At 45.2% G+C, this 141,121-nt stretch overlaps 7 protein-coding genes and 1 non-coding gene across 14 annotated transcripts in view; 3 read left to right on the top strand and 5 right to left on the bottom strand.

The window, feature by feature from the left end:
• The window catches only part of SLC25A5 (solute carrier family 25 member 5), an 8,017-nt gene extending 2,706 nt beyond the window's left edge, over window positions 1-5,311 (top strand). The window contains exons 2-4 of the mRNA XM_072981001.2: window positions 533-1,019; window positions 1,321-1,461; window positions 4,927-5,311. Coding sequence (XP_072837102.2) covers window positions 533-1,019; window positions 1,321-1,461; window positions 4,927-5,084 — 786 coding nt within the window. The 3' untranslated portion in view covers window positions 5,085-5,311. The remainder of the gene's footprint in view (window positions 1-532; window positions 1,020-1,320; window positions 1,462-4,926) is intronic.
• A 14,085-nt stretch (window positions 5,312-19,396) lies between these two features.
• STEEP1 (STING1 ER exit protein 1) lies at window positions 19,397-26,895 on the bottom strand. The gene is made up of 7 exons (XM_072981027.2): window positions 26,700-26,895; window positions 24,856-24,973; window positions 23,841-23,882; window positions 22,708-22,846; window positions 21,760-21,849; window positions 20,662-20,754; window positions 19,397-19,841 (listed from the first exon to the last, which is right to left on the bottom strand). Exons 1-7 carry the CDS (start codon window positions 26,821-26,823, stop codon window positions 19,779-19,781), a joined length of 669 nt encoding a protein of 222 aa, XP_072837128.1. The 5' UTR covers window positions 26,824-26,895; the 3' UTR covers window positions 19,397-19,778.
• A 4,994-nt stretch (window positions 26,896-31,889) lies between these two features.
• On the top strand, window positions 31,890-40,427 carry UBE2A (ubiquitin conjugating enzyme E2 A). 2 transcript variants are annotated; one of them, XM_020813871.3, is made up of 6 exons: window positions 31,890-32,084; window positions 32,395-32,475; window positions 35,680-35,705; window positions 37,041-37,130; window positions 38,095-38,183; window positions 39,095-40,427. In XM_020813871.3, the coding sequence occupies exons 1-6, from the start codon at window positions 32,041-32,043 to the stop codon at window positions 39,221-39,223; spliced, it is 459 nt and encodes a 152-aa protein (XP_020669530.1). In that variant the 5' UTR covers window positions 31,890-32,040; the 3' UTR covers window positions 39,224-40,427. The 2 variants fall into 2 exon arrangements, with proteins under 2 accessions (XP_020669530.1, XP_020669531.1); XM_020813872.3 differs by lacking the exon at window positions 37,041-37,130.
• Window positions 40,428-41,858: 1,431 nt separating this feature from the next.
• NKRF (NFKB repressing factor) lies at window positions 41,859-54,258 on the bottom strand. The gene is made up of 3 exons (XM_020813874.3): window positions 53,795-54,258; window positions 47,488-47,627; window positions 41,859-45,236 (listed from the first exon to the last, which is right to left on the bottom strand). The coding sequence occupies exons 1-3, from the start codon at window positions 54,127-54,129 to the stop codon at window positions 43,273-43,275; spliced, it is 2,439 nt and encodes an 812-aa protein (XP_020669533.3). The 5' UTR covers window positions 54,130-54,258; the 3' UTR covers window positions 41,859-43,272.
• Window positions 54,259-57,627: 3,369 nt separating this feature from the next.
• On the bottom strand, window positions 57,628-112,369 carry SEPTIN6 (septin 6). Of its 6 annotated transcripts, none has more exons than XM_078380583.1 (11): window positions 112,311-112,361; window positions 99,265-99,379; window positions 87,600-87,795; window positions 85,761-85,947; window positions 85,019-85,180; window positions 81,421-81,517; window positions 79,014-79,182; window positions 77,431-77,563; window positions 75,513-75,703; window positions 74,538-74,582; window positions 58,839-58,942 (listed from the first exon to the last, which is right to left on the bottom strand). In XM_078380583.1, exons 1-10 carry the CDS (start codon window positions 112,344-112,346, stop codon window positions 74,579-74,581), a joined length of 1,290 nt encoding a protein of 429 aa, XP_078236709.1. In that variant the 5' UTR covers window positions 112,347-112,361; the 3' UTR covers window positions 58,839-58,942; window positions 74,538-74,578. The 6 variants fall into 6 exon arrangements, with proteins under 6 accessions (XP_078236707.1, XP_072837420.1, XP_078236709.1 ...); XM_078380582.1 differs by lacking the exon at window positions 58,839-58,942 and adding an exon at window positions 66,011-66,151; XM_078380581.1 differs by lacking the exon at window positions 74,538-74,582 and having other exon boundaries at window positions 57,628-58,942.
• A 16,631-nt stretch (window positions 112,370-129,000) lies between these two features.
• Window positions 129,001-132,368, top strand: SOWAHD (sosondowah ankyrin repeat domain family member D). Its single transcript, XM_078380584.1, has one exon. It carries the CDS (start codon window positions 129,134-129,136, stop codon window positions 130,187-130,189), a length of 1,056 nt encoding a protein of 351 aa, XP_078236710.1. The 5' UTR covers window positions 129,001-129,133; the 3' UTR covers window positions 130,190-132,368.
• Window positions 132,369-135,390: 3,022 nt separating this feature from the next.
• RPL39 (ribosomal protein L39) lies at window positions 135,391-140,549 on the bottom strand. The gene is made up of 3 exons (XM_020813875.3): window positions 140,410-140,549; window positions 137,634-137,737; window positions 135,391-135,631 (listed from the first exon to the last, which is right to left on the bottom strand). The coding sequence occupies exons 1-3, from the start codon at window positions 140,410-140,412 to the stop codon at window positions 135,583-135,585; spliced, it is 156 nt and encodes a 51-aa protein (XP_020669534.1). The 5' UTR covers window positions 140,413-140,549; the 3' UTR covers window positions 135,391-135,582.
• On the bottom strand, window positions 136,386-136,518 carry LOC140702355 (small nucleolar RNA SNORA69). The gene has a single exon (XR_012081481.2). It is a non-coding gene; the product is annotated as a small nucleolar RNA SNORA69 (small nucleolar RNA).
• Window positions 140,550-141,121: the final 572 nt, after the last annotated feature.

Raw genomic sequence — 141,121 nt, 5'->3', positions numbered from 1 at the left:
TAGAGCAGGACCAGAAGGAAAGGAATCAAGAAGAACCCTCAGTCTCAAGAGTTCAGCCATGTGGTGGTTTGACTGGACATCTGAGAGTCAAAGCATGATTTATAGGCTTTGTAATAACGTATCTTCTATATGTCTTGTGTCCGCCCCCCGCCTCCCCAAAGCTTGGCAGTAAGTAACAGTTAAAAGTAGGAGCAACTTACTCTAAATAACATAGCAGATGGTAGCAACCAACTTGGTTTAATGTAACATTTTCCAGATACTTTTAAAGATATTTTGAGTGGAACTGTTAAAATTCTGAGACTGATAAAAAGAACAGAGTAAACTTTTTTAAAAAGCAAATAAAAGATTGAACTAACATCGCAAGTAGTGTAAAGAGTGGCTTCTAGCAGCACTTTTAATGGCCATGGGTGAATTATTTGAAAACATAACTTTCCACACTTTGATTCAGCTGGAGGTTAACCACAGAGCTTGCATATAATCCGATCACCTAGCCAAACAGCAATCCAATTGCCCCTCTTTCCCCCCTTGTCAGGTGCAACATGCCAGCATGCAAATCACGGCGGAAAAGCAGTACAAGGGCATCATAGACTGCGTCGTCCGGATCCCCAAGGAGCAGGGCTTTCTGTCGTTTTGGCGTGGGAATTTGGCCAACGTGATCAGATACTTCCCTACCCAAGCCCTGAACTTTGCTTTCAAAGACAAATACAAGCAGATCTTCTTGGGTGGTGTTGACAAAAGAACCCAATTCTGGCGTTACTTTGCTGGCAACTTGGCTTCCGGCGGGGCGGCCGGGGCCACCTCTCTCTGCTTCGTCTACCCTCTCGATTTTGCCCGAACACGTCTGGCGGCCGACGTAGGGAAAGCAGGAGCTGAACGCGAGTTCAAGGGGCTCGGAGACTGCTTGGTCAAAATCTTCAAGTCGGATGGCCTCCGGGGGCTGTACCAAGGCTTCAACGTCTCTGTGCAGGGCATCATCATCTACAGAGCAGCTTACTTTGGCATCTACGATACAGCAAAAGGTAAGATTTCATGTGGTTTTGACTCCAAAGTTTCAATTCTTTCGGCAAAGCTGGACTAGAAACAGCAGAGCCGGCTCACTCGCTAACTGCTCAGAACTTGCACCGATTCCCTGCGATTGACACAGAGCTTGCAAAAGTTACTTTTTGGGGGGTCTGCTGTTTCCAGAATCCCCAGCTGGCAAGGCCAAGCTGGCTTGAGAATGGATTCTCTGAGCTCTAGAAATCAACTTTTCTGTGCTCTCTAGCATTGATGTTTCAGAAAAGGTTGGTGACCCCTTTTCCAATTTTTTCCTCTTTTCAGGAATGCTTCCTGATCCAAAGAACACCCACATCTTGATCAGCTGGATGATTGCTCAGACGGTCACTGCTGTTGCTGGCCTGACCTCTTATCCCTTTGATACAGTCCGGCGACGTATGATGATGCAGTCTGGCCGCAGAGGTGGTACGTATCGGGCACCCTCCCAGAAAGGGCAGAGAAAGTCGCTGATTGCAGCTCTCCTTCTCCACCCCGGGTTCCAGATGTGTGGATGTGCTTGAGTATGACCGGTGGCTCTTGGGTGCCTGTCTCTCCTGCAAAGGCAGAAGGCTTCGGCCCTCCAGATGTTTGGACTCCCACTTCCATAGCCCTTGACCATTGGCTGCACAGAGGCTTCTAAGAGTTGAAGCCCAACTGTTAGAAAGGCAACATTCCTTAAATTAGCCCAAATGCCCATCTGACTCAATATTGTCCAGTTGTGAAGTCGGACAGAATCTTGGAGATCTCTCTGTTCCCTGCTTAGTGCAAATTCTATAGTGCAGGTACAAGGTGGCATTCCAGTTTCTGCTTAAATGCATCTAATGAAGGACAGCCCACAGGTTTGGTGTTTTTTTAACTCCTAAATTACTCTCACTGTTGGGAAATTTATCGTAATCTGTGGCTGAAGTGCCTATCCGTCCATTCTAGTCATATCCTCTAGAGCAGTGGTCCTCAACGTTGGGCTTCCAGATGTTATTGAACTACAACTCCCAGAAGCCTTTGCCACCACCTCTGCTGGCCAGGATTTCTGGGAGTTGAAGTCCAAGAACATCTGGAGCCAAGAACATCTAGAGCAGTGGTTCCTGAATTTGGGTCCCCAGATGTTCTTGGACTAAACCCCCCAGAAGCCTTTACTACTAGCTGGGCTGGCCAGGATTTCTGGGAGCTATAGTCCAAGAACATTTGGGGACCCAGAGTTGGGTCTAGAGCAAAGAGAATTACAGTGGTGCCTCACTTGACAATGTTAATTCGTTCCAGCGAAATCGCTGCAGAGCGAAAACATCGTCAAGCGAAATTTAAAAACCCATTGAAACGCATTGAAAACCAGTTCAATGCGTTCCAATGGGCTGAATACCTGCTCGTCCAGCGAAGATCCTCCATATGGCGGCCATTTTCGGTGCCTGTATAGTGAGGAATCCGTCCTAGAAAACAGCGGGGGGCCATTTTGAAAACGGCGGCCATTTTGGAAGCCGACGATCAGCTGTTTGCTGATCATTGTAAAGCGAAAAATCTGTTCCCAAAACAGGGAACCGATCAATGTGAAGCGAAAAAAACCAATCTAAACATCCTTTTGCGATCACAAAAACTTCAACGTTAAGCGGATTCGTCGTTAAACGGGGTAATCATCCAGCGGGGCACAACTGTATGCTCCATCTTTTCCTTGGGTTAGCCTTTCGAATACTTGCAGATCTTGAATCCAACCCAAGGTCAGGTTTGTTGAAAGTGGAATCTCTTGTACTCAGAGCTGATTCAGCTTATAACAGAGTTAAACCTTCAGTCTGGCATGGAGAAACTATCAACCCCAAATGGCATTGGTATATTTTGGGAATGATCCAGCAACATTTAGAGGGCAGCAAATTCTCAGTTCCAGGCTAAATGCCAAGAGGAAAGCTGAGATTCCTGAAGGACAGACAAACTGATTTAGGCAAAATGAACTAGACCTAATAGCCTTCCAGTTGCCCTTCGTGGGTTCTGTATAAATGGGATGCATAAACTGGACCACCTGTTGGCTGATGGAGCCATTTTAGAGCAAGGGAGCATTGGAGCCATCTTAGAAAAAACATCCAGGATATTGGCTGTAAGACTCGTACATGGAAAAAGAATCCAGTAGGACAACTTATAAGGAGAAGTGCAAGACCTTATGCATTGTCAGCCGTAAGCTGGATTTATAGAATCATAGCATTATCATGCTCAAGGGTCATCTAGTCCAGCCCACTGCCAAAGCAAGAACTGTGGCTCTCCGGATGATTTTGGACTACAGCTCCCATTGGTTGTGATTAGAATAGCCGATGGTGAGGGATTATGGGCATGGCAGTCCTAATAACATGTGGAAGGGGAAGTTTTGCCCACACCTGACCTAGAATAATGCTGCCCCTTTGGTCATTTTAAGGCTGCCGTCCTGTTTAACTTGTATTTGTCCATTACTCTGTAGAAAAAAAATGTTTGCTTACCTGGAAGGTTAATTAACCTCACCCCTAAATCTATTACGAAATGATCTATGCAAAGTCTTATGTTCTGTTGAGTGGAATCTCCAGTTTGAACAGACATATTCCCCGCTCCATATCCTGACACAGGTCTAAAGAAAAAGTGAATGGTATTTTTAAAAATTATTTTCCTTGATTCCCTTTGTTTTGAATTTTAGATTGGAAGTTTTATTAGGAAAGGACCCATTTTTTTGTGCCCTGAAAGCAGTGAAGCCTGATTGATGACTTCAGTCACTCCAGGAATTAGTTTGAACTTCATGAGCTAGCCAAGATGCAGAACCTTCTTGGGAGGGGGGAATGGTTCAGAACCTTGGACAGCTGCTGTAAGTTTGAGAGTGAAACCTGAGACAGATCCACTGCCCCCATGAAATTGGAGTCATCAGCCTATGCTGCCTGAAAACACCATACATGCTAGTGCAAAATATAATAGAACAGAACGTTAGTAGCAGTAATAATAGTAGTATTTCTATTTATAATAATTCTACCCTGTCTTTCTTTCCCCTTAAAAAAAGAATCCATAGTGGCTTATATGATTAAAACCACAGTATTAAAAGCTAAAAACAGTAAATTATTCAAATATTAAAAAGAATTAAATAAACATGATATTAAAAATGTTAGGTAAAAGCATTAATAAAGCAAAGCAAAGCGTGCTGCTTATATACCAACCCATAATGCTTAAAACACTCTCCGGGCGGTTCACAAGTTAATTATGCAGGCTACACATTGCCCCCTCCCTCCCCCCGTGAGCCAAGTACTCATTTTACCGACCTCGGAAGGATAGATGGCTGAGTCAACCGGCTACCCAGGTTGTGACCACAGTTTTGGCTGCAATGCAGCAGTTTAACCACTGCGCCACGAGGCTCTTTTAACAAAGCATATTTAAAAGCAATAAAAACACAAGCCGTCCTGTTTTAAAACCTCCCTTAGATGGTCAGTCAGTAAGAAAAAAAATCCTGCTTGAAGAGAAAGGTCTTTTGTGCCTGCTTGCAGAAGGGGCAGCAAAGACAAAGCCAGCCTGGTTTCCTGTGGGAGGGAGTTCCAAAGTCTGGGTGCAGCGACAGAGAAGGCCCTCTCTCGCGTCCCCACCAAGCATGCTTGTGAGGGTGGCGGGACTGAGAGAAAAGCCTCTCCTGATGCTTTTAACTCCCAGGCAGGCTCATAAAGGGAGACACGGTCTTTGAGATAGCCTGGCCTCGAGTCATTTAGAGCTTTTAGGAGCTTTTAGAACCAGCAGTTTGAATTGTGCCCTGAAAAAGATTGGCAGCCGGTGGAGCTGCTGGAACAGGGAGGTGATGTGATCCCTGCAGCTCGCCCCAGTCAGCAATCTGGCTGCAGTTAATTGTTTGCAGGCCTCCAAAGAACCATGTCCTGTTTTTGCCAATTGTGTTTCCTCTTTCCTCCCCTGCAGCTGACATCATGTACTCCGGCACAATTGACTGCTGGCGGAAGATTGCCCGGGACGAAGGTGGGAAGGCCTTCTTCAAGGGCGCCTGGTCCAACGTCCTCCGAGGAATGGGGGGCGCTTTTGTCCTTGTCTTGTACGATGAAATCAAGAAATACACATAAATTCCTTCCCGTTCGGGGGGGGGATGGCCCTAAACGATGTAATATTCCTGGACTGCATCAAAACTATTTATCATTTCCTACTGGGGGTTTCGACCTGGTTGGCGGAGGGACCACCGTTCTTCTTGCATTCCCTGGGCAACAGGACTCAAACTGTGTTTTTATTCAGTCACTCCTGTTTAAAAAAGTTTGAGACAAATTAAAATTAAAACAAAAGCTAGCAAAAAAAAGTGTGTGGCTTCCCCTGATCTCAGACACCGTGAGCTTGTGACAGAGCACCTTCGAGTTCTTTGCTAGACGGCTAATCTTAAATAATACTGTCTTTGCTTGGAGTAATGTGAAGTCAGTGGCCTTGGCATGCTCACATTAATACAGTGTACTTTTCATCCGAGTATCCTAGTACAGTGGTGCCTCGATTAACAACGATAATCCGCAAAAAGATCATCGTAAAGCGGATTCATCATAATGCGGGGCAATCGTTAAGCGAGACACCACTGTATTGGCCTAAAGTCAATGTGCCGTCTCATCTAGAGTACACTCATTAAATCAGTTACTTGATAAACACTTAAGTAAATCCCATTCATATAGTGGGCCTACTCTAACTGGATAACTAATTGGATTCAAATCACTCTTTCCAAGCTTTATGCCATTACTGCTATCATTCTGCATCCTGTCTTCCATAGGGATGGATCATAACCCTCCAGGAGAGGGTGGGGAACTTCTGTCCCTCGGCCAAGCCCCAGGCCACGGGACTTCCCTCGATAGCAACACCCCCTTTCCCAGAATACCTCTCTAACGCTTACCTGACACCTTCTCATTCTGAGAGGTTAAGACCTCTACTGAAGTTCAGTTAGCGGCAGTGAAAGTTTTAAGTAAAGTAATTTGGCTTTTTAACTCCTGGCTGTGCCCACCACTCATTAGCCAGAAATCATCTAACAGAAAGGGCAGTCTTGGCTAGCATTTGGAAATAGGAAACTATCTGGGATTACAGTTTACAGAATTCCCCGGGGGGGCATTGCACAGCCCATACAGGCTGGATAGTTTTCAGAGTTGTAGTAAAACAACAGAAAAAAAAAGAATAACTTTTTCAAGCTTTTATGTATAGCATTTCAGACCAGTTGAGACCGACGTTGTTGCTGTCTGGTCTTTCACTCTGGAAATCTTAACCAAGGTGTAAGGAGCCATGTTTCTCTTTCTGCAGCCTGTGGCAAAGGAGGATAATTAGCATGTGTCTTCATGTCCAGAGATCTTGGTATTAACTAATGACTCATGAAACAATTAGCTTTTTTATTATGGTGTGAAAGTACCTTCAGAGCAGAGGGGTGGAGCAGAGGCTTACGTTGCTGAGCTGTCTGGGACCAAGGGCGAAAGATGGATACCGGGCCTTTATAGAGTTCCTGTCCCACTAAAAAAGTCTTCAAAACCTGCTGGCCACAACTTGGAAAAGTTCTGTTTTGGGACAAAAAAAATTCCTCTTCCTTGCTTGGCCATGTATGCCAGAAGATCTGGGAAGGAGTTGACCCAAACCACAGTTTTCCCATTCTTTGCTTCAGGTTACCATATTTTTCTGTGTATAAGACTATACTTTTGTCTAAAATCTTTAGACTAAAAATTGAGGGTCGTCTTATACACGGAAGTAAGCTGAGGAGGAAAAAAACAAGTGGAGGGGAAAGCAGGGATCAAAGTGATCCTGCAGGGCTTTGATCCCTGCTTTCCTCTCTGCTTGCTAAGCCTTACCAAAAGGATAGCAGGGATCAAAGTGCTGCAGGATGGCTTTGTTCCCTGCTTTCCCCTCTGCTTACTAAGTCCCATGGGGCTTAGCAAAAGGAGGAGGAAAAGGGTCAATGCAATTCTGTAGCTGTATAAGTGGGAAAGGGATCAAAATGATTCTGCAGTCATGGAATTGCTTTGATCCCTTTCCCCTTCCTTTTGCTAAGCCAAGCCGAGCTTAGCACAAAGGGAGAAAGCAGGGATCAAAGCCATCCCGCAGCACTTTTATCCTTTTTACCCCACATTTGCTAAGTCCCACTTAGATTTCTTAATTTTGGATTAGAAAAGTGGGGGGTGTCTTATACACAGAAAAATAATGTACTTTTTAAAAGCACTTTTATTCCAATCTCCCATCCTTGTTTATTGCCAAGGAATCTTATTAAAGTGACACCCCCCAATTCCCCACTGTTTGGGGAAATGGGGAGCAGATACTCTTACCGTACCCTTGAGTTCCCATTTCCCTTCGTGCTTGAAAAAGTCTGAACACAGGGTTTCATGGCAGTGGTGTGCTCAGCTCCAGATGGAGGAAGCTGTTCTTAAAATGCACTGACCAGGAAGCAGAGGTCAGTTTTCTCTGACCGGCTTGGCTCAGGGCACAGACCTGAAATGAAGAGCACATTTCAGGTGTCCTCTTCGTTTGCAGTGCTCGGGAGGTTCTCTGCATGCTCCCTGCTGCATTTCATCACGTGCACCAAGCTGGCTAAGATGCCTACTGTCGTGCTTCCAGATGGCTTGAATTCTTTTGCTGGTCATGTGTTGCTGCCGCAGCTCGAAAAAGGAAGCCTGTTAAGATTGGAATGTCCAGGCGTCCCTTAGTCCCTCATCTCCCTTCTGGAACTGGGAAGGAAGCCAACGTGTTCATTTGCAAGACGAAGCCTCTTTTGTTTTAAAGGGGGAGGGGAGCCAGTACAGTCTCCCGGAAACCTTCTGGATGCAATTTTAGGATTTGCAATCACAAAAAGAAAAGTTTAGCTAGATGTAGCAAAACTTTTTAAACTTTTTTTCAACTGCAACTAAAGATTCTGGGAGTTGCAGTCCAAGAAAAAAGGAACATTTCTGAACTTGAATGCTTAACCTCAAGGGATAGTAAAGGGAACTGGCATGTGTATTTCATTATGGTATTGCTGCTCCACTTCCTTGAGTATTCCAATGGCTTTATGTATCTAATCTTGATTGTTGTCATTTTGTTGGTTCAATAAACTAGGTCAGGTTGCACACCGAGAGGATGGAAGAGAGCGGCTCGCTGATGGCGATGTAGCAATGGCACAGCAGGGATAACATTTTAACTAGGGAATGACATAGCTTGTTATTTTCTCCTCTTTTTCAGCCTCTCTTGCCAGCACCCTACAACTGTGGCTTGCTACATTATGTCAGTGATGCCTTGCTAAGATCAGTTTCTAATCGATGGACAGGTTAGATTGTTGGGTTTACAAAGAAAGAAAGAGAAAGAAAGAAATAAAAGAAAAGAAAGAAAGAAAAAGAAAGAAGCTTTTTGGACTACAATTCCCAGAATTCCCCAGGCAGCATACAGTAGTTTTGTTTTGACTACAATTCAACATTCTGGGAGTTGTAGTCTAAAGAACACAAATCATTACACTTCCAGTGAGGACCTAATTAAAAGGAGCATTCCTCCTTGTTCAGGGGGGGGGGAATGCCTCTTTCAAGGTTGCCTCCTGCAAAAGAAAAAGCATTGTCTACTAACCAGAGGAAGGAACATTTACCTTTTTAAAAACTACAGCTCCCAGAATCCCCCATCCAGCATGACTGCTGGAATTCAGTGCATTGTATGCAAACTTAGCAGTCATACAGTAGAGCTCTTGAAATCAAAAGCACTTGAGTAAACCAATCAACATTTGGTTTGCCTCCTGTTTTCAATGGATTGTATTCTATGTGTAATTACGCTGGAATCTAACCCAGCTTGATGTCCATTAGGGCAGAGCTAGGGGAAGTTATTCATTACTTGTTTTCAACCACAAATCCTCAGCTAACTTGGCCACGTAGCAATGCCAGCTGGAACCCTCTTGGCATTCTTGTCCAAAAAAATAACTTTTTCAAAGCTCAGCAAATCACAGCCCCCCCTCTTTTTTTTTTGATGCAGGCCCCTTTTTACTGGTTTGCAAATTTAATCAACTCTATTAATTCTCTAAAGATCATATGATACATCGTCAAAAGTTGGATTTAACAGGATAATATCCTTTCACTCTGTTCATCAGCTCAAACACTGCTGATGGGGTTTTCATCAAAAATTGTCTCAGATGGACCACCTCACGTGGTGCACTGAAAAACCACAATTGGATCAATAGCTCATGTTACCCTGGGGCCTGGAATTCACTCTTTAGCCATGAGTTTGTGTGATTTTTCCATCATCCAAGAACAAGTGCTCATGGGATGGTATACAAAGTAAAATCAAAATTAAAACTGTCCCTGCAGAGACAAATTAAAATTACAGTAAGTGCAGTGGGACTTGCGATGTAGAAAATTAGGAAGAATTATTCTCAGCACAGGGTGGAAATCTGTGGTGTGTGAATTATTCTCCGGTCCAGTGATAGTCCCATGCACAACACAATGAAAATTACTCACAGTTATAAAAGTATGTAGCAATCAAGTCTTCTGTGACTGACCAGGGTGGGCACAACGTGACCCCCTCCGAATCTTCTCAGATTGCAGCTCCAAACACTCTTCACAACTGGTTGTACTGGCCAGAGATGATGGGAACAGCCATCTGGCAAAATCTGGATGGCTACACTTAAGTCCTTTCTTCATCTCGGCCTGTGGGTTATTAGCCAACCATTAGCCCTGTCGTAAGTGCAGTCGTTCAAGATGGTACAGCAGATTCTCCTTCCCTCTTTGTCTTCTTTCTCTGCCACCCAATTTCTCTGTCAAGTTTTATTATGCAACAATTTCCTCAGTGTTAAAAAAAGAAGAGGTTAGTGGTTGCACTTCACCCTATACTACTGCTACTCAAAGTGAAAAGCAGCTGGTGAGTCACTTATTTCTGCACCCCCAGAATTATTGGGGTGATTTAACAGCTCTTCCAGCAGCCACAGAGAGGTAATTTCCTACCCTAATTCTCCTCCTCATCTCAGTAATTGGCTGTTTATAGCTGTATGGTTTTAATTATTTTGTGTCACTTTTATCTGGCCATTCCTCCAATAAGCTCAAAGGGCAGACCTTGCTGAGGTCTTCGTGGATGTCCTCTTATCCGCTTCATCATCATAACGATCCTGTGAGGTCGGGCAGTTTCAGAATGAAAGGCAGGCCCAAGGTTTTGCAGGGACTTTCATGACTCATTGAGGACTTGGAACTTGATCTCCCAGTCCAGCACGCCAGGCTACCCTTATTTTATTCTGGATGCAGTCCAGATGTCTTGATGGTCAATTTATGAGGAAGTACTTTAAAATTTGTTATACATAACTTTAAAAAATATTATTATTATATATTACACACACACACAGAGAGAGAGAGAGAGAGGACGGGGGGGGGATATAAACATTTAATAAATAAACAGAAAGGAGTAACGTCACATACCAGTCAAAGAAAGGTTGGAAAGATTGGAAACAACCTTGCCAGTTAAGATAGGAAGGACTTACACACACACACATACACACACATATACATACATATACATGCATATATGTTACTTCTTTCTGTTTGTTTATTAAATGCTTATATCCCCCTGTCCTTGGGGTGGTTTACAAACATGAAAGCAAGAAAACAAGACCATCACCACGGAAACTATTGTGTCACATAACATAGCATCAAAATGTCAAACCATTGAGAGGTTGAGAGCCAGCAACGCTACAAAAAGAAAGAAACCAAGACCTGAGGGCCTGCCAAGGGAAAAAATCAAAGGTCTGAGCCAAGAGTTTAAATCTCTCTTAAGGATGGTGCCATGCAGCTCCCTCTAAAAAGGATACAGATCTACTAATCGGGAAGGATCTTTCCTGCTGCATCACCCACGATATCATTTTGCACAGAGATGACTCCAAAGATGAAAGGCAATTAGTCTATAGCAGTGGCCCTTTTCTTCCCCTGTCCTTTACGCTCTCTCGTGTCTTCACAGCTGCCTTGTGGCCAAAATACAGAGCGGTACAAGGTAGAGTAACCCTCCCCCGGCTCTCTTCCCCTCCGGTTTTAGAGAGATAACTTTTTCATTCCTAATCAAAACATGGGTGTTAGATATGCAGGCTGCCATCCACCAGACAGGTTTTCTGCCATCTGGATCAACCCCACCTCCAACCGAGCCAATTTGCAATTAAAAAAACCAAACTACTGACAATGACTACGCATTAAATGCAAAGATACTTCCAATATGATCAACAAGCAGAGCCAGATAGGCCATAGATCTACACTATTATAGAGGTGCTCTCCAAGAGAGAGAGAGAGAAAGTATGTATGTCTATTTTCAAGTCCTTAAAAACCTGAAAGGTCACCTTGTTTTTATCCCTTCCTTTCTCTTTCTTCCCTTTTTTATTTTCTACCTTTCTGGGGGTGATTGGTTGGTGGTGCAATAAAGGCGTGATCCATTCTCTATCTTTTTATTTTAAGCCACACAGCTAATGTTAATGTTATTTAAAATGAAAATATTAAAGTTCCATTCGGACTTCCTGGGAGATGACATTTGTTCAATGAACTGGTTTCTCCGCCATTTTGCACGGGAGGCTCTGCTTTGGCAATAGGACGTAGTCACAAGGGGCTCAAATGTCACATGACGCACCCATGGATGCCACTCCCTGCCCCTTGAGCCAGGCAGCTGGAAAACGTATGACATGGAAGGTACTTTGACTAGGAAGCTTGGCAGGTAAGAGGAAGCGAAGCATGTGGTTGAAGGTTTGCCAGTCTGTGATGAAATCCACCACCACTAGAACAAGAGGCATTTTCTGAAGCAATGCCCATGTGGAAAGATCTGTTCAAACTGATATCAACATGCCTTGACATAGTCACAGATAACACCAGTACAAGGCAGAGTCTGGGAAAGTTAGGGTTTTGTTTTTAAAGGATGATGCCCAGAAAAGTTAGCATAGCCTTGCAGAGCAGGTATATTTTGGGAAGTGGCACTGCCCCCCCCAAAAAAAACCCTTTATTTTTTCATGCTCTGATAAAGAATACTGGACACTTCTTGAAAGATAGACTCTTAAAAGTGTTATTGTGATCTTCAGTTTTTGCAAGGGTGATGGACAGGGTGAGGCCTTCTGGGGTTTCTCTTTTGGGAGGGGAACTTCGTCTCCCAGAATTCCCCAGGCAGATTTCTGAGAATTCCAGCCCACAGACCCATACCTTCAGGCACCTGTATTTCTCTCACCTCTAGGCCTCATTTCCTGCTGGAATGCTTCCTGGGCATAGTAGCCGTGCCACCCTTTAGGCTATACAGAGAGTGTAGCAGGAAATGAGGCTAGAATGCTGTATTGCTGTGGGAGACTAGGCCTGGCTAGAGTTGAGTGAAATGCAGGTGTCTACCAAATGGCACACCCCTAGTGATTAATCCACTGTGGGTTTTAGTGTGAACATGGCTATCCAAGGTCTGTTGTTAATTGTTAAGTTGACTCTTCATAACCCCATGGATCAGAGCACGCCAGGCCCTCCTGTCTTACACTGCCTCCCAGAGTTGGGCCAAAGTCATGTTGGTCACTTCAATGATATTGTCCAATCATCTCGTCCTTTATCGTCCCGTTCTCTTGCCTTCACACTTTCCCAACATCCGGGTCTTTTCCAGGGAGTCTTCTCTTCTCATGAGATGGCCAAAGTACTGGAGCCTCAGCTTCAGGATCTGTCCTTCCAGTGAGCACTCAGGGTTGATTTCCTTCAAAATGGATAGGTTTGTTCTCCTTGCAGTCCAGAGGACTCTCAAGAGTCTCTTCCAGCACATGAAAGACTTTAATGCCCCCGTTTTCCCCCAAATTTAAAACAAAACAATTCAAAAGCATCAATTCTTCGGCGGTCAGCCTTCTTTATGGTCCAGCTCTCACTTCCATACATCACTACTGGAAAAAAAACATAGCTTTTACTATGCGGACCTTTGTGGGCAAGGTGATGTCTCTGCTTTTTAAGATGCTGTCTAGGTTTGTCTAGGCTATCCAAGGTACTGAACCTATTTGGGGGATAGCATTCAGCACCTTGGATAGCACCCATAAACTTCAGGCTAAAACCTGGAGCAGATCCAATCTTCCTCCAAACTGGAGTCAATATCTCCCACACAAGACCCCAACGGGAAGACAAAATATGTCCAGAAATTCAGTGAAGTCAGAGCTGGATCTACCATTAAGCAAACTGAGCAGTAGAGACAAGACGGGCAAATTTTGAAGTGCAGGTGTTTACCATGATATATGCTATTGCCATACAACAACAGAGGAAGCTACACTGACGCTTACTATCAAAACCAGTTCCGGAGGCTAATTGCCCAGTCAAGATCAAGTCAGATATGTTGGATAAGAACAGGGGTAATTCATAACAATACGCAGATGCTAGGGAAATCCATCCTGACAACCGCTGTTGTGAGGGTGACAGCCAAGTTCAAAAGAGACAAGAAGAACAGAGTTGGGTGAGGGAAACACCGCCAGTCCCTGGTAATCGAAATGGTCCAGAATTCTGACTCTGAAAGTTTTGTTCCTGTTAATCTGTGCATCCAACGTGTGTTCATGGAGGAACTCAAGGTCCCTTACTGTGTTCTCTTTCTGTTGACCCCCAGTGTTTGTGTGTGTGTGTGTGTGTGTGTGTGTGTGTGTGTGTGTGTGTGTGTGTGTGTGTGTGTGTGTGTGTGTGTGTGTGTTTGCTACAACTCTCAGAGTCTCCTAGTCAGCATGTGTACTAGCTAGCTGAGGAATACAGGAGCTGTAGTCCAAAAAATAATTTTCCCAAGTCCTGGAATGGTTTGGGGGCAGATAAAATCAGCAATTAAAAGATAGCTCAGCAGAGTAAATTCTGACTAAACCAAAGGCCTGCAGTAACAAACAACTGAGAAGGCATTTCTCTTTGTTCCTACGTATAAGGAAACATTCTTTTTTTACTTCTTATAACCAGAAACTCCTTCCTTTCAATGACTAGTTTATCAGGAAGAAGGCTTGGCTGAAATCTGTTTTGATCTGAACCTTAAACATTTTTTTTAAAAAAATCTGATATAATCAGCGTCAGTTGCGCTGTTCGGTTTAGACCAAAGCTAACCGGATACAAAAGCTTTTACTTTTAGCGCTGAAGCTGCGTAGCTGTTGAAACAGTTGCTGAGCAGGTTCTGAACGGCATTTGGGTGCGCCATGTCCTTCAGAAAGTGTGTCAACGTATTCTTCCTGACGTTTTCACATTTATAGATAAGAAAGAAAGCAATAGGATTCCTATCCCAGTTAGAGAAGACACGCTTTTCAGGGATTTAGTGCTATTACAGGCAGCGAACAACAGTTAACGACAAGCTTGACAGGGTGCTGTTGTTGCTATCAAGTAGAAGGGACTTTATTTTGTTACCACAATTCTGTCCTGTTCCTCTTGCCATCGTTGTCAGGACCCATAACTAGGAATCAAAGGACTCCGACGGCAAAGCTTGATGCAGATCAACAAACCAGCTCTATAAGTGTTCTTCTGCATCAGGAGCAGGTCTTTTGCAAAACCAATGGCTCTTAATTGTCCATTTAAGCTCAAATCACCCCAAATGGATTATAATCATCATCATGTCCCATCAAGTCAGTTCTGAATGATGCAGACTCTTTTCAGGGTTTTCCATGTAAAGAATACTCAGGAGTAGTTTAATACTTCTGGGGAAAATCTGGGACTGTGCAGCTTGCCCAAGGCCACACAGGCTGGCTCTACTCTCAGCAGGCATAATGAGGAATCCAGCTCCCAACCTCTGGCCCCACACACCTAAACCACTGAGCTAGCTCGCAACAATATATTGTTGCTAGTAAACATCTGTTTTCCTTCCAGTTATAGTGGGGACTATAGCGGTATCTCAGCTCAGAGGAAGTATTAGCGTTTCACGGCAAAGCTGGGAATAAAGCCCTAATTCTCCTGTTATTGTTTAGTCATTAAGTCATGTCCGACTCTTCGTGACCCCATGGACCAGAGCACCCCAGGCCCTCCTGTCTTCCACCGCCTCCCGGAGTTTGGTCAAATTCATGTTGGACGCTTCGATGACTCTGTCCAACCATCTCATCCTCTGTCGTCCCCTTCTCCTCCTGCCTTCAGACTTTCCCAACATCAGGGTCTTTTCCAAGGAGTCTTCTCTTCTCATGAGATGGCCAAAGTATTGGAGCCTCAGCTTCAGGATCTGTCCTTCCAGGGAGCACTCAGGGTTGATTTCCTTCAGAATGGATAGGTCCTGACACGACCAGATAAGTGGGATATAAATAAAATAATAAATAAATAAATTTAATCTCCTTGCAGTCCAGGGGACTCTCAAGAGTCTCCTCCAGCACCACAATTCAAAAGCATCAATTCTTCAGCAGTCAGCTTTCTTTATGGTCCAGCTCTCACTTCCGTACACCACTACAGGGAAAACCATAATTCTCCTGAGTACATTAGTCTAATTCCCACAAGTCTTCCTTCTTCTACCTTGTTTCTTGTGTCGGAATGGAGATAATTTTTGGAGGGAGAAACTTGTAACTTTCCATTTACACACAGAGTCCCAGACGCAGTTGCTCACGTGAACCACAAACCACAAAGCAGCTAAAAAGGCTGGCTGCTCTGGAACAGGTAATGAAGATTTTGACTTCCTCGTCATGAGAGTGACTTTCAAGGTGATTTCCTGCCAGTTATTTCCTGCCTTCCATGATCACCTGACTGAAATTCACTAACCAACCCTGGTTCCCAACCAGCCTCCCTCCCTGCCTCCGAATTGCCTTTTAAGGAGATACCAGAAGCCTGGAAAAGTTTATTTTATATAACTTACTCAAGCTCCACCTTTGCTTGTGTCACAATCCTCATGCCCAGGAAATTTATCTGTGAAGGATACCCAGCAAATGTAACTGGAAACATTCACATGGCATTTTAGTTTTTGCAAAAAGGGAACTGTTGCTTAGCCATCGAGTTTGGAAAGTTGATTTTTTAAAAAAATAATTTGTTCCTGTTACTTGCTGCAGAGTATAGGACAGAATGGATTGATCCTGATTCATTGCAACACCAAACACGCTCGTGTGTGACCTGTTGCATTGCCTATTTTAAAATTTTTTTTTGGTTGGCCACCTTTTGGGGGAGCAAATTTGAGAAGAGAATGGCATAAAACCATTACTTTGAAACATTACATTCAAGACACTTTAAAAAAACATTCAATTACATTGAAACATTACATTCAAGACACTTTAAAATGACTCCAAATTCCCATTGGCTATTCTCATTGCACCAATAAAGTAGCAGTGTTTCTATTTCTATTTCACTAATATCAAAAGAATTTTTTTTTATTACAGATGACTATTTTATAGTTCCTCCTTGATTTTTCATGGATTTCAGCAGCATGGTTTGGTTCTACATTGATTTTTTTTAAATAAACAAAGAAATAAGTATTTAAATAAAGAAAATTCAATAAATAAATATTCAATAAATACTGTGCCCCAGCCACCTAAAACTCCGTGTGTTCGATACAAAAGGCACTGAAGTGATTTGCTTGCCTTCCAACACAGCATCTCTAATTCAGCCTCTAGATCTGGGGGGGGTGGTCATAAGGACTTTTAAGACTGGAATCATCAACCCCCAGTCCGCGGCCTGGCGCCAGTCAGTGGCCTGAGCCCCACTGGGCTGCGAAGACACACCTCCTGCCCCACCCACCGCACACACTCACCCCTGCAAAGGCTGTTTGCGAACGGCAGCACCACGCTTGTATGGGCGCAAGCATGCTTGTGCAAATGGTGGCACCGCCCTTTGCGCATGCGCATGAGCGTGGTTGCACCCGCACCCGCATGGCAGTGCCATTCGCATGAGCGCGGGGGATGCCGCACCTTCCCCAGCTGGTCCACGGACCGAAAAAGGTTGGGGACTGCTGTTTTAAGACACATTACACATGGTACTGTATAGAAAGGATTGTCAATGCTATGGAAGAGAACCCCAATAGAGAGAATTGTTCTTTGTGTGTCTCTCTGTGTGAATTGAGTGTTTATGCTTTGTAGTAGGGACCTAAGGGCTATAAACAAAATTTTGAACTACATGGGGGTGCAGTGTCCCTTACCCCTTACAAAGGAGAATGATACCTGTAACTCATTGTATTCAAGCTCTGAGAATACATTTATTTACTACGGCCGGCTCTTGCATCCAGTTCCCTGTGTTTTTCCACCTAGAAATTTTCCAATGCAGCCTCGCTTAGCTTTAGTAATGCCAGTCCCTAAGTGCTGCTTTTAGGACACAGCCCATTCATGCTCATATAGAGACCTATATTTTGTGTTTTGTTTCTCTTTGGAGAGACCCTGTAGGGTGTTACACTGTGTATTTGTGAAGATTCAAGTTCAAGGAAATTTATTTATAAATTTGATTTATTAATTTTATATCCTCTCCTGCACTCAAAAAGGAGACCCAAATCAGCTGACAGCAAAATTAGAACAGATACAAATGAAAATAAATTTTAAAACAGCTGTGGGTAAAAACATACAAATACGTAGTTGTCACATTAAAACACGGCAATTTAATATACTTTCTGAGGAAACTGGTAGCGATCCACAAAAGTTCACACTAAAATATATCTGTTAATGTTCAAAGTGCCTCACTGTTGATTTTGTTACACATGCAGAACAGATCAGCGTAGCTATCCCAGTGAATAAAGCAGGAGACGCCACTTTGTCCATTTCCCAAATATAATACATTTACACACATTTTAATTGCAGACTGGATCACAAAACACAAGCAGGTGAATATGCAAGTCTAGCTACACTTGAGTCACATACTGGTTCGGGAAATGTGCATCAGGTAAGTCAGCACTGAAAGGTGAACCAAACTCCCACACATCACCTTGATAATTTCCTCTAGCCGAAGGACCACTGCTGTTCAGCAAAACTTTCCTTCCCTTGAGAAAATCAAAATTTGCAACTCAAAACCAGAGTTTGCCTGTCTGGATTCAATCTCCTTTGCTAAAAATCAGGAAGGGACTTTGCCCTCGCTCCCATGCAAGGGAAGCTGGCTGTTCAAGCTTGCATTTTGGAACTTATCATTGGAAGCCCTCTACTGACCAAGCCTTACTCCTGCAACACGTTTCTCCTTCCTGAAAGAAAAGAACACTTTTCTGTTCTAACTTTGGATACGGCAGCTCTAAACATGGGTATTGCGTCCAAAGCACTCTTTATAGCAGTGGTTCTGCACCTATGGCCCTCCAGTTATTTGGGACTTCAACTCCCAGAATCCCAGACCATTGATCAGAATGGCTGGGACTTCAGGGAGTTGATGCTGGAACATCTGGAGGGCTGAAAACCCCTGGACCAAGAGCTTCCAGCTCTTTCCTGCACTTCTCTCCCTCTTTCATTTTCACATTGAATGATCATCTGGGGCCACTTCTACTTTCCATTTCTCATTAAGTGAGAATTTGATGTTGTTTATGATGCTGTTTTAGGTCTTCTATAGTATGTCTTTTACTTCTACTCTGCCTTCCTTCCAATACAAGACAGAGTATGAATTAAAAACAGGTAACAGTTAAAAATATAAGTTACAATATTAAAACATAACTAAGATATATTAAACATGTAAAATGGTATTTTAAAAGGAGGAGAAAATGCAATAGTTAACATTAAACATCCCTTCCTCCGTAGCCAGCCTGTAGGAACAGAAACATTTTTGTTTGCTGGCAGAAGGATCATACAAAGGGGCGGGGGAGCCAACTGCATTTCCCTTGGAACTGAGTTCCACAGGCACCCAAAAGTCCTCTTTGCGGCTTCATTACTCCAAAGGTAAGTTAAGGAGAGATCTTTGATGGGTGAAGTCTCTGTTTTAAAACTATGACTATTTTAACTGTCATGCTGTAGAAACTGTTTTCAATTCAACTGAGTTTTTATATTACAACTTGTCTAACAGTGTTCCTTTTTTTAAAAAAATTATTGTGTGACCCATCTTGATCCCAATCCTGGACGAAAAGCAGGATATAAATAAAATGTATATCACTTACTGTATCAGAAACAGTAGCTAAAATATTTATTAAGCATTTATGGGAACAAGATACAATTGATGTAAATATTGTTAGCAAACTGCTACAAGTTAGGAAATTAATGTAAGCATTTGCTGTTGGGGCACTGAATTGCACAGCTTGGTGTGTAATACGAAATACCTAAATTCATGTCTCTTGCTGATGAGATTCACACCAACTGTATTATGCTGGTGAGTGTAACTAATAGGATATGAACTAATATCACTTTCTTGAAGCACAGGACAGAGGAAACAGATAGTGGGGGCTTGAGAAGAACTGGCCTCACCCACTTGTGGCCCCCTCCCACTAGCAGCTTGTGGCCCCCAATAAACGATCCAGGAGGAAATGTGGCCATGAACAGGAAAACTATTCCTCGCCTCTGTTCAAAGGGACAGTGGAATGTATACACAATCAAGTTATGTAACTTTTCCCAGGAGAAACAGTGAGGAAACAGAATATATTACCAAAATACCTTCTCAAAGATTTATTTTTATTTACACTTGTTTCTGTCTTATCAATGCAAACTTTAAACATGACAGCAATACTATGTACACGAGAAAAATAGGTAAATACAAGACTCAGTCCAGCCGATCCAAGCTAATGCCTGGTTGCACATGCAATTAGAACAGGCTGCTAGCTTGCATGAAGTCTCGAATAAGGTTTCAGATGTTAAACACATGGCATGCAAGCCGCACAAAATCTGCAACAGGAATTAGAGGTACCAACATGGCATGTTTTAACAGATGTGTTGAGATCTCTTCAGGCACACCAGAAATAACAGAAGTTGCTCCACTGTTGACTTCCATGTTCAGAACTATCACTTTCTGGCTCCCGCTCTGTTCCAGCACTTATTATTTGAACTGGTTATCAATTAGGGTGCCTTTCATTTTGGCCTTCTTTGCTTCCAGTTCAGCCTAATAAAAAAACAAACCCAACATAAATTAAACTAAAATCCTATTTCCTGCTACTATCCCTTGGTCACATTTTCTTGAGTGCATGAGCACTACAGGAATAGCTGCAAGATTTAAAAATGTCTCTGCATGAAATAGTTATAGCAGTCTGAGGCCAGTTTAACTGCTATGGTTCCCTCCTATTAATCCTAGCCTCTGCCGTTTCGTGAAGCAGTTGGAAGTTTCTGAGAACTCTAACGCAGAGCACTCTAAAGCAGTGGTTCCAGACAGTTCCTCTACAGCTTTTAAGAGGAGAATTTTAAGCTCTGCAAGAGACTACAAACCCAATTCTACGCATGGAACCATAACAGTTAAAGGAGAGACCAAACCGGACTAACTGTGCAGTACAAATGCACTTGGACTGGAAACGTATGGTCCCTGCAAGGCCATTTCTGGGGACCGAATAACATATTGGAACTCCACCTCTGAAGATGAGGGAAGAAGGGTGTGCTCCTGGAGGGAGGTCCCCAACTTTAGACCCATCCTCTGGGCCTCAAGAGAAATTTCTGAAGTCCTTCCTTCTCTGGTGTGGATGAACACCTTCCAACGTAGACCCTTTCGGGTGCATCTGACGAAGTGGGTTACAATCCACAAGAGCTTATGCCAAATAAAGCTGTTTTTAAGGCACGCCAAGATTCTTTGCTCCTCTTGGCACTGACAGAAAAGCAAATCCATCTTCCTCAGCCTGCAAGGGAGATCCCTGCATAACAGCCGACCCAGACAATGTAAAAGATGGCCAGAGGACGGGGACCAGGGTGGGTGGGAAGAAAAAGGCAACATTTACCAGTTCCTGCAGTCTCTTTTTGCTCATGCCCTTTCTCTCCAGTTGCTTTTCGATCACCTTGGCATTCTGTGCATACGAATCAGCAATTTCTCGCTGGGAAGACACAAGAAACAGTGGGGGGAAAGAGTCATCTCCAAATTCACGACAGGATAAAAAGCTACACTGCATTTTCCTCTCAGCTCTTTTGGGAAGATAGTCCCACTGCAGTCCTACACATCTCCTAGAAGTAAACTTACTCCGAATGCAATGGATCTTATCCCCAGGTTAAGTACAGGCAGGATGGTGGCCTCACACATCCAGATCAAAGATGGACAGTCCTTTTCCCAAGCAGGAAGACAGTAACACAGAGGCACTGCAGGTACTATAAGGCCTGTACCCTTAGAAGGAAACCATGGACCTGAGTTTGGAAAACCTGAGCAAGGCAACTAATTATAGGATTTTTTTGGAGGTCACAACTTGAGGGCACTCAACATAGACCATCGTCCTCAGGAACATCCATGCAGATTCAAAGGATACATGAAATTAAGGCAAAGCAGCCTGAAAATAAACAATATCTATTCAGTGTTGGGCCTTTGTATACAATATCAGTTATCACCAATAAAGTTTTTTGAAACATTGGTTATACATCAGTTTCCAAGTTTGAAATGTCGAGATGATAACAATACTGTGACGTTGCAATTTGGCACAGACACCTTCCAAATATTTACTTTCCAATATGTACACAGCTGCATTTCAAGGAGATTTGTTTGTTTCCCTTGCAGCTATTTTTCCCCACTCCAGCAAATAAACTATTAAAAAGTAAAAAGAAATAACCATTCCGCTTGTCTTCTCTTGCACTTGGAAAGATACTTTTAGAAGGTAATAAGTTACAGTAATAGTTCCAACTCTAAAGTATTTATTAACTGTTGTGGTTCTAGTTTTTCAAAAGTATTTTCCCCCTAAAATGTAACTAAATGTTACCTTTGGTCAATTTAAGACATCTGAGTGCTACAACCTGCAGGCCTTGGTACAAAACCCACTCTCCTGTGCCCACCCGAACACCCACAATGGAGCACAAGGATGAAACGTAAGCCAGCATTTGAACCATATAAAACTTACAGCTTCAATTTCTTCCTCTTCTTCGTCAATGGTAGAGACAGTGACCGAACTGAATTTGCCCATGTCCTTGGTCCGTTTAGTCATCATCACCTTGGAAACAAAGGTTTGTTTTTGAAATTTTGCACACCATATGTTAGAAGTTAAATAACACAGAAGGAATTCTGCTTTACAGCTCCAGGCTTTTCTGAAGTATAACACAAGAAAAAAAACCCAAAAGAATTTCGCTCTGGTGGGTCTGCTCTACACACATCTGACATCTGTATGCCAATGTCCAGATCTTTCAATACAGAAAAAAATGGTTTTGTCAATATATTTGAACATGCAAATGATGGTTCGAGATTGTGCAAAACAGACAAGACAACTGCAAAACAGTATGGCAAAACCACCACTTAACACATTCAAAAAGCTGAAGTAACGAAGGAAGGGCAGAAGAAGATGAAAACCCAAGACTTCTCAGAACTTGTTCTGGTAACATTCATGCCATGGTTTCATACACAAAGCTGCACTTCTTGCTCGGGGCTCAGAAAACCTACTTTTTTGGACTACTGTTCTCAAAACTCCCTAGCTAGCTTGGCCGTGTACGAATCTGCCCAGGGGAATTCCAGAACTGTTTCCCCCCAAAAGTAAAATGTACACCTCCTACAATGCTCATCCATTGGACATGTTAGCTGGGTCCGTTGGGAGCTGTAGTCCATGAACACCTGGAGGCATCATCCTCCCTAAACCTGCTCCAGAAAAGATGCAGAGCTCAGGTCAATCACTCATCCCATCCATCCTCCTCTTTCCTGTTGCAGCCAATCAGATGCCACCAGGAAGCAGGACATCAAGGTAAACGCTCTCCCTTAGCCCTTGTTCCCCAGGAATCCATACTGACACTTTGACTGCTCCCTCCCTAGCTCCCCCCCCAACACAGAAAAAAAGCTATGATGATCAAATCTGTCTCTGTACCTTCTTGGGTGGCTCTTGCTTCTGGGTGTAGATGTTTGTTTTGCCAAAGCCCTGTCCAAATTTGACCACAGCACCATCAACAATAAATGTCACCGGGGCATTCTTTTGCTGGTGTTGGTAAAAGAGAAGCAATCCGCACCTGGGGAGGAAAATCTAATTCAGAATCTTATCTGGCACTCTAACCACTGCACAAGATTGCATCTCATGAACTCACTAAGCAGCATAAGGCAGCTTTAGCCCACCCATCCCTCACTGCAGTACGGGTAGACTTAAATGGTGAGCTATATTACAGGACTACAGTACCAACTATGATCATAATCTCTGAGGAATAACTCAGAGCTAACACCTGGTTCAAGGTCACCACTGAATGTTGTGGTTAATGGAAATTCAAACCAAGCTCTTCCCAATCATCTCTTCATGCCCAATGACACCATATATAATGGTAGGCAACATCTCAGCCTGTAGAATAAAATATGGGTGTTATTTGGTAAAATAACTCTAATGAGTTCAGCCAATTATTTTCCAATCTCTTTCAGGGCTATTTAAAAATTTCTACAATAGCAGTGTGTATGTAAGATCCCATTGCTTGCCACTGCATGAAATTTGGAAATGGTTCGACAACAATTTCTGTAAAAGCTATTATACTGCTAGTATGTATAAGACAACCATGAAAATAGTTGCAACTCAGGGGATGTGTTCACTTTGTATCTTACCAATGTATTATTCCTGTTACTACTATATTTTAACACGTGTATGTTTACTTACAGCCTTTGTTTATCATCCTGCTGCGCTGCAGGGCTCCCACAGCCATATCCAACACATTAAAATTATTAGAAACAAATTAAAAACAAAATTTAAAATTATTTATAAAAAACAGTTTTTACAAAAATAATCGACACCCCTCAAAGGAATTCATAAATAACTTAGCCTCTTGTAGCAAATAAAACCCATTCTTTTGCAGTTTCAGAATATCTCTCCTTTTAGACTGAGTTTCATTTAATGATTCCAGTCTTTCCCCTCTGACTACATACCACATCATGCTGGCTCCTGTGGATTGTTGATTCTGCAACCACAATCTCAAGGAACTAACCATCCTGAAAATAACTGCACTTTCAAGTACTGAAAATACTCACTTTCCACACTTTTTCCTGTATTGGCGCTCAATTCCTTCTGGCCTGATGGGGAGGGGAAAACAAAAGATATCAATCACATAACACTTGTGAAGGAATGAACCTCAAGAAGGAGCAGAAAGCATGCACGTATATATTTCCATTTCTATATTGCCCCATTAGAAATATATATACAGTATATATCCCACTCTCTGGGAGGTTTACAACATGCAATAAAAACATAACAACTCTATCTAATAGGTACAATAAAATACAATTAAACCCTGTCACTAGCTGAGACTATTTTTAAATAAAAATTCACAAATTAAAGCTCATTTGAACATCTTGGGACAACTAGTAAATGTGTAACAATTGTGATCAACAATTAACCAGTAAACAACAACAAGTATTCACAGAATTGTATACACATTAGCTAGTGGCAACTTTCATGAGCTCTTAAGAATAGAGCAGCATTCTCTAGTGTCAAGACCTCCAAATGTGTTTGGACTACAACTCCCATCAACCCAGCTAACGTGGCCAAATGCACTGGGATAATGGAAGCGTAAATTCAATGTATCTAGAGGGGTCTGGAATGAGAAGGGATGCTATAGGATAAGCATGGAGAAACCTTTGTCAACCTGAAAGCCAAAATATAATTCCAGAGGAGATCTTGAGGCCCCACTAAAACCTCAGCATATTTTGATTGCCACTAACTAAACCTACAGCTTTTTGTTGTTGCTGTTGTTTTGATTCATATACCATTCCATAGTGCTAGAGGACTCTCTGGGTGGTTTACAACATAACTATGCAAGGAACACTTTGCCACCTAGCAAGCTGGGTACTCAGAAGGAAGGAAGGCTGAGTCAGCTTTAAGTGGGCTACCTGAATCCATTGGTCCTGAACTTAGCTTGTGAGCAGAGACTGAACAGCAGCCAGTGTTAAACAGCACTGCAGTTTAACCACTGCACCACGAGACTCACTCCTGCCATGATGTATGTTTTCGTCATAACCAATGTATAGTATTCAGACGTATTCCCACCTGCGGAGATAGACATTTTCCTCTTCCTCTGTGTTACAGAATTTGTGGGCATGTTTGGCTGCATCAATCACTCGGGCCCTGTCGCGAGGCCTCATGGGCAGTTTTTCCAACTGACAGTCTTCAGGAGGCAAAAAGTAAGAAATACAAACAAATAAAGTATTAGGAAGCAGAATTAATCTTGTAGGCATTTTTGTTTACTGTGTCTGGACAACATTTTGGCCAGTGGACAGTGCACACTTGTAATGCAATGGTCATTTTTTTTTTTTTTTTTTTTTGCTGGAAATAGTTCAACTTTTGTATCTCCAGCTGTATTAAACATGAATATGGTTCAGGTACTCCCTTTACCGTACTTTCTGCTGTATTATTCCATCAGAATAGGTGCATTCTATTGTTTTTTACACTTTGCAGCTGCAAGTTATCAGGGTTTGTACGGTGGAACCATTTTGATATAAAAGACATTTAGCTCTCAACAGCATATTGTAAAGTAAGTCTTTTCTGATTCACTTTTACTCCCAGATGGGAAAGAATAACTGACTCAGTCATGGTTGTCTTATCTGTGAAATGGGTATCCTAAAAGGGGACTCACCCTACAGGGGTGTGATGAACATGAAACCAGCATGCTCATTACACAAAAGGACATCACTAACTTTTCCCGCACACTGAGGGGGGAAATGCTCCTTCTCTGCAAGACTGATTTCTGATATAACCCTACGAAGACTACAAATCTTGGGGAGGGGGGGGAGAGGCATTAGAGGCACATGTTCCCAACCTACTCTTTTGATTTAGATTCCTACACAATTACAGTTCTACATCCAGTGCTTGTTTCAGATCATAACTCAAAGAATCCCTTGTTAGCACCATGCCAACAGGGGAATTCCGGGACCCATGGTTCTAAAAAACACAGCTGCCTGAGGTCTAAACCACAGGACTCGGAGTATCCAACATGCTTCCTTGCCTAGAATTTGGGCAATCAGGAGGTGATGTGACAGTGACTACTCACACAGCAGCCTCCCTCCAGCGTCCTCTGTAAGCAAGACAGGAGTTGTAGGCTAATTAAGGGCCTGACTACTTGTCTCTCCGCTAATGTGATCTGTGCCATCCGTCGCCAACAATGGCCTTCTGCACTTTGCATGAGTCACACTGACCCAGCTTCATGCAACAGGATCAATAGATGTACATTTGATGTCAGGAAAGTCAACACACAAAAAACTGTATCTGAACATTTCAACTTACTTGGACGTTGACCTGCCAGTATCGGGGGGGGGGGAGGTCCACTACAAACCACATTTGATAGCGAAACGGGTGAGACGCCGTTCAAATGGCTGCTGGAGACCCACTTAATGGCAATCAAGGGTTATGCAATTCATTATCAAGGGTAAACTACATTAATTCACACAGCCCGGGTCCACTTTGGACTGACCCTTAAAACTAATCACAGCCTGCTAGCCTGTTCCTTTCCTTAACGAGCCCTTTTTCATGTCCTTCATCATCTCTATCGCCAACTGGTTGTGGGGCCATCTATGAATAGGGCAGCCCTCCAGTCTGGCTCTTTGCCACGACAAGAAAGTAAGTGGCCTTGATCCACGAAAGTGCGGTTCACCGCCAGGGAGAGAGACCGGGCCGAGGGGCTTGCGGGCCTTCGTGCCTACACCTACACACACACACACGCCTGTCACGGCTCTGCCTCAGGCAGCCCGGTGTCTCGGGGCGGCCCTCCGTGGGAGGCGGCTTTCGCCACCCGGCTGGGCGCCGAGGAGATCGGGAACGGGGACGACCTCTCCCCCCCCCCCGCCTCGCTCGCTCCCTCCGTCCTCCCTTCCCTCCCCGCCCGCTTCCTCGCTCACCCAACACGAGCACCATCTGTCCACACAAGCAGTAGTACACGTGGAGGGGCTTCTCGCCGTCGTCGTACTCCTCGCGGTCGCGGGTGTCGGAGCAAACCACGGAGCGGGACACCACCTTGGGCATGGCGGGCGGCGGCGGGCGGGGCGCCCTCGGAGCCTACGCCCGTCCGGACCGGGGCCTCCTCGGGGCGGGGAAGAGAGAGAGAGGGGGCCGGGACGCCACGCAACGGGGGGGGGCGGGCGCATTCGCTTCCGGGTTTCCTCCGCGGGCAGATGCGTCGCGCGGCGCGTCCTCTCGACGTCACTCCTCCGGCGCCCGAGGCGCCCCTTCCTTGGGATGACGACGACGACTCCCAGAATCCCCAGCGCGGCAGGGAGGTGGCCTTCTGGGAGTTGTGGTCCGCGGCCGAAATTCACGCCGCCCAGCTCTGTTGCGTTGGAGCGGGGACGCGGAGGAGCGGAGGAAGGGGGGGGGGCGGTGGGAGAGAAGTCCCGGGTTCGATGCCCCTCCGTCCTCGCCGCGCGTGTGAGCGGAAAATATAAGGTCGTTTTTTAACCAAGGGCTTTCCTTGGGGATTTGTTTCCCCCTGGTCTGTAAAGCAGCTTCCCCCCCAAAAAAAAAATTGGTACCTTTTAAGCAGGTGAGAGTTTGGACGCCTCTCCCAAGGTTTTCCTAGGGAGGTAGAAACCACTTCTGAGTCCTCTGTAGCTATAAAACTCTGGCAAGGGTCGCCATGAATTGACAGCACATCGTTGTCGTCATCATCATCATCATCATCATCATCATCATCATCATCATCATCATCATCATCATCATCAATGCTATTATGTATTAACTACTCAGAGGTGATTTACCAGGCTCTCCTGTTGACGCTTTGGGACTGTGCAGGATGCCCAAGGCTGCACCAAGTGGCAGGACAGAGTAGACCCTGTCTAGATGGGCTGGTTATAAATCTAATAAAATAAATAAATAATAAATAAATAAAGTATGAGGCCACCATCAACCACGTAGGCTCCAGATGATCGTGGGTATAAAAATCACAATCCGTGCTACGGAGTAAGAAGCTGCAACACATCTGGAAAGGGACCCAACTGGGGGAAGCAGCTCTAGAGGCAGGTGGGCACCTCCTGACCCTCCAGGCTCTTTTTTTCCACCCTCACCGTTCCCATACTTGCATGTTGTTGGCTGTAATCTCGTAGGCTGATGGGAGTTATAAGCCAAAATATATCTTCTGGGGGCCCCATGTTGCCTGCTCCCGCTCTAAGGCCATGGTAGGCTCTACCAGACATGGTTAAACTGCAGGTCCCATCAGCCTTAGCCAGCAGATGACAGAAGTGGCAGTTGATCATCTGAAAGCGGTTTTGGTTGTTGTCCATTGTGGGTGATGGGGTGGAAGGCACAGCGGTTGGTGGTGGGTGAAGCTTGGGGTGCAACATGCAGAACCAGGGACCAACGTGGTTTTCTCTCTTTCTTTGACACACTCACACACACACACACACAGAGAGAGAGAGAGAGAGAGAGAGAGAGAGAGAGAGAGAGAGAGAGAGAGAGAGAGGCAGGCAAGCTTTCATGCATAAACACTGCAGAAGGGAGCACTGGTGGGGTCTGGATTGTCTTCTTTAGGAAGGAGGCAGGTGGGGTGAGTGAGACTGGGATCAGCCCGTGCCCAATTTGCATTCTGAAGGATTGCAATGGATCAGCCCTCTTGCATGCACAGGCATGGGTCCCTTGAATGACCCTGTGCACCTTCCTCCCTGGCACCAACCCTTCTTGACCTGCAGTCAGACTGCGGGCCCCATCTGCCTGGCACCCTCATCAGTACAGAAATGTTGCGTAGATCCACACAAACACATTACAGTACATTGACTCAACATCACCAGTGGGAATTGTTGTGGCAAGACCTACCAGAGCTTCAGAATTTGCCCCACCATGTTAGGGTCAGCGGAGCCAGGCAACTGCTGAAGCCGACAACCCTGCCAGGCTGACCTCCAGGAGCCCCTTGGCGCTGCTGCAGCTTCTTGCTGCCTCTGCTTGTTTATTTGCCTTTTCTGAGTCTAGGAGCAGTGACAAAAAATGAAGAAGAGGAGATGCTGCTCCTCCTTGGCTTTTCTCAGTAGGCAGGGATGTAGATTGACCCCAGAGAGGGAGGGCAGTTAAGTGGGAAGCAGTGGTCCTGGGAGATAGAGTTCCTCTTTAAGACCACTAGAGCTGGCTGGGGAATTTGAAAAGCTGTACTTTTTCCAAGATCTGCTGAAGCAGGACACCAGAAGAAGCGAATTCTGATCTAGGTACAAGTCCTCTAATAGTTATTTATTTAATTGATTTACAAGATTTTTTTTCAGCCGCGCCATTACCAATGGTCTCTGAGAGGCGCACAGCAATATTAAAACTTTAAAACCACATAAAAATAATAACCAATATTATAATAATAACCTATATTAAAAATAGTCAATTTATCATTAATAGATCCTGCATCTCATATGGCCCGCTAAAGAATACTATTTAATTAAAATGCTGGCTGAACAGAAAGGTCTTTGCCTGGCGCCGAAAAGCCAAGAGTGTTGGAGCCAGGCGGACCTCTATAGGGTGTTCCAAAGTTGGGGGGCAACAGCTGAGAAGGCCCTATTTCGGCATGCCACTCCCCCTCACCTCTTTCAGGGATGGCACCTTCAGAAGGGCCTCCTGGACTGATCTTAGAGGATGGGCAGGCTCGTAAATGGAAGAAGGTGGTCCTTTAGGTAACCAGGTCCTAAGCTGTGTAGGGCTTTATATATAAAAGTAAGCACCTTGAATTGGGCCCAAGCAATACCTCCCAAATCTCAAAGCTGGCATCGGAGTGGTGTTTGTGGGCTGACTTTCCACCTTCCAGTGTTCCACAGCCTGGGCTTATCAATATGAAACAATTTAATAGAAAACTAATCCCAGTTAAAAGATCCTTCTGCAGCAACTGGAGTCAGCTACTAAAAGGTCTTTGCCTGCCAGTGGTAGACCTAGGCTGCTCTGGACCTGGGTTTCATGTTTGGCAAGTGGCCACCAAGAATGGCCCCTCTCAGGTCTGCATCAAATGTGCCCCAAAAGGTAACAAGTAAAAACAGAGCTTGCCCTAAAGATCTCAGAGTTTAGTCACTGTAGTGTGAAATAATGCAGTCCTTCAGAAAACAAAGGTCCTATTTATTTTATAAGATATATTCTCAGACACAGTGTCTTTAAATATATCGTAGCTGATTTATAAACTAATTTTTACTGTTGTTTATTATGTGCCCTTGAGCCAGAACTGACTTCTAGTGACCCTAACTGGGTTTCCAAGATACGTGAGATATTTAAGGAATGGTTTTACCAGTTCCACACCTGCAGTGACTTTCGATGGCAGAGCAAGGAATTGAACCCAGGTCTCCTGAGTCATAATAGCCGACCTCTACCTACTGCTCTGCACTGGGTACTTTTATTTTTGCTATACATAGCAAAAGATAAGTGTACATTTTTAATTGTATATTTGTATTTATAATCTTCCCAAAACTGCATGTGTTTCATAGGTTTTCCATATGGTGGCTGCTCTTTATTTATAAATGCAATAAAGAGATACCTGGCAGCTGCACTCCGCATATTTTGGTCATTTTTCAATCTGGTAGTCCTTTTTTTCTGACCAGGCAAATTTATGAGGGCTTGCTAGTCGCTTATATATTTATTTAAACTGTTTTGCCCACCTTTCCTCCTGAGAAAGGGCCCAAGGCAGCTTACATAATGAAAGGTAAAGGTAAAGGTTCCCCTTGACAATTTTTGTCCAGTCCTGTTCGACTCTAGGGGGCGGTGCTCATCCCCGTTTCCAAGCCATAGAGCCAGCGTTTTGTCCGAAGACAATCTTCCGTAGTCATGTGGCCAGTGCGACTTAGACACGGAACGCCGTTACCTTCCCACCGAGGTGGTCCCTATTTATCTACTCGCATTTGCATGCTTTCGAACCGCTAGGTTGGCGGGAGCTGGGACAAGCGACGGGTGCTCACTCCGTCACTTGGATTCGATCTTACGACTGCTTGGTCTTTCGACCCTGCAGCACAGGCTTCTGTGGTTTAGCCCACAGCGCCACCACGTCCCCTTCACATCATGAAAACACAATATTAAAACCAAAAACAGTGACTCATTCAAATATATAAAAAATTCATATCGTTATATTAAGAATGTTCTGTAAATTATGCTAATAATGTTATGCAAAGCATTAGGTAACATATTACAGTACTGGAAACAGATTTAGTAGAAGCTTCTCCAATTTTCCAGAGTCTGGCAGCCAGATCTTGGAAAAATTTCCTTCCTTCCTTCCTTCCTTCCTTCCTTCCTTCCTTCCTTCCTTCCTTCCTTCCTTCCTTCCTTCCTTTTCTTTTCTTTTCTTTTCTTTCTCTCTTTCTTTTTCTTTCTTTCTTTCTTTCTTTCTTTCTTTCTTTCTTTCTTTCTTTCTTTCTTTCTTTCTTTCTTTCTTTCGCTCCCAGAAAGCTTATGCTAAATAAAACCTGTTAGTCTTGAAAGTGCCCTAATTTTTAAAAATTTTGTTTTGCAAATAATAAAGAGGTGAATGGAAGGAGCAGAAGAAGGGGAACCTGCCAATGTACTGTACAGCTTTCAATCTCTGTGCCCATAAATGTCAATGCAGACACAATAAGACGTCCTGCACTGCGAAACTGCCCAGGATCGGGCTCCTAATGTTGTCATCCTAAACTAGAGCCCCGCCCAGAGGGCGTGGCTTCTAATTCCATGTCAACCAATGAGGAGGAGATCAGGGGTAATGTAGAGTTTCAGATGCTGATGTTGCAATATGGTTTCTCCCTCCTCTGCTTCCTCCCTCCATTTTCTCTCCCGTTGGTATCGTCCAGAATCCTTAGGTTGGCGTTGCCGCCTACTCGTAACTCTGCTCTCGGATGGTATCGCCTTGTTCCCTCATAGGGTCCCGCCTCCTGCTTCCTCACCTTCCCCCCCCCCCGCTTCGTGACAGCGCGTTGGCACAGCCCTGTGTGATTCGCCTGCCTCTGGCACCGCCTCTTGTCTTTTCTCTCAACTCTCCCCCCCCCGCCTTCGCAACGGCAGTGGTGCGGTCGGGCATTGCCCAGCAGCCTCCGCCGCTACTACCGCTGCCGTAGTTAAGGCGACCTCGTCGGCCCGACCGACCGCCTACTCCTGTCCCACCCCCACTGCTGGGCCCAAGTGGTACAGCCCGCCCTCGCTCGGCTCCCAGTCGCCGCCGCCGCCGCCGCCGCCGCTTCGGGTTCGCCCCCGTCTCCGCCTCGGCGTCGCCCCCGTCGTCCCGCCTTTCCGTGGACCGGTGTATGAGTGATTTATAACCGCGGCCCCGCCATGTCCACGCCCGCCCGGAGGCGCCTCATGCGGGACTTCAAACGGTAAGCGCTGAGGTGGCGGCGGCGGTGAGGGGTCTATGTGGCGGTGGGGGGGGAGGGGGAAGAAGAACTGAGGCGATCCAACATGGCGGCGTCGGAGGGAACGCTACGCCGGTGGCGTAGCGTCAGGGCCGCGCTCTTTGCGTAGGGCGGGCGGCCGAGGCTGAGGAAGGGAAGGGAGGTGTTACGCCGTTTGCGTTAATTGGGTGGAAAGCGAGCCTCTCTGGTGCTTGGCCCTTGGACTGAGTGCCCCCCCTTTTTTTCTCTCTTTTTCTTTTTCCCCCCACACCCTTCCCGTGCAAAACAAAACCAGGCTACAGGAGGATCCCCCGGCTGGAGTGAGCGGGGCCCCCTCGGAGAACAACATCATGGTGTGGAACGCCGTCATCTTCGGGTGAGTCCGGGCCCCGATCCCCTTGCCGCCCCCCCACACCTCTCTCCCCACCCGGAGGAGAGGAGGAAAACCGCTCCCTTTTTCCATGGCTGGGAAAAAAAACGTGGGATGCTCAGATGCTCCCTCTTGTTCTTTAGCAGCCCTTCCTTGCAAAGTAAGATAGGAAAGGTACCAGTTGTTTGTTTCGTTTCTGGTGCCAGCCCTGCAAAGTGTCCTTATTTCCTGTCCAAAAAAAACCCCACAAACAAACAAAAAAACGTAACAGGTTTTACTCTATCTGGTTCTTCTTGCAGTGGATGCAGGAGGGTGGTGTTATGTATGACAGGACAGTAATTGCTAATTGCAGTCTTGTGAAAAGGGGCATACAGGGGGGTGGTTTCTTGAAACTGCTGATCCTCAGTATTATTTGCTGTCATTTTATTTATATCTTGCTGCTCGCTCAGAGAGTACACAATAAAAACACCCATTTTCGTTATAATGGTTTCATTCTTCTGTAGTAATGCTGTAGTTTCTCTCGTGGCTGCAGATGACTTGATAGTAATAATGTTATTGTGGAACACAGCCTTGTATCTGTCGAATGAAGAGCAAAGTCCTGACCATCACAATTCCTATTTGCTTTGCTTACTTCTTTTTTTCAAGGCACATGTTTTTGTGTATGAACTTTGTAGTAATAAAGTTGGGGCTGTCAAGTATATCTCCTCTTCTTTCAAAGAGGTCAGGGTGATGTGATTATGCATGGTAACATTACTAAGGGTTCTTGTGTTGTGTCTGCTTGTTTGTTTTTAATCTGCTCTACAGTCTTAAAGCAGATTAGATGGGTTACTATTCAGATACTGTCAGCAGAGGAAGCCAGTACAGTATTTAAATATTTTGCAAGTTAGCCTTCAGGACATTTTACATTTTTATTCTGTTCTTTTAGGCAGAATGATAGATCCATCTGTCCTGACTCTTTCTCTTTTAAAAATGACTTTAGTGGTTTTGTTATTGTTCTGTTATAATGTTATCCTGTTACACTTTAATTCTTGTGAATAGTGAATATAGTCTTCCATGTTACATCATAAGGCGTAACAGATTTCTTTTTAAAAGGTTTTGAGAAATGCGGTGACTTCAGGCTGCATCGTTTGTTTTGGAGCATTTTATCGTTGACATAGTCTAAATCAGTGGTTCTCAACCTTGAGTAACCCAGAGGGTTCTTGGATTGCAGCTCCCGGAAAACTCTGGCAGGACAGCTGGTGTTGAAGGCACTGGGAATTGTAAACCAAGAACACCTGGTTTACCCAAGGTTAGAAAGCACAGGTCTAGATAAAAGGAGCTACTGAAATCATACACCATTACCATTTTTCTTCCCATGGTACTTCTGCCTCCTCTTGAACACATTAGCAAGTGTGTGAATCAAGGGAAAAGGATGTCTTTTGCTTTTGTAGAGGCAGGGAGACGATGCTTATTCCTCCCAACATTTATTGACCTTTTGTAAGAGAGTGATGGACTGGCTCAAAGTTCCCTGTGAGTTTGGTACGTGAGCAAGGATTTGAATCCACCTCTTGTCAGCTTTTCTATCCTAGCAATTTTAGAGTAGAAGTTCTTTTCATAATAATATATTTTGCCAAGGAAGTGCTGTACATAATGGAGGATGCTGGGGTGTGCTCTGGGAGACTTGTGTAAGACAGTGGCTGGGCTTCGTCATTAACTGAAAGTATCCTAGAGAAAGTAGCTTGTGCTTTCAAGCTTGGCTGGACTTTGCAGGGGAAGTTCAGCAGCACTGGCAAAAAAACATTTGAAGGAAGCTTCTCTGTCATTGCTAGTCTTTTGATTGAAGAGCTGTTTCCTTGGCCAAATCAGAAAATAATCTTCTCTACTCAGTGTATCCTTGGTAGTTTCCTAAGCCAGAATGCAGTTCTTCCCCATTATTAGCTCATTTAGACTTATTTTCGTGAGAGTGTGAGGAAGGGGCTTCTGCCTCAATCTTCAGTAGTTATTCCATTCTTTCTATAACTGGAAGCTTATTTACTTATTCCATCTTCATGTTTATCTCCACGTGCTGTTAAATTATTTTAAGATGTTTTCTTGGGCAACGCAGCATCTGAAGCAATGCCAGGAACAGCTTGCATTGAAACTTGGTACCGTGCGTCCTCTGTAATGAAATGCATGAAGCTACTATTTTCAGGCAGGGGTTTTCTACTTAACATATTATCTGTAATGTTTTGTTTTTGCTTATTACGTTTCTAAAAATCATAGTTTCAGTTATGATCTGTGTAAACTATTTGAGAGCTTCAGCTATAAAGTGGGATCTGTTAGAAATGTCTTCTCAACGAAATTGGTTATCTACTTCCCTCCTGTTTCTCCATTGTCTGTACCTGAACAGTAGTAGCTGGAAAAACAGTGTATTACTGGTTGGTGTCATTCATATCTTTGAGGAGTATTTATGTACTTTAACACTTCCTCTCCAAGTATTTTGGACTACAGATCCCACAATTCCTTACCACTGGCCATTCTGGCATGGGCTTTTCAAAACTGAAATCAAAGACATCTCTTGACAGATGTAAGGCTGAGTTCCCCAGCCTTACATCTTACACACACAAAGTTCATCTACATCTAGCAGTTCTTTCTACGTATTCTTCCCATTAGCCTTAGCTCTCCCTTCCTTTTTACCATAGTTTAAACCAAGAACCTTTTGCTGTCCTTATGTCACTCTGTAACATGCCATGTACCCCCATTTAACTAGAAGTCTCCAGACTGTAGGTTTATTGAGAGAGAGAAGGTTCTTTTGGTGGAGGGTTTGTTAAGGCAAACAGCAGCTTGCAATAGATTTGAGTCCAGTATAGCCTGATTGTACCATTGTCTTCCTGCTTCAGCAGTACAGTTGGAGTTGAAATGAATGATGAGCAGTCTGTCTGTGCAGCTTCTTTAGCAATGCGGAGCACTATCCTTGTGGGGAGACCTAAATGGGTGGCTCAGTTGGAGCAGGATTAGCATGGTGGCAGCAGTGGAGGGTGTTGGCTGTCATTGCAGTTACCAACTATAGTAAAACTATCCAGTATAGAAAATTGTGACCCTGCTTATGTTTATTTGTTCTCCCCAAATGTTTGCTCCTTCTGAAACACCCTTCTCTGTTGAGGAGGGAAAAGATTCAACTGCCCTTTACTTTGTGATTGCTGACCACCAGTTCAACAATGTGAGTTTCTGATACGCTGTCTCCTCTTTCAGGCCTGAGGGAACCCCCTTTGAAGATGGTAAGTATTAAACACATACAGCCATTCCTCATCAAATATGATCCATATGTTAATTCCTCTAAGGATTCCATACCACAGATGCGTGGACCATGGTAACGTAAGAGATCCAAATTCTCTACCCACCTCCAATATATGCTGTAAAGAGAGGAGGTGCCCCATTCTTTTTTCCATGTAAAAGCACTGAGCTGTTTTCTGCAAGTTAAGGATGAGAACATGGCTGAAATGTAGCTTTGTGCATTTAATCCCTTTGCCCCAAGATAGTGAATACATTCACCATGTAAGTAGAGCCTTCCATGAAAGAAACAGTATATCTTTGATGACTAGGGTATTGCTTCTTTCTTTACCATGGTACAAAAATATGCTTTATCTCTTCAATAAAAACTGGTTCATTTCTTATTTTGATGATTGCAGGGTTAAAAAAACTTATACACCTCCATAGGTGTTTCAATTATGTGACAGTTCTTAACCTTTATACTGTCATCCTGTCCACCCCTGGGCCTGGCATAGAACCCTTGGCATTAAATCCAGAATCCTTAATGGCTCTGCCTTCTTTTAGATCCCAGCAGATCCTTGCCTTTGTTTTCTCCACTCCCTCTTGTTGCTCTGCTCTCTGGAGATTCCACTACTGCTGCTTTAGGCTTTAGGACCCATTTCTACAACTTACTGCATGCTGACATTGTTTTCCCTTCAAGTCTCTCAAAGTCCACCATATCTGTGTGCATAGAATTCAGATAGCCCCTCCCCCCGAGACCTTTCACTGCTGCGAGTGTGGATGGGTTGGTATACTTATTCATGTGTAAAAACAAACCAAAATTAAGTATACGGCTTCAGGAAGCATGATTCTACTATAAAACCAGGAGCACACACCTCTGTATGCCTTGTTTTGGCCAAAAATGGGATGGTGGCCTGGTATTTTTAATCTTTTGGTGAGTTTGTGTGTGTATTTTAGTAGACTGGACCCTGGACCTGCCAAGTTGCCTGTCTCTGATGTAATGGAAAAAAAGCACTGATGTTTTCCTGCCTGTGCTTCACACTCCTTTCTTTGCTGCCTCTCTGTTTTGAATTATAGTTTGTAAGCTGCCTGGGCAGGAACCCATTGTCTTCTACTGTATAAAGTATCATATAAACTTTTGGCAGTCCTTAAATGGAAATGCTTTGTTCGTAAGCTCCTCAGAGGCATCTGGCTATCCAGCGTTAAGAGATTGACTGGTGGAATCTCTCACAAGGGAAATCTATGCAGCTATTGAGCCTTCAGCTGTGTGGGACTACCTGCGGGTAAAGGGGAGCACAATCCATCTACGAATAAGATTGTGAAGCCACCTTTCTCAATTGCAGGGACTTTCAAGCTTACCATAGAATTCACGGAAGAATACCCAAACAAGCCACCTACTGTTAGATTTGTGTCTAAAATGTTTCATCCAAATGGTAGGTACCTCTCTAAAAATGTAGTGATGTGCATAGCAGTGGTGAGGGCAAGTGGCTCTTCTACAGCCACCAAGGCTTTTGCATCTGAGTTGTAAATGTCTTTGTCATCACTGAAGTGCATTGCATAACTGTTCCTTAAGAATTCTAAGGCATATTTTGGCAGTATTCACAATAGTTAACTCTATGTACCTTGTTACTAGGGTAACTGCCATGTATCTGCAAAACAAAATATTTCTACTGCTTAATCCATGCTCAAAATGCATCAGCATAATTCTGAGATTGTAAAGCAGAAAGTGGTAGTGGAATAGAGTGGGGCTGTTCCCTCCCTTATATACAAACACAGTATTATAGGCACAAATTCTTAGGTGCTTATTGCCTAGAGAATGGCTGTGGGGAGACATGAGGGTCCACTAGAGACTAGACTGCAACTTCCATTCTCCCGAGGCGGCTTATAGTCAGTGGTAAGGGATTATGGGCATTGTAATCAAAACAGCTAGAACAATGGTTCCCAACCTTTTTTTTTTTTTGATTCTTTGCCTCCTTTTATAATCACCAAGTAATTTGCAAGGCCCCACATTTGCCTAAATCATTTGCCCCACAAATAATTTGCCCCACATTTTCCTCAACACGTTGGCACCGGCAGTGCTTCTGTTGATCCTCCTACTGCCAACTTTCACCACCACTAATTCAAAACTGGGGAGGAAACAGGCTGGGGGAGGTTAAAGGTAGGGAAAAGAGGAGGCTAAAGGCTTCAGGGATGGGCCAGGGTGGTAGGACAGTGGTACCCAGGAAGGGGGGGAAAGCTTCATGCAGAGAAGATGCCCTTCAAAAAGCTTTCATGCCTTTGGAGATCATGACCACCACATTAGGAAACACTGATGTTGACAGTGAGGTGTTGTGGCAGCTGGTAATAAAGAAAAATGCAATGTGTCTTGTTGTAAAACCCATTAATTTCATTTTGCAGTCTATGCAGATGGTAGTATATGTCTGGATATTCTTCAGAATCGTTGGAGTCCGACCTATGATGTATCTTCTATCTTAACATCCATACAGGTAACATTAGGGCTATAAGCAACCTTGCTGATACTGTTTGGAGTGGACTGTTAACCAGGAAAATAAAAAATTGTACCATTTAGATTGTCTGCCAAGGCCAGAGTAACAAAGGGATGAAATGGCTCTACAAACTGGTGTAGCAAAGTGGTTGTATGTTAAGATGCTGTATGTGTACTTGGAGATTTATAAACCATTCATAAAATCTGCCCTCTGTAGACTTTATTTCTGCTGTTCTGAGCCCCGTACTGTTACTTCCCCACACGTTCAATCTTTTGTTTTCTTCCACTTTCTGTTAGCGTTCAGAAGTTGCCCACTGCCAGAGGCTTGCCCAAAAGCCATGTACAAGACCATGAGAGGCGGTCACAGATAGATGCTGGTTCGCCTGGGCCTTCACAGGCCCTTTGATAGGCTGAAAAGCAGTTTCATTTCCTACTTCCATTAAACATGTAGCTTACCCCAGGGTCAGCGTAGACAATTTCATGAGGGCCGGTGGGGCCCTGGCCCTGCTGCTAGAAAAGGTGATGGAGGCCAAAGTTCTCTTCTAGCTGGGAGTAAAGTATTATCTGATTAAATGAAACTGCAGCATAGCAGGCAAGTTACAGCTGTGTTTAAAAGAAAGAGTTGTGCATAATTGGCAGTAAGGTATGAGGAGGGGACCAAGAGCAGAATTAGAGAGCCCCTCGCTTTTGACTTTGCCTTCCTTTCCACAGGCCACTCTGTCCTTCCAGTGTGTTAAAGAGTATCAAAGAACAGGATTAGGTATTGGTGAAGAAAAGCTTTGACATATCAGGAGTTGGGGTGCCGACGTGTGCTGCCTCCCTTCCCATTCTGAATGTGTTCCATCAGCCTTACTGTCAGCTGCTGGTGGGAAACTATGACCAAGCCTGACCTGTCTTTTTCTTCTGATGCAGTCTCTATTGGATGAGCCCAATCCAAACAGCCCAGCAAACAGCCAGGCAGCTCAACTATACCAAGAGAATAAGCGGGAATATGAAAAACGGGTTTCTGCAATAGTCGAACAGAGTTGGCGTGACTGTTGACCCTGGATGATGCAAATGAACACTCTGATGAGGAAAATATATATATGTGTCTGAGTCATCCTCCTCCTCCTCCTCCTAGCATCACTGCATTTACTTTGAAAGCAAAATAGCTGTTGTGCTGTTGCCACCCACCCTCGCTGAAGCTTTTTTCTCCTCGGACATCAGAAAGCACCCCCTTCCCATTCCCCCCCCTTGAGGTCAAATGTACTGTACTTGGGTTACTTGTAAAAGAATTAACTGAGGCTGAAATGCCACTCTGTGGTCTTACCATCTCCAGTCTTAGGGGCAGTATTGTGCATTTCTGTAGTGTACACGAATCTTTTAATTGTAATTGTGTTATACACAGTGATGCTTATGTGTAGCTTGATTTAAACAAAAGGGATGTTTATATACAATATACATTTTTAACTATGACTCAAGTGCTGATCTGTCCAGGCTGGTCATTTAACTGCTCGAATCAAATTCACTGCATCTGTAAGTACTCTGTGGAGAACTAAATTTTCCGATTTTTGGTTTTCTCATACTGAGTTTTTCTGTTCACAGCAGTAAATTGTGAAAAGTATTTAGAATGACAAGATAGATTCCTTGTCAAGCTCATGAGGGAGTCGGTGAGGGGAGAAAAGGGGGCTGTCAGCTTCTGTGGGTCACATGCAGTCTACGTCAATGTAATGTGGTGAACACATCCAGGTGCAGTGGTGAATATCCTTTCTGTAGGAGCACAGGGTATCATAACTTGTCACAAGCTCTCACAGCCTTTGTTGGTAGGGGTGGGCGATGGAAGTGATAGGAGTTAACAATTGCTCAGCAAATGGTAAAAGGCTGACTGAAACCAGAATGCTTCAGAAAACACATTTCAGTCTTTGATTTTAATTTCTACCTCTGTTAATCAGATGCTGCCGCTCTACATTCTGTTGGTAAAAATAGGGAGATCATAAGAGCTACTGCTGCATGCCTCATTCTCTTCCCTCCCCCCTCAGTTTCTATAAAGTTGAATCCACCTTTGCAAATGCATTTTTGTAAAGCTCAGTTTGTACATTTTGGATACCTTAAGCAGCAGTGTGGGAGGAGACTGATCAGTGTGTTTGTCTGCTCTTCCAGTGTCTTCTGTGTATACATTGATCTGTTGAGTACAACTTTGCACAAGTAACCCATGTAAGAAACTGTACATTTTTTCAATTACTTGTAAATAAATGTGTAACCTTAAGTGCTTAGTGTTGAAAAAGGCGAGACATATATAACTGTGCTTATTCTGACAAATCACTCAGAAAATTATGGTGTTGCAAACCGCTCTTTGAAATTCGCTGAAGGGACCCTGTAGAAATATTGGCTGAAATCCTGTTGCTCGGTTACACCTGGAGCAGGGACACTGAATCAGTGGATTGCACAAAGGAGTTAGTTGACTTACTAAATCTAAACTGATTCAGTGGCTTACTTATAGTTGTGACTTACTGTGCTGAGCAACAGGATATCAGCTGATGTCAAGAGTAATGACCCTTATTACCTGAGTGTGGCTGAATTATATCTCCCATCAACCAGAGTAAGCAGTCAATAACGTTGGGTGTGCAGTGCAGTGACCTCTATAAAGCTGCATTTCTTGTACACCTGCCCCACATGGTCTCTGTGATATAAAATCAGTCTCCTCGACAAGAGAGCATTCCTTCTTCAAAATGGGTCTTTTTAAAGTTCTACAAAAGACAGAATAAAGTAAGGCAGACAAAAGAATTAAGGGAAGCAGGTTTTAAAAGACTCTTGTTCTTCTGATGCGCTTCTGAAGAGGCCATCAGTTAATTTACTGTCACTCGCTTAAGGAAGAGTGATTTGCTAACAACTCCTACATCACTAAATGTGGGACAGAGGACACTGCGTGCCACTCGTTATAGAGAAGCATGAATATCCAAAAGTATAAAGTGTTTGACGAGGAGAAACCTGCCTAGACAAAGGCTGGGTATACTGTATATATTGTTACTAAAATGGAGCCGAGTCAAGGAGTGATGGCATGCAACAGGAAGAAGTGAGAGCCTCATGAAGTGGGTGTGGTGTATTCAACTGCTAATTGATTGTTTTTATACTTTACCACCTCCTCTGTGCGCGCACACACACCTGTTGTATTTACAGAAAGGTAGCTCTACTGCCCTAAGCAGTTGCTGAAAGTGGTACCAAAAGTTCAGGACTACTCCGAGGCTAGGGACTGCTGTAGTGCAAGTCCTTCAGTGGTTTTCTTTCAAAATCATCCTGAGAGAACCACCATTAAAGTCCTTCCAGAAAGTGGACTCCTGTAGTGCCCTGGAAGTTTTATTTCACCTTCCTTCACCCACTGAGTCAGAGGGAGGGGGGGTAGTACCTCTCCTAATGGCTATGTGTGCATACATGAAGATTTTTGTACCTATGAACATCTGTGCAGTCTCACTACTCAGTAAATAGACTTAAGAATCAAATACGTAGGTTATTTAATTTTGTTTGGGTCTGCCTGGGACAAGGCAGTGTGCTAATGGATGGGACATGACTGAAAAAGGCATCGTATTCCTCCGTGACTGTTTTCTTTGAAGACTTCATAGCTGGAAGAGAGGGAACCTTACCTGCAGGTTCATCTTCTGAATTAGGAGAAAGAAAGCTCTCACACTTAAATCACACAAGCTACAGTGGTGACAGAACCTTTTACTTGTTGATCTCCATACGAGATATACAAGCACACGTACACAAAAGCAGCAGCATAAGAAAACAAGTACTTGGAGGCTACGTATAGAAATAAGCAAATGCCAACTCCATCCACCCCCAGTTGTGTGTGTGTGTGTGTTTTAAATACTTCACTGCTCAACAGGGTATGCTAAAGCAGATTGCTTCTAGAGCTAATCTTAGCTGTTGAGATGAAGGAAGTGCATTACTTTATTTCCTGTTGGGAAAAGCAAAAGCCTCACCTGTCAAGGTAAACCCCCAAGAACCGTGCATGTTCTGTAACACACATATATAAAAAATTATATCCATGCCAAAGTATTACAAATTCCAGATCCTCTGTGAATTACACAAATTAAGCAAACCTTTCCATGCCTTTGCTTATTTTGTATAATTCTGATCACACAGAGGTAGATCAGATCCCCACAGAACACCCTGGCATTACATGCCCCTTCCCAACAATATAGCTTTGACGACTAGAAACTGGAGACACAATACAGCTGTAGCTGAATGTGTTTTTAACTGGTCTCAGTAGGAAAGGTGTGCCCCTCTTCACAATTCTCTCCTGCTGGGACCAATGCAACAATCTGAATTTGGATTAGCAGACAACATACTGTAGTGGTAAACCTTGTCTGTGCTATACCTCAAGATAACCTTAAATGGTCAAGGTTAAGATTCTTAGGATTCACTGATTCCGTATTGTGTGTTCAAGGCTTCTATGGTACAACTGTAGAACAGACAATGTTTCATGAACCAAAGACTCAAAATACTATTTACTGTATCAATGCTGCATTTTGAATACGCTGAAAACATTTCTATCCACCCACCCACCCCTCCCCACAACGTAACCCGTTTTTAAATATAAAACATGCTATTCTTTGCATGTCCAGAAATAAAAATCTATTTATTAATACCATATTTACACATAGTATTCTTCATACTGCTGTCTCCTTTCATTTCTCCCCCACCCCACTCCAAATTGGTTTTCAAAGAAGCAAAATAAAAAAAATTACGGGAGTCATCCCTTTTTAAAATGGTTGTGAAACTTCCCTTGGGGTGGATGCATTTCTACTATTACAAAACTAGTAAAATGTAAAGGAAACAAGCCATTTCCCCAAGAGATTTCATAAAACCAGTAACTGCAGTAATATTATCCAGACTTATACTACATATGTTTGGAGAGAACTCTTGACTTCAAAAGTTCTAACTCTTTTTTTTTTTCCTGATAAAAGTTTTAGAAATTAAAGGGGCAAATAAAACATTTTATTTTTTTTATTTTAAATCATCCTTCCCACAACAATAGGCAACTGCTGCGCTGTTTAATGGGACATTTCTCCTAACTCTGGGCATCCACAGAAGGAATTAACACCCCTTGAGCTTTATTTCTCCTGAGGCATGATTAGTTCGTAATGGCCAACTTGGCCATCTTGCTTTAACTGATCTAACAAGTCTTCTTTGCGCCTCTTTCTGCTGACCACTAGGTATCTATCGCGTCCCTGGCCGTGAGATTTGCTCTTAAGCCCATATTTCTGGGCTATGTGGTGGATCTGTTTACGCTCATCATTGGTGAGTTCTGTAGAGAAAGTCAGGTCAATCTTACTGTCCGAGAAGGCATAGTTCTGGATGATGCCCTCAATGTCTTTCTTGCTGATTTTTGACCCTCTTTCAACATCCAGGCCAAGGCCTTCCCTTTTGAACTGTTCCTTCACCGCAATCGGTTCCCGGATCCCTTCCCCACTTTTACCCAAGCCACCGCCTGTCCAGCCCATTTTCCGTAAAATCTGGTTCCCAATGTTGTCCTCCTTGATCTGCTGCTTCAATGCTTCCTCGGCAGAGCGGCCGCAGATCTCGTTTCTGGAGATGACATCTTCAATTGTGCCTTTTTTCAGATTGTTGACCACCGTTGGCTGCGTCTTCTTCAGAGCTTTGACCGCTTCCTCAGCCGCCACATGCTTAACGGTCTTCTTGACCCCAATCGCTTCGGCAATCAGCTCGTTTTCTAGCATCACCTTGCATTTCCACCGCATCCCGGTCATCCTCTCAAAGACGTACTCCACAGTCATCTTGTTGAACTGCGCTGTGTCATTCAGGGTGCACACCGGATTCATGGAATTCTCGTACACAACGAGGTCCTTTAAGTCCTTCTTTTTGGAGGGGTCCCGGGGGGCGCCCCCCACTTTCTGAACCTGGACTGCTTTAGCCGCTGCAGCATTGGACTGGGTCTTCTGGAGGATTTTCAGAGCCTCGTCCGCTGCTGCGTGCTTGCTGGTTTTCTTAGTGCCGTAGCCTTCTGCCAAGAAGTGATCCTGTAAGTAGACGCTGCAGCGCCAGAGGCGGTTGGGCATCAGGACGTATTTGTATTCGACTGTCATTTTATTGAAGGAAGCTGAATTGTTCAATATCCCAATAGCGTCGCTGGCGTTTTCGGTTAGGACGAAGTTTGTCCAGTGTTTCCCTGAACTGGAACCTTGCTGGGATTCTGAATTTGTCTGCCCTGGGGTACATTCTTTCATGGCAGCAATAAAATCATCCAGTTGCTTGAGGGCTGGTGGGAATTCAGTAGGAGACGTACCGCTTTCGCACAAGACTAAGTCCTCCCGGGTGGTGTTCTTGAACTTTCGCTGGGCCACTTTGACCTCCACAGGTTTCTGCAACAACATCACGGCCAGTTCCGTCGCCCGATCTCGCGATCCGTTTTTGCTGCCGGCGTACCCTGTGGTTAGATACACGTTCTGACACCTGACCTCACAAGCAAAGCCGTCTTTAAGGAGTTTCTTGTTCTTGGGCAGGTCGGCCGGGGAGAGTTCTTTTAAGGGAGAATAAATATATTCGGGGTTCGTCTTGCAAGCCTGGATGGACCGCGTCAAAAGATACGTGTAGTTAATTTTGTCTGGACCTCCGCTGGCATCGGGGCTGGCCAGATTCTTGCGGACGGCAGCAACAAGTTTGTTTATGAAACACTGCTTGGCTGTTATAACGGACTTGGGAAACGATTCGGAGGCAGCCTGGACGAGGGACGCCCCCCCGGAAACCGCTGCTCCACCACTGGCAGGAGTATCCTTGTTTTTGGGAACCGCCTTGGCTTCCGGCTGGCTGTTTCCATAGCCCAAGCCCACCAAGCTTGAAAACTGGCGGTCACCATCCTGTGTACTGAAGCTGCTGAAAACCCGATCCGCGTAGTTCTGGATCTGCTGGGTGGTGATCGTCTCGCCGGCGGTTTGCGCCTGGTCTTCCGAAGGCAGGTCCTTAGTTTTGTCCTGCGTGTTGCTGGCTACAAAATGGATGGGTTCGAAACGAGGCCTGACCCGAAATTTGGGGGGCTGTTTTCTTGGAGTGTCAAGGCCTGTGGAAGGCAAGAGATTTACAGGGTTAAGAGAGAACCTTAGGCTTTCAAAGACATTGGGTGACATGAGTGGGACTGCACACAAGTGAAGGAGCAATACAAATCACCAAGTGCCCTCCATGCTACATACTAACAAATTAGGTGCTCCCCAAGTCAATTTTAACTTAGTGCGATCTTTTTTCCAGGGCTGTCTTAAATGGGGAGTACTCAGTAGTGGGTTGTCATTCCCTTTTCCCCTGGGGCACACCAAACTATGGAGGGACAGGTTTACAGTGGTGCCTCGCTAGACGATGATAATCCATTCCACTGAAATCGCTGTTTAGCGAAATCATCATCTAGCGAAAAGCATTTCCCTATTGGAATGCATTGAAACCTGTTAAATGCATTCCAATGGGGAAGAATCGTCGTCTAGCGAAGATCGGCCATAGGAAAGCCGCTTTGCGAACCGCCGATCAGCTGTTTAAATAGCTGTCTTGCTAAACTTAGGTCCCGAAAACACCCGTTTTGCGAGCACGGAGGGAGCTGTCAAAATTGTTGTATAGCGAAAATTGGTTTGCGAAGCAGGGACCAAACATTGTCCAGCGAAATTCCCCCATAGGAATCACTGTTTTGCAAATCGCTACAGTGATCGCAAAAAGTCAATGTCTAGCGAAAAACTGCCATGTGGGGTAACTGTCTAGCGAGGCGCCACTGCATATCCCCACCTCTGGCCATGAAGGTTGGTGGTGGGCTAGTTCTTCTGTCTCAGCCTAGCCTCCCTTGCAGGGTTACTGGCGTTCCCTACAAGAGCAGGATAGAAACCGGGGCGCCTTGGGAAAAGGGCAGGATTTAAAATGACACCCGTACACACATACCTACAAAGGTCCTCTGAAGGCTATAAGACACAGCATGTGGTGCACATAGCACGTACCCCTATATCTTTTGCTGGCACTGCAACTCAGAGGGGCTGATAAGCAGAAATAAATTTAAAAAACTGCACAAGGTGAAGATCAGATTCTTTTCATTCCAGGCTGGGTAGCCGGACTAAGGGCCCCCAAACCGAGAATTGAATCTACCAGTTGCCACCCAGGAAATGATGGTAGGCAGAAGTAGATGCTTTACGTCCTATAGGAGAGGAGTAGATGTTTGGCTGTGGAGCAGGGCTGGGTTCAATTCTATGTATTCATTATTTATATCTATACCTCACTTTTCCTCCAGTGAGCTCAAGATAGTGTGCACGCTTCTCTTCTTCATTTTGGCCTCAAAACAACAGTCCTGAGAGATGCTGACTGGTTTGAGCTCACCCAGTGAACGCCATGGCTTGGGAAGGGGGATTAGAACTGGCGTTTCCGAGGAACCAGCTCAACACTCTTAACCACAGATCACATGCCACTGACCCAGAAGACATTTTGCTAACATACAAAGCAAAAGGCCTGCACAATGAGCAACGTTCTCTGAAAGCTCTTGGGAATCAGTTGGGACACTCAACCACCAACAGTGAGAACTCTGCAGTTCTTAAGGAAAAGTGCTGCTATGAGTGGATGGGAGGCGAGGGAAGTCTAGTTCCCCATAAGGTAGGGAACTGGGTTACTTGGAAGTCATTTAATAGTCTATGGCATGGAGGTGGCAGAACCAAAGTGAACCTAGGAAAGGGAGGTTTTCATGCCAACACAGTCCTGTGCAACTTCAGAGAACTTCACGCCTGTGTCGATGTACTCTCTGCCCTTCCACAAGTACTTGGTGTCAGTTGCCCCAATACTCTTGATGTTGGCCATCAACCATGGCTGTCTGCCGTCAAGTCAATTCTGAGTGATGGTGGTCCTTTCCATGGTTTCCTAGGGAGAAGGCCCTGAGAAGTGGTTTCCCATTGCCTTCCTCTGGGAGTGCCAGAAGCTGGCTCTTCCCCTAGGAGGCCCAGTGAGGAATTGAACTCCCAACCCTTGCATTCTGCCGAGAGAGAGCTAAACCACTAAACTATGGGTGAATATTATCTGATCTATGTATTAACTGAATGGTGGAGCTGCTGACACAACGAAAGACAGGCAGACAAGGAAGAAGATGACCCTAATCACAACACCACACCAACTCTCTTGGCAGGTTGCAAGCCAGACAGGCCATCTTGTGAATCGGAAACCGAGGAGTGGGTAACCGCACATGCCTCTGCCTATTATTTGGTTGCAAGACATCACCCGTTTTTTTTTTGCAACGGCTGTCACTCAAAGAGCCACCTCTGCGGTCAGCAGGAAGATTTGGGGGGGAGGCTGATACTCACTGCGAGTGGGAGAGTCATCCAACGGTGAATGGGGCCTCTTGGTTCCCTTGGCACTTGGCACCAACTCCAACGATGGCATCTCACCCACATCAATGCCTTGGGCCATCTGGAGGACTTTCTCCATAACTTGGGAGCCATACCTGTAGCCAAGAACAGGGAGCTTCAAATTGCAGGCTGCAATGACGAAAACCTCATAAGAACATAGAACGCTGCTTTAGAGTTGGAACACGGAGCCATCTAGCACAGCGGTGGCAGCAACTCTCCAGGGTTGAAGGGTGGATTCTTTCCTAGCTGTATTTAGGTAAAGGTTCCCCTTGACAATTTGTCCAGTCATGTCCGACTCTAGGGGGCGCTGCTCATCTCCGTTTCCAACCCACAGAGCTAGCGTTTTGTCCGAAGACAATTTTCCGTTGTCATGTGGCCAGTGCAACTAGACACGGAATGCCGTTACTTTCCCATTGAGGTGGTACCTATTTATCTACTCACATTTTGCATGCTTTTGAATGGCTAGGTTGGCGGGAGCTGGGACAAGCGATGGGAGCTTCCTCCGTTGCGTGGATTCGATCTTACGACTGCAGGTCTTCTGACCTTGCAGCCCAGAGGCTTCTGCAGTTTAACCCGCAGTGCCACCACATTCCCTTCAGGTGTATTTAGAGATCCTTATTATTTCCTGGTGATCTCCTATTCCAAGTACTGACCAGTCATGACCCTACTTAGCTTCCAAAAGCACTCAAGATTGACTGAGCTAATGGTATAAAGTCTGTCTTCTTTAATGACGTGTTTATGCCTCTGGCCTCTAAAGGAGAGCATCCTGCCAGATCTAGAAAGGCATCGGTTGCCCATCTTCTCCTAACAGGAGCAAAATAATACACAAGATGAAAGAATCTCAGCTTGGACAAGGTTAATTACAATTACAACTCCTGCAATTACCCAGCCCTAACGACCTTGCCCATCACCAACTACTTGATCTTTTCCACAAAAAGAAGGTGCTACTTAACATGCAATCTTATGCACTCACAACATATGCTCTGCCACTGGGCTATGGAGTTGCCATTCTATTAGGAAATGAGTGATCTCTAATGAAGAAATCTCAACGTGTTCAGCGAAATCAGAGGCTGGGGGAAAATTATTATTATTATTATTTTTTTGCAGACTACAATTCCTAGAGTCCCTATAGCCAACAGCTATCAGATCTGGCTGGTGAATGGGGCAGGCATTCTGAGTTTGATGTCAGAAACCTGGGAGTCTGCAAAAGAATTTTTCTCCAAACAGCCATGGAAATATGCTGTACATCTGCCTTATATGGAGTCAAAGGACTGGCCCACCTAGTCCCATATAATTTGCAGATGATGACTGGCAGCAGGCTTCCAGATTTTCACATGGAAGGTTTTTCTCCCACCCTTAGCCTGGGTGGATGGGGGGTGGGCAATACGGGAGGGTTTATTCCAAAGATCTTAACACCCAAGGATGGTCTTATAGGGCAATGGTCCCCAACCTTGGGCCTCTAGATGTTCTTGGACTTCAACTCCCAGAAATCCTGGCCAACACAAGTGGTGGTGAAGGCTTCTGGGAGTTGTAGTCCAAGAACATCTGGAGGCCCAAGGTTGGGGACAGGCTGTGTGTAGAAGTCCTTCTTTGATCTTCTTCCCATAATGCAGTGGTTCCCAACCTTGGGGCCCTCAGATCTTCTTGGACTGCAATTCCCAGGAGCCCTCACCACTCAGCTGTACTGGCCAGGATTTCTGAGAGTTGCAGTCCAGGAACGCCTAAGGGACCCAAGGTTGGGAACCACTCCACAGGGAATCCAATCAACTTACAGTCAATTAAAGCTACACAACAACCGCTTAATAATCAGCATAATAGTAATTAATTCCAGAAGTTCCAGAAAAACATCTACTTCTGCTTCATTGACTACGCAAAAGCCTTTGACTGTGTAGACCACAGCAAACTATGGCAAGTTCTTAAAGAAATGGGAGTGCCTGACTACCTTATCTACCTCCTGAGAAATCTATATCCGGGACAGGAAGCAACAGTTAGAACTGGATATGGAATAACTGATTGGTTCAAAATTGGGAAAGGAGTACGACAAGGCTGTATATTGTCCCCCAGCTTATTTAACTTATATGCAGAATACATCATGCGGAAGGCTGGACTGGAGGAATCCCAAACTGGAATTAAGAAGAAATATCAACAACCTCCGATATGCAGACGATACCACTCTGATGGCAGAAAGTGAGGAGGAATTAAAGAACCTTGTAATGAGAATGAATTTGACCAAACTCCAGGAGGCAGTGGAAGACAGGAGGGCCTGGCGTGTTCTAGTCCATGGGGTCACAAAGAGTTAGACACGACTAAACAACAACAAATAATTTAATTTAATTTGTTAAATAAAATACACTTCTCTCTTTGAACAAACACACTCCCAAACACACACACACACACACACACACACACACACACACAAAGAAGCTGGTGGATATTGTTCTCTGCAAATAAGTCGCTTTGGACATATGGTGCCCCAACAAGGTTTCGAAGGTGTGGAAGCTGTTCCGTTGGCCCCCACCCAACGGAACACCTTATGGAAAGGTGACTTTCCATGGCTGAGTGGGGATTTCAACCCAGGTCTTCTGAATCATAATCCAAGACTCTCTCCACTACCCCAGACTGGGTCGAGGTACACACAATCTCAAGATTCAGAGGCTTATTCCAGTTATGGAGGAAACAGGATGCTGGATTAGATCAGACTTTGGTCTGCTCCAGCGCAGCTGCACTTTGAATTAGCCCAGACTGCTTCTGAATTGCAACCCCACTGAAAGAATTCATGAGGGGTTGAGTGCATGGAACAGGTCCATGCATGGGCGTCTTCTTCACAAATATGCCAAAAATGCAGAAGTGGGACACGTAATTGGTGGCACTAGCTTGTGTGGTCTTGTGACTGGAAAAAAACTCTGATCTTTTCCAAACTCTGATCCTAAGCTTTGATTGGGATGGAGTGCGGGAAGCAAAAACTGATACATGCCTCCTTTTCCGAAGCAGGTTGGCATTTAGCTGGGCGCCCGGCTACCAACCATTCAAAGCAAGAAATGCCAAAAGCCCGAGTTGTTGGGCTATGAGGGTTTCCATCTGGAATTCTGGACTGCAGATAAATCCATTTTGTGCCAGAAAACCTGCACTTAGACAAGCATGCCACCATCCTGGCAAAGAAGGGGCAAAGTACAGCCCACTAGAGGTTGACCGACTGCAAGTCCCATCAGCCTCAGCCAGTGGGGAGGAATGTTGGGAGCACTTACCCAACCACCTCTGGATAGCTGCTCATGGCCCATTCTTGCTCAACGGGGTGGGAGTCTCATGTCCAGGCGTGCCGGCTGGGTGGCATCAGGGGGTGTGGCCAAGAAAATGGGCTCCTGATCACCCCTCAGACCCCTTTTCCTCCAGGCAGGGAAATGGGAGAAGGAATATCATATCCCCAACCTGCACTTGCAGGAAGAAGGTCACCCCGGCTGCAGAAGCCAGCGGCTGCTGCCCCAAAATGGGGAGTCAGAGGACACCCACAATTGGCTTCACGGGTCTCTCCTTGTCCCCATTCTGCCCAAAAAACAAAATAAAAACACACACACACACACAACACAAACAATATAAGCTAGTTGTTTTCAACCTTCAGCCCTTCAGTTGTTTGGGACTCCAGCGGCCAGACTCTCTTTTCTCTTGATCAGGATGGCGAGCGTTTCTGGGAGTTCCAGCTGACAACAGCTGAAGGACCAACGGTTGAAAACCCCCGGTATAAAAGCCCTTCCCCGTCACCCAAATTCATCAAACAGTGAGGAAGCGTTTCTTAAGCAGACGGCAATGTTTCTCTCCGGCCACACTGGAAGGGGTTGAAAATTCCACGCACATGTTCCTGCCCGTACAGAAAGCAACTCAATGGACAGAACCCAAGCACTAATCATGACAGGGTCCAGGATTAGAACCCAGGATCCACAGCCTTGACACAGAGACTGGCCTTCCCAGTGATTGTCCCCAGCAGACAAGTCTTCACAAAGAGGTTAAGCAGTAATCAATGACTTACTAAATAAATCTACTGGCCAGGTTTCCTTCCAGTAGCTGAATAGGAAGTGGATTTCCCCAGCCATCGTTGTAATGCAACCTATTCTGAAGGAGCAGTTAAGAGCCAGTAAGTTTACAAAAGACCGATGCTTGGCAAAAAGCTGCCTGCCTGTTGGGGCTCTCTTTAGGGGGCAAAGAGAAAGAGGACTGTCATGAGTTCAAAACGTGCCATCACAGCACAACGGCTGCTCAAACCACAGCTCATACTTTCCATGCACAAAGTTCCAGATTCGATTTCTGCCCTTTCGTTTTTCAAAGGACTGAGGAGCCTCTAAGCAAGGCAAAAAGCTCTCCTTCGCCTCCCGAAAACCCTTGGGCAGCCACCGCTGGGCCAGCAGAGGATCCTAGAGGGCTAGGCAGGGAAGATCGCCTGGCGTGGTTTAGTCCAGTGGTTCTTAACCTTTGTTACTCAGGTGTTTTTGAACTGCAACTCCCAGAAACCCCAGCCAGCAGAGCTGATGGTGAAGGCTTCTGGGAGTTGCAGTCCAAAAACATCTGAATAACAAAGGTTAAGAACCACTGGTTTAGTCCACTTCTTGTGTCCGTCACGCACCTTGCACCCACTCACTTCCTGCTGAAATGGCAACACTTGGGGGGGACATCAGTGGCTCTCTCAACAGATAACTCACCTAATGAGTTTCAGACTAGAACTCCCATAATCCCCAGCTAAAAGGACCCCAAAGTCAGGGATCAGAGGTAGGGAAGCCCTGAAGGTACCAGATCTGCAAGGAGTAAGTGAGATCTTTGGGGTTTCCCCTCCCTTTTTTTTTCCAGAATACATTACATACTTACACCTCACCTATTCTAAGTCCCGAAGTATTTTATTTTATTGTAAGCCTCCTTCGGTCCTCTTGAGGAAACAGCCAGAGTATAAATCTTTTAAATGCACAGTAAATAAATATTTTGTAAAGGCTCCTACCCTTCTGCGTTGTTTGCACGACAACATCAGCCCATGCCCAAGAAGCAGGCCTTGCCTGCCCTTCGCCCTTCCGCAACCCGACACCTTTCAAGATCTTTGGAATACAGGTTCCATCCACAGCTCTGGGCTGTGCTGAGTGATGGGTGTTGTAGTGCAAACCTTCCAAGCATCCCAGATGGCAGAAGGCTGCATACACAGAGGCTAACCCGGGGGGGGGGGGGGCAGGTGGGAATGGGGGGGGGTGTAGAACAGAACAGACATATAAATACAAGTTGTGGCCTGATGATGCCTAAGCAATCCCAAACATTGGACCTGGGACCTTTCCATGGGGGAAAGGATTTAGAGAACATCCTCCCTTCCTGTTTAAAAAGAGCAGAAAGCAAAAGGTAAATATTTTTCCAAATAAGCTTGGACTGTTATTCCAAAGGTGTGTTTGGGTTTGTTTAAAAAACAACAACTAGAGGCTCTGAATGCTACCTGCAATTGTTTTGTGGTCTGGTCTCCCTGCCCGTTAGGATAACAGTAGAGTAACTTCTATAAACCAGGCTGTAAATCATTCTTCCAAAGGGTAGCAATTTGGCCCTAACAGAGCTCTGTGCCACTCTGAAGCCTGACGCCTTTTGCCCAGTCTCTGGAGTGCCAAGGAGGGGCTCTTTTGCCACCCATACCTGAGCGAGTGAGCGAGTCCTAAAGCGCCAGAAGAGGCTTTTTCTCTCCTTCTTCCTAAGGTTTTGCTCCTCGCAGGGTGTCCACATTTCAAAGCGTTTCCCACCACCCAAGAGAAAACCGACGATAGGCAAGGAGGGAAAAGGGAAAAGAGCCGCAGATCCGGGGAGGATCTGGAAAGGCCACGAAGCAATGAATGGGGAGGCCCTTAAAGGTACTGTACACGTGTGTGCGTGTGAGCAGGGGGTCCCGAGGTGCAGCTGTGCGCAGCCCGGGCTTCCCTCTCGTGCAGCCATCGGATCCTGGTGGCTGGCATCCCGGAGCAAGTCCTCCCCCGAGTAGACCCATGGGAACCGGAGGGGGGGCACCGGGGGAGTCGAGGTTCCACCGCTTCAAGGGGCCTGGCTCTCCCCGCCCCTGGGTGACGGCCCTCGAGAGAAGATCGAGGTAGGATCAGGCCCCTCGAGGCGGGGTTCCGCCAGCCCCCCCGTCGACCCGGAGGCTCACGCGTGGACGGGGGAGGGGGTGTTTCTTGCGGGTCGGGGGGGGAAGCGACAGGAAGATGCGGCCCCTCCTCTCAACCCCCCCTCCCTCCCCTCCCCTCCCCCTCCCCCTTACCTGCATCCCATGAAGACATGGTTGGTCCAGACGTGCGAGAGGGCCAGGAGTTGTCGGAAGGCGGCTTCCCCCGGGTAGCCCGCCCGGTTGCGGAGCAGGAACTGCCGGCGGAGCGCCCAGTGCCGGTCGCTCTCTTGCGGCTCCCGCCACGGCTCCACGTCGGGCTCCTCGGGAGGAGGAGGAAGAAGAGGCGGCGGTAGGGGCTCCGGTTGGGAAAGGGAGGAGGAAGAGGAGGAAGAGGAAGGCGGCGGCGGGGGAGGCGGAGGCGGAGGAGGCGGAGGCGGATGCGGGGACAAGAAATCCCCTCCGGGCAGCGTCCACCCTCCGCCGGCCATGGGCTGAGCCGGGCCGGGCCGGCCTGCGCCGAGGAGGCCAACCACCGGTCCCGGGGCGACGGAGGGAGAGGCCGGGCCGGGGCGAGGAAGGGAAGAGGAGCGGTTGACGCGCGGGCACGGGGGCCGCCGCCTCCTCCTTCCCCCTTTCCCGCGACGTTCACACGTGCAGCCGCCGGGCCCCCCTCCTCTCTCTCGCGCGCGCCGCTCCCGGCCTCGCTACAATGTAACCTTTTTTCTCTCCCCCTCCCCCCTCCCCCCGGTGTTACACGCCGGTCACGTGGGCGGAATGGAACGTCCGAGGCGCGCGAGATCTCCCGAAAGGCCCGGCAGCGCGTCGGCAGCGCCCCCTGGCGGTCAGGAGGACTCGCGCGGCGGCGGCGGCTGTTCTGGGTGGAAAGCCGGCGAGGAGGAGCCCAGGGCTTGGCGGACCGTGTTGGACCGCAGTTCCCATCATCCGCCATCCCCCCCCCCCGCCGTGGCCTTGCTACCTATGGCCGAGGGGAGCGGCAGTCTGACAAAAACAGAAGCCTGAGCCCGTAGTCGTGAGGGTGCTTTCTTTCCTCCCACCGCCACGAGCCCAGCTTTAAAGCCCCCCCACCGTCGAAGCGTTCTGCGAAACTCGAAAGCTTGCACAGATCTCCTCTCTGCAAACCTATCATCCCACCGGCGTTTGAGTGCTACTTTTGAGTTGGAAAAAATGGATTTTTTTTAAAAAATGCGTTCTTTATGGGCACCCTCCCCGCTCCCAAAATTTGGCAGCAAATGGAACTCCTGATATCAGGGGGAAGGTGGAAAATGCTATTTTTTTAAAAAAAGTGGAAATGTTTGTCAAAATAGCTTTTAGGAGTTTGCCACTGAAATTTGGCTCTAACAAGGTCAAAAGCAGTTTTTTTTGGGGGGGGGCATTTCGGCGTACCTAAAATGGGTAGAACTGGTGGGAATAGCTTTTTTAAATGCATGATCCTGAGGCAGGTATTCAGAAAGGGCACATTTGGCAGCAGGCCTACAAAAATGTACATAGCAGGAGAAACGCATTCAAAATGTATTCAGATTATCTAAGGTTTGAAAAATCCTAGAGGTGTGAAATCATCTGATTTTAACAATGGAAAAATTATAAGCAGAAAAAAAAAGTGAAAGATGTGGGGGGGCACACCCAGAACTGGAATTTGGAGTGTCATTTTAAAGTAACATCATGTTAGATGTCTAAGGAGTAGATTGTTATTAAAACTGCAGTATATGAACGTTTTCACTGAAATAAAATCTGCTAGTCTTTAAAGTGCCACAATTCCTTGATTTAGTTTTCATTTTTTTAATGTACTGTTTTTCAAAGCAAAGTCCTGGTTGCTCTTCAAGAGTAAAAACGTGTTTTTATACATTACTTTTCAATTACATTAAAACATTCTTCATAGAAAAGCACACTTGAAAAAGAGAGAAAACTGTGACCTCCCCTATGATACTTGAAACAATATTTCAGGAGTAAAAAAAAACAAACTTTCCATGTTGCTCTAAAATGTTTAGTTTAAAAAATAACACTACCAGTCAGCAGTGTATTATGATTCCTAACACTTTAAATCCAGGCTCTGCCTAAATGCTGTTACTACTTATTGTTCTTTTTGTTTTAATGAAAAAACTTAACAAAATAAAAAATGGCAATAGAAACAACTCAGTTGTTGATGGGAAATATTTCAGTGGTCCTCAGTCATGGGGAACAATGGCATACGAAATATAACAAATAAAAATATGAAATACTGTATAACCAACTTCTAATCTCTGAAATAATACCATCAGAGCGGCAAAAATGACATTAAGAACAACATACATATACTGGTATTTAACTGATATTTGGTTTTTAGTTAAAACTTGTGTCTGTTATATAATACCAAACACTGTGTCTCATAAATGCAGATATTACTAACAATACAAACTCCTCTGTCTAGCAATACTAGACCAAATTCATTGTGCCGTTATTCCATGTGTCCCCCTATTTCAGTATTGACTTTCATAATGAAAAGAGGATGAAATGGGGCTGTGGGAAATCTAAGCATTGATAAGAGTGTAAAAGAAGCACTATGACAGTTTGGAGAGACATTTTTGTCTCTCCTATAGGCTGGTGTGTTTTGTTGTTGTTTAGTCGTGTCCGACTCTTCGTGACCCCATGGACCAGAGCATGCCAGGCCCTCCTGTCTTCCACTGCCTGCCAGAGTTGGGTCAAATTCATGTTGGTTGCTTCGGTGACCCTGTCCATCCATCTTGTCCTCTGTCGTCCCCTTCTCTCGCCTTCACACTGTGTTTTACAAGAGGGGCAATTCTAAGGTTATAGTGACATCTGAAAAGGTGGGATAAGCACAGCTCTCTCTACCAAGGTGAAACAAAATTCTGTTGTGTTAAAGGAGTCAAATGCTCCCCTCTTTTCCCAGCTTCATGCTGAGCCCACACTCTAAACACCACAGGCAGATTTAACTAGTTTTCTGAATCGTGCTCAGTCTTCAAACTTGGAAGCGAAGCAGCTGTAGAGGTCCCATCACTGGAGAACCACCACTGAAAACTCTGGCCTTGACATCTGAAGATAGCATGGATATGGGATGGCCTTTGACAGATCCTTGATCGTAAGAGGCGCATGGCAGAACAAGGAAGTGTTGGGCTTAAGCCCTGCTTACTGCTTGTAGACCATACATCAAAGGGTGTGGGTGGGAGAAAAATGTGGCATTTGGAAAATTACAGGTTCGTTTCTTGCAGTAGACATGGTCAACCTGACAAGTTTCAAAATGCAAAGTAGAACATTTGCATAGAATGGCTATATTTAAATAGTTTCATCCAGTTAAGTAAGCTTTTGAGTGTAGTCTTAAACCTATTTACTAAGCAGTTAAGCTCCGCTGAGTTTACGCTAACAAGAACATTTAGGATTCCACTGCAACTCAAATTAGCATTCCACATGTCTATGAAGTCTGAATTTATTTACAAAGTTCAAAGGGGGAGAGGGGGTCAACATGTTTAGATGTTGCAGGAACCCATCGCCCTAATCTCGGGAGTGGAAATACAACATCTGAAAAGCCAAATCTTGGTCTTAATAAGTTCCCTACCATATGGAGGGAATCTAAGTAGATGTCTGCCCCCTTTCGTTCCTCATCTGACTGATGATTCACATTTTCCACAGCATGTATTTATGTAAACCACTAGAACACCCAACTAATGAAAGAGAGATTAATAAACAAACCTGGTCAATCTAGTGATTAAAGGGTGTAGCCCTAATAATATTTGGCATAAATGTAGATCAGGAATGGGGCACTTTTAGTCCTCCAGATGTTCAGGACTGTAATTCCCATTGGCTGCGCTGGCTAAGACTTCCGGGAATTGAAATCCACAAACATCTGGAGGGCAGACGTTTTCCCAACAAAAGGACTAGGTAAGGGGATTCTAATTTTAAAAGCAAGGGGGATTCTGTATTAACAGCTCATTGAAGAAATTCCAGGGACAAATAATCACCAGGAAACGCTGTCCTTTGGGAGGGTAACATTTTATTGAAAATTGACAACATTAGAAAGGTATCAAGCTGAACAGTGCTGGTTCTTCCGTGTGGTTCATACGTAAATACATACTGAGTGCAGCTGTCAAATTACAATTCTTGTTTATAAAGAAACCAAAATACATTTTTTAAAAGAAAAAAAAAAGGAGAGACAGGTGAACAAAGTTTCGGGAGACAGACTTCATGCAGTGAGTGTTCCAAAAGTGGTTGGGGAAAAAAAAATGAATTTTAAAGGGCAGCAACATTTGCATGACAGCATTGAAAACAAAATGACCAACGACAAGTTTTGATATCCAATCCATCCTAGAAAAATCAGCTTGCAACCCAGAACCACTTTGAGGAGAATTTTCGGAATTAAACTCACCACAGTAATAATACTTAACTTTTTATACAATGCATGTTTATGTATTCAAAGCGCCTCACATATGTTACCACGGCCCCTGCAAGGTGGGCCAGTGCGATTATTCCTATGCTGGAAGAGGGTCGACAGCTAAGGCTGAGAGAATGCAGACTTAAACTTTATTTTTATTTTTTTTCCCCCTGTTTGTAGGCATTTCCCAATCATCGCGTTCTGCTGCTCTGCAGAAAATTGAATGTTTCTTTTTCAAAATTTTAAGTTAGAAATATGACTCAATCAAGCTGATTATTTTCTACTGCCATGGCAGAGGTTATCTATGACCCCAATGAAAAATATACTATTCCCCCACCCCCTTTTCCCCCACCCCACTGCCCTTTAATTCAGTGTTAAAATTAAATATTCCCTCAGAGGTAGCAAAGTCGCTTGTTTCTCTGTTTGCTGTTCATTGCATAAAACTTGCTTGTAATCCACGCAAACCAAGGAATTTAGCACAATTGTTCCACATATACTTTAAAAACACCCATCATATTTATATTGAGGCAAAATAGGAAGGAAATAATTTTGTTGTTGTTGTTTTTAAAAAAAACACGCCTGTCTCAAAGTCGTTTGGCTACATCGTTAATTGGTCCACCATCTTTCGGTTGCTCCTTCAAGCTTTTGACGAACGGTGTCGTTGTTTTACCTTTTCAGTATTTTCCTCGTCTTGCGGATAAAATCGCAAGACACCTCAGCTTGAACAAACACACTCTCCATGCACATCAGGAAGAACAGAAAATGAAACAAAACCAAGTCTTCAAAGATCTCAAGATTTACTCATTCCTCCCCTCCCCTCCCCTCTTCCCGAGCAGGGTGGGAACCCGGACATTGCTTTTCCCAATGGAAATCTTCTCCCTCAGAAACAATGCAGCAGGTGGAGACAAGATTAGAAAAAGCTGGACACAAGAATGGGAGAGAAAGAGAAAAAGGAGGGAAGGGGAGAGAGAGAGAGGAAAAAAAAGACACAGATTATCAATTAAAAAGCAGAGTAAAGGGAGAACATTCAAAGAAAAAAAAGCAGAAAACAGATACCTGTAACACAATCAAACAGAGAGAGGACAGAGGAGTAGATCAGTCTGGAGTTTGTAGGGGTTAATCTTTTGGACTACAATTCCCAGAATCCCCCAGCTCGTACGGCTGCAGACAAGGCTGGCTAGAAGATACTGTAGTCCGAAAGATTAGCTGTTCTGAATTCTGTGCCTTCTTCTGGCGTTAGGAAAAAGGTGGAGAAGAACTTGTCATCCAGATGTTTTAGAACCACGAATGCCATTATAGCCCCTGGCCACCCTGGCCAGGGATTATGGAGTCCAAAAACATCTGGAAGGCCAAAGGTTCGCAACCTCTTATTATCTATTTTATTTATTTAAAACATTTTTACTCCACCTTTCTCCTAAGAAAGGACCCAAAGGGATGGACATCTTTAAAGCACAACATTAAAGCTGGAGCAAATACTCATGCATCTGAAGAGGTCAACGATATTAATACATGAAAGCAACAATATTACAGTACTGCTGAACCACAAATGTAGTGTATCAACAACTATGAGTGTAGGACAACTTCAAAAAAATATATACAGTTTTCAGATCAGTGCAAACAATCAATGGTTGCTTTAAGAAAGAACAGAAGATTAGCTAGGTTAATTTAGTGCCCTTTTTTTCCGCTCCCAATATCTGGAAGTATGATTGCTTTTGGACTGCCAGATTCCAGCATAGTTTCATGGTGGAAGGAATAAAGAAATACATACTCCCCTGTTCTGAAAGGTGCAGTATTGGCTTTGGTTGTTAATCAAACTACTGTAGTCATATGGGGAGGGGGGAGAGGAACCCTTGCATATAAGTGGTTTTTTTTTTGGGTGGGGGGACAAAATGTAATAATTAAAAATAGCCACCGTTCTTGACTCACCAGGCAAAAATATCCCAATGCATTGGTCCTTATGAATCTCCAGATGTTCTTGAATGACAACTCCTAGGAATCGTGGCCAGCACAGCTAGTGGTGAAGGCTTCTGGGAGTTGTAGTCCAAGAACATCTGGAGTCCTAAGGTTGGGAACCCCTGTCCAAATGGATTGGCATCTGCCCAAACATACTGTAAGGGTGGATAACCTCATTCTGCCTGCTCCTTCTAAGAGCTATGGCTCTATCAAAAGGTGTTTTCTTTTGGTGGGGGTAGGGAAACAATAAATCACATGACCAGTTGGATTTTAAGCCTTTCTGGTTGAATGACCAGCAAGACTTCGTTTGGGGAGTTCTATGAGAATCCCACTCAATTTCTGGATGCGTATAAATCTCATGAAACATCTGATAGGTACAAAACATATTTTCCAAAGGATTACAAATCTCCCTGGTTTTGGATTATGAAGCCCCAATCAATATCTTCAAAGCACATGTGTGGGAGTATATTCTAAATGAACAAATACTCTGCATCTTATGATGGATTTGTGTATAGATCTGCAAATGATCTGGGGAATCATTTACAAATACCTTCAGAGACATATACTGGAATGCTTACTATTCAAAACATGGCCTTAACTGCATCTACAAGGCTCCCACTTCTTCTATAGCTCCATAAATAGAATTGTGCATGAATCACTCTCTTATTTAAATGCATACTGAACTGCTGAAGAACACATCACATGGACATGTCTGAATGAGGTTCGACTATACAGTTTTTTCCACCTGATGTGACCACAAGATGGGGTAGGGGGCGGGGCGGCATGAAGAAACAGCATTTAACAATGATTCATTAAGTGGTGCCTCGCTTGACGACAATAATCCATTCCATTCAAATCGCTGTTAAGCAAAATCGTCAAGCAAATTTAAAAAACCCACTGAAGTGCATTGAAAATCCTTCAATGCATTCCGATGGGCGAAATACCTGCTCTTTTTGTGAAGATCCTCCATAGGGCAGCCATTTTCCGGTGCCTGTAAAGTGAGGAATCGGTGCTAAAAACAGCGGGGAGCCATTTTGCACAGCGGGCGGCCATTTTTAGAGCCGCCGAGGAGCTGTTTTAGAATCGTCATCTAGTGAAAAATCGGTTCCTGCAGGAGGGAACTGATCATCGTCAAGCAAATTTTCCCCATAGGAACATCGTTTTGCGATCGCAATAGTGATTGCAAAAACTTCATCGTAAAGCGGATTCGTCGTTTAATGAGGTAATTGTTAAGCGAGGCACCACTATATATTAAAACTGAATCCAACACAAAAGAAACATTTATCTATCTCACCACTCCAAAATTTAACTAAGGTAGTGGTGTTGTCTTTTCAAACACACAAATTAAACCCAGAGAAAATCCACATTGTCTTTTTGACAACACTAAAAGAGTTATTTAAAAAAAAACCATATATATTTAAGCATCTGGCTGCAGAGCCAGAGGTTGGGAGTTTGATTCCCTGCTACGCCTCCTTGACAGGTATTGACTTGATGATCCAGAGGGTCCCTTCCAGCTCTGCCATTCTAAGATTATTATTATTGGGAACTTAGAACACACATGGTTTTGCTGGATTTTTTTAAAAAGGGGGGTGCATTTTAATTTGGGAAATTTAAGGAAAACTCATGCCCCTGCAGTTGCTGCTAGACTTCTATCAGTTCCATCAGCCTAGCCAAAGGGCAGGAGAGTTGGCAAGGCTGGATTCTGCAGGATCTCATTACACCCTACAGAACGTGGGAGGGCAGAGTATGGCTTGTGGGGTGCCTGCTGCTTCCTATGTCACTGTGAACCCCCAACCTGCTATCCCCAAAATTTCTAGTCAAAAAGTCCCTTTGTGCCCTATAGCAGTGGTCCCCAACCTTGGGCCTCCAGATGTTCTTGGACTTCAACTCCCAGAAATCCTGGCCAGCAAAGGTGCTGGTGAAGGCTTCTGGGAGCTGTAGTCCAAGAACATCTGGAGGCCCAAGGTTGGGGACCACTGCCCTATAGCGTGTGGAAGAGGTACAGTATTTTTGACATTTGGGTGGAGGGTCCCCCCCCCCGCATCTCCAATTGTCTTCAAAAATATTTTTGGACACTAGAGGGCATGTGGGAGCTTTTATCAAGTAAAAAAAAAAAGAGAAGTCTTTTAAAAGAAAAATATTGGAGGTGTACACAGGGCTTGGGAGCAGGCTTTTAGGGTCCCCTGATGGGCAAATGCAGTCCTCCAGCCTCTCGCTACAGAGGAAAATTCTACCCAGGGCTGCCACTGTTGGTCTCAGTTTCACGTTTTATCACAATGTACAGATTCCCATAGTCTTCTTTTTTTTGTAATGATTATTTTTCTATTCTCCCACTTAAAAACTGAGCATTACTGACCATGCTAAAATAGCATTTAAAACGTATTTTAAAAAGCACACAAAACACAATAAGAGGCTAAAACACACCCAACAGTACTGAAAACCTGTTACAAGGTCTGGCACACCTGGGCAAACAAAAAGAGTTCCTTCACGTGGCACTGAAACACATTTCTGCACTATTTGAACAGTTCTGTGCAGAACACGCCAAGGGTATATGAAGCAGGCGGGGAGAGATGCCACAACACGCAGACCCTGGTCATCACATACTGATGCTGCAATTGCCCGGAGAAGAACCTCCAGATTTATTTTAAATACAATGGTGCCTCGCTTAACAATTGCCTCACTTAATGAGGAAATCGCTGTACGATTAGGTTTAAATGAGGTTTTTCCGCTTTGCGATGATCGGTTCCCTGCTTCGGGAACCGATTTTTGCTTTATGATGATCAGCAAACAGCTGATCGTCAGGTTTCAAAATGGCCGCCGGCTGAAGAAAATGCCCCCCCCCTGTTTTTAGGAAGGCTTTTTTGCGTAACAAGCACCAGAAAAGGGCCGCCGTAGGGAGGATCTTTGCTGGACGAGCAGGTATTCAGCCCATTGGAACGCACTGAACGGTTTTCAATGCATTTCGATGGTTTTTAAAAAATTTCGTTTGATGACGTTTTCGCTCTACAGCGATTTAGCTGGAACGAATTAACGTCGTCAAGCGAGGCACCACTGTAATTGGGCAAGTTCATGCAGATAACTATGCACGCAGAATTTAATGCAACAGTGGTGTGTGTAGAGAAATTTGCTGCTGCTGCATGACAGACCGTACGGCAGCCTTCTGGCGAATTACTCCTCAGGCAACAGGTTGCTTCATTTCTTCTTTGCACCCTGCACATGAGCCAAGCAGGTTGCCCGTGAAGGAAGCCTCTTTGCTCCTTACACCAGGCTTGTAAAAGTGTCTCTGTGCACTAGCAATTTTTACTGGGCCCTATTTACAAGGCTGTCTTCGGCCAGTCTCCTAAACCTTTTGACTGTGTCAGTTGTATTTCTATTACACAGTATACAAGCGCACACCATGATACAGCCACAAATATTTTTTTTAAAAAAATAGAAATCAGATACTGATTATGTAGCGCATGAATCTAGGTTATCCGTGGTGGAAGCATCGTGAGAAGACCACGGCTGAAATTAAATAAGTGAAGGTCAAGGCGCAGCCCCGTGTACTCGGGGGGGGGATTTACTCAGTACACAGCCATGGGTTACTGTAAAAGAAGGGCAAAAAAAGAAAACAGAAAGAAAAACAAAACAGAAACAAAGTATTAAACCAGAATTATTGTCTGGAAGATGTTTATTTTATTTTATTTTATTTTTAAAAAAAGAAGCTTTCCCATCAAAAAATATAGTTTATATATCACAAGGCAACACAGAAAATATACAGGTCAATACATTTAAAGGGATCTTATCTGTTTGGAATTATGTCAGTGCAAAAGGTGGCAATCCAATTTCTAAACACTTTTGACACCTAAGGTCCTGATTTGTCTAAGTCAGCGAGTGATTCCTTTGTACCTTACATCCTACCAATCACTCAACCAAAGATCCTAGGTCCACTGGGGTGGTGGGAAATCTGAGAATGCCATTTTACATGTTTACAGTTGTTCCGCTGGCCGGAAAAGGCAGGTCAACTCATGAGCAGGGTCAATTTGAGATTAGGGGAAACAGCAGATGGCAGAAGTTACTACTAGCTCACTAGCAGAAAATCCAGGGTAGGAAGGTTTGAGTAAGAGAAGGCACCTTACATTTACAGGAAGACACAAGGGCCACGAGAGAATGACTTCTTAACAATCATTACAAAGCAAAAAAGCAAAGCGTGCTGCTTATATACCGCCCCATAGCGCTTCAAGCACTCTCTGGGCGGTTTACAATTTAATTATGCAGGCTACACATTGCCCCCCAGCGAGCTGGGTACTCATTTTACCGACCTCGGAAGGATGGAAGGCTGAGTCAACCTTGAGCCGGCTACCTGGGATTTGAACCCCAGGTCGTGAGCACAGTTTTAGCTGCAATACAGCGGTTTAACCACTGCGCCACGAGGCAGGGATAGGTAAAGCTAAAGGTTCCCCTTGACATTTAGTCCATTCGTGTCCAACTCTAGGGGACGGTGCTCATCCCTGTTTCCAAGCCGTAGAGTCAGCATTTGTCTGTAGACGGTTTCTGTGGTCACGTGGCCAGCGCGACTAGACATGGAACGCCATTACCTTCCCACCAAGGTGGTACCTATTTATCTACTCGCATTTTTACGTGCTTTCGAATGGCTAGATTGGCAGGAGCTGGGACAAGCACGGGAGCTCACTCCGCTGCGTGGGTTCGATCTTACGATGGCAGGTCTGCGCCACGAGATTCCTTGACTGAACTCTAAACAACTTCTTCCTTTCACTGGTGGTACACATACCGCCAATTAACACCTACTGGTCTAGGAATCCGGGATAATTAGTAGACTAGATTTTCTGTATTGAGAAAAGGGTCATGCATGGATCTCATGTTGGGAGAAAAGTAGTACACACCAATACACTAATCGGTTTATTAGGAGAGCCACCGGGGAGTAATTGATAAGAGTATGGGACAACAAGATGGGTTCAAATCTATACTTGGCATTGAAATCTTACTGGGATAGGATGGGGTGGGATACCTCACATACTTATACTGCAAGCCTACTGACCTAGCTGATTGCTACAGGAAGAAATAAAAATTATCTTGTTAAAAGGGAGTGTTTGTGTAACAGTAATAATAATAATAAAAACACTTGATGGCCAAGAGCTTGGGGGGGGGGTTGTCCTACAAATTCAGGAGACCCTATTTGCTCTTTTTGGCTCTTCAAAGTAATATGGGTTGGGGTACACGTCTATGCTACAAATATGTACCAGTTTAATCCGAGCACTTACATGTAGGGTTTATTTCCGAGTGAACATGGATGTGGCAAGCTGCCAATCTTCTCTGAAAGAATACTGGGAAATGTAGCTTCACAAAAGGGTTGAGAACTCTAGACCTCTTTGGGCATTAGAAAGTATGTAGTAGAATACTCATGTGTAGGGTAGCCTACACATGAGTATTCTACTACATGCCCCATCTACCCCATCTGTGGCCCTCCCTTGGGGGACTACAACTACCAAATCCCCCAACCGGCACGGCTGTTTTTGCTATGTGAAAAATTAACCTTCTCAGGTTTTAGTCATGTTGACATTCTGTCCCACCAACTCCTTTTTGTAAAGAAAAATATCTCACATTTGCTGCTTTTGCATCAACTCTGTGGCATGTTTTGTAACATCAAAATGTATTTCATGAAGCCATGATTCCAATGGACTAAAAACTCACAAAGAATGCTATAAAAACTTTATCAAGCAAGCCTGGGGAAAAAGAAAGAAAGAAAAAGAGGAATCTTTTGCACACAGCTTTTTGCCTTCACCAAAGAGTCTGTGACAGGCATCACCATGAGAGCCATAAGCAAAGGTAGCGTCTTGCCATGCATGCTCGCCCTCCAGATGCATAAACGAGGCGACAGCATAAATATTTTAGGGACTTTCGTCCTGCCAGCTTCTTGTCTATAAAGCTAAACTGGACACATGACAGAGAGTTTCTCTCGGCAACTCTGTAGAAATGGCCGCCAAGTCCTCCACTCAGAACAGCAAAGTGAGTACAGTTGCTTCTTGCATTTAAAAAACAGAAAGAAAAAAGGGCAAAACTAAGCAAGAGGGTGCAATGGGAAGGAGACAGACACACAAACAGTTACAGGTGTGTTAACGCAAAATGTGGGGTGGTCACTTCTGGAGCAAAAGGATAGGATCTACAGGAAACCTGAACTGAAAATGAAAAAAAAAAAGATTAATGTTTCTCTGGAGTTATAGTAAGTTAATAAGATAACTACGGCTTATGACAGGGGTGGGCAACACATTTCTGATGAAAGGCCACCGTGGAAAAGCATCATGAGGGACAAGAGCATTTGTATGGATGTTTCATACAATTACTGTATGATTTGATACCAAATCACTGCAGCTATTGCACATGGCGTTCATTGTGACCTTCCTGTTCTGAAAGTAAACATGAACCAAGACAAAAACCAGCTATTTGTTCAATAATGCTCAGGGAGGGGATGCAAGTGTTCAAAGAAACCAATAAGAGATACTTTGAATCAATGTATGTCTCCCTTTTTTGTGCCCAGGTTGTTCCATTCACAATTACAGTGGTACCTTGCAAGACGACGACACCGCTAAATGATGAATCCGCATAATGACAAATCTGCATAACGATTACTTTTTGCGAGCACTATAGTGATTCGCAAAACAGTCATTCCAATGGGGGATTTTCGCTTGACGATGATTTGGTCCGTGCTTCGCGGACCATTTGTTCACAAGACGACGATTTTTACAGCTGATCGTCGGTTTCGCAAAACGGCTGCCCTGTGTTTTCCAGACCCATGCTTCGCAGGACAGCCATTTTTACAGCTGATCGGCGCTCACAAAATGGCTTCCCTATGGGCAATCTTTGCTGGACAACAAGGTATTTTCCCCATTGGAACGCATTAAACAAGTTTCAATGCATTCCAATGGGGAAACAGATTTTGCATGACGACGATTTCGCTAAATAGCGATTTCAATGGGATGGATTATCATCATCATGCAGGGCACCACTGTACTGAAGTTGTAAAAGGGACTAGAAACTCAGGGGAATGAATTAAAACCATGGTTCCTGAGATGCTAGTGAAAAAAATACTGAGCACCAGCAAGGGATGCTGGTGCTACCATGTAGCCTATGGGCTTTGTTTGCCCACCCCTGTTCTTTAATATATATGAGGAAGGAAAAAATATGTTAATTTGGTTTTTAATGCTACTTAAAACATGCTTAAACACACTGTGCCATCAAGGTCCAGCAGATTGCAGCAGGTTGGTTCCGTAGATGCCAATTTGTGGTCTCTCCCCCCCCCCCATGTGCAACTACTCGCTTGGCTTCTCGGACCACATCGAGCCTCCGAGCGTTCGTGAAATGTTGAACCCAATATCTGGATGCTGTGCTCGGCAAGGACAAAGACAGATGCCTCATTCAGAAAGGCCATGTTTGCAAATTATCTTAGGAACAAAAAAGAGGCCTATGTGAGCCACAGACCAGCGCGCCACAGGGTTGCGTACGGCAGCCGGCCAAGATCAATCCAAAGCTAACAAGAGGCACAATGTTTACTCCAGCTATTTTCCTGTCCCTTGATATATTCTCAGCCTCTGCATGAACACGGCCATTGTTTCAGCCCGTTCTCCTCCCCCAACAAGCAAATTTCAAGTCTTAAAGAGAAATCCATTGTCCCTCTTCTCCCCAATTTCATCTCTCTTGTTTGTTCCCCATGCATTGTTCTTACAAGAGAACATTTAAAGTCGAAGAAACCCCATTGAAAAGGATAGAGGAGGCCCACTGTAAGTTTTGATTTGACCAAGAAGCTGTCCTGAACTCCGTGGGGATGCACATTTCTTCCCAGCAGATTGGGTAAGTGGCAGGTTAAATACTGTATCTGTGGATTACTAGTAATCTGTAGACTTTGAGACACTGGCTAATTTTTTTTAAAGCGGAGGGAAGAATGTTTTGAAGTTGAGTCAAAGTTGAGTCAAGTCCAACCTGAGCAGTGCCTGATACCACGTGAAGAGGTGTTGTACTCATTCTTAAAAGCACACGTTCTCTATTCAGTCCAGTCCCTGCCATCTCTAGGAAACGGCTCTGCTTGCAACTCCAAAGAGGGGCTGCCAGTCAGAGTTGGCAATACTGGAGTTGGATGGACCGACGGTTTGAACCAGTACAAGGCAGCTTCTTACGTTCTCCTTTAATTTTCCCTCCTACTCTGTGTGTAAAGGAAGACAAGGGCCAGATCTACTGCAGATCTACACTTATATAAAGAAAATCACAAAGGTCTTGGCTGCAAATTGATATTCATTAAAAAAAAAGTGCTAGCTCTCCGAGTAGCTCAGGGCTGTAGGTCTCTGGCTGCAGAACCAGAGGTTGGGAGTTTGATTCCCCCTCTGGGCACTGTTGTGAGCACAGCCAGCCTGTGTGATCTTGGTCAAGCTGCACAGCCCCAGTGAGCCCCCAGAAAAAGGGAATAGTAAAATACTTCTGAGTATTCTCTGCCTTGAGAGACCCTGAAAAGGGTCACCGTAAGTCGGAACTGACTTGACAGCACATGATGATCATGATGATGATCGTTAAAGAAGTCTTTGTTGCATTCCTGGGCATGTGGTTAGGAATGCAACCGGCACCTTGTTAATGAGCAGCAATTAGCCTCCAGGAATTATGATTTCCTTTGTGCAGGGGTAAATTTGAAATGGGACCATTTTGTCCTTTGAGTAAGCCAGCCTAGGCAATGAAAACATAGATTACATGGAGAAAGTGTGTGTGTATATGGGTGGGTGAGGGAGAAGTACCATAGTTGCAAACTCTAGAGGCCAGGTCCCAAATCCAGAGTTGGCCATGCCTGGTTTTGCAGAAAAAGAAAGGTTACTTACCTGTAACCATGGTTCTTCGAGTGGACCTCTGTGAATTCACACATATGGGTTTAGTCTGCGCCTGCGCTGACATTCTCGGAGCATTCCAGAGCTAAAAGTAACAATTTTATGGTATGATCCCCCATGAGGCACAAGCTCCTCCCACCCAAGATTCCCCTCAGTTCCTGCAATTTGTCTGCCGGGCACGAGAGTTATACAACAATAAGATACCCGTGACGGACAGAGGGGAGGATGGGCGGGTAGTGTGAATTCACAGAGGTCCACTCGAAGAACCATGGTTACAGGTAAGTAACCTTTCTTTCTTCTTCGTGGCCTCTGTGAATACACACATATGGGTGACTGGCAAGCTTACTTATTGGCAGGTGGGACGTCACGGTAGGAAGGATGCCAACACATTTCTGCCAAATCCAGTGTTACTGCGTGTACCTACATGTAGCCAGTAGTGCCCCACAAAGGTAGATGGCATGGATCATATTGCTGCACGGTAATGTCAAGAATCTCGATTCTACTCTGGATGCAGCCAAGGTAGACAGCACTCCATGGAGCGAGGCTAAAGCTGATTAGACGGTGACTCGTCTGACCACTGGCAAGCCATAGATACAGTGTGGAGCATCGATCTAGAGATGGATAGGATGAAACTGGACTTTCGAAATTAAAAGAATGAAAGCATAAAAAGAGCCTGTCATCTGTTTAGAAGCTCTGGCAGTGTCCAGACAAAATGCTGGTGAGCGTCTTACATAATTATTGTGGAGCATGTGCTCTTGAGGAGATGATGGTGATCTGAAGAATGATGGTAAGATGAAGCACAGATAAACATGAAAACTAGTTGAATAGGTCAGAAATGAGACATTAAGGTAGGAAGTCACTTTATCAGGAAAATTGAATAAAAGGTGGATCGAATCACAATCCAGCTATTTCCCATGTTCCCTTGGCAGATATGACAGCCACTAGGAAGGCTGTTCAAAGTAAGTAATTTCGCATTTGAAGAGAAAATGGGCTCGAATGGCGGGCACATGAGTGAATTTAGAATGATCTATAGACCACTCAGGAACAATGTGTTTACATGGAGGACAGGTGGTACTGAGTCCTGTGAAAAGATGTTTGACCCTAGAATGAGACAAAAGTCCTACGTACCAGAATCATCTGGTTAATGGGCAGCAGTAGCAGATATATAACATTTTAAAGCATAAATAGAAAGCCAAATAGGCAACAGTTTCAAAGAAAGTTGGTAAAGTAGTTCTTTGTTTCATTATATTTAATAAAGATTTCATTTATTTACAAATCGACATCGAGTTTATGGTTTTCAAGCTCGATCGAGCACTGATGCCAAAGTGGGAGTATTTTCCAGGTTGGCAAGTTCATGGCCGATAGATGCGGATGGTAGACCATCCTTCCCTCCAAAGATAGGAGGTAAGTCACCAGAGGGAACTCACATGTGTCTGTCTATATCGATCTGAGACAGGCGAACTAGGACTACCTTGGTCATCAAAGAGGTATTTGGATCATGTTTGATTAGGAATTATGGTGATGGAAAATCCGTAGAATAAAAGGTATCGGAGGGAAGAGTTATGGCAGATTCCCTGTCCACTGCCATATGAAAATGTCCCCGACAGTGTTTCCATCCGCACCTGCACAGGAGCAATAAAACCTGTAGTCGGCGTATGGACCCCAGTGAATACATCGAAGGTCGGTACTTCCCAATGGTGACAGAACCGAACTTGCAGTTACTTGGATTAGGGATCCTCTACTTGGTCAAACAGCAAAAGATACCACTATTGGAGTGGTTCGAGGCTGAGTTTGTATTGCTTTAGCACTGAAGCCGTGGAGGTCATAAATCTGGGGAGATGTTTGCTAGTATTTTTTTTTTTTTTAAGAAAAATATACGCCATAGTACCAGTACAGGTAGATGTCCATATTTTGCAGGGGAAGGTTATTATCAAACTGATGCCCTGTACCATCTGAAAGACCTTCCAGATGTTGAAAAATCAAATGGTAGTGAAACCTTAGGAATTACTGATTAGATAATAGTGTTGAGGGTGGAATTTGAAACCTACGGTAGAATACACATGAAAAGATTTCTGAGACCAAGGACGGGACGGATGCCTCTGTCCTTTCTATGTATATAATAGCACAGAAGTAGAAGCCATTGCATAAGCCAGATGTAGGAACTTGGAATATGGCATGTTTGTTCAGGAGGCAGAGGTCTCTTCCTGGAGGATATAGACAAAAGAGTAAGTCTAACGTTACTCAAAGAGGAACAAAGACAATTATATAATGTAACCTTGAGAGATGTGGTGACATTTTTTATGAACTGAAATGTCTGGGAGGCTGAAACTCCAGATATAGTTGAATGGACTATGGGTAGAACCAAAAGAAGGACGAAAGGGCTGTTGGCCTGTATATAATTTAGCTGTTTTCCTATTCTGTGTAAAAAAAAATTTTTTTTCTAGTGTCACCAGTCTAAGACTGAAGAGACTGGTACCATGTAATGGAAGACATTCAATTCTGTCCTTTGCCTTCTTGATGAGCCAGTGGATCCTGACTAGGCGAGCCTTCTATAGATACTAAGGATGCGACAGCAGCTGAAGCTCTTTGCGTGTCTAGCAGCAATCCTGTGTTGCTTTGCTAGAGTCATGGTCTCAGAGTGAGAATTTCTAAGCTGTTTTAATGGATTCTAAGTGAGGTAGAATCTTAGACCATAATTGCTCTAGGTAGGCGCCTATCTTGATTGATAGTTGGCCACATGGAGCAGAAGTGATTGAAGTGTAAGTGCTCAGCTAAGTGATGGCCGGGTCTGGAAAAGGCGGTTCCTACATTCCCAATCGACGGGATGCGGTCAACCGAGAAGTGACCTGTGCAAATGAAAAGAAGCACACTGAAGGTGACAGAGGATGATAATGGATCACATCATATTGGATGGAGATTCGTTCAAGGGGTGAGATCCGAGCTTATGCCCAGAATTGGCACATAGTCAATTCGAAGCCGGGACCGGTCGTGCTCGATCATAATGGGCCTCGACACGAGATGGATTGGAATTTGGAAAGCATCTTTTCCTGCCGAAGTGTAGATATGGTAGAGAAAAAACAAGAACAAAAATCTTCTCCATGTTGAGGTCGATCCTAATGGATTCAACATAAATCGAAGATCGTGGCAAAGCTGGTAGCTATAATAGAAATGAGTCAAACAGATTGATTAGTCAACAACAGAGAAGTAAAAAGACCGCTCAGTTTTGCAGTCCTACCTGCAATTCTGCCAGTCAAGGCACTGCCTCCCACATGTCTAGGGGCGGCGGCTGGTAACTTTGGGGTTGAGGCTTTTAATGTTCCCGGAATGCCGTAGGCGGATGGGAACATCTTCAGGCTCTTGCAGATGTTACAGCGCAATGACTGTGTCGCCTTCTAGAGCCTGAGCAGGTTATAAAGAATAACAACTTTTTTTCTGGCTAAAAAGCCATACACCAACAAATGGCAGGTCCTAACCTGTCAGTTGCTTAGACACTGGTTTTCAGGCATATAGAGCAGCAGTGCACTCGTGATGCACCTGCAACAGTGCCTCCTAGTGATGTGGGAGGCCTGAATTGTAAGGGTGCACAGGAGCTACCCACAGGGTTGGCACCACCAAACTCCATAAGTGGTGATGATAATTCCCCATGGCAGAGGAGTAAATGGCTACATGGCACCCCAAAACAAGTAACAACGCCAATTAAAGAACTCCTCATCTGTTAACAGTAAAAGAGTATGATCATCTGCGACAACCAAGAGGGGTATAGGAAGATTGGTTGGAAACTCTTCCACCACCCCCCCCCGTGGCTCATGTAAGTCCCAATCCTGAATAAGGAAAACCCTCCTGATGAACAGGGGAGAAGACTGACCTAGCACGAGCCTGACCAAGCACAGGCTCAACAGTATAGAACGGAGAAAGCCGAATGGATTAACAGCAGGTTCGGCCAAAGCTGCAAACATTGTGCTACCGAGTTTGAGGGAGCACTACACCTGTGAAGCCTATGTGGAGGCATAAAGCACTCCATAGCCCATGGGTCAGGACGATGCCAGGTACAGCGGGATGGTGATGGTGGCCGAGAGCTTATAGCTCCTATCCCAAACAAAAGGGACTGGTCCTACGCAACCTTGTCAGCGTGACAGGACCTACCTGAGGAAAATTATCCAGACTTACCAGACAGCGGCAGGGTTCTCGGGTGGACCCTTGTGAGTCCTTTCCTTATGAGCTTATGCGGGCACTGGCAGCTGAGACAGGGCCGCAGGCTACTTTGTGAGCGAGCCCAATGATAAAGAGGGCTGTTTTGTGCCAAATTAACAGCCACCAGCAGGTGCTACCCCAGGCAGGAATATCACCGACTAGCAGAGGCAAACTGGGGCCTTTCAGAGGCAAACTAGGGCTGTCAAATACTGCCAGAAAGCTTTCGCCTCGGCACCTGGTTTTGGAAATAGCAGCCACGTGAACAAGGCCTCTGATAAATCAGGCCCAATACACCAAACACCCAAGGGCGTTACCCCAGACAGGCAAAGCACTGACATGCAGGGCTAGCAGCAGGAGCTGAAGAGGCCCATTGTATCCCCAAAGGGAAAACCAGGCCTTACCTTATGTCTCAGGCACATCTGCAGCCTTGGTGTGCAGTTCCCTCCAGAAGTCGCAGCTACATGAGCAGGCGCACGAAGGAGGGTTGGTGTGCGGCACTCACACACAGAGGCGCTTCCCATGTCAGGAGGAATCACTGACAGTCAGGGAAGGTGACCGGGGCAACAGGAGGCCCTTCTTCTCCAAGGGACAGGGCGACAGAGCCCTAACTCCTGCAGGGTCCCTTGAACAAGCCCCTTGAAACAATCATCCATCACCAGTCTCTCTCATGGTTGCTCATAGAGAGGGTGTGGTGAGACATGCCTCCTTTTCACTCTCTTCTCCTCATGAGATAGAGAGACTTAAGCTCCAACTCTGGAATGTCAAATGCCCGCCCTCATGTAGGGCTAAAAGGGCCACGGCCGGACTGGACGGTAGCGCAGTCACTGAATGGCCAGTTGGAGCAGAGGCTATCAGACGATCCTGAAGTCTGTGCAGGTAGAGTTGGCACGTCGTCTCCTCAGAGGCAAATTCGCTAGCCTCTGGCGAGGATTCCTCTGTTGATGTAGACTTAGATTTTAAAGACTCCTTGGCATTGTCGGGTCCCCTACTGCGGCCTGCACCTATCTGGGTAAGATGTAGCTTACTCAGGCAGAAAATCATTAATGTGCCTGAGAGTCAAAATGAGTAGGCCGAAAAAGGCGGGAAAGGAGAAAGAAGCAAACAGTTGGAAGTGTGTGTGTGGGGGGAGGGGGGTAAGCCAAGTAGCTGGCAAGCAAAAAAGAAAACAACTCACGGGGGATCATAGATTAGATAATTGAGAAGGGAAAGAATCCAATTTAGAGGGAATTGATCAATAAGCTAAGGGAAAAACCCCTGTGGAAATAGCTCTATGCTCTGTAGAACTTCACAGCACGGCGGAAAAAAGGAACTGAGGGGAATCTTGGGTGGGAGGAGCTTGTGCCTCATGGGGGATCATACCATAAAATTGTTACTTTTAGCTCTGGAATGCTCCGAGAATGTCAGCGCAGGCGCAGACTAAACCCATATGTGTGTATTCACAGAGGCCACGAAGAAGAACCACCCTTTTTGAATCCCACTGCAATGGCTATTTCATTTAGAGAAAGCTTACCAGCACCGTGTGCGCTACGCACCATGCAGCAAACAGCAGGGTTAACTGTAAAAACAGCACACAAGTAAGGACTAAGAAGGATGAAGGCAGTTTAGTGTAACCAAAAAAACCACAAAAGTGAAAGGGAAGAAAAAGGCCAAAACAAAAACCAAAAAAATAGATCTTGACTTCAGCATGTGTTTTTTCTTGGAACAACTAAGAAAACGGAACGTTTCATGAACCACATAGTGGTCTACATCACTGGTTCTTAACCTTGGGTTACTCAGGAGTTTTGGACTGCAACTCCCAGAAGCCTTCTCCACCAGCTGTCCTGACTGGGGTTTCTGGGAGTTGCAGTTCAAAGGCATCCGAGTAACAAAGGTTAAGAACCACTGGTCTACATGAAGGACGGCTCTTGAAAACTTAAAGAGTGCGTGTCAGAGCCAATAGAGATGTGGCAAGTATTGCCATGTGGAAGAATTTAAAGCAGCCACTTTACCGCGGCTGTCATGTACAAAACAGCTAATTTTGTCAGGAGGTTTTGACCTGGGTGGCACTTGAGGTAATTGTTACAGCACTAGGCCCTGGCGTAAGGATAGCCTTTTAGATAAAGCCTTACTAAAGCAAAGATTTGACCCCAAAAGCTTCAATTTTTCCCCACCTTCTGCTTTATCAAAGGACTATCAGCCTTTCACACAAAGCCTCCCTGAAATAAGAATGTGTTCCAGATCGTTTTGATTTCCATTCTGTTTGCATCTTGCATTCTGGCGAGGTCACAGATCGCCGATGTGGGCCAAAAGGGAGAAGAGTCCATTGACTTCTGTTAAACCTTTAACAGTGTTTTGAGGTAGCTCACAAGGGTCTCTCGGGTCATTTCAAATCACTGCCTGTACAGGCAAAGTGGGCTTTCTTTTGCACCCACGCGGGGAATAAAGGGGATAGCAATGACAAGGGAAAACCCACAGGGCATCTTTCCACCCAGCAAAACCAACTTACTTTTTTCTCTCTTTGTCCCTTTTCAGAGTTTGCGATCCTCCCGCCTGTTGGGCCTGCGACTGGAGCAGTTCAGCCGCTGTCTTCCGCTGCTTAAATGCGTTGACTTCGTCGTCCAGGGTTTTCTTCTTGTCCTCCAGCTTCTTCTTCTCATCTTGATGCAGCTTCTTCAGCTTATCAAACTTCTCATGCAACTGGAACAGGAGCGCAAAGTAAAAAATAGAGACATGGGCAAGAAAGTGCGGAAGGGTATATGCTTGCCTTGAGGCACCTATTTTCAAGTCTGTGTTTCAGTGGAAACGAGTTTCTTAGAAACTCATCAGGGACTCAAAGATGGTCATCCTGCGGGATCCATGTTGGACGACCACCTTTGAGCAAGGCTATAGGTGCATTCTGCCCTGAGCTCAATCAGAAGTGAGCAATGGGGCTTCCAGATGCTGTTGGAGTGCAACTTCACAGTCATTAGTTGCAGGTTGTTGCAGGCTGGCTAGCCAAAGTTGCCCATCTGCGGACTGGATGACCCTTTAATTTCCTTCCAGTGCTATGGTTTTAAAGAGGAGGTCTACCCTGGTGGCCACGTCTGCCACAATCTGTGTCTCTGCAGAACATGCAACCACAGGAGAATGCAAGAGAGCTAGTCTCAGTGTTTGCAAACGTTGCAAACAGCCTACAGTATGTCAGTAATTCTGCATCTACCTCTTTTTGTGATATGATTGCACACCCAGGAATTTGCCCCCAGATCCTCTGCAGGATGTGCAAGAGTTCTGAATTGGGGAAAAAAAGACAAAGTGAAAAAGATTTCCTAAATAAGGAAGTTGGAAAACCACAGGGGTAAGGTTATAGAAAGGCAGCAACCTGTTTATTATGTGTATGTTACAAAAGTATGATGTTCTCTTTTTGTAAAGCATCATTTCCCTAAGAGCTTGCACGCAGAAATTCTCCCCACCGCTGTAATTTGTCGTTCCTTAAATGTATCTTTTTCTAATTCTGCCACCGATTCATTACTGCTCTTTGCATAATTGTCCCCATGCAAACCAGACAAGAGATTGCTGAAAGTATTTCGAGAGAGGGACAGCCTCCCAGCTATCTGCTTTGCAAAGATTCCTAAAATATTGGTCACTCACAAGAAAAGTAGGGCTGTACAGAAGTTGTACAGAAAAGTAGGGCTGCCTTGGTGCAAAGGTGAACTCATAGATGCAAATGCTAGTTTCATAATGAGCTTTGGTACCAGTTAGCAGGGAAGGGACTCTAGTTGTGAGACCCACAGTCAAGCTGGACTCAAGTCGCACTGTTGACTCGACTCAGGTTCCCCCCCCCCCAATGATTTGGACTAGAGATGGGGGTATTTGTATACGAATATCCCCGCGCAGCTGGACACAATAAGGGTCTGGCCCCTAGGGCCGGACCGTCCACTCACACATTCGCTGGTGGCAGCGGCCCCACTCATCCTTCCAATCATGCTGGAGCCTCGCTCTCTTCCTGCTCGGTTAGCCACTCCAGGCAGGGGGAGGGAGGACGGGTCTCCCTGCAAGGCTGCCGAGTGGCCAGCTGAGCGCGAAGAGAGCGGCGCTTCTGATAAGCGGGGCTGTCACTGCCGCCAGACATGTGAATGGATGGTCCAGCCCCAGGGGACATTCATGGGGACATTCAAATTTGTATATGAGTACGAATACCCCCATCTAATTTGGACTCATTGGAAGCCACCCATCTCCTCCCCCCCTTTTTTTAAGGGGAAAAAGTTTGTTTTGAATAGGGGCTCCGACATGGGGCTCAAATTTGGTAAGAAAGGTTTGGTCTCGGATTTCATAGCCTTCTTTTTCAAAATCATCTCGACCCATGCTCTTCTGTAACATGCAACGAGTATAAAACACACATCCTTTATCCGAGAGCTGAGAGTTCAACCGAGAAACGACGCCTTCACCTCTTTTTCAGCCTCTTTCAGTTCCGCTTCTTTCTCCTTTACTCTCTGGACGAACATTTGCCGCATCTCCTCTTCCTTTTTCTGCAGCTCTCCCAAGAATTCGTTCCTTTTCGCCTCATAGGTTTCTTGTAAGCTATGGTGAAAAAGGGTATCGAGGAGGGGGGGCAATGAAGCAATATTTCAGCACTGGGGAAGCGCGAAGGAGGGGCCGTCAGTAAGGGGACATTTCAAGGTGTCTTAACATTTTGAGAGTTTGCAAATCAACATTGTCCTGCCTATTATTTTATTTATTTATTTAAAATATATTTTACTCCACCTTTCCCCTTAGAAGGACCCAAAGCACCTAGGCGAATCTATGCAGCACTGGGCCTCTGTTTGCTAGGTACCATGTTGTTAATTAAAAATAAATGTTACAGATTTCTAAACCTTGAAGTTGAACAGGAAGACTACAGCCTACAACTTGTTACATGAGGTTGACACTATATATCTGCATCTGCTTAAACCCATACTTATAGCTATATAAAATAAAATCAATCATTAAGAGAATTCAATTCTGTGCTCAGAGTTCTGTGTTATAGATTTGCGTCAATGGCACAGCAGTTACAATAGTTTTGGCTGAATCCAATTGCTAATTCCAGCTAGAGCATATATGTTGGACAATATCCTGTGGCTTAATGTAGTAAATGGTTCTAGAATAGGCACACTGAATCAAGGGGGTCTAGTTAGCTGACTCTTCCATAAGTTCCGTTCATTCAAGTAGGCCTGCTCTAAATGTGATTGACTAGGCTGAATCAATGGAATGTACAAAAGAATTGACTCTCTCCATCCCCATTGGTTCAATAAGCCTACTTCAATATGATTTACTACTTTAAGCAACAAGATTTTGGCCAATGTGTTTTCTCTAGCTGGGATTAGCAACTGGATTCAGGCAAAATCATTACAAGTGCCACACCCTTAACCTGAATAAATAACACAGCACAGAATGGAGTTCTTTTAACATTTGATTTTATTTTATATAGCTGTATAAAATAGTTTTGGCCACTGAATCAATCACTCAGTGGTATGTGAAATCTTATGTAAATCACAATGATTCAATGGGTCTACTCAGTTTCAAACTATGAATTGGTTTTTAGGCCTTGGAATTTTTTTTTCATTGTGCTTTTTTAAATAAAGGGTTAAGATTATACAAATGAAAAGAGACTATTGAACAGTAGGAAAATTGGGATGGGGCGGGGCAGGCCAAGGCCCATGGAGACAAGAAAAAGGGAATTTGCAGGTATTAAACTCCCCCCCCCAAAACCTACATGTCACTCCATAGTTCCTTATTTCACATTTCATTGAAACCATAACCACAAACTTTGACAGGCAGTACGCAGAGACAGAAATGCGTCAGCTTTCCTGCAATTCAAAACGTCCGCACAGGAGATTTGTCCAGACAAACAATACATGTAACAATTCAAGTATTATACCAAAAACACCCCATAGTTACTAAAGAAAGTGCTTGTGTTCTTTTATTATTAGAAACTGTTCTTTTACTACCAGATCTTTCCAGGACATAAATGTGACAATTTCCTGAACAATACCTGAACGGTTTGCTGTCTGGGTCAGTATCCTTAAATCCCATTTCCTCCAGTTTACATCGTCGGTACAGCTCATAATGACGCGTGTGTGTCTGTTCACGAAGATCTTCCATGTTGACACGGATCAACATTTCTCTCAGCTTCACAAAGTCACAGTGCGCTTCGTTTTCCACTGGAAGGGTTACAGGGCAGAGAGAGGGAGACAATCAGGGGCCATCTGAATGTGTGTGGGGGGGCTCTCAATACTGTTACACAGAGTTCTTCCCCTCAGTTATGGGGGGGGGAAGGTGTTTCATTTCTTGACAAGGAGGAGATATGGGAAAATGACGAAAGTGGGAAGACAAAGGAAATGAGGAGGGGATATTATGTAATGGCTAAAATACGCCAATACACACCAGGAAATATTCTGTTTATTTCATCAGAAAACTCTATCCATTTCCCATGACGGAGTACAGCAAACACACATTAAACACTGACATCAGCTCCCACATAATTGGGACCCAAGGGTGATCAACCCACTTTTTTGGGGGGGTGGGGTAGATTCAGAATACAACGGGCAAGTACTCTTAACTACCACTGGTTTTGGAGTGGATATCCTTTCGGCCAGAAATCACCCAAGCTAGAGATGGACCCGAGACTTTATCTACACAGCACTTGGACACTAATTGAATTGCCATCTCTCCATCCTACAGAATCCTGAGATTGATAGTTTGGTACTTAGAATTGTGTGCTAGAGAGAGTTTTGGAGCATCTCACTCAACTACAACACCCGCACTTTCTAGCAATGAATCGTAAGTATCTCCTCCCAACAGTTCCATGGAATGACGTCATGGTAGTTCAAGGAATAACAAGAGGCTGCTTGAGATAAACCTTGGGCTTTCCATACGGTGAGCACAACACATTTGAGCCAGATCTGCCTTCCTCCCAACAAGCCAACAAGTATGGTTCCCAGTACAGTGGTGCCTTGCTAGACAATGATAATCCGTTCCACTGAAATCGCTGTTTAGCGAAATCATTGTCTAGCGAAAAGCATTTCCCCACTGGAATGCATTGAAACCTGTTTAATGTGTTCCAATGGGGAAGAATCGTCATTGTCTAGGGAAGATCGGCCATAGGAAAGCCGCTTTGCGAACCGCCAATCAGCTGTTTAAATCGCTGTCTTGCGAAGCTTAGGTCCTGAAAACATGCATTTTGCGAGGCCGGAGGGAGCTGTCAAAATCGTTGTCTAGCGAAAATTGGTTTGTGAAGCAAGGACCAAACATGGTCCAGCGAAATTCCCCCATAGGAATCACTGTTTTGCAAATCGCTATAGCTATCGCAAAAAGCCAATGTCTAGCGAAAAAACTGTCATGCGGGGTAACTGTATAGCGAGGCACCACTGTACAAACATTTGACTCTAGGGTTGCAAGGGGTATAAGGCAATGCTACTCCTAAGGAATCATGGCCAGTGACCAATTTCAGATTTCACAAGATGTCCTAGAAGTATGTCAGTCTTGCCTTTTTCACTTTCTATCAGGCAAGGCCCAGAGAATATGGTAGGGAACAAAGACGTCTACCTTGTACTTCCACTGTCATCCAGGAGGTCAAATTCCATTCATTCATTCATTCATTCATTCATTCATTCATTCATTCATTCATTCATTCATTTCCTGCTTTCCTCCCTAAAAAGGACCCAAGGTGGCTTACAACCTTAAAAAGGTAAAGGTAAAGGTTCCCCTTGACAATTTTTGTCCAGTCGTGTTTGACTCGAGGGGGCGGTGCTCATCCCGTTTCCAAGCCATGGAGCCAGCGTTTTGTCAAAAGACAATCTTCCGTGGTCACGTGGCCAGTGCGACTTAGACACGGAATGCTGTTACCTTCCCACCGAGGTGGTCCCTATTGGTCTACTTGCATTTGCATGCTTTTGAACCGCTAGGTTGGCGAGGAGCTGGGACAAGCGACAGGCACTCACTCCGTCGCGTGGATTCGATCTAAAGCTAACAGCAATGAGTACGCAAATACTAAAAAGAATCAAATACCACACAAAAGCCATAAGCAACACCAAACACATTCAGAGCAGAAAGCCACAACAATCCATTTATAAACCTTGTTCCAGCAGGCAGTCACTCAGGAAAGGTTTACTTGGAGAGAAAGGTCTTTGCCTGCTTGAAGGACAGTAAAGATGGGGCCAACTTGGCCTCCTGTGGAAGGGAGTTCCAGAGTCTGGGAGCAGCCAAAGAGGAAGCCTTCTCCCGTGCCCCCACCAACCATGCCTGTGAGACTGGAGAGACTGAGAGAAAGGCCTCTCCCGGTGATCTTAACGCTACCCAAGGCTCATAAAGAGAGAGGTGGTCCTTGAAACAGTTTGGGCCCATTTAGAGCTCTATAGGTTGAGTGAAAATACGACTCCACAGCCAGCTTTATCACTTACCCTGTACTGTTCCCCATGGATACTGACGTGTCTTCATCATTTTATTCCCTATCTTAACTTCTTCTGTGCTCCCTATCACAGCAAAAGGTAAATGGGCCTAAAATACAGCAAGAGAGGAAAGGAGGGCACCTTTAATTAATCACCAAATATAGCATTTGTGCAGCATTTCTCCTAGATGTTAGAAGTGTTCTGCAATACCGATAAGGCAAAAAAGAGCTAGCTCGTTCCTGACCCTCTGATTCTTCCTAGTGCTCACCCATGACTGATCAGGAGGGTTTTTTTAAATGAAGATGTTTAATCATTTAAAAACACACAAACCAAAATGCATTGTTGATTTAATGTATATAACCATCTCGAGGCACAGCACGTAACAAAGATAATTCCTGTCACCTTGAGTGGCTTATAAAGTCAGAATCAGCACAGAGAAAAACAAAGGAGAACTGGAGGCGATATAAAAGTAAATGGGTGAAAAATTATAATTGTTCCAGTTATAAGTACACAGCTGTAGTTACAAAATGTATTCATTTATTATTACAGTATTTATTTAAAATATTTTTACCCCCACTTTTCTCCATAAAAGGGTTCAGGCGAAAGAGAAAATCCGGGGTAAAAATAAAATAAAATCAAAATGAAGAGAAAGGTGTTATGCCCATGGCATTTGAGGGTCCAGACGGAGTTCTGAAAGGAAATGTTGTTTCATTGGAGATCATTTTTATACCAATAAAAATCATTTTTATACCAATAAAAATGAGATCATGGGATCATCTTTTTCTGAGAATTGGTGACAGGAAGATGCAGCAGGAGCTATGAAGCATCTCAATGAGTACAGTCGTGCCCCGCTTAACGATTATCCCGCATTACGACGAACCCGCTTCACAATGATGTTTTTGCGATCGCACGACGGTCTAAATGAGATTTTTTCGCTTTGCGCAGATCGGTTCCCTGCTTTGAGAACCAATTCTTCGCATTACGATGGCCAAAATAGCTGATTGTCGGGTTTTCAAAATGGCCGTCGGGTGCTCAAAATGGCTCCCTGCTGTGCTTAGGGACAGATTCCTCGCTATGCAGGCACCGAAAATGGACGCTGTATGGAGGATTATCACTGGACGGTGAGTTTTTAGCCCATTGGAACGCATTAACCAGGTTTTAATGCGTTTCAATGGGTTTTTTAATTTCGCTTTACGACGTTTTTGCTCTACAGCGATTTCGCTGGAACGAATTAACGTCGTTAAGCGAGGCACGACTGTACAGACATCAGGCACTTCACCAGTTAGACATATAAGTGTATATGGTTTTCAGAGCACTTAATGTTAATCCTTCTTTAATTCTCAGGCTAACCCTGCCATGTAGGTAAGTGTTAACTGCTTATGCCATGGGTGCAGAATGATTTTATTTATTTATTTTATTTATATCCCACCTATCTGGTCGGTTAAGACCACTCTAGGCGGCTGAAAGCTGAGAGAATCAGGCTTGCCTACAAGTTCCTGATGTGAATCAGCACTTATGGGTGTGCAGTTTACTCCCTTAGCTATTATGCCATGCCGTCTTGCGCATAAGGCATGGTGTGGTTTTCTCCTTGGGTGAGCACCCCATTCCAGTTTGAGGCCGGACCAAAAGGGGTGCCACACCTTCTGAACTTAAATCACCCGAGCCCTAAATGCAAGAAATCCCTATGCATGTTTTTGCCTTGGACTTGTCACATGTTACAGCACTTCCAACAACGTCACTCCAGCCTGGCTGGCAACAGATCTTTTCCATTTAAGGCAAAATTGTATTTATGGTTAAAAAAAACCCCTGAAAAAAAATATATCATCACCCTTCACCACCCAGCAATGCTTGGATCACATTTCTAGGCTTGAGAAAAGCAAAGCACGGCACACAGAAATAAAATGTCTTTCTAACCCATGAGAAAACATCACATAAAGGCATGCCTCCACCCGACAGGAAATGAATAAGAAATGTATTTCATACAGCACTCCACAACTAAGAAGAGCCAAAGATGGCTGCCAGAAAACAACTCCTTTGAAAGGCAGAGAAAATGCGTGCGGTAGGAAAAAGTGGCCTTAAGGGCGGGGGGTGGGGTAGAGTCTGCTGAATCTTGTGCTTCGCTACACACCTGTGTCACAAAGCATTACGATGATAAAGCTGCAGATACACACTGCTCTTCTAATTCAATTATCCCTGTGCCATTTCAGGGAGACACTTTGTGTGGGCAGGACTGGGGGGCACTTCACTAGTTCTTCAGTTCAGCCTACCGTTTGCATATCTGCTATAAAGTTAAATGTCTGTGTGTAAAGGAGAGGGTGGCAAACTTGGGGGAAGGGCAAGGGAAAGATGGGAAAGTTGAGAGAACCTCCTCCTAAGACTGGTGAAAAATACCAGTTTTGAAAAATTCATATTTGCTGGGGTTAAACGGTGCAAAGGTAGGCTGAGACTTGTTTTAAAGGGCTTTCAAAATCAACATTTCAGCTGTTTTTGCAAAAAGAAAAAAACCCCACTCAGTATGGAGAGCCACAGGGCAAGCTTCTGGTCTTCATAGTTGAATGTTATAAAGGTGGTTTTAGGGAGATCTTGCGGAGGCTTAGGATCTGTGGTCTAAGCTTCATAGCTGATAATTGTAAATAAGAAAGTACCGTATTTTTTCGCTCCATAAGACGCACCAAATTTTTAGGGGAAGAAAACAGGAAAAAAATAATCTGGGAATTTCGGCCTGCTGAGCCAGTGGGGGTGAAGGTGGGGTCCGAGAGTGCATTCCAGGACCCTTTGGAAGCTCACCCTGCCCCCCCCGCGGGGCCAGAGGGGGTGAAATCATCACCTTCCGGGACTCTTCATCGCCACTGGCCCCGTGGGGGGGGGCTGGGGGAGCTTCCAAAGGGTCCTAGTGTGTGTTCCAGGACCCTTCTGAGCTCCCCCCCACCCCCACCCCCACAGGGCCCTTTGGATTCCCTTTGGGTACAATATTCGCTTCATAAGACGCACACACTTCCCCCCCACATTTTTTGGGGGGGAGTGCATCTTATGGAATGAAAAATATGGTAACTTGTGACTGTATCTTGTCTTCTATTTTGTTTGTTTCAGTCTGGAGGCAATAGCTCACTGGATAGAGATAATGCTTAGGAAAGTAAAGACAACTCATTTGCCAACCTGAAGTCAAGAATTTACAAACTACAATTCAGTTAGATTGTCTCATGAAAAAAAAATCCATTTCACTACATAACATTACTCTTAACTGAGTGACACTGAGTGGACTTGAATAAAACACACCTTTCGTCTTCTTTTTAAAAATAAAAACAGCACCCTTTATATTGTGCTTTTAAAGTCCTCAGAATCTTTTGATTAGATCAGATGTGGGCAATTGTGGCCCTCTGGATGCTGCTGGAGTACAGTTCCCATGATCCTTCAATACTGGTCAGGGATGATGGGCATTGCAGTCCAACAACATACGGAAAAACCGCAAGTTGCTCGTCCCCAGCTGGACTACCCTGGTAATCTCACAAAGCTATGTCGCCTTCACCCCATTTTCCTTATATAAAAGAGAAAACTATTTCACAAAGTAAGCCATCGTATTGCTGTGCTTTTTTCTTCCTCGGTTGCTTACATTCATCGTTCCGTTTATTTCTGCCACGGATTCATCATCTGTGGGAAACTGATAAATTTGCACCCCGTTGCTGACAAGCTCACTTGTGATCTTGATTTTGAATTTCGTCAGCTCACTCTTGGAAATGGCATCCGACTTGGCAATAATAGGAATGATGTTCACCTGCAGGGAAATGAAGAAGGAAGAAGAGATGTGGGCTGGGCTGGGGGATTAGATATTCAAAGCTTTACTAGGTTTTAAGTGGTGGCTCGCAGCTCCAGGGCCAGCAGGTCACAGAATCCACCTCGGGTTTTAGTCCATCCTGTACAGAACCAACCCGCGATGCTGCTCCCTATCCCCACAAAAGGTTCTGCATCTTGCAGAACTCTCGTCATGTCGGACTAAAACCTGAAGCGGATATATCGCCTCACTGACACTGAAGCCACAAGTCTTTCACTACTTTATTGCTTTGCTCAGTTTAGCCCGGTGTTGTCAAGACTAGAAAAAGCTTTCCAAGCTCTCACGCAAGGAAGGGTCTTTTCACGCCTGCTGCTACTTAACACTGTTTTAGGAGGAGATGTGATGGGCTGAGCCTCGGACTTAGTGCATTGCAAGCAAGGGCTCTAGTCCTGAGGCTACCAGCCATCTCTCCCGAGACAGGAGGCAGAAGAGGGAGCATGAAAAGTCATCCTTGACGTCTTCACACATGGAGCCGCGGAATCAAGAATAGCAACCAAGTAACACCTCCCCACATAACTCCTACCTTGCTGTCAAGCTTCTTCATTGTTACCAAATCCAGGGATTTCAACGAGTGGCCTGTGGGGGCGATGAAGTACAAGCAGGCATGGATCCGGGAATCATGGTAGTTATGCAACACTCGCTTGATTTTCAATTCCTCTTGCAGATAAGCTTCAAACTGGGTGTCGATGAATTCTACGATGGGCTTATAGCTTTATTGAAAAGGACAAGGAGGGGGAGGGAACATGGAACATCTTGCAAAATATACAACATGCTTTTCCAACGTAAAAGAAGCCAAGGTCACAGGAACCATCCATGAGAACAACACAAAAACATCCACAAATAGTCAGCCGTGCTCTCTCCCCCCCCCCGCCACGGTCTATCTTTTGCTCACATATTTGCACCAAATGAACAAACTTGGGGACACAATTGACCACAACCACCCCAAGAGCAAACATCTGTATTCCTAGAAATGCTGAGTAATTTCCATGCAATTCCCAAGAATGCAGGTGGCCGATGAGTTAAAATCCTGCTGATCATCAGTGCTGGCCCAAGACACAATTCTCTTTGCACGGCCCTGTCCCACTCCACCTACAGAAATTGACCAGACTTGAAGCTGAAATATAACTTCAATAGAAGTGATGGGACATCATCTTCCTCCACCTCGTTTGAGGACAGAAGGCTATCTTAGCACCCAAGGAGGAAGACCTCTTTTAGCCCAAGATCCAAATTCAATATCGGAAGAACAATATAGCAAGCTGTGGCCTTGTGCAGATTCCCCTCTTCAGCACTGGACCATTCAAAAAAGCAGATCATTTGCACGGGCGACTGAACACAGGGAGCCATCTCCGTGAGATGATTGGGGCTTCCAGCCCACGTTGCCTCGCATCAGCTTTTCAAGTTCATAGACAGTGGAGAGGAGACGGATTTCTCCTCCTGAGAATACCAAGGTCCATCACAACATCCTGCCCTGGTTAAGCAACACTCACCTAAAACGCAGGCAGCTGGACTAGAACATGCCAACACTTAAGAAACATGTCGTCTGTAAATTGAACTGCTCTTAATTGCCCGTTTGGGACCAAAGCATTCTCCAATAATTTGCATTAGACCAGGGATAGGTCACAATGGTGTAACGGTTCCAGGGGAAAGTAATTTCTCTCCCAGCTACTGTGAGCAGTGCGGCCAAGTTCAAAGGGACACAAGGATCCTGAGGGGGTTAGCGGTTGATATAATAATCCCATATTCTCAAGAAGTCTTGGGGCTCTGCTATACCATAGGTCTGTGGTATCCAACCTTTTTGATACTGTGGACTGCTTTAGCGTGCGTTGCGTGCATCTGTGCGTGCATGGGAGGGGCGTGTCTGTGTGGGGGGGTGGGAGATCTGTCTCTGCAGCCCAGTCCTGCTAAGGCCACAACCCGGTACTGGGCCCTGGACTGGGGGTTGGGGACCCCTGCTATAAGTTACAAATAAAGCCATCATCCATCCTTGCAGCCTTTCAGTTTGAAAAGTGAGGGATTAAACCTAGTTTAGCATACATAGCCTGTGGCCCTACTATCAGGATTCAGTCCCACCTCGAGAGGACCTTGGAGCAGTACACAACATGATTTGCACAAGGAAAACCTTATGATCAGTCCCTAGAATCTCCAGATCTAGCAGCGCGTGATGGGAAATAATCCAGCCTAAGGTGCAGGAGTACTAAGAGACTATACTGTGCTAGATGGACCCATTTTCTAGCCCTACCTTTTCCTTAAGACAGACAGGACTTGTGTTCTTAGAACGGACTTTGGGGTTGAAACAACCTAGAGTTGGTGGGAAGGAGGAGAATCCTAATCTTCATTTGGTCAGGAACAGCCGCACACTTACCTGTCTTCTTTGTTAATCTGATCCCCAAAGCCCACTGTGCTGACAATGGTCAGTTTCAGGTGGACGTTGCTTTCCTGGAGGTCATAAGTACTGGATTTCAGCTGAACTCCGGGCTGCGAATGAGACGCTGGCTCGCCTTCAAACTTGGTATTGAAAAGAGTGTCCATCAGCGTTGATTTCCCAAGTCCAGTTTCCCCTTCAAGGGCAAAATATAGATAAGATATAAATTTTTTTAAAAGGGAAGAAAAACAAACCAAAACAGTTTACAAGATGTTAAAAATAACCAGCTTCTTATTTCGTGTCTTTGGCTGCTTTAAAGAACATAGGAGCAGTCAAAGATCTGCTCCGTCTACCATTTGATTTTCACGGTGAGTAAACAGTTGCCCTCTACGAAGCCCACAAACTGGATACAAACAGGCTCAATTTCTCCAATCTGGGGCCCTTCAGGTGTTTTTTTCACTACCACTCCCATCGTCCTTGGCCATCAATAATGATGGTACTCTTGATGGGAGTTGTAGTCCACCCCATCCAAATAGTGACAGATGGAGTAAACATGTTTCAATTAATGGGGTGAAATACAACAACAACAACAAAAAGAGGAGCATTCAGATATGATCACACGGCAAAAGGAAATCAGTTCCTTATTTGTACATGAAGCAAATTCAAATACAATTTTTTTTAAAAAACTGCAAAAAGCAAATCAAGATGTGACAAAAAGTTGAAAATAGCATCAGGGCAGAGCAAAGTCCTGTAACAATCAAACTTTTAGGCTGAATTAAAACACATGACAGAACAGAATGGCTGGCTCAAGGTTGTTTCTAAAAACTTGTCAAAAATAAAAATGAATCATGATAGACTATAAAGATTTTCCAATTAAATTCACTTTAAAATGGTCTATTCATTCATGTCTGCCTCTGTCTTTTAGCCCTACAAAAGTCGCAAGACAATCTTAAATATCAATACAAATACAGTAAAAACCACAAAGAATACAAGACAAAGCCGTTAAAATCAACTGAATGGTAGAGAAAACATGGGACACATTAAAGCCCTTGTGGAAAAAAGTATTAAAAAAAAAAACTAAGCTTAACTAAAACCCACAAGAGAGGGCATAAGCCAAAATCCTTTGCCAAGACCTGCACATCAGCTTCCTGCCAGCTACAACTCCAAAAGCAATGGGACACATACTGAAGCATAAGAAACATTGCTGGTAATTTTCAAAAAGTACACAGAAGCAGGCTGGCTAATGAATGTGGGCTAGTTTCTTTTGAACTTGCTTGCAAATAAGGGCCATCAACTGTAATCAAGGTTAGGACAGAAGAACAATCTTGTTTTCAGGCTAAGTGCCAGGAAACTATGTGCAAACACTTAGGGGAGAGAACCGCGTCTTTGTGCAGAAAAGTGCACAAATAGCAATACCTCTACTTTACAAGCTTTTTTTTAAAAAAGGGAATTTGGACAGAGAAGCAACCTAACTCACCATCCTATTTGTGTGGTCAAATGGAGCAACATCAACTTAGTGCAAACCAATTTGTCCTTACACTGTGCTATTTCTTTTTCTGATTGCACATTAATGCACTGACACACTTTCCCTGCATCACAGAACAGGAAAGCATTTGCCTTCGGCGGGGGGGGGGGGGAGGCAGCGAAACCCAAGCCATTACAGTACAGAAAGCCTGCCAGCCTGTTCCTAAACCACACAAACACACACACACACACACACACACACACGAGATTTTGTTTACCAAATATATCCGTTTGCTTATTCTGAAGAGAAAATTAATGTAATAAAATGTAATAAAAGAAAAAGAAACATTTATTTGTTTATATCACCTTGTTTATATATCCTTACAAAACAACGACTATTAGTTACATATGACCCAACAAACCTAAGCAACACTGTAAAAGATTCTAAAAACCATTTCAGCAAAATCCTGGGATAATAAACTGGTGATGGCAATTACCTAAACAGTCAAACAAACATTGCAGACATTACTATGAAGGGTGTGCTCCATGAAAGAGTATCACTGGAATGAAGATTTTGTCTTTGTTTGTTGTTGTTGTTTAGTCGTTAAGTTGTGTCCGACTCTTCGTGACCACAGGGATGAGAGCATGCCAGGCTGTCCTTTCTTCCACTGCATCCCGGAGTTTGGTACCAAATTCGTGTTGGTTGCTTCGATGACACTGTCCATCCATCTCATCCTCTGTCATCCCCTTCTCCTCTTCACAACATCAGGGTCTTTTCCAGGGAGTCTTCTCTTCTCATGAGATGGACAGAGTATTGGAGCCCCAGCTTCAGGATCTGTCCTTCCAGTGGGTACTCAGGATTGATTTCCTTTGCAATGGATAGGTTTATCCTCCTTGCAGTCCAGGGGACTCTAAAGAGTCTCCTCCAGCACCACAATTCAAAAGCAGCAATTCTTCGGCGATCAGCTTTCTTTATGGTCCAGCTCTCACTTCCATACATCACTACTGGAAAAACCATAGCTTTGACTATGTGGACTTTTGTCGGCAAGGTAATGTCTCTACTTTTTAAGATGCTGTCTAGGTTTGTCATCGCTTTCCTCTCAAGAAGGGAGCCTTTGTTTACCACTCACCAAACTACTGTCGGTGAATCGCCCAGCCTCTGATAATGACTAAGGAATAGAGGTACTGTATACCGGGTCACCCTCTCATTGGACTTAGCAACAGTGCAAGTCTAGTCTGACTAACAGCAGCATGCCAAGGTTTCAGGTAGCATTCCTCTCTACCCATCGCTTGCTGCCTGGGTCCTTTTTAACTTGAGATGCCAGGGACTGAAAACCTTTGGCATGCAAACGAGAAAGCTAAGTTGTAGAAGAGGCAGCTGTGTTAGCCTGTGCAAACAAAATGAAAATAAAGAGCTTCCATCTGATGAAGTGGACTTGTCCACAGAAGCTCACCTTAAGAATGATAAAAGTCTTAAAGTGGTGCCACATTTTTGTCTGTTTTTACTCTTTATTTTTATTTAGTTGTCACCAGAAAGCGAAGGGGTTATGGAATTCCGTCTGGTGTAGGTATCGTGAAGGACACACAAGTATTCCCAGGCATCTACATCATCTCTTTCTCTCATGCACATACAGAGGAACATCAGATACGACTGATATTCAGATTGTGACAATGGGTGGAAGATGTAACACCAAAGAGAGCTCCCGCTGTCAGCGAAAAGCCTGCAGAGTTAATCCATCTTCAAGGCTGGTTGGAGGGACATGGCATACTGCAAGATGAATACTGGATTGGTGAGTCCTTTCGCATCAAAGTGTGTCAGATCACATTCTTGTCCTGTCTCAGATGCGCTAGGCTCAAGCTGTCCAGATGTTGACTTAAGCAAACGTACATTCAGTCTTAACCTTATAAAAAGTCAAACTTTTTTTTTTACGACTGTACAATTACCACCCATATTGGGGTTAGGCAGTGGTTCCCAACCTTAGGTCCCAAGACTTCTTGGGCTGTAACTCCCGGAAGGCCTTTGCCAACACAGCTAATGGTGAAAGCTTCTGGGAGTTGCAGTCCAAGAACATCTGGGGAACCAAGGTTTAAAACCACTGGAGTAGGGAATCAAAGCTTGGAAAAGTTACTTTTATGGACATCTCAGAATTCCCCAGTCTGAACAGCCCCCACCAACCTGCACCAGAGTGACAACTCATCCCACACACACCCAGCGTCTGCCCCAGAAACCAATCCCAACAACTGTACATGCAAATATACACATCTTTCAGAATTCCCCCCATAATCCTTAGAATGCTAAGCCCATATTCACAGGCAAATGAACCCGAGTTAGCAGCAGAAGGCATGGATGGCCTTTTTACAAGGCTATCATGTTTCTCTCCCCCCCCCCCCCAGGGATTCCAAAAAGGCTGCAGTGCATACATTATAATAACAACACAATAATCTATCTTTGATAATCCTGTGGTGCTCCGGAGGAACAGTTGCCAAATAACGCTGCACGCAGAGTGGATTAGAAAAGACAAACGGGTGGCAGCAACATTTGAAGGGATGCCAGGCAACTACCCGGAAGCAGGCACAGATTTATATATGGCAAGGTTAATACTGCTTGCTGGCAGGGGGGTGGGAGCATGTAAAAAAAGGAGAGTGAGGGAGAGAGAGAAAGAGAGAGAGAAGCTCTGACGGAATAATCAGGGTAAAAAGGAGCCAAGATCAAGAGACTAAAACAGACTGGCATGCTGTGAATTAAAGCTTATACTCCTGCAGGGAATTTGCTTTATCAAATGCTTTGCCACATCAGTGCTATGATCAAGGGGTGTAAATATTTCTATAGCAAACAATTACTCTGGACACTACAAGAGGACAGAATAGCTCTCTTGTGCACAAACATTAATTAAGACCATCATCACCAAGCCTGCATCACTGGCTCCCTCTTTATCAAATGAGGCCAGCAGATAGAATCCCCAGGAAGGCTTGAAGCCAACAGACCTCCCATGCCACTAGTCCTCAGCATCTTGTATTCAGAGGTCCACCACTTGAGAAGAGTTAAGTTGTTATGGCTGTGAAAGCACATAGCTGGAGGTTTTTTTAAGATTAAAAAAACCTAAGTTCTGAAGAAGCTGTTCCTATCAGCAAACTACCGGCTTCTAGGAAAGAAGGGGAAGAATCTTGAACATCCACAACAGAGGCCCAGCTGAGCTTCACACAATGGGTAATCTGAAAAATGATGACAGGGCAGGTGCTGAATTTTGCCACAAGGAACCTGTCAAACTTTTGTGTGTGTGTGTATGTTGAAAGACTTGAAGAAGGGCAAATTAATTTTTGAAATGGGACACCTAGAGGCTTTGAATCCATCGTTTTTTCACATGATAGCTGTATCGGTTGAACACATTACCTTTCTGATTTCTTTTCGTTGCATTTATTACTACTATAGGGCATTTATTTCTTACTTTCGTTGTTATGTCTGAGGACACTCAGAAGTGTTTACAACATTTTGGTTGAAATCCTCTTGCACAGCTCAGCCTATGCAATAGAGTTTACATCAGAAGCAGCAGCAACGAACAGCTAATTAAAGTCTTCCTCCAGCAATTCGTGGGCGCACATGGCTTGGCTGCATTGTGTACAAACTGCATGCACCCCAAAATTACTTTTAATCAGTGATGATTCATATTTAATTGATCACATCATCACCACTGCACATCAGGATTCCAGCCACTAAAATATATGACAATCTGTAGCAATCTGTAGCAGATACAATCTAAGCCACCTTCCTCAAATTGATAACCCTGAAGATATTTTATAGATTACAACGTCCACCAGCCCCAGAACACATGACCAGTGGTCAAACATGACAGGAGTTTTTTAGTCCAAAGCATCTCTAGGAATTCCGGTTGAGAGAAATCTAAGAGAATTAAGTTTATATATATAAACTTTATATACATATATATAATATATAATATATATATAAAGAGTCTTCCACTTTTTATGCTTTGATACCAAGCCTAAAGAAGAGTTCTGTGAGATTCAGAATTTCGTGTACCCCTTTTTAGCAGTTTTGATAAAGACACTGGCTATCACCTGGCTTAGTGCCAAGAAGTGTTAACAGCTATTTAATGAGCTACAGATTTCCTGGAACAAAACCCAGAAGCTGGGCCTTCCTCAACAAGGGACACAAGACAGAATCAGCTGTCTGGAAGGGAAGCGTGTGGATTTATTGCCTTCCGGTTTAAGAGCGTTTCCTTGGATTGAACATTTCCGACCAATCCCTGGTCTGAGGGCAGCTCCACCTTGGATCGGCGCCCAGGCCATGCTTCCTGACAGGAGAGGGGGCTGAGTTCCGAACACGCTGTCTTTCACAGCTTGCCAAGAGCAGGGAGCCCTTTCCCAGCGCCCCCCCCCCCCAAAAAAACCAGAACAGGAAAATAAAAGCTAAGGGCCAATGTTTTGTGCCTATCAGGCTGAGTTGTGATAAGCAGGCAAAAAGCACCTCATTCTAGCTTACAAGCACTTCACTTTGGATAATGGTACCAAGGTGGCCCGTCCTCAGAAATCAGAATAACTGATTTGGTTAGCCGAAGGCATCCCTCGCGGAAATCATCTCTCTGAAATAAGCACAATTGGGTAATGAGGCCTGAAGACAGACAAAAAGGCAGTTTTTAAAGAATGTGAAAGCTGATGTAGTCATCTCAAGGAAGGAGAGAGGAAAGAAAGAAAACATTTGTGAAGGTACCCCTAGTTAAAGCGATTTATTTATTTCATGTATATTCCAGGGAGCTGAAAAGGTGGATGGGGCTCTTTATCCCATCTCCCATGTAACCTCCCCCCCACAATAAACCTCCATAGGTTAGGCTGAGCCAAAGTGATTCTTGACTGAGAGCACAGTTAGACGGGCCGGGGGGGGGGAATCTGTATTTCAATCACGTTTAGCATGTTTTAAATCGGTTTTTTGAAAGGTGGCTACACAATGCATGTGAGAGTGTGGTTTTTTTAAATTTTATTTATTTATTTGTCTTTATTTATTTATTTGCCAGGGAAATAAATCTGTTCTACTGAAATCGCTGTTTAGCGAAATCATTGTCTAGCGAAAAGCATTTCTCCATTGGAATGCATTGAAACCTGTTTAATGCATTCCAATGGGGAAGAATCGTCATTGTCTAGTGAAGATCGGCCATAGAAAAGCTGCTTTGAGAACCGCCGATCAGCTGTTTAAATAGCTGCCTTGCAAAGCTTAGGTCCCGAAAACACCCGTTTTGTGAGCACGGAGGGAGCTGTCAAAATTGTTGTCTAGCAAAAAATTGTTTGTGAAGCAGGGACCAAACATTGTCCAGCGAAATTCCCCCATAGGAATCACTGTTTTGGGAATCGCTATAGCGATCGCAAAAAGCCAATGTCTAGCGAAAAAAACTGTCATGCGGGGGTAACTGTCTAGCGAGGCACCACTGTATCCTGATGTGGCTCAGTTATTAAGCTAAATCACAATACTGGCAGGATCCATTTCTATGTAAACTGTCATGCTTGATTAGATCGTTCTAATCAAGCCCGGCCATTCCAAGGCGGCCAACAGTAGTTCATTCTTTGCCACTGGTGTAGCCGCACCCTAAGCGAGGGCGTGTTGAGTGCAGACAGACTACTGAGCACAAACAATGATTCGTGTAGCACGCTATTGTACCCCGTTTTTGTATGCAACACTCAAATGCTGCCGGGTGTTTTCAGAGAAAACAGTTAACTTTGGCTGTGCCTGAGACACCTTTAAGTGTTATGTCTACAATGGGCTTCAGAGAACCTCCAAAATTCCAGCAAACTACTCAACTCCATATGTCTGCTTATAGTGTCAAGTGCCGATTAAATAAATTTAAATACCACTAAATTAAATGTAATTTTAAAGGGCACGAATAAACAAGCACAGCACCCTATGCATCACAAGCCCTTTCCTCAGCAGCAAACCTGTTGACTATGGAAAGGTCACCTGAATTTGGGGGGCTGGGGGAGTCATCCGTTGCCAGCAAAGGGCCAGGCTAGCCTTCCTTGAGGAAATTGGGGGGGGGTGTCCAAATCCTGGGAGCAGCTGCTGGGGAGGCCCTTGCAAATCTTCCACCAGCCCAGCAAGTATAAGTGAGGAGACGAAGGGAAGGAGTTCCCCAGTTCAGTTCCTGGCACCTTCTATGCAAAACTCTGCTTGAAACCCTGGCGTGCTACGGTTCACAACCTGGGTCGCTGTGCACATTTAAGGCTGCACCCCTCCTCATCCCTGGCTACCAGCTATGCTGGCTGAAACTGATGGGCATGGGACCCAATTATCCAGACTGCACCAGGTTGGGGAAGGGTGGCTTAGAACCCTATCCTCTGAATCAGTTAAAAAAAAAATCACCTTCCTGTGCCCCACGCTCCCAACTTGACAGCCACCAGGTCATACAACTCTCCAACAACAAACAGGGAAGCAAAATTTGACTTTAGCAGTCATGTTTTCCAGGGTTTATATGTTCCTAGGGCCCAGTGGCTACATCTAGAAGTTCTGGCAGCCGGTGCAACAATGAACGACGTGCATTTCCGCCTCATCTGATGTGCAAACTGCAGGCTGTGGCACATCAAATGGCGTTGTGTTTGCAAATGTCAACCCGACTTCTGCAACCACAAGAAGCTGCACCCCATTCTGTGTGGTTCAGAAGCTGAAGCTGAGGTTAAGTACAGAACAGCTTACTTCCTGACACAGGAGGGCTCTGGGTAGAACCCGTTCACACGCAGCTGTTCCAGCTATCTCTCGGCTTGTAGGCTCAACTCGTAGTGCTGCTTCTTACACAGACGATCCTAGAAGGTTAGAGGCCAGAATACCTCCAGGCAGGAAACACCACAGCTAGGGCCTGCCCTTTCAAAAGACAACCATCTCAAATTTGTGACCATTTCAGCAGAGTTTGGAAGCACTGGAGCAGAGTCCATTAGGACATCAAGGTTGCTCAACCCCCAGTTGCACCATCAGTTATCTATCTATCTATCTATCTATCTATCTATCTATCTATCTATCTATCTATCTATCTATCTATCTATCTATCTATCTATCTATCTATCTATCTATCTATCTATCTATCTATCTGTCTGTCTGTCTGTCTGTCTGTCTGTCTGTCTGTCTGTCTGTCTGTCTGTCTGTCTGTCTGTCTGTCTGTCTGTCTGTCTGTCTGTCTGTCTAATTCAGCACCATATTCTAGGCAGTTTACAGCAAAATAAAACAAAACTGCAACAATAGGGGGTCCTATATAAATAAAATCAAGAGACTATAAAACATAGTGCAAGAGGCTGAGAATCAGTTATCAGATAAGGTGGAAAAAATCTAAAATCAGACAGAAAATCAGACAGGGATGTCATAGAGGGTTTCTTCTAAGCAACAATGTTTTTAGAAGCCTCTTAAATGTTGGGAGGGAGGGGGCCAGGCACAGCTCCACCGGGAGCTGGTTCTAGAGTAAAGGTGCCACCACAAAAAAGGCCTTATTTCTCATAGATTTCTTGGCCTCCCTCGGAGTGGCCGCTCGACTACAGAGATGACTCCTCTTCCCTGCATTACTTTTGCAATAATCCTGTGAGGCAAGTCAGACTGAGAGCGAGAATAAGAGAGAGGCTGACTCAGAGTCAGTCCATGTGTTTTTCTGGCTAAATAGGAACTTGAACATTCAGGCCCTGAATTTGTATACCCAACAGCCAATGAGCCAACAGCCCGATATCTGAACCACTTTATTGCATTGTGTCTCAACAACTTCCCAACAGAGGTGACTGGAGATCTTAAATCAGTGGTCTGAAAGGGCAAAACGCATGCTACCACCTCGTTTGGCTGCAATTAAAGCCCGACTCTATGGTTTCTCTGATCGGGTGGTATCTTTAAGGCAATCTTTTAAAAAAGAAAGAACGAAAAAGAATCTTGCCAATGTGTTTTAACATTGAATCTCTCTGACACCAGCTATTCAGAGTGGCAAGGGGGAGTCACCGATAGGAGGCATGTCTTCCTGTATCACACAGTTTTCCTTCCAGAGGACCTGCCATCACCCATGACTGTCATCGCGAAACTGGGGCAGCGTCTGAGAAGGTACCAGCAGCCTTCAAAGGCAGTCACGAAGACAAGGCTGCTTTCTGACATCCAAAGATAATGCACAACGCACAGTTAAAACTGGGCACAGCAGACGTGGTACAGAAAACTCATCATGAGACGCCTGGACTTTGTTCAGTACAACCAACACTGCTCAAAAATGTTTTGCCATTTAAACTCTCCCCTCCAAACCACTGTTATCTCATATGGGGGAAAATAAATACAGTATTATTTTATCCAGGAGTGCTAACAGTAGCCAGGGAATAGTTGCAATAATTATAATTAATTAACTCAAAAGATGACTGCAATCTTGACCCTTCCCCCCCCCCAAAAAAATCCTGGTCATTGTCTACCTCTATATGTTTAATCATTTACCCCACAAGAGGAGCCATACTGGATCAGACCAAAAGTCTATCCGATCCAATCTGTGATTCACACAGTGGCCAAGCAGGTGTTTGTGGGGGAGCCCAGAAACAGAATTTCTGGTTGTTGAAATGACTTTATTGTTGAGTTTTGCCCACAGAGATCAGACAGGCTGTGAAACCACATTTAATGTCCGTAGATTGTCAGACAACTGAAAGTCAAGAGTGGAGATTCTAACCCCATTTCTTCCTGATATGTTAGTTTTCTCACGTAGAATTATGTCTCTCTTTGCCTTTACGTGAAGGTCAATATCTGAAGGACCTTTTAGAGAAAAATATTGTAGCAAACATTCCTAGAATTTGTGGTTAACTGTTGTTTTCACATGTTGTTGATGTCTGTTGATCAAGAATGTTGTGCATACAAAGAGTGGAAATTATTATTTGAAAGGAGGGGTGGGCAATCTCCAGAAGCCCTCGGGGCTGCACACACACCCATGCCTGCATCCCAGAGGGTTGCACTTATGATCCCATCACCCAAAACATTTTCTTACATTCTTTTTATTTTTTATAAAAACCCACAACAATGCACTTTTAGTGCCCCCCCAAAAAAAAATTATTGAAAATTTAAAAACTCTTTGGGAGCAGGGATTCGAGACACCTCATCAAAATGGCAAAGTTACCCTCCAGAGGGAACCTGGTACTTTTTGAGCCTATTTTTAAAAAAGTTTAGAACAGCCAGAGTGTGGGGGTGCATGAGCTTTCCATATACAGTGATGCCTCGCAAGACGAAAATAATTCGTTCCGCTAGTCATTTCATATTGCAAAAAATTCATCTTTTGCGAAGGACGGTTTCCCATAGGAATACATTGAAATTTAATTAATGCATTCCTATTCATCTTGCAAAGCATGGGCATAGAAAAATTTGTCTTGTGAGTCACCCAAAAAAATCGCAAAACATTTTCATCTTGCGAGTTTTTCATTGCGCGAGGCATTTGTCTTGCAAGGAATCACTGTATGTGTGGGGCTGCTGTATATTGCCCATCCTTATTTTAAATATTCCTAATTCTGATTTTTTTTAAAACACACACTTTGAATTCCCCTTCAAAGAACATGAGGAGATAAATCTATCTGTTTTATGTATCGAGCATAACTATGTTAAAAATGCATGCATAAGGACTGCACAGAAACAAAAATGTGTAAAAGTTTCCACAAAAGTTTTTTTGGAAATGGCCCCAACCCCAAACCAAACAGAAAACTAGAAAACTGAGAAAGCAAAAAATTAGAGGCCACTGCTCCTGTGCTCACCCTCCTCTGGTCTCCACAAATTGACTTTAAACAAAACACACCCAGTTCACAAAAACTGCAACACGCCTGAAGAGAAACCAGGTTTGTTTTCTTTCCGACCCCCACAGCTAGCGCCCAGGTCGTTTCTCAAGAAAAAGCTCGGCAAGGGCAGCACCGCATAGCTCAGATAATCTTCCTAAGGGCTGACAGGCTCGCCCACTTTGCTTCCAGTCCTCACTCAGGACCAGCAGAACGGTTCAGAGAGCTCTTTCCATCTTAACCTCTTCAGACCACCCAAAGAGTCTTATGTATCTGTTGGAAAACTGGGTCGGATGATGGCCCAGAATGAGTCTTCCAGAGAAAGGGGGACTTTGTTAGTCCTGTTTACTTAAATGGGATGCTCAGCGGGATATAAACAGGCCCTCTTCCCTGAAAGAATTATCCAGAAATAGAAATAGAAATGGGGAGGGGGGGAAAAGGAAGAACTCACCCACACACAGGATGTTGAAAGCGAAACCATGGCTAACTGATTTATTAACCAGCTGGTCGGGCAAGCTGTCAAATCCAACATGGCCAGAAAGAGGAACCGCACGGCAGCCTTCTCCCTGGGTTTGGAAAGAAATATGTGTCAGAATTATGTCTGCAGAATTTAGCATTCTCTTCCGAGAGCCTTTTGAAAAATTCTCCTTTCCAAAGAAAATGTGCCATTTACGTATATTTTTTTCCCCTGTCTTGACTTCCCAAACAGGCTTTCTAAACTTTATTCTTCTTATTCTTTATTGTGAAGCAAAGGTAACTGTAATGTGGTAATTATGAGCTGCAAGGTTCTTTCGCACTCTCAAAATAATGTTTACAATAACAGGAGCAACGCCCACAACCATTTATAACTGTTAGTAATTTTGATATAGACCATTTTGAGAGACGAGACACACCCAAGGGCTTACACACACACACACACACACACACACACACACACACACACACACACACACACACACACACACACACACACACACACACACACACACACACACAAGCATTGGATGTGTAAAAAGGTTTTTAAAAAGTTGCCTAAGGGACAGAACCAACAGCAACAGCCCATAACAAAAGCTGTGATTGTGTGATTGTGTTATGGCACAATTTAAAAGCTAACTAAGATTGGGAACCTCTATAAACATTATTACTTCATCAGCTTAGAGGACGGTAGAAAAAACGAACATTTCCACCCCAAGGTTGCTTTTGTGCCCTTGGCCTCATCAGATGCCCGCTGTCTCTCCCAAAAATAGGGTTTTCTCTATTGGTGCTGTCTGAGATCTCCAGAAGCCAGGACTCAGCTTTCAACTCAGTTGTAAGGCCTTTGTGCAAAGTTTAACAGCCTAAAACACCTGCCTTGTACAACCAGAACAGGATTTCTGACCACTGTCAATTTTCATCCCCTCTTCCGATTCTAAGAATATGTACAGCTCCCAGCTTTTTTAGACTGCAACTCCTATGACCACCATCTTCATAATCAACATGAAGCCATCAAAGCAACCCAACGAAGTCACACTAGGAATGTCTCTAGCTCCCCATGTGTCTTCCCACTGGGGTCAGCCAGATGCCTCCGGGAAGACCACAGGAAGGACTTAATACCTTGATGCAGAAATGTTGGCCTTTAAAATAACTAACTAACCGCCGATGGCACCAAACACACAAGGTCAGAAAAAGTAAGCAGCTGTTCTCAGAGATCCTACAGTCTTTTACCTGTTTAGACCAGGAGCAAATTCTTAGAACCACAAATAATTTTTACAATCGCAAGTTCTGTGTCATAGCCAGACTGCTTTAAATCTTAACATGGAAGTTAACAGAATGTTCTGTAAGGCAAACATTCCATGAAACCTGAACACAGCTTTCTGTTAATACAATCTGGCACATGTCCATGTAGAATTAAGTCCTCAGTGTTCAGTGGGCACTTACTCCCAGGTGAATATGAGCAGGACTCTTGTTTAAGTGTGCTCAAATACACCATTTACTGCATCTCTCTTCCAGTGCTTAGGTAAAAGATAAAGGTTCCCCTTGACATTTAGTCCAGTTGTGTCCAACTCTAGGGTACGGTGCTCATCCCCATTTCCAAGCCGTAGAGCCAGCGTTTGTCCGTAGACAGTTACCGTGGTCACGTGGCCAGTGCAACTAGACACGCCGTTACCTTCCCACCGTAGTGGTACCTATTTATCTACTCACATTTTTACATGCTTTCGAACAGCTAGGTTGGCAGAAGCCAGGACAAGCGACGGGAGCTCACTCCGACACGTGGAGATTGTAACCCTGCTTTCTACTGAGATGTAAGTTTGGTATGTTTAGGATTGTATGTCTTTTTGCATTTATGTGAAGGAACATTCAATTACGCAAAGCCCCAAACTATATTTTGAAGTGGCACATTCCAATGAAAGTTTAGCTTCTCCTGTGCAGCTTTTCCCAAGGTTTGCTGTGAAGCCTGTCTACCTCTGAAGCAAATTCAAGGATGTTGCTGCTCACCCTTCAGAGCGCTAAATGGCTTTGGACCCATATATCTGAATTAGCAAATGCCACCCTGCCCCAGTGTTAAGAGAATCAAGAAGGATCCTATGAAACACCTAGTATATTCTACATATGGAGAACAGAGGGAGCTTTATTAGTTGTGGCACCCTGATTGTGCCCATGAAAGCCGCAGCTGGTGCCAACATTATAGTGGTTCTGGTGTGAGCTCAACTCTTTATCTTCCAAGGCATTTTAAAATTAGCTAACTTCATCTGTTCTATGGCCCTGCTGCTGCCTTCCTCTCTTCAGATGTTATGACCTTAATTGTTTTATGGATTTAGCTCTACTTGTACACCACCCTCGCAGCCGTATGGATGAAGGGTGATTTTAATATGTTTGAATATGTACATGCCAAATTGTAAAAAGTAGGCTCCAGCTGTAAATTGGACTTTTATCTCGCCCCCCATCAGTCCTATTGTGTGCCTTTTGCTTAGCTCTCTTCTTCCAGCAGCTCTACCACGTCCACTGCCTTCATGCATTTCAAATATGCAGACACATATTTGGTAGAGGAATGCAGTTCTAAATAACCAAGCCACTTGGTCTTCCTTTCAAGGCCCGATAAAGCTCCTGCTCCCAAACGGCCATACTTTCAAGGAGAGCTACAGCTAACCTGGGTCATCTAAAGCCAACAGCTGGAGAATAAGGCTCCAGGTTTGGCTTGATGTAAACTAATGATAGCTCGTCTATTCAGACAAGTGTGGCACTGCTTGTCTTAATGGCAGGCAGGTAGGGTACTTATCTCTACCTAACCTTACCATTCCAGTATATCTGACTCCATGGCAGAGGCAGAAGGTGTCTGTACAGTGATGCCTTGCTTGACGACGTTAATTTGTTCCAGCGAAATTGCTGTAGAGCAAAAACGTCATCAAGCGAAATAAAAAAGCCCATTGAAATGCACTGAAAACCGTTCAATGCGTTCCAATGGGCTGAATACCTGCTCGTCCAGCGAAGATCCTCCATACGGTGGCCATTTTCGGGTGCCTGTCTTGCGAAAAATGCCTCCTAAAAACAACGGGGAGCCATTTTGAGCAGCCGGTGGCCATTTTGAAAACCCAACGATCGGCTGTTTTGATCTTCGTAAAACATCATTTTGCGATCGCAATTGTGATCGCAAAAACATCGTCGTGAAGTGGATTCGTCGTTATACGGGGTAATCTTTAAGTGGGGCACGACTGTATTTGTGTACGTGTGCATGTTGGTTTGCTTCCTTGCTGGCCAGCTGGCCTGTGTGTTTTTGTGAATGTACCTGCCTGTATGTGTTTGTGCATGAATACCGACCTTTGCTTTGCTCACCATTGGTTACTGTGCCTTCTGTCCCAACCACCAGCTTCCCCAGTCATTAACTGGAGCTTGCAAATGGAGAATCCTTGGGATGCAGTCAGAAGATGTAGCCGTTGAGCAAAGAAAGATACAGAAAAGCAAAACTAAAGGAACTCTGTTACATTTTTAAGTGTCAATTCAAACCAGTGCATCAGAAAACATTCAGGCACAACAGAGAGGTGTTTAATTCTCCTATTGCCACCCCTTACATCCATAAAACACACCTCCTCTTTTTTTTTTTTTTTTGCTTGAGCTCTCTATCAAGGGGTTCCTCTTTTTTAAAAAATTAGCTTTTAAAACATTGTTTGAACTAAAGTGATTTTCCTGTTTGCTGCCGATTTTCAAACTCACGGGTGACTTTTGAGATGCTGAACTGCACTGTACAGCTGTGGCAAGAAACAGGGAAAAACATGTTCCCTCTTTAGGGCTGAAGCAAATATAAGAGAGGGGTCACCTATTTAGGGGAAGGGCAGTCCTTGACTTTCAACCCACCTCCTTTGGTATTTTTTGTGTTCTTTTTTCTTTTCAAGAAGACCATCTGAACCACTTGAAAAAGAGCGGGGGGGAAGGGGGGCTTGCAGTCCTCTTATGGGATGGGGTGGGGGGAAATTAGGAAGGACGGACGCCTTGTTGCCTCCATTCCTCTCTAGGGGGTGAACTCCAAGGTGCACTTACTGGAAAATACATCCAATTACAGCAGTCCAATTATAGAAGCTCCCACTGAGAAAGTTAATACCTTGCTGTGCTTCGATCTTGGGAGCACCGCCAAGAGGCAACTCTGTGCCCTTGCACCACGGTGTAGAGAAACGGAGCGAAGGCAGACGTTTTAAGAGATGAACCCCTAAGATTCAGGGGCTCCACTGGCAACCTGGCCACCTTCCCACCTTCCCTCTAAGGCAGCAGTTTTCCCATTGAGTTCACATGAACGCCAGAGTCTTGAGAATGTGAAACCCAGAAATAGTGGGCCAGACACTGGGCAAACCCCTTTGGAAGACCAACGATGACCACGGTCAACCGTTCTTCACAAAGCCCAGCTGTTTACAACCAGAAAAAAGGTAAGAAACCTCAAAATACACAGAACCTATTCCTCTTCTTGCTGAACAGGGCGCCTCTTGTTTATAGAGTCCAACATGCTTCTTGTTCTTCAAGAGGTTTAGAGCCCACCTGGATACGATGCCAATGACAAGTACACAAACGGCTTTTCTGGAATAAATTACAGGCAGAGGGCTGGTGGGGCGGGGGTCCCTGATCAAGAGTGGCCGGAGAAAGGTGGACGGGTCCAGACTGGTTTGCCTTTGACTGCAATTATTTCTTAAAAGCCGTTTAAAAATAACTGCTTGCTTCAAGAATGATGAATCTAGTCGGCCCTTGGAGACATCCTGCTTGTAGAGTGGGTACAAACCTGGTACCAAGAAGGTAAAGGTAAAGGTTCCCCTTGACAATGTTTTTGTCCGGTCGTGTTCGACTCTAGGGGGCGGTGCTCATCCCCGTTTCCAAGCCATAAAGCCAGCGTTTTGTCCAAGGACAATCTTCCGTGGTCACATGGCCAGTGCGACTTAGACACGGAATGCTGTTACCTTCCCACCGAGGTGGTCCCTATTTATCTACTTGCATTTGCATGCTTTCGAACCGCTAGGTTGGCGGGAGCTGGGACAAGCGACAGGCGCTCACTCCGTTGCGTGGATTCGATCTTACAACTGCTTGGTCTTCTGACCTTGCAGCACAGGCTTCTGTGGTTTAGCCCGCAGCGCCACCACATCCCTTACCAGGAAGGTAAACTACCATAAAGACACTTTGGGGTGTTGTTTGCTTTGTTCCATCTCAGTCACAATAACCCACTGCCTATGGTGAGCAGGAACTGCATGTAGGAAAGTGAGCACATTGTTGTGGAAGAGCAGACGGCACCCCTTTCTCCACAGTCAGCAGCATGGAGACACCACCTAGCTGGCTAGTAACAACCACCATCACAACAACCACAAAGCCCTAAAAGCTAGCGACGTTTTGGGCTGATATAGAAAGGTCCAATAAGACTTCTGGGTGGGAATGTGTCACACTTACCTACACCTTTCTAAAAGGATAAAGGATGTGCCATGGGTAACCTATTCCCCCTAAAATCCAAACAAAACAACAACAAAGAAACAATAATGTGTGCATTTGAGGAAGGCGAGAGCTTAGGTATTAATGATAGGAAGCTGCGGTGCAACCTGCAATGGCCCATTTGAAGTTTAACGAGCTCAAAACCCACTTCCTCTCAGGTGCAAGGCTCCACCACGTGCATGTGAGCACAGAACCTTTTTTTCTCCACTTAGAATGTTGCCAGCCTTCATCGAAAGATGGGGACGCATTTCCTGACGTGTGCCGAAAAGAAAGCGCAACATGCAAAATAGCAAGCCTTCCCGCTGGATTACACATCTTTACTCTTTCCGTTATACTGCCAATGTGCTCAGATTAGTGTACAAACAGTGTTATTTTTAATGCAAAGGACAAGATGCTCCAGATTTCTCCTCCTCCCACAACCCTGCTTTTTTTTTTGTGAGTTTGTAAAGAAAATATCTTATGTTTAAGAGGAAGGAGACAAGATACCTCATTTCTACACATCCAGCAGGGAAACGCCAAAGCCGGTATTCTAGCCATTATCTATTTTCCATCACTCATTGCGTCCTAGAAACATCAATGCCATCTGGTTTCGCCATTTCTGAAAACTCTTGAATTATCTGAAACCTTTCACAAAAGGGCATAAAACGGCAAAGTACCTAATCTCTCCTTCCTCATGAGTAAGAGCTGCCTCTAAAACCAGAAGACTGAGATTTAAGCATGTCTGTTACAACCCTGACGTTCTAGGCAGCATCCAGCAGATGTTCATGAGCATGGAAAAAGTGCCTTTTTCATGGTTCTGGCAAGGAACAGCTGGCATTCACAGGCAGTGTCTGCTGATCCAGGGATGACATGCGAACCACCGGTCCAGCTGGGTGCGGTTCTTGTTGAAGAGGCAGTGTGTTCATTTAGCTGCTGATCACAATCAATTTCAATCACAACAAAGAACTCAAAGGTTGGAGAAGTTCCTTTTTTTAGACTACAAGAAACCCCCACCAGCATAGGGGCTTCTACAAGTTGCAGTCCAAAAAGAAAAGGAAAGAAATTTCCCCAGGCTGTGGAAGAACGCACTTGATGCCTTCCCTTAAGCTGCAAAGTTGTGGTTGAATTGCTATATCCCTACATCAACTGTATGTTTCGGCAACCTCTAATTTGGCAGGGGGCCATATGTCTGGAGCAGAGCATGTGTTTCGTATGTAGAGAGCTCCAGGTATAATTCCTGGCCTCTTCAGGTAGGGCTGGAAAGGGGTGCTTCCTAAGGCTCTGGATGGCAGATGCAGTCAGGGGACTGACCCACATGGACCAATGGTCTGATCTGGTATGAATCAGCTTCCTACACTCTGTCCCCTTGCATCTTGCAAAGTCCCAGAAAGACCCAAAGTAAAGCAGGAAGGGTCATGCTGCTAAAGTCCCACCTCTATTTCACATACAATTTTCAGGCGTACATTTCTAAATCCCCAAAACCAAAACTATCAGACTTTTTAATGAGGCAGTTGAACGAGGAAGTACAGAAAAGCTCTTTCTTTATGCAACTACAACCCTGGTTCACAAGGCAATTCCTGGAAAAGATTATTTAAGCCTTCTTCTTGCAGCAGTATCGCCCCAACGCACCACGAAAAAGTTTATGTCATGCACAAAAGAAAACTGCCCTTACCACATGCCCAAGCCTGAACGTGTTAAGAAATGGTTGAGACTGAGGTCGCTACAGAAGAGCTGATTTCTGTGCAGTGAATCACTGAGCCCAAGCAGAAGTCCTCTCCTTTGGAATGGGGGTTTTAAATAAAAAAGCAGGAAAAACAGTGTTTCATGGCAGAGTGCAGGTGCATGAAACCGGTTCAATCTATTGGCTTGGAAGTTAAAGATATTTATTCTGTTTATCTGGTGAAGCATCTATATGCTGTCTCTTGATTCAAGCAGCACTTGTGACTTCCTCCTTTTTCAAATTATAAATGACTTACGTTTTTCCGTGTATAAGACGCCCCCGTGTATAAGACGCCACCCACTTTTCTAATCCAAAATTAAGAAATCTACATGGGGCTTAGCAAGTGTAAGGGGAAAGGGATCGAAGCGCTGCAGGATGGCTTTGATCCCTGCTTTCCCCTCCACTTGTTTTTGTTCTCTCCTCAGCTTACTTCCGTCTATAAGATGACCCTCAATTTTTAGTCTAAAGGTTTTAGACAAAAGTATTGTCCCATACATGGGAACATATGGTACATCGACTGAAATCTTCTTTAAATATTTAAGCCTGTAAGTTAATAAATACCCCAACACCTTGTTTTGCACTGGATTGGCAGCCCACAGCACATCTGCTTTGCCTTCAGTTTACTTCTGAGACAATGATACAGGCAAGTTTGTGAGGTGGGCAAAAACTTTTGAGGACATTTTGCTTCTTTCCAACCCCCAAATTCTATACCACCTATGCAAATTAGGAGTTCTGAACTAAAAAAAATCAACTCACTTTTTCAAAGTGATCCATCAAGGTATTACCCAGCCCTGACTTCTTTTATACAAAGATTACACGGCTATTTTGTTGATTTCTTATAATTTTTAAGTCTTTTTCCTCACTCTTTTGGAGATAACAGTACCTTATTTAACAAAGCTAATTAAGTTAAAAAAACAAAACAAAAGGATTCTAGCCAACTCAACTAAAGGGGTTTGCTCTTCTAACAATCCTTAATTATTGCTCACATCAGGTGCCATTATGACGGTGAAAGGATGCATTTTTGCAAAAGGACACTTTAATTCTCATCTTGCTCAGCTGATTTCCTCCTCCAGCACATTTTAATCCACCTGCTTTGCTTCTTAACAGAAGCAAAGAAGAGCCTTCCTTCCTCTGATCAATGAACTTCTGAAAGTTTTGTGTCCCCCCCCTCCAAAAAAATAAGACAGGGTCTTATATTAATTTTTGCTCCAAAAGTGCATTAGGGCTTATTTTCAGAGGATGTTTTAATTTTTTCATGTACAACCATCTACACTGATTCAAATACAGCCATGTCATCTTCCTCTGGTGGCTGCACAATGGTGTAGGGCAGGGTTTCACTTCACTAGGGCTTATTTTCGGGGTAGGGCTTATATTATGAGCATCCTGAAAAATCATGCTAGCGCTTATTTTCAGGTTAGGTCTTATTTTCAGGGAAACAGGGTAACATTCTGCTCCCAACAGCAACCTATCAAATGACTCATGGAAACCATAAAGAGGGTGTGAAGATCTTAGATGCCTCTTGCATGCTTCTTTCCATCCCAGCATCTGGGCCAGCATCCAAACGGGAGTGCCAACTATAGAAGAAGCACTGAATTAATGGGATTCGCATTAATTTACACTCAACATTGACTGTATAATTTATTTCCAACAACTGATTCAATAGGTCTACTTTAATTAGGAAGTCCAACTGAATTTAGGCCATGGTACATAGCAGTGGATAGCTCAGTGAATTGGTACCTGACAGTAGAGCCAAAGGCTGAGAATTCAGTTATCCACTGTGGCCACTTCCCTGGGAGAACAGCCAGCCTGCGTTGCCTTCAGCAAGCTACACAAGCCAAGAGCATCCAGAGGAAAAAAGGGTGCAACAAATCCTTTCTGAGCACTTTATACCCAGGAAATACAGGAAAGGGTAACCGAGAGTCAGAATCAACTTGATGACACATTACAGTGGTGGCTTGCTAGATGATGATAATCTGTTCCACTGAAATCGCTGTTTAGCGAAATCATCGTCTAGCGAAAAGCATTTCCCTATTGGAATGCATTGAAACTTGTTTAATGCATTCCAATGGGGAAGAATCGTCGTTGTCTAGCGAAGATCGGCCAGAGGAAAGCCGCTTTGCAAACCGCCAATCATCTGTTTAAATAGCTGTCTTGCGAAGCTTAGGTCCCGAAAACACCCATTTTGCGAGCGCGGAGGGAGCTGTCAAAATCGTTGTCTAGCGAAAATTGGTTTACGAAGCAGGGACCAAACATTGTCCAGCGAAATTCCCCCATAGGAATCACTGTTTTGTGAATTGCTATTAGCGATCGCAAAAAGTCAATATCTAGCGAAACAACTGTCATGCGGGGGTAACTGTCTAGCGAGGCACCACTGTATTGTTATTATTAAGCAGTATAAAGGAGGCAACAAATCTTGAGTGGGACTGTTAATGCTAGAACCTTGTGGAGGTCATTAATTTGCAGGGCAGTCATCAGTCAAAACCTACTTGATGTGACACCACCTATGAACAATAGAGACACGCTGTATCAGCAGACATCAATGTATCATCCTCCAAATGTTTTGCTTTTCCGCTCATAGAATGGGCATGCTGGGCAGGACTTCTGCGACTTCAAGCCCAAAACATCTGGAGAGCCCAAGGTTAATAAATGCCCAGAGGAAAGGCAGCGCAACCCTCGAGATGTCCCTACACTGCATCTCCTGTTCGCCCTAACCAGAAAATACAATCATCTGTGGGAATGCTGGAAGCAGAGGTCTGGCATTTTGCCCCCACTTTGCCCACCTCTGTTCTAGCCCAGTCCTGCCTGCATCGACCCAGATCTCAAGCTGAGGTTTCACCTCCTGCCCCTCCCCTGATCCGTTCGCAAGCCAAGGTGCCAGGAATGTCAGCTGTAACTTTCTGAATGTGAAGCAGGAGTTCTACCTGTGGTGTAAAGTCACCCTCCACCTATTAATACCCGAGGGGGGGGGAGAAAACCAGCTTCAACCCAGCTCCAGAAAGCCGCTGGCTTTTCTATCCAGTTAAAACATGCAGATGCTGTATGTGACACTCGTCCTGCTCTCATGCCCGATCCAAGCATTCTCACAGTTGTATTCAATCCATCGGCGGGCAAGAGTTTAAGCTCATTCGGAGCACAAAGAGAAAGCACGACCCCCTCTTGTCTCCCGGACTGCCCGTGTGCAGTTCCCCTTCATTGCAGCAGCCCAGAAACCGCACACGTGACAAAGAAGAGGTGAGCTCCAGACCCTGGTGAAGCTTCGGCAGAGACAAAAGCTCAGGCCCTTCCAATTCTTGGGGGGGGGGGGGAAACACACCACAAAATCTTCTTTGTTGTGTTGGAGCCTGTGATGTTAGAACCGGAGAGGAACAGGAAAATGAGCCTGTATTATGCAGAGCCAGAGAGAGAGAGAGATGCAGGCAGGCAGAACGGACACTGTGCACCAAACACAATGAAGACCAATCTGCCCTTATAACAATCCAACCCTGAAACAGGGGTACTTAATATCGGCCCATGTTGACTGCAAATCCACCGCTGCAAAAAATATATATACAAATAAAACAAGCTCATCTGGAAAGCACAGGTCCCCAAACCTCCGTTTTGTAAAATTAAGCCAACCCACTTTCCCCAGATCCTCCCTCTCTTTCAGCAAAAAATAAAAAAATAAAATAAATTAGCCGATGATCCGTCTTCCACAGCGCTGGATCCCTCCGGCCACCTCAAGGCCCCCTTCCTTCCATCACCTGATGCAACATCCGACCCAAAACCCAGGGCCGCCCTTCAGCCAGCCCGTGGCAGCTCAGGCCAAAGCCCCTCTTAGTCTCCCCCCACTTTTTTTTAACCTAGAAAGACGAATCCCCAAAAGGCATCGCCAAGAAAGGCTCCAGAGCCGCCCCCCCCCATCCTGCGTCTGTCGGCAGCGACCTCTCCGAACAAAAGGGAGCCAAGATTTCCACGAAAGTCGCGCCCCCCCCCCCCGACGCCTTCTCTCCCACCCAGGGCGCTCCATCAATCAGCCCGTCGGAAGCGAGGGCCCGATCCCCCGGGCGGTCCGCGAGGCCGCGGCATTTGCAAACGTGACCCTCCTCATCCCCGCCGCCGCCGACCCCCCCCCGGGCCGCCCGATCCCATCCGCTCCGCCGGCCCGGCTCCGTTGCCTTCCCACCGTTCCCCAAAAGCCGAGACCGTCCCTTCGGAGCCCGGAGGGTCCGATTCGAGAGCCAGGGGGGCTGGGGGTGGGTGGGCAGAGCCCTGGAGGAAACCCTCGTCCGCTTTCCGAAGGCGCCATCCGGGTCCCCACCCAGCATCCATTCATCATCCCAGCCGCTGCCTCTCGGCTTCCTCGCCCCGTTGGCCGCCTCCCTCGCCGGCATCTCTTCCTCTTCTCCCCCCCCCCCCGCGCTCAGCTCGCCCCGGCCGCGGGAAACCACCGGGGAAGGGGCGAGGCTGGCCGCGGGTCCGGCCGGGCTCCACGGGGAGACCCCCCCCCGCCCGCGCGCGCGCGCCCTGGCCCCCCCATCCCGGTGCCCCCCTCCGCCCGTCCCTGCCCGCCCGGCCCGACTCACCACCTGGCGCGCGATCTCGGTGGCCGCCATGGACCTCCCTCCGCCGCCGCCGGGTTCCCGCCGCTCGGGCTCCCGCCTCTCGCTCGCTTCGGCCCCCGGAGGACGCGGCGGCGGCGGCGCCTTCCACACGGCGGGCAGGAGGGGAGGCGGCAGGCGGGCGGGCGGGCAGGCAGGAAGGGCCCGGCCACTGCGGCACTGGCGGGCGGGCGGGGGGGCGGCAAGCGCCTCGGTCTCTGCCTGCCTGCCTGGACGCGCGGTCGGTCCGTCGGTCGGTCAGGTCGGGCGTGTGCTGGTGTGTGCGCGCGTGTGTGTGTCTGAGAGGGAAACGGGGCGGGGACGCAGCCCGGCTCCCCTCGCTCGCCCGCCCGCCTGCTCGCCCGCTCAGAGCCGAAAGCGCCGGGGCGGGAAGGCGGTGGGGAGGGGGCGGCGGCGCGGGCGCGGTCCTCCTCCCTCCTTCATTCCCTCCGCCCGGCTCCTCCCGCCGCCTTTCGGGGGGGGTGGCCTCCTCGCTCCCTTGGAGGAAAGCGCCCGCCCCTCGCCCACCCTTCTCCGGCCCGAGGGGGGGCAGGCCCCGAGGCGAGGCAGGGCAGGGCAGGGCAGGGAGTCCCCCCGGCTGCAATTTGGGGGGGGGGACGGGCGGGAGGCCGGAGGAGGAAGCCGGTGGAGGGGGGGCTCGCTCCGGGACGCCTCCCCGCCTTTCCTCCGGCGCCCCCTTCCCTTCCGCCCCCGGAGGAGAAAGTCCCGGGGACAGCGCTGCTGGTCCCCGCCCGCCCGGGAGGGCAGCCCTTGGGCCGGGAGGCGGCGGCGCGCGTTGCTTCTTTCTCCCCGGGAAGGGAGGCCGGTCGCCTTCCGAGGCGCGCCTTCTCTCTTCCCCCCCCCCCCCGCGCCCGGCCCCGGTCCCCGCGTCTCCCTCGCCCAAGGCCCCCGAAGGGTGCGGTTCTCTCCGAGCCGAGGAGACGGGCGCTCCTTTATTTCGTTTATTTTTATTCCTCCAGCCCGCGGCGGTCCCCACCCGCAGCCCCCCACCCGCGCGGCTGCTGCTCCTCTCGCCCCCGGCCGGCCCGGCCCCTCGTTCGGGGGAGCCTCGGGGCGAGGGACGCGGCTTTTTTGGGGGGGGAACACACCCTCGTACTGTGGAGGCTGAGCACGAGCGGGGAAACAAGCTGGAAACAACGCCGGGGCCCCCCTCGAGCCGGAACAGCGCCCGACCAAGGTTGGGACACATTGTTGCGAGCGGCCGCCCGGCTTCCCGCCGCCCTCGGAAGGGCCCGGCCGCGCCCCGGGGTGGTCCTCCTCGCTCACCCTTTTGAACCTCTCCAGCTCCTGACGTTTCCCCATGTCTTCTTTTTGCAGGGTTGGGCAGAACAGGGGGTGCTTTCGACCGCTGGCCCTGGTTGACTTTGATTGGGTTCAAATATGGGGAATTTGAATTCCATCTTCAAGGTTTTCCCCCTACCCCCTCCCAGAGTTGGGACAGAAGGAAACGTTGTATGGGTATATACTATGTATATACTTACAATGACATTAACATTTATTTATTTATTTATTTATCAAATGAAGGTGCTTGAAAAACTGAAGGCAGAAGGACAGCAAATGGCCAGAGGAGGCCCATCCTGACTTCTCAGCGAAGATGCACAGGGTTGCTATCTCATTCTTAGCCACTATGCTACATCAGCTCTATAAATAGCTTCCTAAACAGAGGTAGATTCTGGCCGGCAGAGGATAACACTGAATGCAGCTGATGAAATGAGCGGCCGCCAACAAAAGTTCCTGGTAGAGGAGATCAGTTAGTTTTTGAAGGTGCCCTGCGGCTTCCTTTCTGTTCCGCAGTACGGCTGGAGAATGTGGCCACTGTTCTCTACTTCCAGGGCCTGCCACACAAGGTGTAAATGGCAGGGTATGGAACTCAGTGGTCCCCTATGGTCCCCAGCCTTTGCTTGACCTTGTTGACTTTGGGCACCAGCCGTGCACTGAGAAAGTACAGCACGCCGTGTCCTCTCCTGCTGGCAGGTGAAGGGGCTGCCCTTCTAGGTAGGATTCAGTGGACAACGTCAGTCCTGGGAGTTCAGCTGAAAAAACAACAACATGAGCTTATCTCTGTCCTTCCTTCCTTTTGACTTTAATATTCAAATAACCAAAAAGATTCCAACTAAATTATTCCTAGGAAGACATGCCTGGTGCTAAGGGCTGTTTGATAGTTGAGTAGGCCACTACGGAAGATGGTGGTGTCTCCTCCTTTGGAGAAGGCTCTTCAGGGAGAGATGGATGTCCATTTGAAAGGATGTTTCAGTCGTGGGTGCCCTGCTTCACAGCAGCAGGATGGGCTCAGTGACTCTTGGCTTTCTTTAAAGTTCTGTGATGTTAAGATTCATCTTCCAGTAGAGCGGCCATATGAGTTTGTTGCAGCAAAACCGAGAAATAGGTCTGCAGCTTCTTGACAACTAACATGTTCTATCTGGCATACGTTTTTGCAGACCACAGCCCGCTGGATGAGATGTGTAACATAAACCAAAACAAAGTGCCTCCATCATTTAAGACTAGCAGATTTATTTCTGCGTGACCTTTCACAGTTTCCAAGTAACTTCTTCAGATACAAAGTGTTATATTGAGGCTGTGGGTTTATACACAACTATGTATATTCTTGTAAATCAAGTGGGATGTGGGAAAGGACATGAGGATTCATCAGAGCTATATTCCATCTTCCTTCCAATGAATTCAAGATGACTTGCCTGATTCTTCGACTGCTATTGGAAGATTATCTGGAGAGTTCCATGACGTAGTTGGAATTTTAATGTGGATTTCTTAAGATGAAGCCAGAACTTTTAACCATTAGACCTCACTAGCAATTACAGTAGTAGGTGAGGTGTGTGCTAATTATGCTCAGAAACCACCATGCTACTTTGTTCTCAGTCACCTGAAAATAATTCCTTCAGACCCCCTTGAACAACATGGTAGAACAGAGGGGCTGCAACACAAGTTGTATTTGGCCCCTCGTCACATGGAAAGCTACCATGTCCTGTGTGTCTCATTGCACCTTCATGCAGAATTCAGTTCCACTAAGATCAGTAGCCACTATTCCGTGATAAGATAAGGTATCCTCCACGCCTACTCTGCCAGCTTTTTGTAACATTTAGATTTGGGCTGAATATCAGGGAAAATGTTCTAATTGTTAGAGCAATACAAAAATTGAACTCATTACCTTGGAAAGCAGTGAGCATTCCAACGTTGGAGGCCTTCAAGAGAAAATGGGACCAGCCTCAGTCAGATCTGCTTTGATATGGATTCGTGCCTTGAGCACAGGGTTGGGCTTGATTACTTTATAAGCCCCTTCCAACTCCACGATTCTATGAGTCTGTGAACATCATACCTAAGAGGTCTCTAGAGCCTTCAAAGCCTGCATCTATTTCACACCCTTACCCCTTTGGTTGGTCTAATAATGGTATTACTACCATATTTTATTCATTAATATATTTTTAGGCCTCCTCCTTCCCAGACTCAAAAGTGGCTAACAGTTTGGGGTGTGACATGTCTTAAACGATTTCTCATTCAGTTAACACTATGATACGAGTGCATTATGGCCACTATGTTTGTTGTTTTTTTGTGAGCAATGCACACAAAAGTGTGTTTTGCTTGTTAGCGTGCTGTGCATTTGCATACGTATTCAGTACCAACGCATCCTGTACCTGCATACTTGGTCACTGCTATTGTGGACCACGCAGTACATATACAAATCAGAACGAAGCTAATTGCATGCTTACAGTGCCCCAAGCGGATGGGTCTAGAGAGTTAGATGTAGGAAATGACGATGCAGCTCTGGAAACCTTCTGTGCATCTGTGCTATTAAAGGGAAACCGAATCTGCTGGTTCACCTCTGCTTTCTGACAAGGGTGGGGGTGGGGAGCATGAAAAACGGAATCCTGCTCTGTCTGTCTAGTCTGGCCTGATAAAAGCTTTTAACTGTAACATACCTTACTTGCTGTTTGTTTAACCCAAAGAAGGTTAAGTGAGACAATAGCCTCCTTCAAACATTAGCTAGAAACTGTAGTACTATTAACAACTCCTGATACTACAGTACTGCTACTGCCTGATGGATACGGGCATGTCCAGTAGTTGCAGCAAAAATGTCTCAAAGGATGTACAAGAGGATGATCGAACACTGCCTGACAGGGAAGCCCATGAATTGGGATGAGGTCCTCTGTGGGCTGTAGGAAATGGGTAAGATCCCCTCATAGATGGTGTTGCCCACCCTTCTGAAGGACACATATAGACATCAGGATGAATTGATCTTGAGCTGGCGCCCGTTAAGTCCGCCTGGGGAAAAGGTTGAACATGCAGGTGTCATGATCCTTTGATGATCCTTTCCCCTTTCATTATATCTTTGAAATCCAGTTCTCTCATAGAGCTTCACAATTTGTTGTGACATGTTAAAAAGGGCCCTGATTAAAAGCTTTTGGCTGGCCGGCCGGCTGGCCAGGTGGGTGGGTTGGTTGGAAATACGTTTACCCAACTGTTCTCCTTAAAAATAACCCAAGGTGGCTTCCAATATTTAAAGCTAAGAACAATGAGTATAAAGAGGCAGCTTACATCATTAAAAGACAATATTTAAAGTGAAACATTCAGCAGTATAAAAATACTAAGGAAGATCAAACAGATACCACTCTGAAAAATGGTAAACAGAAGCCGTACTAAAAACACACTCAAAGCAGGAAGGCATAAAAATCCATTTGAAAATGCCACTCAGGCAGCCAGTCAATCAAGGAAAAGCTTTCCTGGAGAGAAAGGTCTTTCTCTGCTTGCAGAAGGGCAGCAAAGAGAGGGCCAGCCTAGTCTCCTGTCGGAGGGAGTACCAAAATCTGGGAGCAGCTACAGAGAAGGCCTTCTCCTGTGCCCTCCCATAGCACACACACACATTCAAGCAGAAAGGTACAACCATCCAGTTAAAATGCCACTCAGGCAGCCAGTCACTCACGGAAGGCTTGTCTGAAGGGAAAGGTCTTGGCCTTTTTGCAGGACAGTAAAGATAGCACCAAGGATGTGGTGGCACTGTGGGTTAAACCGCTGAAGCCTCTGATCTGCAAGGTCAGAAGACCAGCAGTCGTAAGATCGAATCCATGCGATGGAGTGAGCTCCCGTCGCTTTGTCCCAGCTCCTTGCCAACCTAGCAGTTCGAAAGCATGCAAATGCGAGTAGATAAATAGGTACCACCTCGGTGGGAAGGTAAACGACATCCCATGTCTAATCACGCTGGCCATGAGACCACGGAGGATTGTCTGCGGGCAAACACTAGCTCTGTGGGTTGGAAAGGGAGATGAGCACCGCCGCCTAGAGTCGGACACGACTGGACAAAATTGTCAAGGGGAACCTTTACTTTTTTAAAGATAGCGGCAGCCTAACTTCCTGGGGGAGGGAGTTCCAAAGCCTGGAAGCAGCCGCAGAGAAGACCCTCTGCTCTGAACTCACCAAGCGTGCCTGTGAAGGTGGCAAGACGAAGAAAAAGGCCTCTCCTGATGATCTTAACACTTGGAGGCTCATAAAGATTGAGGCGGTCCCCGAGACAGCTTGGCTCCAAGCTGTTCAGGGCTTTGTAGGTTAGAACCAGCACTTCGAATGGTGCCTGGAAACGGATTGGCAGCCAACGGAGCTGCTGTCCCAGGCGAGTGATGTGATCTCTGTAACTAGCCCCAGTCAGCAATCTGCCCGTGGCATTTTGGACTCTCCGGAGTTTCCAAACGCTTTCCATAGGCAGCCTTCTATACAGCGTGTTACAGTAATCCAGCTGGGATGGAGCTAGGGCATGTGTCACTGTAGCCAAATCAAACACCTCCAGGAGCAGGTGCAGCTGATGCACTACTTTTAATTGTGTAAATGCACTCCTGGCCACCCCTGAAACCTGGGCTTTGAGGCTCAAAGATGAATCCAGGAACACCCCCCCCCCCAGCTGTTCACCTGTTGTTGTTTTCAGAGGGATTGTAACCTCACCCAGCATAGGCTGAATCACTATTATTTGATCTGCCTTCCAGCTGACCAGGAGCACCACTGTCTCGTCTGGATTACGTTTCAGTTTATTCATGTTCATCCAGTCCATTAATGATATCAGACACTGATTTGGAGAAGAAATATCTTCCCTGGATTTAGATGGCAAGAAGTACAGTTGGGTGTCATCCGCATACTGGTGACACCAAACCCCATATCTCCAGACAGCCTCTCCCAGCGGCCAGGGTGTTGAACAGGAATCCCCAAGCACTATCCTCAGAGTTCCTTCCTCCAGGAAGGACTGGAGCCACCATTACACAGCACCTCAGAGTCCTAACCCAGAGAAATGGACCAGAAGGATACCGTGGTTGATGGTATCAAAAGCCACTGAGAGGTGCAGAGGAACCAGCAGGGAAACCCTGTCCAGTTCTTGGTATAGGTTGTCCACCAAGGTGACCAAAGCAGTCTCCATCCCATAAGCCAGATTGAAATGCATCTAGATACAATGGTGCCTCGCTAGACGATGATAATCCGTTTCACTGAAATTGCTGTTTAGTGAAATAATTGTCTAGCGAAAAGCATTTCCTCATTGGAATGCATTGAAACCTGTTTAATGTGTTCCAATGGGGAAGAATCGTTGTTGCCTAGCGAAGATCGGCCATAGGAAAGCCGCTTTGCGAACTGTCGATCAGCTGTTTAAATCGCAGTCTTGCGAAGCTTAGGTCCCAAAAACACCCGTTTTGCGAGCACGTAGGGAGCTGTCAAAATCGTCATCTAGCGAAAATCGGTTTGCGAAGCAGGGACCAAACATTGTCCAGCGAAATTCCCCCATAGAAATCAGTGTTTTGCGAATCGCTATAGCGATCGCAAAAAGTCAATGTCTAGTGAAAAAACTGTCATGCGGGGTAACTGTCTAGTGAGGCACCACTGTAACTCGTCTCATCCAGGAACCCCTGGAATTGAGAAACCATGATGCTCTCCAACACCTTGCCCAAGAATACAGTAGAATATTAGAGACTGGTTGATGATTATTCAGTATTGTGGGTTTGAGGAGGATTTTTTCCCCAACAATGGTCTTTCTATTGCCTCCTTTAAGCATGATGGGATCCTACCCTGTTGCAAGGAGGCGTTCACCAGTTTTCCTACCCACTCAACCCGTCCCTTTCTCACAGCTTTTGCGACCCAGGAAGGGCAAGGATCCAGCCTTCATTTCTCCAAAGGTCCTCCAAACATCTCCGAGATTCTTCACAACGCTAAACCCTACTTGAAGAATGAACTCTGGAACAAAATAAACCAGGAGGAACCAAGAAATAAAATATAAAAAGCGATAAAATCATTAAAACCAGGGGAAAAAACCAAGAAAAAAAGCACAAAATATCAGGACAGTTCCTGCATCATCTACATGCCAAGAAAAGTAGCAAAACTATATACGCAGAACTTGGTACTTTGCAGCAGTTAAATGATTTATACTTTGATAAATTGATTTTGATATGATTGTCTGTGGTTGTTTGGTTTCATTCTGGAATTAACCCTTTCAGGGACAATGTCAGCTGTGATGAACACAGACTTCTGATTTTTTTTCTGTACATAAACTTCTCTAGGACTCTTAGGGAATGTTAAGAACCAGGTTATCTGATCTGACAAGGTTGTGCCACTTGCACAAGTGTTGCCATTGTACAGACAGGGAATTCCATTAATGAATCTTTCCTTCAGTTCTGCAATGGCAGTGTCTGTGGAAGAGATACCATGATGGGCTGCTGGTGGGATTTCCATTCAACAGATGCACTCTAGGATACTGGACAAAGAATTCGGTTCCTTTAGCATTAATAGATTTTTTTTGTGAGCTTTCATGGTTTGCAATCCACTTCCTCCGATGTGTGGAGTACCATATTGAACTCCAAGTGAGCACTCAGTCCCAGGGCATCATCTCCAGAAGAGGGAATGGTAAACCACTTCTGACTATTCTCTAGCTGGAAAACTCTGAAAAGCACTGTTGTTAAGTCAGAATTGACTTGATGGCTTGCAATTATTGTCATATGTATAAAACACATTAGACATGGTTGTGGGTAGAGGATCAGACTGAAGTGAAGTCCAGAAAGCCTGTGCTGTATTCTTAACATTCACTGGCTGCACAATTCTTTTTTTTTCATTTTTTTATTTTTTTATATATATACACATATCCATACATAGACATATATACACACATATGCCTAAATCTCTATCTAAAAATGATACATACTGTAGAGCTTAGCCTACAAGCCTTTTGTATAATAACACATTTCTTTCAGCAAAGTCTTCTCCTCATTATTCCTTTTGGTCACTTACTTTCTATTTATTACAACGTTTTTGTTTTCTACCATTCATAGAACATGTTCCAGCTTTCATAGTAAGTTGATTTTTCTTGCCCTTTTAGTCTCTTTGTAAGTCTATCCATTTCTAGTATTTTTTTGATAATCAGTTCATCTTTTGGTGGGTCTCTGTAAACCTTAAAGACTACACAGACTTTATAGTGAAGTTTACAAAAATGTTTCATTCCTCCATCCCCAACTATTGCAGCTCTTCTGGATTCATCAGCAACTTGACCACCAGAGAGCACTGTGGCCAAAAAACTGGGGGGGGGGAAGCAGAGAACTCAGAAGGGACCCAGTGGAACATCTTTCCCTTCACTTGTTGCATTTCGTTATGGTCAGCGTGTGTCAGAGCCGGCCCTACCATTAGGCAGAAGGAGTTGTCGGAGGCAGAAGGAGTTACCCTCCGAACTCCCTGCCCACACAATCACTCTTCATCCCCTTTCCTCTGAACTCCCTCCCTCCTTCCCTCCCTCCCTCCTTATCTTCCCCTTGCAAAGACCAGAATGGAATAATGATTAACCAGTTAATTTTTTTCTAAGGAAATGGCTCTGCTCCTTATCATGGCCAGGAAATGCTTGACTTCAACCACAACACAAGAAGCCGGTGGAAGAGACGGAACTTTGCTACAGGCCTTTGACCGTTAACAATATAAAACAGGTTTACTCCTAAGGTGCCACCCAGTGCTGAGACACCGACCTTGTTTGGCGGTTTGGGTTTTGAACTGTTCGAAGTGCTTGACTTGTTTTGACTCACCAATATTACAACATTCCTTTAAGGAAGGTGGGGGTTGCAAGACCCGTTTTGTTGATGCAGAAGTATTGAAGAAGTCAAGTGGGTCTGTGCCACATAAGAGCTGTGCAGTTGTGCGTTGTTGGACTACAACACTTAGATTTTCCCAGACAGCTGTGTGAGAGTTCCAGCAGTATACAGGCATACATACCACCCGAACTGCCACGTCTCCTTCCTACTGAATCCCAGGTTTTGGATTTTGGTACAGTGAGAATGAAAACAGGCAGGGATGAGTTTGTTCATATGGATAGATATCACTGCCTGGATTTTTTTAAAATCTCCTTGAGAGCACAGCTCTTTGATGCCACGATACCAGTAATTTATTGTCACTATCCATTCTTTGTTCCGCTATTTAAGAGATGCTAGGTTCCTAGGTGTTTGAGACAGGCAATTTTTGATGATAGCATCCTGGTTATAAAATTCCTTCCGGGACGTTCCTCTGAATTCTATGTATCTTTTCTTCTCACAGACCAAGATAAACAAGTTACGGCACAGATAGCCAATTTTTTTAGTGTAGCAATTAAAATTAGGTCAATCATGGTTCGAAAGGAGTAATCTTATATAGTTTTATCTGACCAATTTTGTTAGGTATAGTTATCCGATGCATATGTATTCATCTGTTATTTGGGGTCAGATGCGTTGATTCTGTATCTTTGTAGATTTTATACTTACTTTGCTATGGCATATGGCTAATGCAAATAAACATTGATTGATTGTTATAGAATTCCCCCTGTGTGGACTGATACTGGCTTCTTTCCCATTTTGCTTTAGCGGAGCAGTAAGAACTATGGCTCCTGTTTGTTAACTTGTTGGTTTAACTGCGCATTGCCTTCGATACCTGGTTGTTACTTACATCTACAGTAAATCAATGGGATTTACATAACCACTGAGTTTTCAAAGTCCCACTGATTCAACAGGTTTGCTCTGGTAGGGATTAATTGTTGGATTTAGCCTTGAACTGACATGTAATGAAGAAGCTATTTTTTTAATAATACCGGTAACAAAGCAATATAATTTATTTGGTTTACAATTCTCAAACCTCCCCAGCCAGCACAATATATAACGCTCTCACTTATCTAAGCTGCCGTTCTGGTAGTGCCTGCGACCAGGTGTCCTGTTGCTAGCCCTTACCGTTTCAGATGTCATTTGGGACAAAGGAGGAAACAAATTTCCAGCTCCGTGAATGCATTTGTTGACGTAGCTCTTTTTGGCTGTAGCTCCCCAAAGCTGGGATCAAATAAAGCTGCGTCGTCTTTAAGGTGCCAGGGAATTCTGGCCAAAATCCAGTAGTGCGACACAACCAGCGTAGGCCCATTGAATCAACAAAACCTACATAGGTGTTGACTCACCAAATTCCTACTAATTCAAGAGACCTACTCTGGTTGCAACTTACTACTGGATTTCATGTTTTTTTTTTTTGTTTGTTTAATAGGACCCGGTGTAACCCTTCTTCCCTAAAGCCAGCAGTTCTCTCACATGGTCCAGAGATGGCGTCTACGGGGTCGTCTCTTGCAACGTGCTCAGTTGGCCTTCCTTTTTAGGCATTCTTTCTTTCTTTCTTTCTTTCTTTCTTTCTTTCTTTCTTTCTTTCTTTCTTTCTTTCTTTCTTTCTTTCTTTCTTTCTTTCTGCACCCACCACATCTGCAATCCCTCCAAAAGGTTTACACCGGTCTCGACCGTCATCCTTGCTTGTCTTCTCCTTTGGTGTAGGTGTGTGTGTGCTAAAAGTGGCCGCTTACGTGCCCACACGACCCCCTAAAAACGGGACCAAAATGGTCTACAGGTGTGAAATTGGAGTTGCCTTTTATGATCTAAGCAGAATTAGAGCTGTGTTGAGGCGGGGATACCTGACCAGGTGGCCTGCGTGGCTGCTGAGCCTGCCACCCGTGTTTTCTTGACCGTGGACAGGTCACCTCAAGGTCCCTGATCTGTTTCTTCGTCTTTAAAGCCAGCTTGGACCCAGCAGAGGATCCCTTCCGACGGTTTGTCAAAAGGGCTGCCTTCCCTAGGAGGGGACACCCACCCCACCCCTAGTGTGTGTGGTCCCTTTGCCTTTAAATTCACCTGCCAGGGTCTTGAGTTCCCTGCCTTGCCCGGTGCGGAATCCAGCCATCACACGCCGCAGCTTAGAGTCGCTTTCCCTCCGCAGGAGGCAGAGCAAAGGTCGCCCCCGCGCCCTCTCCGCGCCCGCGCCCGCTCCGCCCCAGGCTGGGCTGGGCTGTGCGGTGCAACTCGCGGAGGACAACAAACTTTGCACAAAGGAACTGGCCGGGCCGGGTGGAGGCTGCGGCGCCGAGACACGGAAGCGACCCGCTTCCAGGAGGCGCCGCGAAGGCAGCCGGAAAGTTTGCCCGAAGGTGCCTCCGGCTGTTGGGAGGGCAGGTGGGGAGGCTGGGCGCGGTGCGCGCCGGCGGGCAGGTGGCTCCGGAGCCGCAGAAGCGCTCGCCCCGCTCTGGAAGGTCTTCTTCACCTGGAAAAGTTTTGCCCGGCTCGTTCCTTCCCTTCCCTTCCTCGGCTTCTTCCCTTCACCCTCCCTCCAGAGTCCGCCTTTATGGGCGAAAGGCGAGCAGGAAGGGCGACCTCGACGGAGAGAGAAGGTCAGTTCCCCGGGGACGTTTCTTGCAGCCCTCGGGGGAGCGCGAGCCATTCCCGGGGAGGCGTTTCTGCGAGAAGCCGCGTGTGTATGTGCTTGTTTTTCGTTTTTGCAAAAAATAAATAAAATAAAAAATGCATGGCTCAAATCCGTGCTTACCTTGCTGGCCTCTCGGAGCTGAGACTGCCTGGTAGCGGGAAGGGAATAATCAGCTGTGATGGTTAAGAAAGCCCCCCCCTCTAGAAAACCCTCAAGCCATAACTGGACAGGGCAAGCCTCCAACACGGCTCAGCTCTACAGGAGGGGAGCAGGTGACTCGGTCCTGCTTGAAGGGGTTGTTGTGATGATGGCTGTGGAAGACCAGTCAAGGATAGACTGCTGCAGAGGGCAGAAGGCCGGAGCGTGCCCGGTGACACTCCCGGGTAAGGCGGCTGCCGGCTGGCCTTCCCCAGCTGTCTCTTCTATCCCCGAAGCCAGCCGGCGAGCCCAGGGAATGTAAAGCCAGCTGTGCAGCAGATGTGCTGTCCACCTCTGGCTTCCAACAGAGGGAAAGGGCTGGGGGTGCTCAGGTGGGAGGGCCACTCTGTGTGTGTGTGTGTGTGTGTGCGTGTGTGTGTGTGTTTCTGCTGTACCCAAGCATCTGTCACCTGAAACAGTGGCTTCACCCTGGCTTCGAAGAGGGCTGGCCTTGGCTCACGTTGCCTATCAGTAGGAAAACAGAGTACCTTGAAATGTGGCTGGCTCTCAAACTCTGGGTGTAATCCTTGCCCCTGTTTATTTTATTTTATTTTATTTTATTTTATTTTATTTATTTGGCTTCCCTCCCAGCCCATCTAGATTCAAACCCATCTACTCTGAGCAATATAAAACAAGAATGAAAACTGACCATCTCCAAACAAAACAAAAGAGAGAAGGAAGCAAAGTCCAAGATAGGAAAACACAGGGAAGGAAGAGATGGAAGTGGGTCTTAGTAGGGCTAAATCCTGCCCTAGAGATCTCATGAGATGGGGGTTGAAGACCTTCAACTCCTTTCTAATGTCAATGACATGCAACGTTTCTAGGGTGGATGTTGTGAATCCTCCAAAAGCTGTCGTGTCAAGGCTACAGGCTTATTTGTTTATGTGTAACTCCTGTCCTTTGTAGGTAAATTTAGCGTGCACCCTTGTGTTCTGCCCTCTTTTCCCTCCATCATCCCAGACACGCTTTACTAAAAAAAAAGGGGGGGCATAAGAGGAAATGAAAAAGTGCTTTTTCCTGTCATGGCCAAACATAACATGGAGAGAAAGCCCCTAGAACCACGAAGCATGGGGTGGTTTAACTGATGGGCTGGGCTGGGATGAGATGACCATGTCCTTGAGCAAGGACAAAGTGCTTTTCCTTCCCTTAGTGCTGAACAGCTGGAGCTCCTGCGTTTTCTCCTTAAAGTAATTGGCTTTCCAAGATGCTTCCTTTTACATATATATATATTTCTTTTTACAGTGTTCCCCACCACTCTTGGAATAATAATAATAATAATAATAATAATAATAATAATAATAATAATAATAATAATAATAATAATAATAATAATAATAATAATAATAATAATAATAATAATAATAATTTATTATTAGTAGTAGTTGTTAGTAGTTTACACTGTGTCCTGTCTGTCTCCAGAAATATAATGATTCTTGTCTTGGGTATAACTTTTTTAACCAAAGTATAAGTGAACACATTCCTTATCTCCTTAAGATAATTTGTTTTCAATAGTCCTTTTCTAGCTTTCAGTTCATGTGTCAATTTATCATTGATAGCAATATTTCACATTTGTTTGTAGGAATCCTCCATATTAAACTGATTATTATTGTTCCAGTTCTTTGCAAATATCAGTCTTTTGGCTGTTAACGAAATAATTATTAGTTCTCTCTCCCCCCCACCCAATTCTAATTTTTCCAAACATACTTTTAACAGAGCTATCATTGGGTATCTTTGTATTTTACGACCTGTAATTTCTAATGCTTCCGGTCCAGACATTTACAGTGTGGTTACACTACTCTGTTGGTGGAGGTTTATGGGAAGTGCTGATAACTTGGCTTCTTCTGACTTTTTTTTTTTTCTCAGCAGGGATAATCTGACAAGGAAAAAAGACAGAAGAATTGTATCATGTCGTCCAGTGATGAACAGTAGAAGCTCTCTATCTGTAGGTAAGTCTTAAGGTAGGGAAAGGTGCAATAAGAATTAGGGCCAGTGAAATGTAATGGATCTGGTGGTGAACTAGAAGGCAGGATTCAAATCCCCACTCCACCGTGGAAGCTCGCTGGGGGTGGTGTGTGACACACCAATAAAGCCACTCGTGAAATATCTCACACACCTTATATGTGAGGTGTGACTTAACAGCATGGAGGAACAAAAGCCCTAGGAGTCACAAAGGAAATATGGAAGAGTTACAAGTGGAACATGACTCCATTTAACGTCGCTGTAAAATTCAGAGAACAAGTCAATGCAAGAGCGTGAGCAAAGCAGCGCTTAGAAAACTAGCTCTGAGGTTTAGAGGTTGGGAGTTCAAATCCCCCCACTGGGCCTCCTTGACGGGCTGGGCTGGATGATCCACAGGGTCCCTTCCAGCTCTTCAGTTCAAAGGTTAAAAGGGTTGGGTGCTAGTTTTCAGGGAGGTAAATCTGTTAGGGTGTCCCAGCACACAGAACGGGGGGGGGGGGGGGGAGTAAAAAGGTGGCATATTTATTTCCTTGCCAGCTTTTGTGCATTACAACCCACTTCCCGAGACAGGTGGAGTGAACTATTTAGGTTCACAGGTTAACGTCCACGTACATGTTGTGGAAGTGGGGGACCCACCGAGGAGGGGGAAATGTCAAAGCAAGCGTAGCGTGATTGATGCAAGTAATAAACGTTGAGACGGTTGATTGCGTAAACACTCTGGCTGCCTCTAAAGTAATTAACCATCTTTCAGGTGAGCAATATGGTCGGCTTCAAAGGACAAGGAAGTTGACTCAGGAAGAGTTTTGCTCTTGTCTGAATGCTGGTATAGCATTCTAGAAACAGCTGTCCAAAAATGCAACATTTCCAACTTTGGATAAAACCATGATGAGGCAGCACCCTCAGCCCTAAGCTGTCACCTTATACAGCCTGTCCCTTTGCTCCTTTTAATTAGGCTTTAGCCAGAAAAAAAACAGAAACTAAGAATCTGGAACATTCAGGAAGCTGAGCTGAAAAAGATATATTTTTATGAGGGGAAAAACTGAGGCGACTGCCCATCTTTGAATGATAGGTAACTCAGTGTGTGTGCATGAGAAAAGAGAGAGATATTAATTCCTCTGTGTGGGACTGTGTTGTTGGCTTAGCACACTTGTAACGAGATGTATAACAATTTTATTTATGAAAAAGTCTATGAACTGATAACATTGGTAGGGTAGCAATATTTTTAAGATGGGGTTGAAATTTTCAAAGTCTGCTTTAAACATTTATTTGATTTATGGCTCACATTTTCCCAGTAACTGCAAGGTCGTATACAGGGACGCTCCCGGTTTTATTCTCCCCAACAAACAAACAAACAGTCCTGTGAGGTAGCTCAGCCTGAAAGAGGATCAAGGATACCAGGTTGGCTTCCTTGGCTCAGTGAAGAGCTTGAACCTGGACTTCCCGACATATCATCCATCACTTTTACAGTTCACCTGCTCGTTAAAGGATAACTGACATTACATCTTTACATGTCAAAACACAGGCAAAAAAGCAGCCTTCTCAGAGAGCTACAATTCCATGGGGGGAAAAGAAGGGCCCTTTCTTTTCTGCTTCCCTACTTTTCCTCCAAACACTTGAAGAAGAACTTGGAAACATTTCATTTTTGAACTACAAATCCCAGAATCCCCATACAGCATAGTAACAGCCCCTGGTTGTTTTTACACATCGCTGTGTTTAGTGAGAGAACTCACAAAGCAACCTTCCTTTTTTTTAAACAAGCTGAGCTGAGCAAAAATTTAAAAAAGAAGCATGTGATATTTTTTTAAAAATATCTTTAAGGTGACATGAAAGAGGTCTCTCTTGCTTTGAAATAAAGGTGTTTCTGGTCGACAATAAAATATTTTTACCATTCTCAAAATGTTTCAGCAGCACTTAATATTTTGAAATGTCTATCAATGCCAAGTGGCCGAAAGGTAAGGATTTACTTCCTGCACTTCAAAGTGTTGAATGACATGTTGAAAACAAGATGAGAGGGACATAAGGGGCTTGAACTCCTGTGAACAGGTTTTGATACAGTTTCCAGAACCTAACAGATATATAGTACAGTGATATCTTGAACAATTATAGCTATGGTAGGTATAATACTACTAATAATAAGCCATCAAGTCAGTCCTGACTTATGGCAACCCTTTTCAGGGTTTTGTGTAAAACAGCTGTGAGCTTTTATTTGTTTCTAATACAAGACCGGGAGAACTTTCAAACTCTCCAGACCAATTCTTCCAGGCTTAACACAAGTCAAACAAACTAAAGTGGGAGGAACTGGCAAAGAAAAAAAAATGAGAATAATGGAAAACCCCTGAAGTCTTATGTTTCCAACTGCTGTACAGTGCAGTTCTCCACATGTCTGCTCAATAAAAGCCACAAAGTTCACCCGGACACGTTTCTTGATAATCAGCTTTAGGGTATTTAAACAGATACCGAAAGTGTTCCATTTGTAAGCATCTCAAGAGGACTATCAAGCTGTTTTGCTCTACAAACTGTGTTAGAACTAATTAATAAGAATGTCACCATCAGGGATACTGCACTTTGGAAAAAGAAACCAATTCCTCAGTTACAAGATGGGGGACACCTGGCTCAGCAAAACTACGAGACAGAAGGATCTTGGAATTGTCGTAAATCACAAGCTAAATATGAGCCAACAGTGTGATGTGGCTACAAAAAAGGCAAATGCTATTTTAAGCTGCATTAATGGACATAAAGTTTCCAAATCCCACAAAGTGCTAGTCCCCCTCTATTCTGCACTGGTTAGGCCTCACCTTGAGTGTTGTGTCCAATTCTGGACACCGCACTTCAAGAAGGATGCTAACAAATTGGAACAAGTTCAGAGGAGGGCCACAAGGACGATCGGGGGCTGGAAACCAAACTCTCTAAGGAAAGACTGGAAGAATTGAGCATGTTTAGCCTTGAGAAAAGAAGACTGAGGGGTGATATGATAGCACTTTTCAAATATTTGGAAGGCTGTCATACAGAGGAGGGTCAGGATCTGTTCTTGATCATCCCAGAGTGCAGGACACACAACAATGGGATCAAGTAAAAGGAAGCCAGATTTCGGTTGAATATCAGGAAAAACTTCCTAACTGTTAGAGCAGTAAGACAGTGGAACCAGTTGCCTCGGGAGTTGGTGAGTGCTCCAACACTGGAGGTATTCAAGAAAAAAGATAATCACCAGGCAGATATGCTTAGATTGTATTTCTGCTTTGAGTAGGGGGTTGGATCTGATGGCCTTGTAGTCCCGTTACAACTTCACTTTTCTATGAGTTCTATGATATTAAATTTCTACAAATTCTCCATTCCTTCTCATTAAGTTGGACAATTGCTTGCTATTAGCCGGACAAAAAAAGAAAGAAAGTTAGTTAATTTCTGGAAAAATAGAAAGAATTGCAAAATATAGTTCTAACAGGAAAAAATGGCATTTAGTATCAAGCTTTTAGAAAGGTAGCCATGCTAGTTTGTTCCAGCAACAATAAAAGCAAAAATAAAACAAACGGCAGAAACACTGTGGCAGTTTTAAGAGTAGCAGATTTTAATGTCATCATTCATGGATTACAATTCATTTTTTATGTGCAAAACATAGATTTGTAAGTCATGAAAGCATGCACTGATTTCTTCTTCTTTTTCTTCAAGGAGTCATAACACTTCTGTCTGGTTTTTATTATTTACTGTCAAATGATTTGTGGTGTGGAGTGCAAGAAACTTCATGAGGCAGAAGGAAAAGAATTAATATTTCTTAAGTGAAGGAACAAAGAGATTTATGGAGCTGGGAAATTTTACCTTTTTTTGGAGGTGCTAAAAATCTCAAAATCCTCTAGCCCACCTGACCCGTGGCATGCTGGTTCAGAAATTCTGGGAATCTTAGTTTTAAAAAATTGAGAAATTTCTGAGCGGTGGGCATTTATGGAGCCGTGGGTTCCCCTTGCGACTCTGAAAGCCACAGATTGACAGAAACAAGATAGCTTTGCCGTTGACGCCTGTTTTTCACAAATGTTTTCTTCCTCCTAAGTAACGAAAGAAAGTGTTTGTTCACTTTTGTGTCGCCTGCAGAATCAGGAAGCCCTGCAGCCTGGGGAGATCCGGCAGGTTTCACTTCTCATTTACTGGGGAACAGCGTGTATGATGCATGGGGCTCTGTCAGAAACTGGCCATGACTTAAGCAAAACTTGAAAACACACAGAAACTTTGGAGTGATGGTCTTGAACTGCAGAGGAGACACGATGGCAGAAATACAAAAGGAGGAAAACTCGGAAGAGCGACAGCAGGAGATGGCCCGGGACTTTGCATCGTGCATGCAGGAAGATGTCTCTCCGTCTTCGCTGCAGGCCACTGCTGTTGGGAGCCAGTCCCCCAGTCCCAGCATCCGGGCTGGAAGTTTGGCTCTCCGCCGGGGACAGTTGTCCGGTTTCAATCGGAGCCTGACCAGGTCGAGTCGGCGTTCAGGGAACTGGACGGGCGGAACGGACACCATCAGGCTCTCCATGGGCTGGAGCAGCACGAGGAGGAAAGGTCTCAAAGAGATCCTGCTGCAAACCAGCCAAGCCAAACCCACCTGGCTGACGGCTTCCCAAAGAGAAAACGTCCCTGTTGATAACCAGCAAGATCAGGACGTTCTCCTGGACGCCAACTCCGAGGACCTGTCTTTTGTTCTGGACCCCCTGGAGCATGAATGGATGCTGACAGTCGCCCAAGGAGATGCTGAGAACATCCTTCGGTTGCTGGCCAAGGACCCCAGCCTGCTTTCCAGGAAAGACTTTGTGACGGGCTTCACCGTTCTCCACTGGTTGGCCAAACATGGCCGCCATGAAGATCTGATTGAGGTGATTGCCTTTGCCGAGAGGAACCGCTACCCGGTCGACGTCGACGTCCTCACAGCCAGTGGGAGATTCACCCCTTTGCATTTGGCTGCCCTCCAGGGTCACGAGATGGTCGTCAAGGTCCTGGTGGGAGCCTACGGGGCCAACACGGGCCTTCGAGACCACAATGGCCGTAAAGCATGGCAGTACCTCAGAGCAGATGCTCCCAGGGAGTTAAAGGAGCTCTTGGGGGCTTGTGAGGAAGACCTGGCCTGCGCTGGCGAGGGCAACGCGAACAACAACTGTGCTCCATCCCGACGGGGTACTCTCCACATGTTCAAGGGGGGTGCCGGCGAAGCCAGTGGCAGAAGGCAGAACCAGGGGGCCGTCCCCAGACTCTCTTTTTTCCGGAACGTGTTCAGGCAAGCCATTGCATTTTTCCAGGACTTGTAGGTATCTGCTCAGTAGTGGAAGGAGGGTTGACCTTTTGTGAGGGAGTGGATTGTCACAGCAGGGAATTGTGGGGCACATGAGAGGGTGGGGGTAAAGTGGAAAGCAGCACCCGGTGTGGCTGTGGTGACACAGGGCTTGTCTCCAGACGCCAGGCTTCCTCAGATCTGCCCACACATGCCTTTTTTTGCCTTAAGTATGAGGACTCTGAGACCTTCAGTCTTAAGGGGGAAAGGACAGAGGAAATACAAACTGACCTAGTTCAGAGGTTGGAAAGGTTGCTTTCTGGACTACAGACACCCCCCCCACACCCCGTTCAGCTTTTCCCCAAGCGCTGAGTTTAAACGCTAACTCCTGAAACAATGTTCTGGCTGAGGAATCTTTTTTTCCTGCTCCCTTGCTTCTCCTGAAGGAAGCCTGCAGGTAAGGCTCTGTAAAGGCTGCATGGAAAGAAATCTAGTTTCTAGGACAAGAACAGAGATAGGAAGGGTCGGGGGCTTTTTTTGGACTACAATTCCCAGGATTCCATAGCTGTTATGTGGATTTGGGGATCTGTACTAGGGGGGAAAAAAGCATTTTCCCTATTTGGACAAGAACAAATAATTCTTTAATTCTTTAAATTTATAAATGCAGGGAAATGCCTTGCCTTCTTTTGCAAACATGTGATCTGGCAAGCTAGAGGAAACATCACTGACCCACTTCAAGTGCTGAAATCCTTCTCAGAAATCTTGTTCAGGGATCAGTCCAGCTTTTGAGAGCGTTGAAGGCTTTGCCCGGATCCTTTCAAAGACGTGTTTGGAACCGTACAAACTATACGCTCGGCACTGCTTTTAACATTAAAACTGCACTTCTCAGGGAATAAATATGCTGTGCCAAACACCACTTTTTCCAAAGTGGGGCGGGAACAGTAGTTTGAAGGCTGAGTTGAGCTCACCGTTGTGTAATCAACTTTCTTTTTATTCAAATGCCCATGGTCCTCATGTGCCCACCCCAATTAAGGAAGAGTGTAGCTGTAGGATGCTCACACGTCGTTGTTTTGTCTTTAGTGCTGCAGGCATGCCAATTTTATGTATGAACGTGAGGTAGGCCTTACCCTATGTGTGAAAGCCGTCTTTGCAAGAATTTCAGCAGCCAACATGTTGGCCACCCATAAATTGGCTTGTGACCCACATTTGTTACGGTGCAGCCTTTTGCCTCCTTGATTTATCTACCTGATACTACCTCCCACTTAGCAGGAAACCAGACCAGATTATTATGGGTTCAATCCTCAGCATCACCAGTGATGTAGCAAGTCAAGGGAGAACCCTCTTGTCTGTTTGATGCTGATGATCTGCTGCCCACTTAAAGAGCTTGGCACAGTTAAGACGGCAGTTTCCAGAATCTGGAGGGGAGATTCTTCGGAGTCGTTGCCCAAAGAAGGAACTTGTCCAGGTTTGCCTGCTGGAGTAGAGGAACCACCCAGTTCAGCATTGCCGAATCCTGACTGGCTAAAGCTTTGTGGGAAGAGCTAGGCCCTTGGCCCATGCCAACTCGTCCATGGCAACTCTGATTGGTAGCAGCATGCCAGGATTTCAGCCCCATTGCTTTCCTAGCGATGAGTGTATATGAGAGCTACAAAATGCTTTTATAGTGAAAAGGTGTACTGGTGCCGTGTCTTAGCTGATCTAAACAATGACTCCTGACTAGATGGAAGAGCTGTTGTGGTGTGTAGTGGATAGCTGGGCAGGCTAGGACTGACAAGACCTGGGCTCAGATCCCTGTTTAACCATGGAAACTCTCCAAGGGCTGGTTATGGTAGAACCACTCCTTGAACATTGCTGTCCTTGAATGTCTCACCTACTTTTAAAAACCCTACTAGGGTTGTTGTGAGCCAGAAGCTACTGGATGGCAGGTCACAAGGAGGATTGTGCACCCTTCTTTATTATTTCTTGGCTCTAGCTTTGCATACAGAGACTGGGTTCAATCCTGGCACTTTCAGGGAGGTCTGAGAAAAAGGTCTGCATGAAGCCCTGGAGAGGCAGGACAGCTTCCTAGAACGTGACCAAGACGGACAGCTGATAGAACTTCAACAGATTCTGGCCGTGCGAAATGGAGATGAACATTATTTCAGTACTTTAGAAGGGTGTGTTCCTTGAACTGTTGAAACCATCCGAGTCTCAAATAAAGAACTTTTTAAAAGTGACCATCTAAAAGTAAGGTTATTTTTCTTCTCAATTTCCACCTTCTTCAGCTAAAACCCATTTGCCATCATAGCTGGGCCAAAGGCAAGCTTCTAATTGCTTTCTCGAAGGCTTTCACGGCCGGGATCCGATGGTGGTTGTAGGTTTTTCGGGCTGTTTGGCCGTGTTCTGGCGGTTTTTCTTCCTAACGTTTCGCCAATCTCTGTGGCTGGCATCTTCAGAGGACAGGAGCTAGAACTCTGTCTGTGTTCTGGTGTAGTATAGCCTGAAAAACCTACAACAACTGTTCTAATTGTTTATTTATCATTATGGTTGTTTTGATGGTGACTGTGGGAACTCAAGCACTGGAAAGGTCTGGGTACACATTTTAACCAAAGCCAGTGCAATTTGGTGGTTTATTTCGACTGGGATTTTACAGATCGCAGTTCAAGGCCCACTGAATGGTCATGGGCGTATTCCTCAGTTGCCAGGCTGGCCTACCTCACAGGGTTGTCTTGAAAATAAAGGAGAAAAGCCACATATACTACCTTGACCTCTGTGGAGGAAAAGCAGAATATAAATAGAATTATAAACCCTGCAATCTAAGGGGTGGGTAAGAGAAGAGCAAATAGATGGTGCTATGTTTTGTGTTTGTTATTTGAACCGTTTGGTTCCTGGAGCTGTATTGGAGCACAGCTCCCATCATTCTCAGCCAGTTGCAAAACACTTCCTCAAATAATAGAACACGATTTCCCCACCACCACTGTAGCAACAGGCCTGCTCAACCTCAGGAAGGAAGGACAAATTTTAAAAAACCAAAGGAGTCAAAACAGAACAGGAATCAGCAAGGACTGCTGTTGCTCGTACTGTCATACAAGTGTTTGACAGACTCCCTTATTAAGAGAAGCCTGAGCAAATGTAGCAGTTTCAGGAAGTCCTAAGGCCAAAGAGATAATATACTTAAGTTTCAAGTTCTACAGAAACCTGGAAGCTATTTCATTATACAAATATATGATCTCCACTGCTTGCTTAACAGTAGGATAGCAAACACGTCAGTTATCCTTCCCAGTACAACCAGCCCTTTAAAAAACTGCACTTTCTTCAAATGTCTGAAAAATCCTACGTTGACAGGTGAGATTGCAAATCCTGGTGGAACAGCAAAAGGGAGACCCATCAGTTCAGTTAAGCGCAGAAAGGAGTAACACTCCAACATGGGAAGACTTTTTTCCTCATTTCCAACCCACCTAGCTTGCAGTCAACAGTCTGCGGTCCATATGCAGTGCAAGCTCCTTTTGTCCCCATCCTGGAACCCCCCAGGACCCCCCAAAAATAGGAGCCACTCTAAAAGCCTTGGAAAAGGATTTAGAATTTTGACGTGACATTTGCCATCGGAAGTACAAGATGGGGATGCCATTAGAGTTTAAAAGTGTTAACGTCAAGCGATTTCTGGCAGGCTACAGAAGACCTGGACTGTGAAACACAGCCAATTTGTCTTTCGTGAAGTGGGCAAGTGTGGAAATTCACTCTTTTTGCATGTGGGAGTACTCCACTGAGGAGTATGTGAAATACTGAAAGGTACCTGAAATGAAGTGCACCGACATTTCTGAGTTTCAGTATTTTGTGACCATTTTGCAGACGAGCTCCTTTCTCAATTTGTACTTGCAATATTTGATTCTTCACAGCCTGTCTGTGGGGAAAGTACATGCACTTTGTAGGCAGAAGGTTCTGGGTTCGATCCCTTGTCTCCAGACCAGCTTGATAGGAAAGGAAATCTTGTTTCAAGATCTGCCCACTACAATACAGCGCTAGGATATCAAGGGGCAACCTGGTATAGAGCAATCTGTTTCAAGGGGGAATTTGCCATTTTCGAAATGTGCAGGTAATTTTCTTTCCTTAGGGACTTAACAGGAAACTTCATTAGGGGGAATAAAAGTTTAAGAAACCACCAGCCTTTAAATATACTTCTCCCTTCAACAACACTGAGGTTAGGGGCACTGGACCGTGTAGTTAAAAATCTGTGTATAACTCTCATGACCTCCCCCCCAATCTAACTACAATGCAAACAGATTAACACACACTCCAACCTGTATCAGCCTCTCACGTCCCAGTAGCCCCCCCCCCAGCCACCGTGCCAGGAGAGGGGAGGCATCTGGGCGGCTGCACCGCCACCAACAGGGGCCCTGCAAAGTCCAAGACTAAGCTTTCTCAGGGCACTTCCTGGAGACAAATAGCATTTACTGAATATTTATTAATTGAAGCACTTATTTATTGAAAAACAAAACCAGTTAATAACCAAAAGTGTGCTGCTCCAATCCATGTAATTCAAGGGAGAAGTGTATACCAGTCATTTTATTCATTATCGTATTAAACGGGAAAGTGAACCAAAGGTTGATCATTTCTCCTTTAACGGGTGTGGAAAAAGCTGTCCTTTTTGGACTGTAGCTCCTAGAGCCTCCCTAAGTGGTAGAGCACTAGGAGTCTGGGAACTACAGTCTGAGAACATTAACTTAAAAATAAAATAAAAATAAAATAGCCTGGGATAAACCAACATGAATGTGAAGCAAGGCCGAAAATCTTCCCCAAATTCACCCATTTTTTTTTTCTTGCTTGGTCTCTAGAGCCACAACCAGCTATGCCCCCCCCCCGATCCCAATCCATCCTTTTATTCTAAGCCTTTGCTAGAATTTTGCTTAGTGAGACCCAATGGCATCCTGCGATCCAGCTCTGAAAGACTTGTGGCTTTCTGTTGTGGCGGTTTTTTCGCCTCCTTGTTCCCACCTACTCATCCACGCAGAAGCAGCCTGCCATTTCAGTCTTCCAGGCAATGGATGTCAAATTCGCAGCCCCAGCCTTTTGTATTGTTGCCAACTCTTCTCTGCCTGACTCCCTGGTATCTAGCAAGTGCAAACAGTAATTGGAATAAGAAGCTGCTAATTTGCTAGACTGTGCTCAGTCTCATATTTATTAATGAGCCTCTCTCTCCACTGGCAACAAAAAGGCAGTCATTACTTAGAACTAAGGAACGCAGAATGTTAAACACAAAGCTCTTCATTATTCAGTTTTAATTCTTTCAGAAACTCCTTATGAAAATAAAGGTTTTAGAAAAGAAAGGAAAACTGCACAACGCATGACAGGATTCAGCCCTGAAAACAGGGCTCTGGCAGACTGGCAGGTCATCCTGGGGCTTGAGTGCCTGCTGTGGGATGGGCACGTTGACAGGATTGGAGCGGCTTCGCTTTACAAGCCCAGCTTGGTCCTCCTCCAGTGTCTCCTCTTGGAGTTGTACCTAGAACAAAAAGCGATGCAATTAGTAAGCGGGACACAACTCTGAAACTCCGGGAGACAAAGATCCCAGCCAACAGGGAGGGACTGGACTAGCCACCCCACTTGTAATTCATGCACGGCACCACTCACAAAGGGGCCTCACAGCTGTGAGCAGAGGGAGTGCGGTTTTCCCACACCCACCTGGACCCCCTCCTCTCTCACTTCAACACACATCAACTCTGTATTGTATATTAAAAAGAGAGATGTCATTTCCCAGTATTCATAACTTCTTTTTGGGGAAAAAATAAATGTTTGTCAGGTTGAATAATAAAAAAAGGAAAACCCTTTCTAAAACCTACTATTTACTAACTTGCCAAAACTCATTTTGCTGTCTAACTTTTAACAACATGGTAATTTATCAACCGCTTTATTATGAGACAAGGCAATCAACTGATTCACCATCTGACTGGCACTGCTATACACATTTATTCAACTGTGTTTTAATCTATTTGCTTATCTTCCACGCCACAGTATGAGGGCCTGAGATGTTGAAGGAAACTGAGAATTCAGCATTTAAATAACTTGCGTCTAGGCAGAAAACCTTCCTTATATTATTACGCAACTTATGTTCTGGATAATCTTTCATGGGCAAAATTTGGCTTAATAAAATGTACCCTGCAACTCCCGGTCAAAAGTGGAGTTGTGCTTTTCCACCAGAAAAAGAAGTCTTTATGTGTGTTATCCCAAAGTCTTCATGCACTTCGGAGTTTTCTTTGCAGTGCCTGTCACTGTTCAAAGAGTGATTTCTCCAGCACAGAAGAGAAACCAAATTCTGAGTCACAGAGTTGCTCTCAGCAGGGACATGGCAGTGCTCCCACAGACGGAAGCACTGCAATTGCAGCCTGCTTTGGGAAATCCTGGGCCTAGAAAAAGGACTCCAGCAAAGTGGAGACGGGAGACAAAAGGCCAGAGCTTCCCCAACACCACGGCCAAATCAGGGGAAAGCCAGCCTTTTCAAAACAAGACATAACTGTGTGCAAGGATGTGGGGTAAAGAAACTGGAAGGAAAAAAGCAGAGATGGGCAAAATTACTCTTTGCCTACCAATGTCAGGATATGAATGAAATAAAAACTAGTCCTTCTGGAAGAAAGGATGACTAAGAACATACGTGTCAAATCCAGGGCGGTCCTAGGCAGCTAAGGAAGTGAAGTGAACAATGGATAGACCCGTTAACATATAATGGAACACAGGCAACTGCTCCATATTGAAGCAGATCCTTGGTCTATCCAGCCCACTCTTGTTGATGATGACTGGCAGCAGCTGTCCTGGGTTTCAGACTGGGACCAGGCAAGGACCGAGGGTGGCGGCGGCGATACTACAGAACTGGAAAAGAGCCTAAGGATCATTGCATTCAGCCTATCGAGGAGGCACCAGGAGGAATTGAACTCCCAGCTCTGCCACTAAGCAATCCAGCCGCTAGTGCCCACCCCTATTTAATCAGCCAGGAAGAAGAAACTCAAGCCCCCCCTTCAAGTGGACATGGAACTGCACTCCCTCTCTAGACTGTTTAGAAAGAAGAAATGATGCACCCACTGCAAAGGTACAAGATGCGCCTCTGCATTAAATGAGGCCACATTATAAGGTTTGTGAATGAACTGTGGGTTCCATGTTCTCCCAAAGGACAATCCCATACTAGCAGCTATTTCACCTGTATTAAAAAACCTATCTTGGAGAGCTAGAGGGACTGGAATGCCACCATGTGCCTCTTCCCAATGGCCACATCCTGAAAGCGCTCAAGGACAAGAGGTGGAACGGAAGAGAGCATTTATGAGTGCAGAGGGCTTGTTCCTTTCCCTCAGAAGTGGGCAGCCCTGGAAGTTGGAGCAAATTATCTGCCCCAAATTATCTCCAGCCACAATCCCAGAAACTCACACCTTGAAGAATCATCAACTGGGAACAACATCTTCTGACTAGAGTGGCTTATGCATGGCTGCTGACCTTTGAGAAGCAAAGAGTGTTTTTACCTGATCTTATTGCCAGTTTTCATGCGGATCCATTGTGGGATGGGCCGGTTCTGCTTCTGCTTCTTAGCAAGAAACCGCTTGATCTTGAATGTCTTGTGGGATGACTGAGAGATTGAGGAGGGAAAGAAAGCACTTCAAACTTCATCTGGGCTCAACAGTGCAAAACAGTAGGGAAAGGGTTATACTGGGCAAAGTTGGAAAACTATAATTTACCAAGTGTTGCAACTAGTACATGACCTTGCATGAATTATATTCTTCCCCAACCCTGTGGTTTCACTTGTTGTTTTTTTCCACAGTTAAAAGAATTTCTGACATGAGGGAAAGCTGCAACAGACACACAACACCACAGGGCATCTCGTACCACAAGAGGGGTTTTCACATGCCTAAAGACAGAAGTAGGCAACCCAGTGCCCTCTCGATTTTGGACCACTATTCTCATAGTCCCCAATGCTGGGTGAGGTTCACAGGAGTTGTAGTCCAAAATATCAGGGAGGGGACATGAGCCTTAATTTAACATGCTGCAAACTCAAGCCTAGTATGTCTGAAGTTACTGACATACACATCAGCTGCAAGCTTCAGGTTATGGGGTTGAGAAATCACATGGCCGCCCTTTCGACTAAAATATTCTCTTTCTACACAGGAAATCATGCCAGGGGTCAGAACTCCTCTGCTTGAGGTGCTCAGTTCCTGTAGGGAAATGGAAGGGAACATTCTGATAGGCAGTCCTGTCATTCTCTGCCTTGCCCCTACAATCTAAAGTACTCCGGTCTGTCCAGAACGACATCTATTTTTCAGTCACAATCTTAGCAGAGACTGCGTGAAGGCTGCCTGTAAGACTGACATTTTGAGGGCAAAGTGAGCGAAAGACGAATGTTGGAAGTAAGATCACAACCGTCAGCAACAGACAGCCACAGGCATCTGAGGCTACAGGGAGAATTGCCCTGACAGGTCTGGGTCAATCTGCCTCTTTATATTTAGTCTTCTCCATCACGTCAGTTTACTGTGCAAGAACAAGAGATTTTTAATTGGACTGGGAATGGAGAAACCTCAAGTCATGCAAGCCTCCACCTGCAGTGGAACCCAAACTACTTACTGGGTACTACAATAATAGGCATACCTTCGTTGAGAGAAAACTCTGCTGAACCTGAAGGGCTGGTGCCAGCTTTAATCACACTTTAAAGTCAAACCATGTCAATCAAAACAATTTATGGTTCTCCAAGCTGGCTGAGGGACTTTGGGGCTGCTGTCTAAAAAAACTTCCCCAAGTTATTTCAAGGTAGCCACACAAAGGCTCCACAGGACACACCAGGCACAAATCCGGTAAGAAACTGTAGTGAAGTGGCCGAAGGTGCACCTTGCACAGAGAAAGATCTGAGTTCAAGCACATGGTGTCTCAAGTTTAAAGGATCACCTAAGAGGCCCACTAAGGCATCTTACTACTAGTGGCATATTCTGGCATAAAAGGCAACTTTTGGAAGGGGAAAAAGCCATGAAACGGTCTCTTATGGAGTACTGTCAAATTTCTCTGTAACTGTGGCTGGGATTTCAATCAGGAATCTTGCCAGCCTTTCCTGGAAATGGCAGAAATTAACTTGGGACTATAGTAGATGACCAGCAGTGGATAGCTAAGTGGTTTAGGTATCTGGCTGTGGAGCCAGAGGTTGGAAGTTCAAAACCCCATCGTGCGTCCCAGGAGAAGAGCCCTGGGCAAGCTGCAAAATCCCAGGGTGGCCCTCAGAAGAAAGGAATGGCATTCATTCCCTGGAAAACGGTTGCCATAAGTCAGAACTGAACTGACTATACTGTATTAAATTCAACAGAAGCTTTAGCTTGGCTAGAAAATGAAGCTTTAAATTAAAAAAAAAAAAAACACTACCAAGGTTTTTGGGAGAGGAAATAAGGGAGCAGCTAGACTAGCTGATGGATTAAGGGTCTCCTCCAGAGTACCAGAGGAGAAAAAGCAAGAGAAAGATTCTCTCACACACACCCAACCAGAGAATAAAACAGAAAAAAAACCCCACCCCATTCTTAATCCCAGCCTTTTAGAACCGGGTGCTTAGCAAAGATACTGACCTACATTACCATCATCCACAGGGAAGCAAAATACCCCTTTTCAGAGTTTGCATTACAATGCCTGCATCTCCTCAGGCCTTTAAAGAGCTGTCTCGGTGGAGCTCACCGTGAGATCGAATCCCTGCTCCGTCCTCCTCCCCTGGCAGGGTTTATTAGGAGGAGGAGGAAACCATGCATATGAAGCAGCAAACCTCTTAGAATATAAATGTAAGTGATCAACGATGGCAGCAACTTAATAATGTAATAACAAACACGTGCCACCGAGATATCCAGCCAGCTAATTTAACAGCAGCAACATTATAGCAAAAAAAAGGCAACTACAGCAACTATCGTTACTATAGTAACTATAATTACTACGTTACTGTAATCGCCACTGCAGCATACAGCCTGGTTTCCACAGCAACAACCGTCACCCGCAAAAAAACGCCCCCCCCGTTGCCAGGGGCTCCATTCCTGGACTCCCGGCGTCACCCCTAAAGTTCAGAGGGAAAACTCCCTTCTCGCCGGGCCCCGGCCTGGCCTCCTCGGGGGGCAAAACCTCCGGGGGGCCGCGGACGGCTGAGCGCCCGCCCCTCCTTCAGCTCCGTCCCAGGCCCCCCCAATTCCCCTCGGGGTCAGTCCCAGGGAACCCCGGGGCCGCCAAGCCGGGGCAACGGGGCCCCAAAAGGCGGCCCCGGCAGGAGATGGCCGCGGATTAACTCACCATGGCCGCGCTCCGGCAACCCGCGACCGCGATGGCGGCAAAGGAAGAGGGAGAAGAGAGAGGGGGCGCAAGGGATGATGGGGGAAAGCGGAGACGGGAAGGAGGGCTAGAGTTCCCCTACTCTGATCCGTAGGCAGGACCGGGCTAGTGCGACCCCTTGCGTCTCCTGGTGGCTACTGCAAGGCTTCGAGGCGCCGGCCGATGGTGTCTCGGGGAATGAATGGGGGAGGCCGCCCCGGGAGCCCAGTTTCGCCCGGTTGCTCCGCCCGCGCGTCCTCGCCCTCCTCCTCCTCCTCCTCCCGGCATTCCCAAACCCCGCTTGTTTTAACCCTGAAGGATCAGCGATGACAAGTCGCAGACTTTTCGTTTCTCACATAGACTGACCAAAGTCCGGGTCTTGGGCACACATTATATGCCTTTCCTAATCTCTTGGTCTTTATTCTACCGGCTGTCTTCCTCAAGCCACAAAATGCTTTGGCCCCCTGACAAATCCACCGGTCATATCTTCCTATCTTTTTTATAGGTCCCTGTTTTCAAAACCTACATCTCCATGCTACATAGCAGAATTAAGAGCATCTAGAACTGCACAAGGGTGCAACTTCAAAGACACTTTGGAGCAATTGTGACACACGGCCTCCTTCACTTTTAAGAAACCTGCTCCAGGGCCACCTCTTTTGATTTGAACACAGGCAATTTTAAATCAAGACACTGA

Source organism: Pogona vitticeps, chromosome 11, assembly GCF_051106095.1.
Source record: "Pogona vitticeps strain Pit_001003342236 chromosome 11, PviZW2.1, whole genome shotgun sequence".
NCBI lineage: Eukaryota > Metazoa > Chordata > Lepidosauria > Squamata > Agamidae > Pogona > Pogona vitticeps.
The sequence above is the reverse complement of the archived record's forward strand: the minus strand, read 5'-3'. Positions and strand labels throughout refer to the sequence as shown.

What these genes read in the sequence shown, in the direction of transcription:
- RPL39 (XM_020813875.3), bottom strand. An exon ending in AAAACTGGCAATAAGATCAG is followed by an intron (nt 135,632 to 137,633) that starts GTAAAAACACTC and finishes TTTTTGTTCTAG; the next exon opens with GTACAACTCCAAGAGGAGAC.
- SEPTIN6 (XM_078380579.1), bottom strand. Translation starts at nt 112,346, where the DNA reads ATGGGGAAACGTCAGGAGCTGGAGAGGTTCAAAAGG. An exon ending in CAGATTAACAAAGAAGACAG is followed by an intron (nt 85,948 to 87,599) that starts GTAAGTGTGCGG and finishes TTTTCAATAAAG; the next exon opens with CTATAAGCCCATCGTAGAAT. An exon ending in TGAAAGAGGCTGAAAAAGAG is followed by an intron (nt 75,704 to 77,430) that starts GTGAAGGCGTCG and finishes CTCCTGTTCCAG; the next exon opens with TTGCATGAGAAGTTTGATAA.
- UBE2A (XM_020813871.3), top strand. Translation starts at nt 32,041, where the DNA reads ATGTCCACGCCCGCCCGGAGGCGCCTCATGCGGGACTTCAAACG. An exon ending in TAAAATGTTTCATCCAAATG is followed by an intron (nt 37,131 to 38,094) that starts GTAGGTACCTCT and finishes TTCATTTTGCAG; the next exon opens with TCTATGCAGATGGTAGTATA. An exon ending in CTATCTTAACATCCATACAG is followed by an intron (nt 38,184 to 39,094) that starts GTAACATTAGGG and finishes CTTCTGATGCAG; the next exon opens with TCTCTATTGGATGAGCCCAA.
- SOWAHD (XM_078380584.1), top strand. Translation starts at nt 129,134, where the DNA reads ATGGTCTTGAACTGCAGAGGAGACACGATGGCAGAAATACAAAAGGAG.
- STEEP1 (XM_072981027.2), bottom strand. Translation starts at nt 26,823, where the DNA reads ATGCCCAAGGTGGTGTCCCGCTCCGTGGTTTGCTCCGACACCCGCGAC. An exon ending in AGCAAGAGCCACCCAAGAAG is followed by an intron (nt 21,850 to 22,707) that starts GTACAGAGACAG and finishes TTTGTTTCCAAG; the next exon opens with GTGATGATGACTAAACGGAC. An exon ending in AAAAGAGACTGCAGGAACTG is followed by an intron (nt 19,842 to 20,661) that starts GTAAATGTTGCC and finishes TTTTTTTATTAG; the next exon opens with GCTGAACTGGAAGCAAAGAA.
- NKRF (XM_020813874.3), bottom strand. Translation starts at nt 54,129, where the DNA reads ATGGCCGGCGGAGGGTGGACGCTGCCCGGAGGGGATTTCTTGTCCCCG. An exon ending in CATGTCTTCATGGGATGCAG is followed by an intron (nt 47,628 to 53,794) that starts GTAAGGGGGAGG and finishes TCTTGGCTACAG; the next exon opens with GTATGGCTCCCAAGTTATGG. An exon ending in GGATGACTCTCCCACTCGCA is followed by an intron (nt 45,237 to 47,487) that starts GTGAGTATCAGC and finishes TGCCTTCCACAG; the next exon opens with GCCTTGACACTCCAAGAAAA.